The sequence below is a fragment of the Acomys minous genome, assembly GCF_964271855.1.
Source record: "Acomys minous genome assembly, chromosome: 2".
NCBI lineage: Eukaryota > Metazoa > Chordata > Mammalia > Rodentia > Muridae > Acomys > Acomys minous.
The window spans coordinates 115,458,086-115,599,620 of NC_140484.1; the positions used below are offsets into that span (position 1 = coordinate 115,458,086).

At 49.9% G+C, this 141,535-nt stretch overlaps 2 protein-coding genes and 1 long non-coding RNA gene across 7 annotated transcripts; 1 reads left to right on the forward strand and 2 right to left on the reverse strand.

Moving 5' to 3' along the window:
* Positions 1-36,345: 36,345 nt before the first annotated feature.
* Positions 36,346-107,396, forward strand: ZNF710 (zinc finger protein 710). 5 transcript variants are annotated; one of them, XM_084772419.1, is made up of 5 exons: positions 36,346-36,499; positions 94,642-96,130; positions 100,193-100,384; positions 100,739-100,913; positions 104,982-107,396. In XM_084772419.1, exons 2-5 carry the CDS (start codon positions 94,670-94,672, stop codon positions 105,149-105,151), a joined length of 1,998 nt encoding a protein of 665 aa, XP_084628545.1. In that variant the 5' UTR covers positions 36,346-36,499; positions 94,642-94,669; the 3' UTR covers positions 105,152-107,396. The 5 variants fall into 5 exon arrangements, with proteins under 5 accessions (XP_084628545.1, XP_084628542.1, XP_084628543.1 ...); XM_084772416.1 differs by lacking the exon at positions 36,346-36,499 and adding an exon at positions 36,540-38,011; XM_084772417.1 differs by lacking the exon at positions 36,346-36,499 and adding an exon at positions 38,354-39,519.
* On the reverse strand, positions 79,397-81,828 carry LOC311592664. Its single transcript, XR_014777476.1, has 3 exons — positions 81,760-81,828; positions 80,199-80,408; positions 79,397-79,519 (listed from the first exon to the last, which is right to left on the reverse strand). It is a non-coding gene; the product is annotated as an uncharacterized lncRNA (long non-coding RNA).
* A 2,118-nt stretch (positions 107,397-109,514) lies between the features above and the next one.
* On the reverse strand, positions 109,515-135,231 carry IDH2 (isocitrate dehydrogenase (NADP(+)) 2). The gene is made up of 11 exons (XM_084772445.1): positions 135,054-135,231; positions 119,151-119,242; positions 115,703-115,868; positions 113,962-114,122; positions 113,736-113,879; positions 113,027-113,163; positions 112,693-112,844; positions 110,656-110,768; positions 110,450-110,547; positions 110,263-110,355; positions 109,515-109,869 (listed from the first exon to the last, which is right to left on the reverse strand). Exons 1-11 carry the CDS (start codon positions 135,166-135,168, stop codon positions 109,782-109,784), a joined length of 1,359 nt encoding a protein of 452 aa, XP_084628571.1. The 5' UTR covers positions 135,169-135,231; the 3' UTR covers positions 109,515-109,781.
* Positions 135,232-141,535: the final 6,304 nt, after the last annotated feature.

The window sequence follows — 141,535 nt, forward strand, 5'->3', positions numbered from 1 at the left end:
CTCCCCGTATTATGCAGGCACAAGTCAAATAGGAACAGCGGAATGCCTGAGCACTAGAGAAAAACCTAAAACTTCACTGGAGAATAGAGAGGAAGTCTGCAAGGACGAGTTGGGTGGGGGAGGTGGGATGTGCTCACTGCAGCTCGCTTATATTATGGTGGGGTTGTTTCTATTTAAAAGACAGAGCAACTGGACATGGTGGTGCGAGTCTCATCCCAGCAGGAGAGCTGGTGCAAGTCCCAGGCCAGCCTGGTCTAATAGTGAGTCCAAGGCCAGGAAAGGCCCCATCCAGTAAAAAAAAAAAAAAAAAAAAAAGTAACACAGGCTGGGCGGGGTGGCGCACTCCATTAATCCCAGCACTAGGGAGGGAGAAGCAGTCTGGATCTCTGTGAGTTCGAGGCCAGTCTGGTCTACATAGTGAGTCCAGGACAGCCAGCGCTATTACACAGAGAAACCCTGTCTTGAAAAACAAACAAACAAAAATGGAGCACGAGTGAGTGTGGTGCTCCTTGCAGACTTCCTCTGTAGTCTCAGCATGTGGCAGGTGGAGACAGGGGCTACACAGCAAGTTCAAGACTAGCCTGGGATAGAGAGTCAGACCCTGCCTCAACAAAATACAACGAAAGCCAACCCTTGTAATTTCAACACCCAGGAGGCTGGGAAAGGAGGGTCACAAGTTCAAGGCCTGCCTAGGTAACTTATTGAGACCCCATTCAAAATAAAAAATGGGCTAAGTGGGTAGAGCCCTTGTCTACAATAACTAAATTCCTGAGTCCCATCCCTAATACTTTGGGGATTTTTTTTTCTTGCTATTTTGTCTGTATGTCTGTGTGAGGGTGTTGGATCCTGGAGTTATAGACAATTGTGAGCTGCCATGTGGGTGCTGAGAATCGAACCCAGGTCTTCTGGAAGAGCAGTCAGTGCTCTTAACTGCTGAGCTATTTATCCAGCCCCATTTTGGGGATTCTTTTGGTTTGGTTTGGTTTGGTTTGGTTTGGTTGGTCTGAGTAGCGTTGGCTGTCCTGGACTCATTTTGTAGACCAGGCTGGCCTTGAACTCACAGTGATCTGCCTGTCTCTGCCTCCCAAGTGCTGGGATTAATGGCATGTGCCACCACACCTTGGCTGGATTTTTCTTTTTAATAATAAACACAAAGACAAAGAAGTAAATGTTTTAAGTTTTTAAAAAAATACTTATTTATTTATTATTATGTACACAGTGTTTTGTCTGCATGTATGTTGGCATGTCAGAAGAGGGCATTAGATCACATTATAGGTGGTTGTGAGTCACCATGTGGTTGCTGGGAATTGAACTCAGGACCTCTGGAGGAGCAGTCAGTGCTCTTAACCTCTGAGCCATCTCTCTGATGTGTGTGTGTGTGTGTGTGTGTGTGTGTGTGTGTGTGTGTGTGTGTGTGTGCATGAGTCTATGTTCGCAGATGCCAGTGGAGGCCAGGAGAGGGTGTTGGGTCCTCTGGACCTGAGTTACAAGCTTTCTGAGCCGCCCAATACGGGTTCTGAGAACTGAACTCAGATTCCCAGAAAAAGCACTAAGAGCTCTTACGTGCTGCACTACCTTAGTCCCTAGACTCCAAAGCCCTAAATGTTTATGAATAGATCGGCAGTTTTCAATCTTCCTAACGCTGCAACCCCTTAATAAAGTCCTTTATGTTGTGGTGACCCCCAACTACAAAATTACTTTCATTGCTAGTTCATCATTGTAATTTTGCTACTGTGATGAATCATAATGTAAATACCTGGTATGCAGGATGTCTGATATGTGACCCCTGTGAAAGGGTTCTTAGACCTCCAAAGGCCCAATGTTGAGGACCACAGGAGTAGATTCATCTTTCTGTTTTCGGGGAATCTGCCGACAAAGTCCACATTGCTACCTGCAGGTCAGGTATAAGCCACTCCCCCCCCAGACCCATGCCTGGAATGGGAGGACACACACACACACACACTCACACACACATACACACACACACACACACACACAAGAACTCATTGATCTTCCCTGTCTCTTCCCTCCCTGTAGGCCCTGGTTCTAGAAGCTCCCAGGCTGCTTCCTGGCAAGTGAGGCTATATCACCTGGCACAGCCAAGGTCTGGGCTCTAACCCAGCCTCCATTCCAGCATCGCGATTGAGACTGCAGTAGACAGAGGCAGGCTGGCTGGGTCACAGCATCCTTGGCCTCCTAACCCCAACTGTGCCGCATGCTGTGGCTCCCATGGCTGCTGTGTCACCGCCACAGGGACGCTGACTCGTCACTTGACGTGCCAGCAACATGGAGAAATGACCCATGCTATGACTGTAGCGTCCACACCATCAAAGCTAGAAGTTACTCAGTCGCGACGATGTGTGATCTGAGACCAGAAGCCAGGCCTGGGCAGTTATGCCTGTAATACCAGCTCCTCGGGGGCTGAGGGTTTCCTGGCCAGCCCAGGCTACATTGTGTGTGATAGGCTAGTCAGGGCTATCTCTAAATAAATACATAGAGACCTCACCTCTAAATAAATACATAAAATAACACAAGATATTGGGGCAGTATAGCAGTCAAGAGAGAACTTTATTTTTACACGTATGTATTTAGGCATGGGGTAGTGGGCATCTACCATGGCATGCAGGTGGAGGTCAGAGGACAGCTTTCTGGAGTGGGTCCTCCCCTTTCACCATGTAGGTCCTGGGGGTTGACCTCAGGCATTCAGGCTTGGAGAGAAGATGCTGAAAGATGCCCTAAGTGGGAAGACATAACACAGAGGTGGTCCTGATAGAACCATCATCAAAGACTTGTATGCACCTAGGCTTGCTGCCATAGTCCTGCTGACTCAGGGGGGTCGCGAGTATAAAGCTAGCCCAGCTACAGAGTGAAGGCCCGTGTGACCGGTGACAGGGACTGCCAATGCGGCGGGATCAAGAGTCACAGAGGAAACAAATCCATGCTCATGTCTATGAGGGATCAGGTTAAACTGATGTGAGAACCCTCACCCAAAATTGGTGGCACCGCCCCTTGGCTGGGGCCCTGGATCGGAGAGAAAACATGAATGGAAATCAGATAGCTTAGAAGGTTTGAAAAGATAAATGAGAAAAACAAAGCCATCTAGAAAGGAAGAATTGAACCAATGTGAATTAGAGTAATATGCTATAATAAAATAGAACAAACAAGCGAAGATGCTAAAAGTCAATAGTCTGTGTTAATATTGACTGTCAGCTGATGGAATCACCCAGGAGATGAGCCTCTGGACACATCTGTGAAGGTTTTGCTTGTATTTTTTTGTTTTTGTTTTTGTTTTTCAGTTTTTCGAGATGGAGTTTCTCTGTGTTATCTTGGCTGTCCTGGACTCACTATGTAGACCAGGCTGGCCTCGAACTCACAGCAATCTGAATGCCTCAGCCTCCTGAGTGCTAGGCATGCGCCACCACTCCCGGCCTATCAAGGGTTTTCTAGACTGCGTTTTTTGAGATTGGACAGCCCACCCCCATGTGGGTGGCACCATTCTTACCCCATTCCATAGGTTCTGGGGTGATTCAATAAAGACAGAAAAGTGAGCTGCTGGTCCCTCACTGTGGGTGCAACGTGACAAGTTGCTTAAGGTTTTGCCGCCGCCCTGCTACGGTAACCCGACCCTCACTGAGCCAAAACAAACCCTTCCTTCCTCAAGTCGCCCTTGCCAGATATTTTGTCATGGCAACTACAACACTGGAAAAATCTCAGAGGAAGCAGATGCCTGGTGAGCCCTCCTGCAGAGCTTACAGGAAAGCGGCCCTGACAGAGGACCAGAGTATCCTTCAATGGGGCCAGTGGTGGGCAGTCACAGGCTGAAGCCCTTGCAAGTCCTGTATCTGGAACATTCTCAGTTCAGACCTTCAGTCCAGACCCCTGGGATGCCTGGGTGGGTGGCCTACCACCAGAGCCTCGATATTATTGCACAAACCAATCTCAGTTTTTCAAAATGTATGGCACGTCAGGCGTGGTGGCGCATGCCTTCAATCCCAGAACTTGGGTGGCAGAGGCAGGCAGACTTCTGTGAGTTCGAGGCCAGCCTGGTCTACAAAGCGAGTCCAGGACAGCCAGGGCTACACAGAGAAGCCCTATCTCAAAAAAACCGGGGAAAAACAGAAAACAAAACAAAAAAAAAAAACAAAACAAAACAAAACAAAAAAAAAAACCCAAGCCCTTAAACATATAGCCGCTTCCAGCTCAGGTCTGGCTACACCAGTTAGGTCATCATGGTATTAGGGGACAAGGGTTGTATTTCCACAAATGGTCGTGTGCACAAGACTATTGACAATCTTATGAAACTCAGATTCCAATCCAGCAGGTCCAGTGAAACCAAGATTAGCCTCTCTGTGTAACATCCCCTTCCAGCTGCTGGTCCAGGAATCACACTTTGAGTGGCAGCTGCTAGACAATGCTAGATGAATTCACTGTCTATAAAACTATCAAATCAGCCGGGCATGGTGGCGCACGCCTTTAATCCCAGCACTCGGGAGGTAGAGGTAGGCGGATCACTGTGTGTTCGAGGCCAGCTTGATCTACACAGTGAGTCCAGGATGGCCAAGGCTACACAGAGAGACCCTGTCTCGAAAAAAACCAAAAAAAGAAAAAAAAAACTATCAAATCGCACGGATGCCTGTCCTTCTATTCTCCGTTAAGGACAGTGCACCCTCTCAAACTTGTAATCCTCCTGCCTCCTACACCACCCAGGTATCGGGACTAGAGGAGTACAGGCCACTGTTGTGCCCATCAGGTGGTTGTGAGCCACCTGCTGTGGCATGAGGACTCAAACTTGACCACCTGGAAGAGCAGCAGTGCTCTGAAGCCCGGAGCCATCTCTCCTGCCCCTCTTGCAGTGTTTCTGGTGGTGAATGATGCCTGGCAGGCACGAGGTGCTCAGCAGGTAGTCGCTGGCCTGAGGCACAACGCTCTCAGAAGCAGGACGCTCTTAGGTGGAGACAATGGTGACCTCAGAAAACTCTGCTAAGTCAGCACAGCCTCCCCGGAACTGTCACCCAATGCTCCTGGCACGCCTCAGGCTGCTTCACTCACCAGGCACTATGCTGTAATACCAAGCCAAGCAAAATGTTGGTAACTTAAAAAGCAGACAACAGGAACAGAAAAAGATTGACTCCACAGGAAGCTGAGGCAGGGGGATTGCAAGTTCAAGGTCTGACTGGGCTACTAAATGAGTTCGAGGCCAGCCTGGGCAATTTGGTGAGACCCTGTTTCAAAATAACTAGTGAAAAGAAGACTGATGAGCCGGGCATGGTGGCACAGGCCTTTAATCCCAGCACTCGGGAGGCAAAGGCAGGCAGATCACTGTGAGTTCGAGGCCAACCTGGTCTACAAAGTGAGTCTAGGACAGCCAAGGCTACACAGAGAAACCCTGTCTCGAAACACAGAAAGAAAGAAAGAAAGAAAGAAAGAAAGAAAGAAAGAAAGAAAGGAAGGAAGGAAGGAAGGAAGGAAGACCACATAAATAAATAAATAAAAATAATAATAAAATAAAAATTTTAAAAATTAAAATAATAGTTGGGTGTGGTGTGGCACATGCCTTTAATCCTAGCACTTGGGAGGCAGAGGCAGGCAGATCTCTGTAAGTTCTAGGCCAGCCTAGTCTATAATGCAAGTTCAGGACAGCCAAGATAACACAGAGAAACCCTGTCTCAAAAAACAAAACAAAAAACTAAATTAAATTAATGATAATAAATATTTTTCTTTCTTAAGAAAGAGAGAGTTGGCCAGGCAACTTGGTATATGCCTTTAATCCTAGCATTTGGGAGGCAGAGGCAGGTGAATCACTGTGAGTTCAAGGCCAGCCTTGTCCACAAAGTGAGTCCAGGACAGCCAAGGCTACACAGAGAAACCCTGTCTCGAAAAACCAAAACAAATAAATAAATAAACAGTGGGAACCTAACGTTTGTGACTGAAAACTCCTGAAAAGAAGATGTGCCTGCTGAGATCAACTGACAGAACTTTGGACCTGTGGGGAGGCTGGAATGTTGCAGGTCCAGAGGCTAATTGCCTAATCTCGGACTAGCTCTAGCCTCAGAACACCAGTGTCAGAACTAGCACTTGTGACTAAGAGATAGAAACCTCTGGAATCCATTGACTCTGCAGACCGCTGGCTCCCACCAATCCAAAAGCTAAGAAACAGCATCAGGCAGCGTCTTGAGCCTGTGGAGAAGCTTCTCCATCTCACTGTACCTGTCTCTCTGATGTACCTCAACCATGCCCTGATGTATGACTTTGTTCTGTAAAACCATTAAAACTTCATTAAACTGCTTCCATGTTGGAATTTGAGTTTGGGGTAACCTAAATCAGTGTCCCTGGGCTATGGTCACTCAAAATGGCTCCACAGCAATCTTATCTCTTTTAGGATGAGAGCTGAGGGTTTTGTGCATTTGTTTTGTGTGTTTTGCTTTGTTTTGGTTTCTTTTGTTCTCATCTGTTTTATTGACAGTCTTTAATCCCCCCCCCCACAAGACAGGGTTTCTCTGTGTAGCCTTGGCTGTCCTGGACTCACTTTGTAGACAAGGCTGGCCTCAAACAAACAGAAATCTGCCTGCCTCTGCCTCCCGAGTGCTGGGACTCCAGGCGCCACAGCACCCAGCTGGCAGTCTTTATCTTACCCATAAAACTCTGGAGGCTGTGGGCCCTCCTCCCTCCCCAGCTGGATCCTGTATCTCCCTCTCACTCCCCCTGTAAGAGCTCTCTTGCCCCCCCCCACCCCATTTCCTTCTTTTCCTGAGATTTATTCACTTTTGTGACATTGTGGATTGAACCAAAGCCTTGGCCACCCTAAGACTGCTTCGGTTTTTTTTTTCTTTCTTTTTTTTCTTTTTTTCTTTTATTGAGACAGAGTTTCTGTATGTAGCCCTGGCCGTCCTGGACTCACTTTTGTAGACCAGGCTGGCCTCAAACTCACAGAGATCTGCCTGCCTCTGCCTCCCAGAATGCTAGGATTGAAGGTGTGTGCCACCACGCCCAGCTTCTAAGACTGCTTCTTGACTCATATTTTCCATACATGCTAATCCCTCTGTCCAAGAAACTCTCCCCATCTAAGAACTATGGGCCTTTCTTGCAGCTCAGTGCAGGCCTGAGGGAGGGAGGGAGAGACAGAGTTCATGGATCCAAATGTTTGGAGTACACTTGAGCAGGCCCTGGGTGACTGTGGGAGGGAAGGACTGAAGGCTCAGTGTTAGAGCTGGAGGAAGGGGTGCCTCGGGCTCCTAATCTCTTCTCTTCAAGGGTAGAAAGTGGAGGTCAGTGAAGGCAGTGACTTGAGCATGACATCCATGGCAACCACTGTCAACGTTGGCATGGGAGGTCAGCTCCTAATTCAAGTTTGGACAATTCCTGCACCCTCCCAGCTCCTCTTAGTAACCTTGTCTCTCAGAAAGCTTCTCCTTTTTTGAAGATTTCTTTTTTCTTTTCTTTCTTTCTTTCTTTTTCTTTTTTTTTTTTTCTTTCTTTTTGTGGTTTTTCAAGACAGGTTTTTCTCTGTGTAGCCTTGGCTGTCCTAGACGCTCTTTGTAGACCAGGTTGGCCTCCAACTCACAGCGATCCGCCTGCCTCTGCCTCCGGAGGGCTGGGATTAAAGGCATGCGCCACCACACCCGACTGAAGATTTATTTTTCGGGGTGTGTGTGCAAGCGCACTTGTGAGAGGGTGCCATCTAAGGCTGGAAGAGGATGTCCAACTTGCTCAGTCTGGAGCCAGCAGAAGTGGGTCCTGGGAGCTGAACTTGGGTTTTCCACAGAGCAGTACGTGCTCTTAACTACTAAGCCAGCACTCCAGCCCCTCTTGAGAGGTTCTTCTTACAGTCACCTACCCTGAGTACCCCAACCCATCCAGTGTCTTCCTCCCCCGAGCCATGTGTTCATGTACTGGAGGGAGTGGGAACAGAAATCCTCAAATGCTGGAGCATCTGGATCGTCAAGGAAACTGAGAACAGCTTTCCAAAGTCTTCCTCAGATCCCAAGGATAAAAGTCTCTGGGAGAGCTGGGGCAAAGCCTCAGCTGGGAGGGGGCTGCTACAGGGCCATGGGGAGGGTCCTGGGGAGCCAGGATCCTCAACACCATGTAAAAAGCTAGGCCACAGCAGTGCTGATCTACAACCGCATCGCTGGGAAGGCAGACAGGAGGATTCCTAGGGCTTGGTGTCCAGCCAGTCTAGGCTGTGAGTACACTCTAGGTGCCGTGAGAGGCCCATCCACGTGGACCTCTGGCATTCACAGGCTCAGGCCTCTACCCACACTCACCCACACAAAAAGGTTCACACACCACACAAACACATTCAAATATGTACATCACACACACACACAAACACACAAACACACACACCCCTAAATAAATGAAGGATTGGAGGGATGGTCCAGCTGCTAAAAGCACTGGCTGCTTTTTCAGAAGACCCAGGTTCAATTCCTAGCACACGGCAGGCGTGGTGGCACACGCCTTTAATCCCAGCACTCGGGAGGCAGAGGCAGGTGGATCCCTGTGAGTTCGAGGCCAGCCTGGTCTACAAAGCGAGTCCAGGACAGCCAGAAATACACACAGAGAAACCCTGTCTCAAAAAACAAAAAAATAAAAAACAAAAACAATTCCTAGCACCCACATGTTGGCTAACAACTGCCTATAACTCCAGTCCCAAGGGATCTAACTCCCTTTTCTGGCCTTCATGTCCACTGCATGCATGTGGTGCACAAATATACATGCAAACAAAACACCTATACCCATATAGCTAAACACAATCTAAGTTTAACATACATTTTTAAAAAATGTATATTTTGTTTAAAGTGCTTCGAGAACGCCCATGAAACTATTAATATATGTGTCTCTGCAAAATAAAAAATGGGGGTTGGGAGTAAGATGGAAAGACCTTTTAAACTTAAAATTCTGAGCCATGTGAACGTATCACCTTTTAATACATAGTATAAATTTTTTAGAGGAAAGAAATAGAACAACCAGACAGAAGATCAATGAGGAGATACGGGATCTGATCAACACTGCAGACCGGCTGCCCCCCCCACACACACACAGAGAGACAGACAGACAGACAGACAGACAGAGAATGCTACCCAAGAACAGCCAAATCTGCATTCTTCCCAAGGGCATCTAGAACATTCTCCAGGATAGACACCACATTGAAATCACAGAAAGCTCCCGCAGGCAGATCACTGTGCATTCAAGGTCAACCTGGTCTACAAAGCGAGTCTAGGACAGCCAAGGCTATACAGAGAGACCTTGTCTTGAAAAAACAAAAAAACAAAACAAAGAAAGAAAAAAGAAATAGAAAGCATCTGTTTCAATAACAGTGGGAAACCAAAGACCAGCAAGGTTTGGTGGTGCACTTCTGTAATCCTAGCACTCTGGAGGCAGGGGCAGGCAGACAGCTGTGAGTCTCAGGCCAGCCTGGTCTACAAAGCTAGGAAAGCCAGAGTTACACAGAGAAACCCTGCCTCAGAAAACAAACAAACAGGGCTGGAGAGATAGTTCAGAGGTTAAGAGCACTGGCTGTTTTTCCAAAAGTTCAATTCCAAGCAACTACGTGGAGGCTCCCAACCATCTATAATGAGATCTGGTGCCCTCTTCTGTCATCCAGGGGCATATGTGCACAGAATACTGCATAAATAATAAATAAACAAATCTTTAAGAACAAACAAACAAGCCGGGCGTGGTGGCACACGCCTTTAATCCCAGCACTCGGGAGTTCAAGTTCGAGGCCAGCCTGGTCTACAAAGCAAGTTTAGGACAGCCAAGGCTACACATAGAAACCCTGTATCGCCGGGTGGTGGTGGTGCACGCCTTTAATTCCAGCACTTGGGAGGCAGAGGCAGGCGGATTGCTGTGAGTTTGAGGCCAGCCTGGTCTACAAAGGGAGTCCAGGACAGCCAAGGCTACACAGAGAGACCTTGTCTCAAAAAAAAAAAAAAGAAACCCTGTCTCGAAAAAACAGAAAAAGAAAACCAAAGAGCAACAGCAGAAGGAAAACAAAAACCCATCAACTGAAGGGTGTAAACAACAGAATTTTAAATGTTGATGATAGGCTTACATGTATGTGCACTTGGATACCTCTTCCCCTGGTGTTGGACCCATCCCATCTGATGCAGGTGCTAGGAACTGAACTGGAGTCCTCTCTGAGAGCAGTACAACCTCTTACTCACTGGGCCAATTCTCTAGCCAACAGATTCTGTTTTGTTGTTTTGGTTTTTCGAGACAGGGTTTCTCTATGTAGCTTTGGCTGTCCTAGACTCACTTTGTAGACCAGGCTGGCCTCAAACTCACAGAAACCCACCTGCCTCTGCCTCCCTAAGTGCTGGGATTACAGGCATGGGCCACCACCGCCCAACTCAGACTCTTTTTTCTTCTTCCTTTTCTTTTTTTGGGGGAGCAGGGAAGGGGGTTAAGACAGGGTTTCTCTGTGTAGCCCTGGCTGTCCAAGACTCACTCTACAGAACAAGCTGGCCTCAAACTTACATCAATCTACTGTCTCTGCCTCCCAAGTTCTGGGATTAAAGGCATGTGCCACCACTGCCTGGTTCCAGCTCAGACCCTTAGCCAAGGGGCCAAAGGAGAAATCTTAAGGGAAATATAAAAATATTTTGTGACAAATAAAAACAACAAAAAGTTTCCTGGGGGAGCCAGGTGTGGCGGCACACACCTTTGATCCCAGCACTCAGGAGTCAGAGGAAAGTGGATCCTTGTGAGTTCGAGGCCAGCCTGGTTTACAAATAGTGTCTAGGCCAGCCAAGGCTATTACACAGAGAAACACTGTCTCAAAAAAAAAAAAAAACCTTAAAAAAAAAGTGTGTAGCTGTAAATGCCTACACTACAAAAGAAGCCAGCTGCAGAGATGGCTGAGCAGTCCAGAGCACTCACTGCTCTTCCAGAGGACCCTGATTCAGTTCCCAACAGCCACAGGGCAGCTCACAACCTTCTGTAAATCCAGTTCCAGAGAGACTCTGATGCCCTCTTCTGGCCTCTCCAGGTACCAAGCATTCATGTGGTACACAAAGGTGGAGACAAAACACCCATTAGCATTATTTTAATTTAATTTAACTTAAAACACACACACACACACACACACACACACACACACACACACACACACACACACACACACTCTCTCTCTCTCTCTCTGCGCAGAGTGGCAAGCAAGGGAACAGAGTGGAGGCCTTGACATCAGCCAGAGACAGCCACGTGAGGGCCACAGGGAGTCGTGGCAGCTTCAGTGACCCACCCCCCGCCCCCCAGTGGTGTTCCCCCCCCACCCCCACCCCCACCGTGTGTGACTGGCTGGCCCCATGCCCTCAGCCCAGTCAGCAAGATCAGCAGCAAATAGAGCAGGTTAGGGGTCAACATTAGCTCCTGAAGCCCACACCCGTTATTCTCCAGCCCCACCCCTCATCCCTGGTATCCCCACGTTTCCAGGCCTCTCCTCTGAATGACTCACACCCTGAGGCAGCAGGTCTCTGCCATCTGTGCTGCTCCGCTCTGGCTGAGTGGGACCAGCTGGGCTAAGGCTGCTCACTCCCGCCATTGGGTGGCTGGCAATTGCTTGGCATAGGGGAAGCAGTGCCTCGGGTCGCTGGGAGCACCCTCTGCTGGAGGCTTTTGGCCTGGCTGAGTCGGCAGGCTCTGGGCACCGGGCCCAATGGGTTTTCATTTTTTATTAGAGCAGTGGGATGTCTTTCAAGAGCCTCCATGATATTAATTACAGCCTGTTGTGTATCAGCCCTATGGCTTCACAAAGGACAGGGCTTTTCCAAAGGCCTATGGGACCTGAGACACCCCCCACACCCAAGTATTGATTCCTCAAGGATCCTGCGCTCCCTCCGTCTTCCGGTGTTCTGCGAGCACACCAGCAGGGCCCTAGAGCTAAGGGAGCTTCCACGTCAGGAGCCATCTACAGAATGGAGAATTCTAGAAATCTGACCTAGAAGTTGGACACCAGTGGTGAGGACAGAGCACTGCATTCCAATTCCAGAGAAGAGAGGCAGTCAATCACCCACAGCTGATAGGTCACACGCAAGCCTCAGCCACCCTCATAAACAACATCTCGAGATGGGGACTTTTTCAAACGGTCTTAACAGCAAATCCCTGGAGCCTTGGCCCTGGGGTAGTGCTGCTGGATGGGAGATTCCTAGGGCCCCAGCTGCAAACCCTGGCTAAAGCCCTTCCAATTACCAACGGAAGTCCAGGTACTGTCATCCTAGCCAGAGAAATGCATAGGCTGGGGTTATAGCTCAGTGGTAGAAGGTGGGGTTGGGGGGAGGGGAGGACATTAACCAGCACTTCTAATTTTACTGTTGTTGTCAGTGTGTGTGTGTGTGTGTAAGCACACACACATGACAGACTGAGACAGTAGGACAGGATCTTCTGATCTGCTAGTCTATCTGTGTAGAGAGCTACAAGTCTAGTAAGAGATCTTGTCTCAAAAAAACAAGGTGGATCCAGGCTTTGGTCCTTACAGGAGGCAGAAGCAGACTCTGTGAGTTCAAAGCCACCCTGGTCTACCTAGTGAGTTCCAGACCCGAGGGAATTCATAGTGAGACCCTGTCAGTAATAATAGTAGTAGCAGACTTTAATCCCAGCCTTTGGGAGGCAGAGACAGGTGGATCTCTCTGCGTCCAAGGTCAGCCTGGTCTATATAAATAATATAGTGAATTCCAGGAGAGCCAAGGTTACCCAAACCTTGTCTCAAAAACAACAAAAACAAAAACAAAACAAAAAAACACAAAAAAAAAAACCAAAAAAACATCTGGGCATGCTGGCGCATGCCTTTAATCCCAGCACTCAGGAGGCAGAGGCAGGCAGATTGCTGTGAGTTCGAGGCCAGCCTGGTCTACAAAGTGAGTCCAGGACAGCCAAGGCTACACACAGAAACTCAGTCTCGAAAAACAAAAAAAAAAAAAAAAAAAAAAAAAGAGTCAGGTTTTGTTGTTGTTGTTGATTTTATGTTTATAAAGAGCTAGATAAACATGGTGGCTCACCCCTTTAGTCCCAGCACACAAGTGGCAGAGACAGACAGATCTCTGCGAGTTCAAGGCTATCGTGGTCTACATAGCAAGTTCTGGGCCAGCCAAGAGAGAAACCCTGTCAAAGAAAAAAAAAAAAAAAGAGGAAGAGGAAGGAGAGGGGGAGGGGGAGGAGGAAGAAAAAGAAGAGGAAGAGGAGCTAGCTAGCCCAGCCCCCTCGCTGTGTTCTGGCATCTTGGCCTGCCACACAATCTCTCCTTCCCCTTTGAGCTTGTTTCTTTGTGCTGTTTATCCCTGGTGCCATCCGTCCTGTTGGGACAGTCTCACCACATGCCTGGAACTCTCTTGGTAAACCAGACTAGCCTGAAATGTGTAGCAAACCTCCTCTCTGTGCCTCCTGAGCTGCTGGGATGACAGGCCTGCACCATATACGGCAAAGTCTTTTCTTTACAAAGTGCTCAGCCTTGTGTATTTCCTTACGGCGATACCAAACAATTAGGAAAATGTCTAGGCTAGAACTAAAGGGGGCTTCTGGACTCCTCGGAGGTGCTGGCTAGAGCTCCAGTCTCCTCAGACTGATGCCAGAGATTTCCAATTGTATCACACAGCTCCCAGAGAGCACGGTCTTACAGAGACATGCTTACAGACCTCAAGGCAAGGTCACTCCGTGTCTTCCTTCCCCATAGCACTACACTTTTCCCATGATCCTTTCTTCCTCTTTTCTGTTTCCTCTTCCTCTTCTCTTGCCATAAACAAAATACCCATCTAAGGAGTACACTAACTCTGTTCACATAAAGGTAAGAGCAGCCTCATTCCTGCTAATCTAATCAGCAGAGCACGTGCAGACCCAGCCCAGGGTCACACGGGCGGTGTCTTCACACTCTATTGCGTTTCCAGCAGTGCGGCAGGCAGGTGCCTCTGTGAGCTCACCGCACCACACACAAGCCTCAGAGGAGGGTTTCCACCTGCCCATTTTACAGAGGAGCTAGCAAAGGTTCAGAAAGCTGCTTATAGCTTTCTGGCTAAATGTTCCACCCAGTTCCACATAAAGAGAAGGCTGTTTGTTTTATTTGTGTGAATGTTTGTGTGTGTATGTTAGTTAATTTTCTATTGCTGTAATAAAAAGCCATGACAGAGGCAACTTATAAAAGGAAGTGTTTTAACTGGGTTTATAGTTCTAAAGGGTTAAGAGTCCATGATGGTGATGCAAAGGCATATGGCGGCTGGAGCAGCTGAGAGCGCACATATCAAGCCAAGTACAGCACTAGCTCCAAGTGGCATTGAGGTTTCTTTGTATTGTTTGGTGGTGGTGGTTGTTGTTGTTGTTTAAGAGATTTTCTAAGCCTGGCGGGGGATGGAATGCCTGGAATCCCAGCACTCAGGAGGCAGAGGCACACTGATTGCTGTGAGTTCAAGGCCAGCCTGGTCTACAAAGCTAGTCCAAGGCAACCAAGGCTACACAGAGAAACCCTGTATACAAAAACAAAACAAAACAAAACAAAAGAACAAAAGACAGATTTTCTCTGTGTAGCCTTGGCTGTCCTAGAACTCACTCTGTAGATCAGGCTGGCCTCAAACTCACAGAGATCTACCCACCTCTGTCTCTGCTGGGATTAAAAAAGTCTGCACCGCCACTGCCTGGCAGATTTGTTTATGTATATGTTTTGCCTGCATGTATGTAAATGCACCACATGTGTGCAGTGCCCAAGCACACTAGAAGAGGATGGCAGAAACTGAACTCCATGGTTATGAGCTGCCATGTGGGTGCTGGGAACTAACCTTGGACTGGTGGTCCTGGCTGCTGTAAGAAACCGAGCAAGCCAGGAAGAGCAAGGCAGTAAGAAGGACGCTTCCATGGCCTCGGCTTCAGTTCCTGCCTCCAGGTTCCTGCCCTGACTTCCCTGCACGATGGACTCCCAAGCTGTAACTGAAACAAACCCTCTCCTCCCCAAGTTGCATTTGTTCTGGTGTTTTATCACAACAATAGGAATCCTAACTAAGGCATCACTCAGTTCCCTCAAAGGGCTTTATGAGATAGAAGGGTTCCGCCCCCTGCATTTGACAGAGGAGAAAACTGAAGCCTACAAGACTGAGGAACTTGCCACCAGCACAAGCTTGTGCATATCAGGAAGATGAGGCCCAGACCTAGCTGACTCCTGGGTCCAGACCTTTGGCCACCTCTCCACCTTACCAGCTGGGTTCACTGTTCCTCAATTTCTCTGTTTCCGAAGACAGGATGGGGTGTGCAGGCCCAGTGGGCTTGGCCTGGCTTTCCAGGCTCTGTGGTTCTGCCTGAGGCTGTCTTTGCTTCCCTGTAGAAGAACTGTCTGGGTTTCAGGATGGAAGCCAGTTGCCAGCTAGAATGTCTGCTAGAACCCTAGGAACATATGTGACACATCTATTTGGAGGCACAGAGGAGACTAGATCTCAGACTATTTCAAAACAGTTCCTTTCTCTTCCATGAGATGTGTGTGCAGCATTCATCTTCCAAAAAGGAGGAGGAAACAGCATAAAATCAATGTTGGGGACCCGTGAGTTGGCTATGGAGCTCTCTCACGTAGGGGTATGTGGACACTAGAGACAGAAAACAGGCCAGGGAGGGAGGCAACAGAAAACCCAGGCCAAATGAGTTCACGCAAAAACATGTATTGATTGACAGAGCGGAAAACTCAGGAGCAGGTCCATCTTCAGGTGTAGACTGATCAAAAGGTCAAGAAGGCACCAAGGCCCACCTTCTGGGTTCCGCTCCTGCGCATTGGCTTTGCCTTCTCTCTCAGAGTAAGATGGCTGCCGTGTGAGGTGCTGTTTCCTCCTAGTAACCCAAACACCAGCAACTCCAAGGAGGACTGACTTGTTTGAGCTCACAAATGCACAGTTCCATCCATGGATGCTTGGGCAAAGCACGCTTGTGGCATAAGCCTGTGTAGGAAAAGCGGCTCACCTCATGACAGAAGGAAGCAGAGAGTGTTGAGAAGGGGCCAGGGCAACCCCACCACCATCCACCCACCACCCAAAGGAAAGGCTGTCTTCCTCTGGGTAGGGGTCTCCTCTTCAGGTTTTCGGAACCTCCTAAAACAGTGCCACAAGTTAGGGACCAAGCAGTCACCATATGAGCCTGGAGGGATATTTCATGTCCAAGCTTTATCTCCTCTCAGGAAAATGTGTTTCCAGTAAGTAAACTGAGTTTCCCTGGCTCTATGTGTCGCAATAATGAACCAGGAAAATGTGATGTCAGCCAAATGTGTTAGCACAAGCATGTGATCCTAGCACTTGAGTCTACATGACCTGAAGCCAGTCTAGACCACATGAGACCTTATGGGGGGAGGAGGAACTCTGCTATTAAGGTCAAAGTTTGGCATCTCTGGATAGCCTCTGAGCTGGGTATAAGATGATGGACTCCCTTTCAGTTGGGTTTTCCCTCTTGGACTGATCTGGGGAACCCCAGATCTTGTAAGGAGCATCATTTAGCCCTTGGGGAGATTACAAACCCAACCCTTTCCCAATAAGAAACCTGTTCAAAGCCAGGTGTGGTGGTGCACGCCTTTAATCCCAGCACTTGGGAGGCAGAGGCAAGCAGATCGCTGTGAGTTCGAGGCCAGCCTGGTCTACAAAGCGAGTCCAGGATGGCTAAGAAAACATAGAGAAACCCTGTCTCAAAAAAACAAAAAGAAAGAAAAGAAACCTGTTCAGCAAGCACCTTAGGATTCCTGGAAACACCCACCCTATGCTAACAAGATGTCTTGGTGTCTTTAACCATGCCTGGAGTTTCACACACACACACCCATAGGATAATTAAGTACTGTGCTCTACTTCTTACAATAGGACTGAAGTATCCCAGGAGCAGCACCTAACTCCAGCAAATCAAACACATTCACCCTCAAGACCCCGCCCACTGGCCAAGGTTAGTAAGTCTCTGTTTCACACCAAAAATCATGTGGTACTCATCATTCTTTTCTGGGGAGGGAAGAGCTCCGCTTCTCCCTGAAGAATTCATCGCTGGATCCCTGGTGACCGACTTTGGTCAATTAGCTTCAAGCTTCCACCATTCACCATGCTACCGCCATCTTCCTAGCACAGCTCCACCCAGCCACAGAGCCAGTCACCAAGCAGCTACCGACTTGCCCGAGTCAGGCAGGCCCTCGTCGCCACCTGGCTCAGATTCCAGAGCCCTGAGCCCCTCTGACTCTGAGCTTCACCCTTTTCCACCCAGAGTTTCATTTCACCCCCACAGAGTACTCCACAGAGCCCAGGCTCCCAGCAGAGAGAGGGCAGGGGGAGAGAGAGAGAGAGGAGAGAGAGAGAGAGAGAGAGAGAGAGAGAGAGAGAGAGAGAGAGAGAGAGAGAGAGAAATGGGCTCCTTTTTACTGCTGGGCCTGAGAACCTGTGAGTAGGCCAAAACCATCAACCTCACAGGTAACAGGCCTTCTGTGGAATGAGGGAAGTGTTCTCAGACAATAGTGAGGTGCCTTAAAAGAAGCAGGATCAAAAAAAAAAAAAAAGAAGAAGCAGGATCAGCCAGGCTCCATGATACAGGCCTGTAACTCATCCTACTTGAGAGGCTGAGACAGGAGGATCACAAGTTAAAGGCCTGCCTGAACAGAGTAAGTTCAAGTCTAGTCTGGTCAACTTATCACAAACCTGTCTTAAAATGAAAAGTGTCCAGCTGGAGAGATAGCTCAGCGGTTAAGAGTGCCACCTGCTCTTCCAAAGGTCCTGCGTTCAATTCCCAGCAACTACATGGTGGCTCACAACTATCTGTAATGTGATCTGATGCCCTCTTCTGGCCTGTAGATGTACATGCAGGTAGAACAATGTATACATAATAATAAATAAATAAATCTTTAAAAAAAAAAAAAAAGACCAAATGTGCCGGGCGTGGTGGCGCACGCCTTTAATCCCAGCACTCGGGAGGCAGAGGCAGGCGGATCGCTGTGAGTTCGAGGCCAGCCTGGTCTACAAAGCGAGTCCAGGACAGCCAAGGCTACACAGAGAAACCCTGTCTCAAAAAACCAAAAAAAAAAAAAAAAAAAAAAAAAAGAGGGGGCCAGAGAGATGGCTCAGAGGTTAAGAGCTCTGTGCACTCTTCCAGAGGTCCTGAGTTCAATTCCCAGCTACCACATGGTGGGTCACAGCCATCTATAATGGGATCTGGTGCCCTTTTCTGGTGGGCAGGCACACATGCAGGCAGATGGCTGCGTATACATAATTAATAATACTTTTAAAAAGAAAGAAAGAAAAGTGTGAAGAGGCCGGGATCTAGGCTGATGGTAGAACGCTTGCCTAGCACGAGGAGGGCCTCAGATTCCATTCTCTCTCACCTCCGTGCACCACATATGCGGAAAGCAGCAGAAAGGATGAGAAGAGAAATATGAAAGACTGAAGGCAAGAACGGAGGAAATAAGGAGAAACAATGCAAGGGCAGAGGAAGGAGCATAAACAGGCAAGAACTCCACTTGGGATTAAAAGCAAAGTGACAAACGGATTCCAGAGAGGGTATGCTCAAAAGGTCGTTTATTAATCTGTTTGGAAGTCAGCACATTTTACCTGTGTATGGTGGTGGGAGTCGGGAGGGGGGGCAGTTTTCCATTGTAAATAGCCCAGGCTAGTGTGAAGAAATATGTCATCTATGATGTAGTGGAGATACTAGATATTTGCGATGAAAAATAGAAATCAAAATGTACAAGGCTGGGTGACAAGTCGGAAAGCTACCGGGTGGGAAAGTCTGTCTGTGTTTGTTTGCAGTGCTGGTGCTCGAGAGCAAGCAAGCTTAATTAGTGGGCACAGGCTGGCAGATGGAGGCTCCGGTGGGGACCCGGAGAGGACATCGGAGCATTTCCAAGGTCTCAGAGGTTGACAGTGGGGCTCGCTGTTATGCAGAATTTCGTCCCCTAGGCTGTGGTTTTGCTTTCTCTTGGTAGAGATGAATCCAGAAGATTCCTCATAGCTTTTCTTCACAGATGCACTAAAGGAGTCCTGACCCAAACCATGAGATCCATGGAAGGACCAGGATAGCAGGAGGCCGTCCCACAGCTCCTGAGCCAACAGTGGTGTCAGAGGTGGCAAAGGTCATGGAGAGCTTTATGGACCACAAATTGGGAAGGGGCGCTGTAAAAGGATGGTTCTTGCAGGGAACAGCCTGTGTCTGCCTGTGGAAGTAGACAGAGCTGTGACGCTCTCCCTCTCTAAAAGACATCCATCTTGCCAGTGATGGAGCATACCTTTAACCTCAGCACTTGGGAGGCAGAGGCAGGAGGATCTCTGCGAGTTTGAGGCCAGCCTGGTCTACAGAGAGAGAGAGAGAGAGAGAGAGAGAGTTCTAGGACAGCTAGAGCTGTTACACAGAGAAGCCCTGTCTGGGGGGGGGGGAATTCAAATCCAATCAAGGGGAGGGCTACTGAGGGTATTAGTTCAATGGTAGGGCATTTGCTTACCATGTTCAAGGCCCTGGCTGGATATCCAGCGCTTTAAAGAGAAAAAGAAGGGCAGGGACAGAGGTGGGGGAGGCTTTTTTATCTGGAAAAGTTATTTATATTGTTTGTTTGTTTTTATTTTTTTGAGACAGGATTTCTCTGTGTAGCCTTGGCTGTCCTGGACTCGTTTTGTAGACCAGGCTGGCCTCGAACTCACAGCGATCTGCCTGCCTCTGCCTCCTGAGTGCTGGGATTAAAGGCGTGCGCCACCATGCCCGGCTTATTTACATTTGCTTTTAACCAAAAGACCAAGAAGTGATGTGAGAGGATTTATTTATTTGTGTGCCTAGGCACATCTGTGTCCTTGTCCATGTGTTTGGCCCCCCTCTATGTGTCTGTGTGTATCTGTTTGTGTGTCTGTGTCCATGGGGGGGGTGTCCACATCCATGTCTGTGTGTCCGTGTGTGTCTGTGTGTGCCTGTGTGTGTCCCCACCCATGTGTGTGTGTATTCCTGTCCGTGTGTGTGTGTGTGTGTGTGTGTATGTGTGTGTGTGTGTGTGTACACACTCATCTGTGTGTGCACCTGGAGGCTGTAGGTTGACTCTGGGCATCTTCCTGCATCACTCTCTACCTTTTTTGAAAACAGACTCTTGCTGAAGCTGGAGCTAGCAGTTTGGGGTAGCCCTTGAGATCTATCTTTACTTCTATCTGTAGTGAGAATTTTGGAATTTTGGTTTCTTTAAAAACACAGGCCGGGGCCAGGCGTGGTGGCGCACGCCTTTAATCCCAGCACTCGGGAGGCAGAGGCAGGCGGATCGCTGTGAGTTCGAGGCCAGCCTGGTCTACAAAGCTAGCCCAGGACAGCCAAGGCTAACACAGAGAGGCTCTGTCTTGAGAAACAAAAACAAAACAAAACAAAAAACACAGGCTGGGTGGGTGTGGTGGCGCCGGCCTTACCTAGCACTCAGGAGGCAGAGGCAGGCGGATTGCTGTGAGTTCAAGGCCAGCCTGGTCTACAAAGCGAGTTCAGAAGAGTCAAGGCTACACACAGAAACCCTGACTCTAAAAACCAAACCACTATGTTTTTGTTTTAATCCCCAAGTCTGGGGATATGTGGCTGCTTCAAAGCAGATGACTATGAATTGCCTCATGCTTTGGCAGGGGCATGATTTGCCAGCTGCAGATAGTTTCTGAGATTATGTGACATTTGGAATTCTGGGGACTTTTTAGAGGGTCCTGAGAGGTGAGGTGGTGGGTTGTTGGTTACTGTTGCTTGTGGTTTGTTAAGTAATCATGAGCAAAGAAGAAGGAAGAAGAAGACGGAAGAAGAAGATGGAAGAAGAAGAAGAAGAAGAAGAAGAAGAAGAAGAAGAAGAAGAAGAAGAAGACCTCCTGACAGTAAAAATCAAATTTGCCCCAAGGAGCTGGAAGCCCCTAATCAGCAGGAAGTAGTCTAATGATAAAGCTGCCCCCCTTTCCCCTCTACTCTTTTTTCTCTCCTATCTAGTGTTAGGTTGAAAGGGAAGAAGAAAAAGGATGGAAGACAGAGGAACCCACAAAGTAGCTACACTTATGCCCATGGGAGTTACGAACCAGCACCGCCCTGCCCAGCTTTCACGTGGGTGCTGGGGGCTGAAGCAGAACCTCTGCCAACTTAGCAGCCTCTGTGCTCACTAAGCCCTGAGAAATAGTCTTCAAATCAGGAGTCTAAACCAGGCGGTGGTGGCGCACGCCTTTAATCCCAGTGTTTGGGAGGTAGAGGCAGGCAGATCTCCGTGAGTTCGAGGCCAGCCTGGTCTACAGAACGAGTTCCAGGGCAGCCAGAGCTATTACACAGAGAAACTGTGTCTTAAAAAACCAAAAAAACAAAAAACAAAAAAACAGTAGTCTAGGCTGGGGTAGTGGCTCAGTTGGTAGGACATTTGTCTAGCATGCACCACAAAAACAGGTCAGGGTGGCACACACTTGTAATCTCAGCACTCAGGGGACAGAGGCAGAAGGATCAGAAGCAAGGTTAGCTTGGACTGAATAAAACTATCAAAAAGAGCCGGGCAGTGGTGGCTCACGCCTTAATCCCAGCACTTGGGAGGCAGAGTCAGATGGATCAATGTGAGTTCAAGGCCAGCCTGGTCTCCAAAGCGAGTCTAGGACAGCCAAGGCTACACAGAGAAACCCTGTCTCGGAAAAAAAAAAAAAAAAAAAAAAAATATATATATATATATATATATATATATATATATATATAAAACAAAACAAAACAAATAAACATCCAGCACTCAGAAGGCAGAGGCAGGGGGATCTGATCTCTGTGAGTTCAAGGTCAGCCTAATCTACATAGTAAGTCCAGGACAGCCAGGGCTGTTACACAGAGAAACCCTGTCTTGGGGGAAATCAGTCTTGGGTGTTAAAGAGCATGGAGATGGAGGCTGGAGAGATGGCTTAGTGGTTAAGAGCATTGACTGCTCTTCCTAGAGGACCCAGGTTCAAATCCCAGCACTCACATTTCTGTAACTCCATGATCTGACACCTTTACACAAACACACATGCACACAAAGCACCAATGCACATAAAATAAAAAAACATTTACCAAAAAAAAAAAAAAAAGAGCATGGAGGAGAAGGAGCGTCATGTTCTCAGCTGGTTCTAGAAAGACATTGGTACTACTGGATGAAGCCCAATGTGAGACAGGCTTAGCATGGAAGCTGGCAGGAAGAGGAGAGCTCTATTTTACACAGTGACTCATCAGGAGAGTGTACAGGTGGAGTGGGCCAGCAGCCAGGAGCCACGCAACTCAGATCTCATGAGCTCTTAGCCCTCGGGGAGTGCCAGCTCCCATCTGGTAGCAAGGCCTGTGTGGTGTCTGAGCCTTAACTGTAGCAGCCCTTGAGGGGCCATGGTTCTCTTTAGAAAGAGAAACAAAATTCAGAGAGGTTCTACGATTTCCATCTAGCAGGTGGTAGGTGGGTCTGGATTTAAATCCTGGTCCACTGGATATGGAGAGCTAAGCCTTCCCCGGTCTGTTTGTTCTGTGTGAGCAAACAGTGGGGAATCTGTGCAGCCTAAGGGAAGGTGCCGGTCTCCAGGGGTTGCAGGCTGCACTGCAAGCCTTCCTGTCAGGCTGGTGAGGTGGCTTCACAGGGAAAGGTGTTTGCTGCCAAGCCTGACAACAATGCTTAGATCCCCGGAACTCACATGCTGGAAAGAAAGAAGCAACGCCACAAGGCTTTCCTCACACCCTGTGGTACTTGTGTGCCCTGGTACTTGTACACATACACACACAAACACACACCGTAATTTTTGTTGTTGTTGTTTTTTTGCTTGTTTGAGACAAGGTTTCTCTGTGTAGCCTGGGCTATCCTAGACTCACTTTGTAGACTAGGCTGGCTTCAAACTCGCAGTGATCCGCCTACTCCTGTCTCCCGCACACATGTAATTTTTTTTTTGTTTTTTTTTTGTTTTTTTGAGACAGGGTTTCTCTGTGTAGCCTTGGCTGTCCTGAACTCGCTTTGTAGACCAGGCTGGCCTCGAACTCACAGCGATCCGCCTGCCTCTGCCTCCCGAGTGCTGGGATTAAAGGCGTGTGCCACCACGCCCGGCCTCACATGTAATTTTTAAAAAACACATTTGTTAGCATTAGGGAAGGCAGAGGCAGACAGGTCTTGTAAATTCGAGGCCAGCCTGGTCTACAATGTGAGTCCAGGACACTAAGGCTACACAGAGAAACCCTATCTCCAAAACCAACCAACCAACCAACCAAACAGAAACCAAACCCATTTGTCAGGCAGGCTCTGTGGTGCACAACTATAATCCAGGGCTCCAGAGGTTGAGGATCAGTAGTTTAAGGCCAGTTAGAGATACACAATATTAACTAATTAATTAATAAACAAACAAACAAATGAATACCTAAGTAACTCTCACTGCTCATCTGCCTTAACCATGTTCCCTTCATTTTCTCTGTGGTCTGAAGGAAGCTACAAAGTCAATCTCTTCCTGGAAGGGACACCTGTCTCAGAGTGTGGATGATAAACATGAAGTTTATCTTTTTCTTTTTTTCTCTTTTTGCCTGCAGTTCTCCAGTGCACCCCTGTGACAGAAAGGCCAGCGGAGTGAGGGGCAGGGGACAAGAGAAACAACCACAGTGGGGTCACTAAGGGGACAGCACTGGCGGCTTCTCTACTTTGAAGGATTTGGGCGAGGGATTTCCTCTGTGGCTGTCCCCTTGCTGCTCCCCTCTGTTGTGGGACCATTTCCCAGGTAAGGTGGATTCTAGGGCCCAAATGGGAGGTGGGAAGGAGCGAAGAAAGCAAACAACCATAGTTTCTCTTGAGCTTGTGATCAGGAAAACTCATTTGGGAGCAGTGGCAGGTCTGAGACAGAGTTTTCTATGTACCAGCCCTGGCTGTCCTGGAACTCACTTTATAGACCAGGCTGGCCTTGAACTCACAGAGCTCTGCCTGCCTGCCTCCCCAGTGCTGGGATTGCTCTAAATGACCCAGAGTGTAGACATTTCCTGTATTTTGTTTAAATGACCCAGAGTGTAGACATTTCCTGTATTTTGTTTTTGTTTTTCGAGAGACAGAGTTTCTCTATGTAGCCTTGGCTGTCCTGGACTCACTTTGTAGACCAGACTGGTCTCAAACTCACAGCGAGCTGCCTGCCTCTGCCTCCCGAGTGCTGGGATTAAAGGCATGCGCCACCATAGCCAGCGACCGTTTCCTGTATTTTTATTTTCTGGAATTTTCCCTTGAGTAACCTGTCTTGTGGTAGTTTTTGATTATCTGTTGAGATTTTACAGTAAATATATACGTGTGTGTGTGTGTACATATATATATGTATGTATATGACGTATGTGTAACCTGCATCTAATCAAAAAATAGCTTTAGAAATAAAGTAGTCTTCCTTTGTGCTTGTCTTGTCACTTCTGGGGGGCTTTTGAGAGAGGGTCTCATGTAGGCCAGTGTGGCCTTGAGGCTGGGCTGTAAGTCCTGGTCTTCCAGTCTTTAACCCCTAAGGGCTGAGGTTACAGGCCTGTGGCACCACACCCAGATAACCTCCTCCACCTCCTGCTCTCATTCTTCCACTTCCTCCTCTGTCTTCCTCCTCCTCCTCCTCCCTCTTTTTTAGATTTTTGAGATAGGATATGAAGTAGCCAAGACTGGTCTTGAACTCCTGATCCTCTGTCTCTATCTACCCAGTGCTAGGATTATAGTTGTGTCTCATCGTGAGCATTCGCACTCTTGTAGAAGACCTAAACTTGGTGCCTAACACGCACATCAGGTGGCTCACAATTCTAAGTTTAGTTCTAGAGAAGATCAAATCCCCTTTTCTCCCATCTTTGGGCACCCAACATATGTACACACACACACACACACACACACACACACACACACACACACAAATACGTATTGAACACTATCTTCCTATCTTTTCTTTTTGTTTATTTGGTTTTTCCAGATAAGGTTTCTCTGTATAGTCCTGGCCTTACTTTGTAGACCAGGCTGGCCTTGAACTCACAGAGATCCACCTGCCTCTGTCTCTCGAGTGCTGGGATTAAAGATATGAGCCACCACTGCCTGCAATTTTTTTTTTTTTTTTTTTTTTTTTTTGGTTTTTCGAGACAGGGTTTCTCTGTGTAGCCTTGGCTATTCTGGACTCACTTTGTAGTCCAGGCTGACCTCAAACTCACAGCGATCCACCTGCCTCTGCCTCCCAAGTGCTGAGATTAAAGGCGTGCGCCACCACGCCCGGCTTGCCTGCAATTTTCTATGATTTACAACATGGCCATAGTTTGATCTTATGATTATTTACTGTGAATGGAATTTACTTGTATTTTCTTCTCCTTCTTCTTCTTCCTCTTCTTCTTCTTCCTCTTCTTCTTTTCTTTCTTTCTTGGTGTTGTCTGTGTTTTACTTTGTTTTGTTTCGGTTAGTATGGTGATGAAAGGCAGGTGTAGGTTCATGCCTTGTTAATCCCAGCACTCAAGGGGTTGAGGCAAAGGGATGGCCTTGACTGTGAGGAGCTGGGGCCATATGTTGAGATCCTGTCTGAAAGGGGAAGGCTGCAGTGTGCAGTTCAGATGGTGAAGTGATTGCGCAGCAAGAAGGAAGCTCCAGATTCCTCCCCAGTGCTGAGTAAATCCATGCACTTGTGTGGGCTTGTGATGCCAGTAGCAGAGAGGTAGAGGCAAGAGGGTCAGAGTTCAAAGTCATCCCCAGCTACATAGCACCTTGGAGGCCAGGCAGGGCTACATGAGACCTTGCCTCTAGAGGAGAAAAAGGGGGAAGGTCTTCATTGCATTTGGATTTTTAAATTTTTTAAAATTTTTAAATTTTTTATTTTTGGTTTTTCAAGACAGAGTTTCTCTGTGTAGCCTTGGCTGTCCTGGACTCACTTTGTAGACCAGGCTGGCTACAAACTCACAGTAATCTGCCTGCCTCTGCCTCCTGAGTGCTGGGATTAAAGGCATGTGTCACCATTTCCCGGCTCTTTTTTGTTTTTTGTTTTTGTTTTGTTTTTGAGACAGGGTTTCTCTGTGTAGCCTTGGCTGTCCTGGACTCACTTTGTAGAGGAGGCTGTCCTTGAACTCAGAGACCCACCTGCCTCTGCCTCCATGAGTGCTGGGGTTATAGGCGTGCACCACCACAGCCCAGCTGACACTTTACTTTTGATTTATCTCTTTTATCCCAGAGCTACCTCAGAGAATCCAACAAAACCAGTTCATAACATTATTTTCCAGTTGTAGCATTATTGGGAACCGGGAACATGGTTTAGATGACATCTGCATTTTCAAACTTATTGGGAGTTTTCCCTGTGGTGGAAAATAAGAGCCTTGTTTAAAATTATTTTTTTTTAAACTCTGGGGAAAATTGTCTGGGTAACTTAAGGGTGGGAGCCAACAGCCCAGCTAACAAGAGGAAGTAGAAAGAAGAGAGAAATGGGAACAGGAAGTAAGTTTCCGAGAGGAACTGATCTTGATAGCCCAGGGACAGAGGCTGGTGTTGGGAGGTGGGGCTCTTCGGTGTGGGAAGTGAGCCTTTGGAGGTCACGATAGTTGATTCTTGATAAAGACTCCTTCCTTCTTCCTAGGTGAAGCAAACTTTTTTTTTTGTCTGTTTGATTATTTTGTTTTGGGCAGTCTAAAGAGAAACTGTTTCAAAGCAACGGAACAAACAAAGCCGGAACAAATGTAACAACAGCAAAAACAGAAGCCGGTTTTCTGTAGCTTCCGCTGGCCTTGACTCACTGTGGGCCCCAGCAGAGCATCAAACTCAAAGCAATTCTAGATCAGGTGAAACCTTGCCTGTCAGGCTGCGGGTATGGCTCAGGCCTGATGGAATGAAGCTCTGGATTCAGCATCCAGTGCCAGCCGGGCAGTGGTGGTGCATTCCTTTAATCCCAGCACTGGGGAGGCAGAGGTGGCAGAGTCTCTGTGAGTTCGAGGCCAGCCTGGTCTACTAGGGAGTCCAGGACAGCCAGGGCTACACAGAGAAACCCTGTCTCAGAAAACCAATTAAAGAGAAAACAAAAAAAATCAATTCCCAGTACAACAGTAAACAAACAATAAATAAATCCCATGCCTTGGTAGATAAAGAAAACGCCAGAGGCATGATGTCTCATACTTGAGGCCAACCTAGGCTACAAGAGGTCCTGTCTCAAAACAAAAACAAAATAAAGACAAAGGAAGGGACAAGAAGGGGAAGGGGAAGGAGAAGGAGGAAGAAAGAATCCACTACTAAATATCTTAGTAGTAGAAAATTTGATTTGATTACAAAAAGAGAATTTAGCCGGGTGCGGTGACCTTTCCTCCCAGCACTCTGGAGGCAGAGGCAGGTTTATCTCTGAGAGTCTGAGGCCAGCCTGGTCTACAAAGACAGTCCAGGACAGCTAAGGCTACACAGAGAACCCTGTCTCAAGAGAGAGAGAGAGAGGGAGAGAATTTAAGCCAGGCATTATGGCTCACACCAGTAATCCCTGCACTCTGGGAGGCAGAGAGGCAGCCGGGTCTCCAGATCAGCCTGGTCTACAAAGTGAGACCAGTTCATCCGAAGCTACACAGAGAAACCCTGTCTCGAAAAACGAAACAAAAACAGAGAATTTATATGTAAAGAGTCCCCAAGCCAGGCCTGGTGACTTGTCCTTTAATTCCAGCACAGCTCCGGAGTGAGAGGCTTGTGGGTTTCTGTGGGTTTGAACTCAGCTGGATCTGCATGGGGAGTTCCAGAGAGCGACACATAGTCTGGGAATCAATCTAGCAGAGGCAGAACATCTACTTGGGGAGAGGCAGAGGCAGGAGGGTCTTGTCAAGTTCAAAGGCAGTCAGGACTGCATAGGAAAACTGTCTCAAAACCAAACAAATGATTAAAACCCACAAACAAATCTAAACACTAACAACTGACCCAGAGAAATCCTTGCTTCCTTCCTTTTGATATTTATTTATTTAGAGCCATGGTTTCTCTGTGTAGCCTTGGCTTTGTAGATCCGCTGGCCTCTGCCTCCCAGACTGCAAGGACTAAAGGTGTGCGCCACCACACCCAGCTCTCTGGCTTAGGCTCTTATACCACAAACCATTTGCCTGCTGCACCCTCTTTCTGGCTCTCCCCAGCCACCCTTTGTCTCAGATAGATAGAATTTCACTCTGTGGCCCAAACTGGTCGGGGATTCATAGCCATCCTCCTGCCTCAGCCCCCTAATTGCTAGGGTTATAGGCGTGAGCCACTATACCTTCATCTTCAGCCTATTTACCGAGTGGTTTCAAGGAAATGCCGAAGAGTGATTCTAAACACACAGCTTCCTCAAAAGGACAATGACTGTTAACTGTGCCTGTAAGATGGCACAGAGTCCAGTGCTGGCCTGGACTCACAGACCCCGGGGCAGGCTGAGGAGGACAACTTGCTGGTACCTTCCAACGGCCTGGCTTGAAGTCGGCAGCAGCCGCTGGATGGCTAGTTCTCAGGCCCCTCTCCGGGAACTCTCTGCCAGCGCTGCCTCCCCCTCCCCCCTCCTCCCCTTCCCACCCCACAACCTCTTTATCTCCCTTCACAAAAAGCTCCATTCTCTTTTTACACAATACACTTCCACAATAGATACTCTATTCGATCCAGAGCTTAACTCAGCAACCAAAAGGCTGGTTCCCCCTTTCCGCCCAGTTCTCCAAACATTTCTAAACGAGAAGTAATTGCACTGCACAAATGTAGCCTCTATTTGCCGGCCAGCCTGTTTCTCCTACAAACTGGAAGCTCCCTGAAGACTCCCAGTGGGGCTTTCCCCACTGACTGAAGAATTCAAAAGAAGTCGAGGCCTTGTTTTCTAACCGTTTAGGGCATTGTTTCGGAATAATGAAACATGAAAACAAAAATAGTGACCATGAAAACGAAACAAGGATAACCTGGTAAGTTCTGGAGGGGACATATGTGCTTGTGAAGTCACCTTGGCTGCTATGACCTAACATAGCACACACATGTACAAACCTACCAAAATTTATTCATGAATTATGTGCAGCCTTTATATACCAGTTAGATATGTTTTTAGCAAAGTTAGATGTGGGAGGAAAAAAGAAAAAGAAAAACCTCAACCCAAATAAATAATTTTCCTTTTTTTTTTTTTTTTTTTTTTTTTGAGACAAGGTTTCTCTATGTAGCCTTGGCTGTCCTGGACTCACTTTGTAGACCAGGCTGGCCTCGAACTCACAGCGATCCACCTGCCTCTGCCTCCCGAGTGCTGGGATTAAAGGTGTGTGCCACCACGCCTGGCTGTAACACTTTTATAAAGATTCTTTCCCTGGCCCCCTTTGGTTTTTTTGAGACAGGGTTTCTCTGTACAACAGCCCTGGCTGTCCTGGACTCACTTTGTAGACTGGGCTGGCAGCAAACTCCCAGAGATCCACCCGCCTCTGCCTCCCAAGTAGATTCTTTCTTTCTTTTTTTTTTTTGAGACAAGGTTTCCCTGTGTAACAGAGCCTTGCTGAAGATACTTACAAGGAAGATTGATCAATTCTCTCAGATTTCTAGAACTTTCAGGGCCTGGTGCTGGAGGCCTGTAATCTTAGCTCTTAGGCAGTGACAAGAACAAGGACAGCCTGGGGTACAGAGGGAGTTCAGGGCATCCTGAGGAATTTAGGATGACATTATCTCAAGGTTTAAAAGCAAGGGGCTGGAAAGCCGGTTCAGCAGTTAAGAGTGGTTGTGCTTACAGAGAACCAGAAATCAGCTCCCAGTACCCACGCTGTGCGGCTCACCACTGTCTGTAACTCCAGTTCCAGGGGATCAGAAATCTTTTAGCCTCCAAAGACATCTGCACATGGGGCACATTCAAACACTCAAGAGACACACAAGAGTTGGGCGGTGGTGGCGCACGCACGCCTTTAATCCCAGCACTCGGGAAGCAGAGGCAGGCGGATCACTGGGAGTTCGAGGGCAGCCTGGTCTACAAAGCGAGTCCAGGACAGCCAGGGCTACACAGAGAAACCCTATCTCGAAAAACAAAAACAAAAACAAAACAAACAAACAAACAAAAGATCCCACAGACTCTTAGAGATGGATGTGAACACTCAGAAAGGCCTGGAACCCAAATGTTCTTTCCTCAGAAAATAATGAGGACTCATCTTTTTTTTTCCCCCGAGACAGGGTCTTTCACTTGAATCTTTTTTGTTTGGTTTGGTTTGGTTTTAGTCTTGGTTTTTCGAGACAGGGTTTCTCTGTGTAGACTTGGCTGCCCTGGACTCACTTTGTAGACCAGGCTGACCTCGAATTCACAGAGATCTGCCTACCTCTGCCTCCCAAATGCCACCACGCCCCGGGTTCTCTTTTGAATCTTAAAACACATCTAGCTTCAAATTTTAGCTAAGAGAGACCACTTTGGGCTTCTGAAATACTGCAAAGAGGTCTCCTGCATGTGTGGCTTGTTAAACAGCTGGTTGCTCTCTAGGGTCAATCTGGAAGGTTCTCCGCTGCTTAGAGTATCTTGACCTTGGGCCCTCACTGGGATCTCCTGACACTCAAAGAGCCTTTACAGTTTACAAGACACAGTAGCCCTTGTCTGTCACAACTTACCTGATTTCATTTGTTCCAGCAACTCCAGGAAATGAGCTTTAGTTATTTTAGTTACCAAGGTGTCAGGAATTAAAGGCGGGGCGTCTGGCCAGACAGGTTCTGTCAGGGAGGCAATATGTAAGAAAGATAATGGGGAGTCGCTTGTGGTCTAGGAAGGACGGGAGAGGTGTGGCAGGAGGACTCGATTTCAAGTCCTTAGCTAGTCAGCAAGTGTGAGGCAGAGAGGATCCTAAGGGACCCTGCTATGACCAGGCCAGGCACAGAAACCCAGCCAGAAGCCTTGGCTGTAAAATTTGGCTTTAGTTATGATAAAGTGCTGTCCAAAGCCAGCACAGAAAAGACTGTGCAAGACTGTGCCTCTGGCCAGGTGTGGTGGCTAATGTCTACCATCTCAACAGAGAAGCAGGAGGATCTTGAGAGTTCCAGGACAGTCTGGGTTATATAAGTTCAAGGCCAGCCCAAGACACCTAGTAAAACTTTGTTTCAAAAGACACTAGAGGCCAGGCATGGTTGTACACGCCTTTAATTCCAGCACCCGGGAGGCAGAGGTAGGTGGATCGCTGTGAGTTTGAGGCCAGCCTGGTCTACAAAATGAGTCCAGGACAGCCAAGGCTACACAGAGAACCCTTATCTCAAAAAAGAATGCTTATCATTGAAGTTTCTTTCCTTCTTTCTTTGGTTTTTCTTTCTTTCTCTTTCTGTTCGGTTTTTTTCCCCCTTCGAGACAGGGTTTCTTTCTCTAGCCTTGGCTGTTCTGGACTCACTTTGTAGACCAGGCTGGCCTCAAACTCATGAAGATCTGTCTGCTTCCCAAGTGCTTGGACTAAAGGTCTGTGCCAGCACCACTCGGCTTTCTTTGGGTTTTGAAGACAGGGTTTCTTTGTGTATCTTGGTCCTAGAACTCACTGTAGACCAGGCTATCCTCTTGAACTCACAAAGAGCTGCCTGCCTCTCCCTCCCTGCGTGCTGGAATTAAAGACATGCACCACCACTGCCCAGCTTCATAGCAGTTTCAATAACACTGAAAATATGCATTTATCCCCATCAATCCATCAGTTTCTATGCATAGATACAATGGAATAGTACAATTTGTTGTGAATGATACTGCAGGTGTTTACAGACAGGAAAAGATATTTGTGACATATTACTATATCAAACTGGTTGCAACTCAGTAGTTAATGTGATGCAATTTTGTTAAGTAAAAAAAAAAAAAAAAAAAAAAAAAGCACATTTCTGGGCTGGAGAGATGGCTCTGGGGTTAAAAGCCCTGGCTGTTCTTCCAGAGGTCCTGAGTTTAATCCTTAGCAACTACATGGTGGCTCACAACCATCTGTAATGGGATCTGGTGCCTTTTTCTGGTGTTCAGGCAGAACACTGTATCTGTAATAAACAAGCACACCTTTTTAAAAAGGCATATTTCTTTACTATATTGTAATTTTATTTATTTATATATGTATATGGTATATGCTTGTGTGCTCTTTAGTGTGTGTGTGTGTGTGTGTGTGTTGATGTCAATTGTTTTCCTCTATAGGTCTCGACTTAAAAAAAAAGTTCATGTATATGTCACTTGCATATAAATGTTTTCAGAAGCCGTAAGAGGAAGGCATTGCATCCCCCTGCAGCTGGCGTTGCAGGTGGATGTGCGCTGCCAAATGTGGGTGCTAGGAAATCAAACTTGGGTCCTCTATAAGAACAGAATGCCCTCTTAATGACTGAGCCACCATTCCAGACTAACGTTATCTATATTGCCAGTTATTTAACAATATTTATTTTGTGTAGTTTTATTATATGCATTTACATGTAAAAATGGGGTATTGAAATGCCCACGGCTATACAGTTTGAGACCAGCCTGGGCTCCATGAGACTGTGGAGAGGGCAGAGAAGGCCTGTAGGCAGGAGGGAAGAGGCAGTCCGGAGACACTGACCTGGCATGTAAGGGCCTTCAGTTCCATTCCCAGTACTTTGATAAAATAAACTACAATACAGAGGTGCATAAATATCCGCAAGGGAAGGAGTGGACCGCTGGTGTCTGGTCTGATCCCTGGATGCACAGGGCATTTTGCTGCTGCAGTGTTCACCTTCAGTGTGCCTGGGGCACTGGACCCCTGCAAAGGACTAGGAGTCTTAGATTTAACTGAACTCTGGAGAACTGGCGACTCCCTTCCCACCCTGTGTGAATTGGAATCGGTTTCTTTCCCTGGCCCCGGGCACCTTTGCTGACTTCTCTGGGCCCGTCCTCCACTGATTCACATTCGCCAGGCAGGCTGGAACGCCAGTGATCAGGCTGGCATGGTCCTGAGGTGACACCCTGGCCATCTTGGTCAGATGTGGGTGTCCCCCCATTCTAGCCACCCACTGGGACACAAGGAATCTTTGATGGGATGGTTCTGCCTTGTAGCCTGTGAGTCACTCTGGTTTCGACCCATCTTGTCATTTCTAGGTTGGAAGGACACCTCCCTGGCACTTCCTCATTTTATAGCAATAGTGAATAATCGCTAGTATATATTGCTGGTACTTATGCACAAAAGGTGTGGGCTCTTACTGGGAAGCAGGTATTTGTACCCCTGTCTTACACATGACATCAGTGGTTGCCTCAGCCACAGATGTATGGCATGTAAGTCTGGGCATTGGAACATAAGACAATACAGCCCATACGTCTACACAACCCTACACCCACACAAGCACAATTGGCCCCTCCCTTCAATATTTTGAAACAGGACCGCACTATGTAGCCCAAGCTGGCCTGGAACTTAGGGGTGTGTGTGTGTGTGTGTGTGTGTATATATGGTGGCTCACTCAGTGCTCAACTACTAAGCTGCATTCCAAGCCCTCTTTCTTTTTTTAAAAAAATGTTTATTTATTATTATGTATACAGTACTCTGCCTGCATGTACACCTGCAGGCCAGAAGAGGCTATTAGGCCACATTATAGATGGTTGTGAGCCACCATGTAGTTGCTGGGAATTGAACTCAGGACCTTTGGAGCAGCAGTCAGTGCCCTTAAAACCTCTGAGCCATCTCTCCAGCCCCCAAGTCCTCCTTCTTATATTTTAATTTGGGGCATGGTCTCCACAGCTTGCCCAGGTTAGCTTTCAACTTTTGATCCTTCTGCCTGAATCTTCCAAGTAGCCAGAATTACAGTTCTGTGTCTCTCACCAGCAACTTTACTAGGCAGATCAGGTTGGCCTCACCAGATCCACCTGGTTCTGAGTGCTGGGGTTCAAGGTGTGCAGCATCCATTTTTATAAGGCAGGAAAAGGGGGGGGTCTCAGTTATTTAGGGAACATGCTAATCACTTCAGTTCAGGAAGCCAGCAAGTGAAAGGAGATACACTTTGACCATTTCCCTGACACTAACCCTGTCCCCTGCCTGCGCCCGAAGCCACCCCACTCCCTAGCAAGTACTCTATACTGCTTCAAGGACTTGAATTCTTTTTTATTTTTATTTTTCCTTCTGACAGGACTTCTTGACATAACCTTGGCTGGCTTGGGACTCCTTATGTAGACCAGGATGCTTCAAAGTCAGAGATCCACCTGCCTCTGCCTGTTTTCCCCAGAGCTGGGATTAAAGGCGGCATGTACCACCTGGCCGTTAGAACTCAACAGTTCAGCACTTGGGAGGCAGAGACAGGCAGATCGCTGTGAGTTCGAGGCCAGCCTGGTCTACAAAGTAAGTCCAGGATGGCCAAGGCTACACAGAGAAACTCTGTCTCAAAAAACAAAAAGAACTCAACAGTTCTTTGAATTTAGAAGAATTTGCCCTGTAAACAAATTGTTTGTCTGGTGTGGTGGAGCACACCTTTATTCCCAGAACTTGAGAAGCAGAGACAGGCAGATCATTGTGAGTTTGAGGCCAGCCTGGTCTACAAAAGTGAGTCCAGGGTGGCCAGGACTGTTATACAGAGAAACCAGGACTGTTATACAGAGAAACCCTGTCTCAAAAAACCTAAACAAAACAAAACAAATTTCTCCCTTCCATGCTTTTTTGTTGTGTCTGTGTAGTCCTGGCTGTCCAGAACTATGTAGACCAGGCTAGCCTTAAATTCAGAAAGATCAGCTGGGCATGGTGGCACGCACCTTTAATTGCATCACTTGAGAGACAGAGGTAGTTGGATCTTTGTGAGTTTGAGGCCAGCCTGGTCTACAAGTGAGTCCAGGACAGTCAAGGCTAGCACAGAAAAACCCTGTCTCAAAAAACAAAAATAATTCACAAAGATCTGCCTGCCTCTGCCACCCAAGTGCTGGAATTACATGTCTATGCTACCACATCCTGCTGTGTGTGTATGTGTGTTTGACACATGTTTTCTTCATGTAGCTCTAGAACTCTCTAGAAGCAGGGTGGCCTTGAATTTACAGAGATAGGCCTGCCTCTGATTCCTGAATGCTGGGATTAAAGGCATGAACCACTACCGCAAGCCTCTCCCAGAATCTTGACAGGCGCAGCCCCAGTTTCTAGATGTGACCTCTAGGAGGCCTTCACTGACCAGCCTTGTCCTAGCTTCCTCATATGGCACCCTAGCTGCCTGTTGTCTTCCTCCCCCCCCCCCCCAAGAGACAGGGTTTCTCTGTATAACCACCCTGGCTGTCCTGGACCACAACTTGTTTAGTAGACCAGGCTGGCCTCCAACTTACAGAGATCTGCCTGCCTCCGCCTCCCGAGAGCAACCCAGGCAGGAACTTGCTGTATAGCTCAGGCTGGCCTAGAACTTCTAACCTTCCTGTCTCTACCTCCCAGACTCCAGGATTACAACCTGGAGCCTCCATTCCCCACCCCCATCCCCCACAGGGTTTCTCTGTGTAGCCTTGGCTGTCCTGGACTCACTTCGTAGACCAGGCTGGCCTCAAACTCACAGCGACCTGCCTGCCTCTGCCTCCCGAGTGCTGGGATTAAAGGCGTGTACCGCCACCACCAAGCCTGGCTATGCCTCTTTTTAGTTTTGTTGAGACAAGGTCTTGCTATAATGGTCCTGGCTATCCTGGTATTCCATACGCGTAGCCTCGCTGCCCTTAAACTCTCGCCAATCCTTCTGCCTCAGCTTCTCACGTTCTGGGATTACAAGTACGCATCGCAATGCTGAGGCCCAGCTCTCTGGCTCCTTCTACCAGTTTGCAAGGCTAGAACAATGAACTGCTCTGGCTGGTGGCTAAGTCCTTAGCACCAGGCAAGGGAGCAGGTGCCTAGCAAATGGTTGTTGAATGAATATTTGCCTCTCAGTTATTTATTTTTGGTGTTTTGAGATGGTTTCTCCCTGTATCCTTGGCTGGCTGGCTTGGAACTCAACCCTGTAGATCAGGCTGGCCTCGAACTCACAGAGATCTGCTTGCCTCGGCCTCTCAGAGTGCTGGGATTACAGGCGTGGCCACAGTGCCGGTGTTTGACTTTGTGGTTTTTTTGGGGGGGGGGATATGGTTTGGGAGTTCTCAAGAGGGGTAGACCTGTGGTTTCCTGCATTCACTTCTAAAAGGGTGTCCTGGGGGCCACTAGAGGCTCAAGGTGCTGGGCTGAAATCATGGGGTCCTTCTTGCTGAACCAAACTCTCTGGCTTCTGTTTCTTCACTCCTTGCCAGGAATAAATCATGTTCTGAGTGACTGGAGTCATTGCTTACAGCTCCGTGAGAGAGAGCTGGTGTAGGGTGGGGCGAGGGGCAGTGGCCTTGGGGCTCCTGTCAGTAAAGGCCTAGGCCTTTGGGTTGGGGGGATGGGAAGGAGTGGCTGGGCCTGTCCCTGGGAGGCTGCAGTCATTGCTGGGGGGGCTGGGGGGGGGGAGACAATGGGGCTCAGCATCTGCTCCTCGCTGGGAGAAGGGACCCTCCAGTGAAAAGCCAGGGAGAGCAGGGAAGTGTGGGAGGAATTGATGAGAAGGGGTGGAGCCAAGGAGATGCAGCGGGGAGGAAGGAGGGTAGGGGAAGGAAGAGCGCGGGGAGGGGAGAGGATCCAGGCTTCTCTTCTGCTCGGTGACCTGGTCCGGAGCCGCAGCTTCCCTCGCTTTGTCTGGGCCCGCCGAGACCTCACTTTTCTCGCCTAGCTGCAGCTCCAGTCCAGGGGGCTAGGCATCCAGCAGGTGCTCAATACTTACTTGGGAAAAATAAGAAATGTGGCCAACTTTGCTCTGGGAACTTTTCCCCTGTGTTGTCTCCACTCCTCCGGAGAAGCCGAGGACAGAGCTGGTCTTGGGAGCACGCCCAGGCGCCCCATGAATAATTGACCCTTGGTGGCGACACTGCCCGGCTCTGTCCGCGAGCTCTGCACCCGCCCTGCGTCGGAGTCCAGCCGCGCAGCTATGAGTGGCGGGTGTCCGGGAGGTTGGAGGCGGGGTGTCCGGCCTGTCCCAAAGCTGAGAGGAGGGCAGCTATGCCGAACCCCAGGCCCTATGGGGATCCACAAGGGCCCAGACCTCAGCGAACGACCACGCCTCGGCGCCTCCCAGCCGTGCAACCCCGGGGCCGAACCCAGGCTATGGGCTTGAGGAGGCCGCGAGGGGCTCAAACTCCTCTGAACCCCTTAACACCCGGCAATCGCAGCCGGAGCCGGGTCCCTCGAGTCTGACTGTCCAGGGCTCTGCGAACAGCTGTCCTCCCCCCCCCCCCTTTACTGTTCAGGGTTCTGCGGCGACGTTTGCTCCAAGCCTCATCTGCCCACTTAAAAAATATTAAGCGAAGAGCACCCCTACCTTCCACCCCTGGCTGGGGAGGGGGCGGACTCAGTTCTACCCGTATTTCAGAAGGAATGGGCACCCGGACCCCAATTCCCAGGGGCTCTTCTTTGGGTTAGGACACCCCAGACTTCCTGTGCGGGGGGGGGGGAGTTGTTCTCTCGGGCCCCCTTTGTGCCTGGCAGGGACAGCCCCCCATTTCCATGCGAGGTTCTGATGCTCCCTTCTTCCCCCCCCCCCCCGTTAATCTTTGTTCCCCTTTTCTGCTGAGAGGAGGGGGAAAAAGAGGGAGAGGGAGAAAGAAAAGAAGGAAAAAGGCGTGACTCGATTTTCAAACGAAACTCCCACAGCAAACAAAACCCTTTTAGAGAAATAAGAAAGGAGGAAGGAGGAAGAAAAGAGGGAAGGGGAAGAGAGAGAGAAAAAAGAGAAGCCTCCAGGCTTGCAATTCGAGTAGGAGAGTTGCACCAAGAGAAAGAGAAAGAAAAGAAGAAAAATCCTCTCTGCGGTAGAAAGAGAAAAAGAAAACTTGGGCCGACAAGAGGGGGGTGCTGGGGGGTGGAAGGAAGTGAGAAAACAAAAGAGAGATAAAAGGCTGCTTTTCTGTCTCTCTTCCTCTGCGAGCCGGCTTAGGAGGAGCTGTTTAGCATCCCTTCACGTCAGCCCTGCCTCATTCCCTTCTTCCAGGGAGGGAGAGAGCGCGAGCGAGCGAGAGAGAGCGAGCGCGAGAGAGAGCAGGAGGGAGAGAGAGAGGAGGGGGGGAGAGAAAGAGAGGAGCCGGAGGGAGGGTGGCAGAGCAGGGCGGGCGCGCGTGGAGGCGGCGCGCAGCAGCAACCCGGGCGGTGGGCAGCAGGAGCCCCCGGCCCGCCCGGCCCGGCCAGCGGAGGGCCCCCAGCGCGAGGAGCTGCGCCCGGAGTCAGGGTGAGTGTGTCCCGCGCGGCCCGCGGCCCCGCCAGCCCCCGGGGTGGCCCGCGACGGGGTGGCTGGGGGCGCGGGGGTGGGTCGCTGCGGCCGCGGTCGACCCGCCCCCCGCCTCTCCCCGGGGACGGCGGCGCGCAGGCCCGCAGCCGCGCTGCAAACATGTCGTCTTTTCCTTTCACTTCCACATTCCCTCATGCCGGAGAGCTGGAGCGAGAGAGGGAGAGAGCGGGGGAAAGAGGGAGAGATGGCGTCTCGGGGGGTGGGGAGGGAGAAGGGGGGAAGGGAGGAAGAGAGGGAGGAGAGCGCGCGCGAAGGAGAGGGAGAGGGAGAGAGGGAGAGAGAGGGAGGGAGAGAGAGAGAGAGAGAGAGAGAGAGAGAGAAGCGAAGGCAGAGAGAGGCAAAATGAAAGGAAAGCGCGGCGGCGCGGGAGGCCAGGGAGGCGGCCGCGGTCTCCGGCCCACACGTGGGTGTCGCGGCGCTCGGGGACGCTCCCCCCGCACCCGGCCCGGGACTCAAAGTTTCACCCCTCGCCGCCCCGCCCCTGCGGCTGCCCACAAACTTTTTACTCCGGGAGCGGGTGGGGTGGCCGCGCGGCGGGCCCGGCGGGGTGGCGAGGGCGCTGCGCGCAGCTGGGGTGCCGGGCGCCCCTCGAGGGCAGCAGGCGTCTCTAGCCGGGTACCGGGGACTCGGGCCCCGGTCGGTGGCCCCGGCTCCGACCTGTTGAAGGCGCTCGCCGGGTGCAGGGAATGGGTGGGCAGATCCCCACGGTTGGTCTCGAGCCTCCCGAGGCTCGGCCTTCCTTCCTTGCCGCCCCCTCTCCCTCTCCTCGCGGTCATTTTCCTAATTGGATGGTGCTGTGGGGCGTGATCGTCGGCGTCAGATTGAGGAGGTTCCCCCCCCCCCCCCAGCCGGGTGGTCTTCCTTCCCCGACTCTCAGACCCCACGAAGCTGGGCTCTGTGCCACCCCCACCCCCAGCTGCGGACTTGCTAACTCGTGCGTAGCGGGTTGTTGGTTTCCTTTTTTTTTTTTCAACTTGCCTTTCAAGATGACTTTTATGGTCCCTGCAAATGCTTCCCTCCAGTCTAAACTGTAGTTTGGGAAGATTTAAGAGGCCAGGGAGGTGCTTGTGTGGGCTTTAACTAATCCAAAACGGTCATTAATGTATCTCTACGCCCTGCGAGATGGTTCCGGCCAGGCCAAGCAGTAGCCTGGGTGTGTTTTCACCCGGACACTGCGGAGTTCCTTCACGGTCTTAGCGGCCAGCCTGCCAGTGAGGGGACACTTGACCTGTGGGCCCTGTGCCCTATCTTCGAAGGGCACCCTGAGCGTCTTTCTTTCCGTTCACAATGGAAACTCTCCGACACTGTCCACCTGAAGCCGTAACTAGTCCCCGGGGGTTCCTCGGAAGCTTACAAAACTCCCCCACAGGTGTGCGGAGGACTTTGTGCTGTTGGGGGTCATCCAGCCAGCTTTGACGCTGCCCTCTCAGCTTTGCCTTTGTACGTGTGTAAGTAAAAGCAAAGTTCATTTCTGCCAAAGAGATGTTGTGTGGGAACGGGGTCGCGGCGGGGGGGGGGGCCGGCGGGGGAGGGTATGGGTCACCTTCCTAGGGAACTTCCAAGAGCCAGGGAGCTGGTGTGGGAAACTGCGATGGGGGGGGGGTGCTGGTGCGGGGAGGGGAATAGTCCTGTCTTTAGCTATAAACATGTTCTTATTAAAGCCGAGGGGCTGCCTGTCTGCTCTCGGTTTTGAGATGTAGCATGAGTGTCACCTTTTCACTTGTTTTAAAGCAGATTTACCTGTGAGACCTTTGCTTAGTGGTTTTGTCCTCCTCTCGCCTCACAAGTAACCCAGGGCCAGGCACCTGCTCTTCTTGGAGCACAGCCTTGACTCGATCACTTACAGCTCTTGCCACCTTGCAGAGCTGACTTTACTGCCTCGGGGCACTGGGTAGAGCTTCCCTCTTTGGGGTAGGGGGAATGGACAGTCTGGTCTGCTTTCCTGCGTGACCATGTGCCAAGAGTGTCAGTGTGACGACGTGGGGACAGAACTGCTATCTAGAGAGTCTTAGTTGTCTTCTCCAGGCTGTTCTGAGCTGGCCCTTGGCCCCACGGTATACAAGGCATTTGTTTTGTGCTCGGGTCACTTCTGTCACAACCAGGCGTTTTATTTTAGGCTCCCTGTTTAGAGACAAGGAGACAGACAAGGCCTAGAATATCTTTGGGGTTGGAGGAAAGTAATGGGATTGCCAGAGTTTGCCTGGAGTCTAGTTTAGGTTTGCCTTGTGGCCTAGAGGCGTTTTGAGCTTGGCTGCTTTCCTGAAGAATACCCATTTCCTTCTTTTTTGAGACAGTGTATCCCTACCTAGCCCAGACTGGCTTTGAACTGCTGATCCTACTGTCTAAAGTGCCTAAGTGCCGAGATTACAGGCTTCTGCCACCATGCCTGGCTCTAGGATAGCTTTTTTTCTATGGGTCTTGATCCTTTAGCTTAGCTTGTTAGAGATTGTGCATATCAGATATATTCATAACAGTAGCAAAATGAGAGTTATGAAGTAAGTAGTAATGACATAATTTTATGGCTTGGGGAGGTCAACACAACATGAGGAACTGTATTAAAGGGTCATAGCATTAAGAGGGTTGAGAACCATTGGAAGAGTAGAAAACTAAAAGGAAGACTATTATTTATTTATGTTTGTTTGTTTATTTGTTTTGCTTTTGAGACAGGGTTTCCCTGTGTAGCCTTGGCTATCCTGGACTCACTTTGTAGACCACGCTGGCCTCAAACTCACAGAGATCCACCTGCCTCTGCCTCCCCAGTTAGGAAGACTATTTTCATTCCGAAAGAAACTGTGAAAAGGCCCGCCATCCTCCCACACCACTGCTGCTGTTTGGTACAGGTTCCTCCTTTGGCTTGGGCACCCACAGCTTCCCTCACTCCTTTTACCAGGGCTTGGACCCAAGCAAGTTGTTACTCAGTTTGTAGGAGAAAGGATTCTGAATCCCCAAGGCCCCTCTGTGAAGGGCGGGTGGACCATTCCTTCCACTCAAACACTGGAAGACCTTCGAGAGACTGTTTAAAAACAACCAAGGCAGGAAGAACACCGTGTTGACCTCACAGTCAGAAGTAGGCAAGTCAGTCAAATCTGAGCCTCTGGCATCTGTTTTCAGCACTCTTTCCACAAGGCCATTTAACTTTGCTGCTCCTGGGGCTCCTCAGCCACACTTAGTTCAAAGAGCGTGGCTATGAGGACATGAAACCATGGGCTGGTGGGACATGTCCAGGCTGAAGAAACATCACCTTATTTTCCAGGCATGCTGGACAGGCCAGGGCAATTATTGGGAGAGCTTGCTGCTATTTTCACACTGACTTCTTTAAAGTCTAGCAGTTCAACAGGGTAGAAGTTTAGTCATCAGGATGTTCCTAAATTACCGGGTTTTGATCCGGAATACTTTCTTCATACTTTGTACTTGTGGGTCGGTTTTTTTTTTTTTTTAAGGCTGGCCAGAGGGGAAGGAAGAACAAGGACAGAAGGAAGCGCCTCAGCTAGCTGGTCTCCACTCAACAGTTTGGAGCTGCTAGATCATTTAGTGTGGCAGAGATCTTGGCTATATATGGATTTCCCCCACCACCATCTTTTTATTTATTTATTTATTTATTTATTTACTTATTGCTTATTTGCTTTGTCCATTGCTAAGCCCTTGTAAGACTAACATATAGTTGGCCTTCCATAAGTACTTGTTGAATGATATACTGGGCCTTAGGAAAAGCATTTCCCCTCCTAGGAGGAGCTCAGAAATGACAGGCAGAGGCAGGGACAGGGAGGTGATTGATGGGAGCTGCAGAGTTGTGCTGTGATTCATTGTCTCAAACAGGCTCCAGACAGGTAAGGCAGGAAGGGGGTTGGGAAAGAGTGGATCCTGAATGGGTGGAGCCACAGGGTGGAGACTCCTGCAAAACAATAGAGAGGTTTTGCTTTGGACTCAGACACTGGGAGGAGGATGTGATCAGGTGTTCTGGGCCAGGGTGATGCTGAGGAATATATGTCACGGCCAATAGTCCTCGCAGGTGCTGGCGGGCACATCGCTGTTCTTTGGTAGCCTGGGAAACGGCACAGAGGCTTTAAGTCACCTGTCCAGGGGCCCAGAGCTGCTGTCTTGAGCCTCACTTCCCTAGAATAGTGGTCAGGCCCCTCATGCGAAGGAGCTGAGTCTTCAGCCTTTATGTCCCCCTTAAAGGATATCGGGCGAGAAGCTAAAAAAGAAACTGTCAGTCTACTGCAGAATGAGGGTCCTTGCAGTGCCTGGTGATGGTTCAGCCAGCGAGGACTGAAAGGGTGTGCTTATTTTCCAGGCCCTAATTATTCCCCAGTAGCAGTACCAGACCAGGACTCATTGTACTTGACAAGAGCACACGTGAACACAAGGAATGCCGGGAATCAAATCCAGGCTTTTGCACAAGAGTCAGTACCACTGAGCTACACTGCTGCCCTATTGGGATATGTTTAAACTGGCAGGAATTTCAAAGCTAAGTAGGAATGGACTGTTAAGGGCTGGGGAAGTGGCCCAGGCAGTAAAGTGTTGGCAAGTTAGATGTTCAGCACCAGTCTGAGCTCTGTCGTGGTACACACTCCAGAACTGGAACTGTGGAGACCAGGGGCGAGGGTGAGGGGATTTCTGGGGCTCACTGGCTGGCCAGCCTAACTAATCCAGGAAACTTTAATCTCAAAAAGAAGGTGGGTGCCACCTGAAGAATGACACTCTGACCTCCACCTGCATGCAAACATGGATAGGTGCACCTGCACACACAAATGCACCCAGAGCAAGGAGGTCTCCAGCCGATGCCCCACACATGGAAAGTCCAGCCTGCTAGCCCAGCAAAGTGTAGCCCATAGCAGCTGCTCGTTAATGGGTTTGTGGCATTCTAGGCCCTATGCTGTCCCATCCTCCTGGAGCTTGCAGTCTGTCTGGGAGAGACAGACATTAAACGAATAATTACACAAATACTCTTTAATTACAGTTGTTATAAATGCTTCAAAGGAAGAAGTTCAGAGGCATAGGAGCCAATAATTAGCAAGGGAGGAGTGAAGGGACAGTTCCTGAAGAAAGGGCATTTGAAAGCCTCCTGACGGCAAGGAGGGCTTTAACCAGGGTGGGATACTTTGTTGCTCTTTTCTTTGGAAATAGAGTAAAGAAAAAGGCACTCTGGGTAATTAATGGAAGGGTTAGACAGCTTGTACAGGTCTAACTCAAAAGCCTTGACAAAACATTTTTGTTTGTTTGTTTTTCGTTTGGTTTTTGGAGACCAGGTTTCTCTGTGTAACCTTCCCTGTCCTAGACTCGCACTGTAAAACCAGGCTGGCCTCGAACTCACAGCGATCCACCTGCCTCTTGAGTGCTGGGATTAAAGGGCGTGTGCCACCATGCCTGGCGACGAACATTTTGTTACTTTACTATGTATGTGTCTGAGCACAAGGATGCCATGGTGCACTGTGTGGAAGTCAGAGGAGGCGATGCCCCACACACGTGCATCTCCGGGGATTGAACTCAGGTCATCGAGTTTGGCAGCAAGTGCCTTAACCTGCAAAACTATCCTGCTGACAGCTTCTCTCTCTCCCTTACTGGTGGGTTTTGTTTGTTAGTTTGTTTTTAGTAACTAAGGCTGGCCTCAGCTTGCTTTGAAATACTGACCTTGAGCACCTGAAACTCCTTGAGCAGCTAAGTGCTGGGGTTGCAGGCATGCACCACCACACCATGCTTGCCTTAAGTTCACAGCCACTCCCCTGCCTCTGCCTCCCCAGTGCTAGGATTAACAGGCACCATAGCATCAGGCCTGGCCCGGTCTGTTCACTTTCATATGAATCTTGCTATTCTCCATGGGAATGGTGTACCAGCACCATCAGCATTACCTGGGAGCTTCGTAAAAATGCAGGCTCCTGGGCCCCTCCGCAGATTTGCTGAGGTTGCATTTTAAGAAGATTGCCACGGAGGTAGCGCAGGAGACTGCGGAGTCCTGAATTGGGAGGTTGCTAGTTGTGTGTGTGTTGCTAGTGGTGTGACCTAGAACAACTCCTGGCAAGTAGCAGGGAAATTAGGCAAGCCCACGGATCCCTTCTGGCGTCTCTGACCTTTGGCTTTTGGAGCTTTGTGCTATCTCCAAGCTTGTCGCCGGCCAGGGCCTCACCCCTGCATTGCCTTCCTGGGGACTCTCCTTTCATTTCAGCAAGCACTCGAGCACGCTCAGAGTTTCTGAGGAGTAACAGAGTAAGTTGTAAAATGTTTTGGAGCTTTGTGCCACAGACCCTCACACAGGAAGATTTACCCTGAAGTAAGAAACCCCTGCAGGGTCTGAGGGCTTTAGGGACGGAAGGTTTCTGCCCCAAGTGGAGGTTTACAGGGGATGCGGGGGGGGGGGGGGGGGGGAGGGCCGGACCTGCTCAGTGGTTCCCCAGCTGCATGCGAACTTGGTCTTTTCAGAATTGCACTGGACCTTTGTACCTGGCTTCCTGACTCCACTGTAGGGTAGGGGATAGGCAGGGGTGGGGTTTTAACCGGAAGCCGTGCAGGTTATGTGTGTGGTGCGCCATTCTGGAAGAGGATTGTACTCATTAGCTTCAGAGGAGCTCTTGGCTCTAGCCCAGCTGTTCGTTTTGTTTTGTTTTGTTTTTGTTTTGAGACAGGGTTTCCTCTATGTAGCCCTGGCTGTCCTGTACTCGCTTTGTAGACCAGGCTGGCCTCAAACTCACGAGGATCCGCCTGCCTCTGCCTCCCGAGCGCCGGGATTAAAGGCGCCCTCCTCCACTATCCTGCGTGTCAAATATTTACATGACAATTCATAAAGCCAGGCTTGGTGCCCTTAAACCCAGCATTTAGCAGGCAGAGGCAGGCGCAATTCTAAGCATGTTGCATATTATCTATTAGCTTATTTTATTTATTCATTCATTCATTTTGTGGGGAGTTTTGGGGGGGGTGAAAATGGAGACAACTCCTGTAGTTCAGGCTGCTTTCAGCTTGCTATGTAGCTGCAGCTCGCCTCACACTCTTTTTTCTTTCCTTTCTTTTTGTTTTTTTTAATTTTTGGTTTTTTGAGACAAGGTTTCTCTGTGTAGCCTTGGTTGGTCTGGACTCCTTTGTAGACCAGGCTGGCCTCAAACTCCCAGAGATCCGCCTGCTTCTGCCTCCCAAGTGCTGGGATTAAAGAAATAAGCCACCACCGCCTGCCCATCTGGCTTCAAACTCTTAAAACCCTTTTCTACACTTCCTGAGTGCTGGGACTGAAGGCATGCACTACTCTCTGGAGCTCTGTTTAAATATTTAGCTCCCTTAAGTAGAAGAACTTCCCTGAAGTCACCTGTAGCAAGCATAGGAGCAAGCACTGGGCCCAGGTGAGATCCTTTTTAGTAGTGGAGATGGAGGTTACAGGGCGTTACCCCCCCACCCCACCTTAGAAAGCATCTCCTGGTCCATGTATATGACATGTGACAGGAAGAATTTTCATAAGGAAACAGAACGGGATGGAGCCAGGTTCCCAGACTGGGTCCAACTTCCTCTTATTTGCAAAGCAAAGAATTAGCAAACAAGATTACTGCAGCCTTGAAGACTAAACGTTCTGGAAGGAAAGCCTTTGAAGAATCACACCCTCGAGTTAGGGGAGGGGGCTGCAAGAGGAAATTGGGGTAGATCCCCAAACGGAACAGATTAAAGGGTGTTAGAGGCAAAGCTAGCCAAATGCATGTCAGTGGCATCATAAGGTGAAATAACTGGTTTTATTACCTCCTAATTAATGTGTGGTGCTCCCAGACCCTTCCCCCTCCCCCCTCCTCCTCCCTTCTCTCCCTCCCCCCTCCCCTCCCCCTCCCCCCTCCCCCCACAGTGCTTTACCCCAGCACGGAGGCCTTTTGTCTCCTTTTCTCATTCCAGTGCTATCTGAATTTTCATGCATATGATTTTTCTTCATAACGTGTATGTGCATGTTTGCAAATGAGGTCAAATCACTACCAGAAATGGGCTAGCCTCTAAAGAGGGTTTCGGTTCCGTCTTTCACACGCGCCATTGTATGAGTTTCTGGTAAAATATATATATATATATATATATATATATATATATATATATATATATATATATATATATATGCTCTATTGTATGTTTATTTCTGGGAGTGCGCAGAGAGCTCTGGGAAATGTGAGGGTTTTCTGAGCAGTCAGAACTAAGCATGAGAGATCACTGTGGTCCAACTGTCTTCCTTCCAGTTGGAGTACCCTGGTTAGGAACTACAGAATCAAAAGAAGGTTGGGGAGATTGCTACAGACAGCAAGAACGCCCAGATTTAAATGAGAAACTAACATTGTGATTGACTCTTGCTTGTACGTGGATTGTCTGGGGTTGGAGGAGGCTGTGTGCCCGGGTACCGCCCTGGTGACCATCCCATTTCCAGTAGGTCAGTGATGGTCTAGCTTCCTGGTCGTGAATGCAGTTCTGCATGCCTGATAAAACACAACAAGCAAACTTGACTGCTCATATTTTGTGTCACCCAGCACGTCTCCCTACGGACCACTGCCAACTGTTCTCTTGAAAACTGTCAGGTGCCCCTTGGAAGCCAGTGGTGTGGTTGGCTAATCTCACTTTGTGATTCTAATAACTGGACCCTGAGCTTACAAACTGTCTTGTTGACAAATGTGACTTATGTTAGCTTCAGACAGACCTCAAGACCTCTTGCAGAAGTGTCTTGACTTGTTTTGCCTATATACAGCCCTACTTGAGTGGGGGCCTGTTTACCCCTGCCCAAGCTGAGAACCTGTGCCTGCCTCCCTAGGGTTTTCTCCCTGCCTTTCCAGCCAGTCCTGCCCAGACTGCCTCTGTAGCAGTGGGTGCCCCTCATCCTGCACTCTAGTTTCTGCTCTGGTTTCCTTTCTGCTGTCATTCCCGTCACACTAGAATCCCCTGACTGCTCCAGGCGGTTACCGTCAGGACAGCCTAGCCTGCTCTGATCTGGTTTATCAGTGGTCCCTCTCTCTGATTCTGTTATCTCTGCCATTTCCCCCGTGCTGTGCTGCACTTTGATGCCTTGGCCACAGTCCTCTGCGTTCAGCTTTTCTGTCCACATGTCTGGTTCAACTGAGTGGGGCTCTACCTCGATCACATGGCCCCATGCACAGCCCACAGGTGGACTTTGGTTTGTGACACATTTAACAAGTGAGCATGGGGCCGGGCGTGGTGGCGCACGCCTTTAATCCCAGCACTCGGGAGGCAGAGGCAGGCAGATCACTGTGAGTTCAGGGCCAGCTTGGTCTACAAAGCGTGTCCAGGACAGCCAAGGCTACACAGAGATACCCTGTCTCGAAAAACAAACACAAACAAAACAAAACAACAACAAAAACTAAGTATGTTTTTATATATATAGCTGGGATCATAGATCTGCCCCATCCAGATATTGTGCTGAGAGTGGGAGGGACTTTACATTTTGTGCCCGCTTGCTCTAGCAAGCATGACTGAGCCGCGCCCCTAGCCCCTTGTTTTGTTTTGAGACAGGGCCTGAACTTACATGTAGATCAAACATCCTCAAACTTGTAGTGGTCTTCCTGTCTGCCCCTCCCCCAAACCTGGCTGTACCTATTTTTCTTTTCTTTCTCTATTCTTTTTTTTTTTTTTTTTTTTTTTTTTTTTTTTTGAGACAGGGTCTCTACATAGTCTGAGCTGTCCTGGAATTCATTAGATCAGGCTAGCCTCAAACTCACAGAGTGCTGGGATTAGGAATTTGAAAAGCTTTATAGAAAGTCATCACTGTCCTCTTCACATTTATTTGTCCCAGTGGTTTAGCTGTCTTTCATTTTTTTCTTTAAAGATTTATTTATTATGTAAACATTATTCTGCCTGCATGTACACCTGCACACCAGAAGAGGGCACCAGATCTCATTATAGATGGTTGTGAGCCATCATGTGGTTGCTGGGGATTGAATTTAAGTGCTCTTAATCTGTGAACCATCTCTCCAGCCCCTCTTTTTTTAGTTTTTGTTTTGTTTTTTTGAGACAGGGTTTCTCTGCTTAGCCTTGGCTGTGTAAACCAGACTGGCCTTGAACTCACAGCAATCCACCTGCCTCTGCCTCCCAAGGGCTGCGATTAAAGGCACTATATAGCCCTGGCAGGCCTAGAGCTTGCTGTGTAGACCAGGATGGCCCCATTCACAGATCTGCGTGCTTCTGCCTCTACTTCTTGAGAGCTAGGATCAAAGGTGTGCGCCACCATACCCAGCTTTTCTTTCTTTAATCCCACAAGTTAATTAGGTGCTGTTAAAGAAAAAAAAAGGTGTGTGTGTTACAGCTCCAAGGACAACTCCTGTGAGATCTGAAGATTGAACTCTGGTTCAGGTTACACTTGGCGGCAAGCACCTTTCACTTGCTGAGCCATCTCCGCAGCCTGGGTGCTGTTTTACATGTTGTGTGGTTATCGCTGCTGTGGAGTTCTTTCCTCTAATCTTCAGCATTTTGTGCATTCCATTTTTTCCTTTCAGCTCAGCTCTTTCTAGGATTTTAACATTTAATGATCACGTTTTTTTAAAGTTTCAGTTTCTGTTTGGTTAAACTTTTATTCTTATATTTAAAAATAGTTTTACTGGGTATAAAATGTTAGCTTGACAGTTATTTGCATTTGGTACTTAATAGCATTGTCTGTGTTTTAGACAGGATATCACTATGTAGCTCCCTGGCTGTCCTGGAGCTCACTATGTAGATAAGGCTGGCCTTGAACTCACAGAAATCCTGCTCTGCCTGTGACTAAATGCTTGTGCCAACTAGTCCTTTCATTGCTGATACAGAAGTTAGTTGGTGGCTCAGTTGCTGTACTTTGTAATTGCCCTGGGGGGAAGGGCTTTTGCGGTTCATTGAAGGAGTGGGTTTCATGGTATTGCTCTAAAGATTGACCTTAAAACAAGAATTCTGGCTGTTTGTTTCTCTGTCATTGCCTCTTCAGTCCCTTCTTTGGGAATGCCAATTAACTAATTAACTATATGTCTTTCTGTAATACAATTTTTATTTATTTTATTTTATTTTTGAGAGGGGGTTTCTCTGTATGCAGCCCTGGCTGTCCTGGAACTCACTTTGTCGCTCAGACCAGGCTAGCCTCTGCCTTCCAAGTGCTGAGATTAAAGGCATGTGTCACCGTGCCTTGCTTTATATCCTATTTTTAAAATGTATATTAAAAATTAATTCTATCCTTTGTGTTTATCTTCTGTTGTTGTTTTTTTCTGAGACAGGGTTTCTCTGTGTAGCTATGGCTGTCCTGGACTGGTCCTGGTCGCCTTGTAGACCAGGCTGGCTTGGAACTCACAGAGATCCACTTGCCTCTGCCTCCTAGAATGCTGGGCTTAAAGGTGTGCGCCACCACACCCGGCTTGATTTTTGACACAGGGTATCTGTGTATTCCTGGCTGTCCGGGAAAATGCATTCTATCAGGGAGGAGGATATATTTCCTTCTGGCAGGAATTTGAAGGTCCTATAGATCCGTCTGTTCTTTTTTTTTTTTTTGGTCTTTTGAGACAGGGTTTCTCCGTGTTTCCTTGGCTGTCCTAGACTCGCTTTGTAGACCAGGCTGGCCTCGAACTCACAGTGACCTGCCTGCCTCTGCCTCCTGAGGGCTGGGATTAAAGGTGTCAGTCACCATGCCCGGCTTGATCCATCTATTCTTCGCATACAGTTTTGAGGGGCAGAACTACACACACACACACACACACACACACACACACACACACACACACACACGCCAATCACCCATACTCTGAGGAACTCCCCCTTTTTGGTGCCCCACCCCTAGCCTCCTTCTTTCCTTCCTGTATCTGGTCCTTCCTGACATCCTCCCTTGTGCACCAATGGATACCTTGTTGCCAAATGCCTTCTCTTTTGAGCCAATGTCCTAGTTTTGTCAGGCCTACTTACAACTGGGTGTTCAAGCCCGGTGTGGTGGCACACGCCTTTAATCCCAGCACTTGGGAGGCAGAGGCAGGCAGATTGCTGTGAGTTGGAGGCCAGCCTGGTCTACGGAGCAAGCTCCAGGACAGCCAAGGACACACTGAGAAACCCTGTCTTGAAAAAATCAAACCAAACCAACCAAACAAAAACCCTACAAAAAGCAAGAACCTGGGTGTCGGGTTAGGGAGGCACTTCAGTTGGTAAAGGGTCAGGAGGGCCTGTGCTCAGTCCCCAGGAAGCATGTAACAGAGCCTGCTGTGCTGTGTGTTTGCAATCTCAGCGCTGGGGAGAGCAGACAGGCCAGTGAGAAACCCTATCGTAGGAAAAAGGGCATCTGAGGACACTTGAGATCGCTTGCCTGCACACGTTCGTGTTCACTAGCACTCGCATGTGCACTTACACACATGAACACACACTCCATGTCTTCAGTGTTTTTCTCCCTGCACTCTTATAAAATTAGCCCCTCTATTTCTTTCTATTTGTTTAATTTTCTTTTCTTTTTTTTTTTTTTTTGTATGTTTGTTTGCTTGTGAAACAGGGTCTCACAATGGAACGCTGGTTGGCCTGGAACTCAGAGAGAGCCTCCTGCCTTTGTCTCCCAGGTGCTAGGACTAAAGTCCTGTACCACCATGCCCTGCAGTTTGCTTGCTTTTTGAGACAAGGTCTTACTTATCTTAGCTAGCCAGGGACTCGCTGAAGGTGAGGCTAGCCTCCAGCTTATGATAAGCTTGGAGCCACGTTACTTATTCCTAGAGTTGGGAAGAGTCACTGTTTAATAATTATTGCCTGAAACACAGTGTATGGTAAATCAATAGTACTGTTCTTTAGTAATAATATCATAATGTCATAAGACCACCTGGCTTGTAATTGTGGATGAGTCCAGCTCCCCTCTTTGGTCCTTCAAGTCCTTGGCCATATATTGAAAGGCTAATTTTGGTTTTTCCGAGACAGGGTTTCTCTGTGTAGTCTTGGCTGTCCTGGACTCGCTCTGTAGACCAGGCTGGCCTCGAACTCACAGGGATCCTCCTGCCTCTGCCTCCCAAGTGCTGGGATTACAGGCATGCCCCACCACGCCCGGCCACTGAAAGCTTCTAAGGTCTCCCTCCCACATGCAGTTTATGAATGTTGCTGCAACACCAGGTATCAACTCTTGGCTCACACACAAATGGTAACGAAGAGATGGGAGGGCTGTGGAGGGACCGAGCACATCCTAGAGGTAGCTGGCCATGAATTGGAAGAGAGGAGCTGGGTGGGGCAGATTGCTGGCTTGGCGTGCACAAGGCTCCAGCAGAGGCCGGGAAGGGGCAGGAAACACATTGTAAGATTAGGGCAGCTGTCGGTGATGGCACACGCCTTTGATGCCAGCACTTGGGAGGCAGAGGCAGGTGGTTTGAAGCCAGTCTGTTCTACATAGTGATCTCTGGGGAAGTGGACAGGGAGATGGGTGGGAACAAAGAAACCCTCAAACCAGCCGGGTGTTTGCAGGTGGTGCACGCCTGTAATCCCAGCACTCGGGAGGCAGAGGCAAGCGGATTGCTGTGAGTTAGAGGCCAGCCTGGTCTACAAAGTGAGTCCAGGACAGCCAAGGCTACACAGGGAAACCTTGTCTCAAAAAACCAAAATTAAAAAAAAAATTTAAAAAAGAAAGAAAATAAAGACAGAAACCCTCAAACCTCCATCAGTAGTGAACAGGTAGGCACAGCACCCTCCTGACACGTGGTTCCGTGCAGTTGCAGTCACAGGAAGGATGAAATCCCGCTGTGTGCCGATGTACACTTGGGGTTGACCTGAGGTGTTTCTCTTTAAGTGAGAAAACAAGGCACAGAATTCCTGGCTGAGCAAGAACTCCGCAGCTAGGAGACTTAACAGTGCTGTCCTTGGGGAGGGGAGCTGGCTTCCACCTTTTGAATTTTGTGCCTTGTGTGTATATTACCTGATGACAAATATTTGTAAAGAAGGAGGTTGGTGTAGACACAGGAATGTGGAGGGGAGAGGAGACTCCCGGGTGTAGTCAGCATTTCAACTAGGCTCTTTTCAGGGACTCCTTCCTGCAACTTTGTGCAAACTTATCAGTTTTGTGTGTGTGTATGTTTTGGTTTTTGGTGGGTTTTCTTTTTTTTTTTTTTTTTTTTTAAGGATTTGATTTATTATTGGTGTGTGGGGGCGAGATACGTGTTGGGGAAGGGGTATGTGTGCCATCATACACATGTGGAGGTAGAAGTCAGTTTGATGTTGAGTCTCCTCAGCTCTGTGTGGCCTGCAGCAATCTGGTTCAGGTCAGCAGGCTTGTGAAGGAAGCACCTTTATCTCTGAGGCATCTGGTCAGCCCAAGCTTAACATTTTCTAAAGTCTGAAATGACTCATCCAAGTTCATGGAGAAAGACTTGGAACCTAGGATTAAATCTAGTTGGATTCTAGAATTATTGGGCTCTTCTTTCTAGATTCCCCCCTTTCCTCTGCCCCCCACCCCCCAGTGCACCTTTTTTTTTTTTTTGAGAGCTGTCACCCTGTTGCCCAGGCTGGTCTGGAACTCATTATATGGTGTCGGCTCGTCTTAATCTCAGCAATTCTTCGTCTTCTGACTCCTGAGTTCTAGGGCTACAGGAATAAACCACCTCACCCATGTGCTTTGTCTGCATGCATGCATGCGTGTGAGTGTGACCCACAGAGATCAGAAGAGGGTGTACGGGTGCCCTGAAGTAGAGTTGCAGATGGTTCTGAACTATCTCTTGGGTGCCGGGAATAAAATCCAGGCCCTCGGGAAGAGCAGCTAGTACTCCTGGTCACTGAGCCATCTCTCCAGTCCAAGTTCACCTCTCTTCTTTTTCCTCCTTCCTCTCCTGTAGAAGAATGTTAATTCAGAACATGGCTGTTCTGGCAAGAGATCACATCCAAAGATCTAGGTCTGTGTGATCCTGCTGGAATACAAACACGCTTTTAATCCAGGAGACAGAGGCAAACAGATCTGAGTTCAAGGCCAGCCTGGTATAGAGCAAGTATCTGGTAAAGAAAAGCTTAGGGGTTGGAGAGATGGCTCAGAGGTTAAGAGCACTGTCTGTTCTTCCAAAGGTCCTAAGTTCAACTCCCAACAACCACATGGTGGCTCACAACCATCTACAATGAGATCTGGTGCCCTCTTCTGGCCTGCAGGTACACATGTGGGCAGAATACTGTATAAATAATAAAACAATAAATCTTTCAGAAAAAGAAGAGAAAAGGAAAACTTAGGTCCAGGCCTGGTGATACATGCCTTTAATCCCAAAGGTAAGGTTAGTTTGTAGAGGGAAATACCCGTGTTTGAAAGTGATGTCTAATTGAATGGCAGAAAAGGTGACGAATCAGATAAGATTTGACAGAATAGGATACGTGCAACTCTTAGGAGGCGAGGAAAGGGAAGCTACTTAAGAGGCAGTTTTTACCAGGATAGGAAGAGAGAGATAGGTTGCAGAGAGAGCTCAGGTGAAGACAGAACGAGCAGAAAATGAAGAGAAGCCATAAGATTAGAGCAGCTTGCTGAGTTAGTTTGAGGCCAAGCAGAGCAATTCCAGCCCGGGAGAGAAGCCAGGTTAAATAAGTCAGCTGGGAGAAGAGTTTGAGCCAGAACAGCTGAGTTGAACCAGCTAGCCCAGAGCTCAGAAAGATCAAGTAAAGGTGAACTCATTAAGCAGTAAGTCTCAGAGGCCTAGGCCTAGGTTAGCAGAAGGAGGCAGTAAGCCAACAGTTGAGTTGGGAGAGTAAAAATTACTTTTACACTCTCCCTTTATCTTCTTCTCTCTCTTTTGAGACAGAGTTTCTCTGTGTAGGCCTGGCTGTCCCTGAACTTGCGCTGTAGACCAGGCTGGCCTCTGCCTCTCGAGTAATGGGCCTAAAGGGGTGTGCCATCATGCCCGCCTCTAGATTGTCTTTTTAACTGACATTTCAGCAGTCAAGAGCCTGTGGTCATTCATTTATGTTTGGTCTAGACCCAGTTGAGTGTGAGTCTTCTACTCCTGCCTCTGCAGCTGGCCTGTGTCTCCAGGGCCAAGCTCAGGCAGGCGGTGCCAAAGGCAGGCCCATACCCTGCCGGCTGCATCAGGCAAAGTGAGGGAGATTAGAGACAGGCTCGCTCGCTCCTGACGCTCCTGACTGAAAGCGGCTGGCTTTCGGCAGAATGTCCGAGCTGCAGCATTATTCTAAGGAAGCTTTTACCACTTTCTGTCTCAGCGAGGTGTCAGCCACTGCCAGGTGCCCAGAGAGATCACAGCTTGGTTTCTAAAGCCGATGCCTTTACTTTTGTTTTATATGGTCAAGAGGTTTTCAGAGCTAAAAGGCACTTACTACTTGGAAGATTCCAGAAGGAAAACTTTTTTTTTTTTTTTTTTTTTTGGTTTTTCGAGACAGGGTCTCTTTGTAGCCTTGGCTGTCCTGGACTTACTTTGTAGACCAGGCTGGCCTCGAACTCACAGCGATCCGCCTGCCTCTGCCTCCTGAGTGCTGGGATTAAATGCGTGCGCCACCACGCCCGGCCAGAAGGAAAACTTTTAAAGTATTTTTCTATGTAGAGAAAAATCGGGTGGCATGCCTTTAATTAAAGGGGAGGAAAAGTATATTTTTTGTTCTTTTTTTTTTTTTGTCTCAAAAATAGCTGCATTGTTTTTCAAAGTAGGGATATTGACTGCTTTCGCTTTGCTGAAGAGAAATGCTGTGTAGAGAAGAAAGCTAGAGGTGTTGGCCTTATATAATACAAGGCTGTAATTTATAGGCAACAACTTCACCCAGGGAAAGAGTTTGATGACTTTAAGAGATACAAAAGCATCTTGTACCAGCTGTCCTGGTGTGTGGTATCATTCATTTTCTCAGTTAAAGTTGCTGTTTCTCCAGAAAGAGGCAGGGTCCTTTCGTGTGATGCTAACAGGGGTGAGCAGTTCTTGACATCTGTGTGTCTGAGCTGATGTGCACAGCACCCTGTCACTTGACAGTTTCTGCAGGGACACATCCCAGCAGCCTGCCTTTCCCATTTTTGTGTCTGACAGACCATCTCAGTGCCACCAGCATGTAGATTTTCCCTACCTAGTGATGGAGCTGAATGTGTGGATGGAGAGGAGGCGCCCAGTAAGTGGTCCCCAAATAGATGCGTTTTGATATTTGAGATAGACTTTAAAGCTTTCAGCTTTTGATCATAACAAGGGCTGGAGCCATCCAGCCGCCTCCCTTCCTCCTGGGGTTTTCCTGACACTTGAATAATTAACTTTGTGCTGTATGGAGGTATCCTTGGCCTCCGGGACACATCTGAATGAGGACCACTCCTAACATGGTGCTCTCAATATCTGCCTTCTACCGCACCATCCTTATCTGGAGAAACTTTACTGTAGTGTGGGCAGTGTTCTGTTTCTTTCACAGAGCTTATGGGAATGTCTCTGCCAACCCCAACTTTGGAGGCTTGGTTGTAAAAATGAATTCTCTGCCCATAGCTCTCAGCACAGAAACAGCCCCCAACCTTTTAAGATGAAGTCTCCTGTAACCCAAACTGGTCTTAAATTAGCCATGTAGGGGCTGGAGTGTTGGCTCAGTGATTAAGAGCACTGTCCGCTCTTCCAAAGGTCCTGGGTTCAATTCCCAGCACCCACATGGCAGCTCACAACTGTCTGTAACTCCAAGATCTGACACCCTCACACCAATGCACATAAATTAAAATTCAATAAAAATATTAAAATAAAATAGCCATGTAGCCCAGGCTGGCCATAAACTCCAGATCCTCTTACCTCCCTATGAAAGGTTGTCTTTTGCTATGTTACCCAGGCTGGCCTCTAATACCAAGCAATCCTCCTGCCTTAGTCTGCTGAGTAGCTAGCTGGATTATAGGTAAACCTAGCTAAAAACTAGTAATTTCCCCTTCCTTTTGAATTTACTGTTCACTATGGTGGCAACTCCCTTTCAAAAAAGGGCCCAGAGAAACAGGCTGCCTCTGATCTCATGAACAGGGTCCTCAGAGGGGCTGTGTCCTGAGAAGTTGGAGGATTGTGTGGCTCTGAATTGGGGTTCACCCTGGCCACACTGCCTGGGACATCCTGGAGGATTCTAATTCCTTTTGTTTGGAAAGCACCTGCCTCTTAGCCCTTGGCCCTTGGGAAGACTCAAGTGTACCTCCCTACCCCTGTCTTGTCTTGTCTGGCCTGGCCTGGAACTCACAGCGATCCACCTGTCTCTGCTTCCCAAGAGCTGGGATTAAAGGCTCAAAGTGTACTTTGGGCGGGGTGGGGGGGTTGTTTTTGTTTTTCGAGATAGGGTTTCTCTGTGTAATAATAGCCCTGGCTGTCCTGGGCTTGCTTTGTAGACCAAGCTGGCCTGGAACTCACAGTGATCCACCTGCCTCTGCCTCCCAAATGCTGGGATTAAAGGTGTGTGCCACCACCACCCAACATGACCTTTTTGCTTATTACAAAGAAGTTTATTGCAGAAAAGTTAGGATTATACATGGGCAAAAATACTGTTACTAATATTTTTCAAAGGAGAGTATATATACGTCCCTTCAGCAAATTTTTAATTCAGAGTATGAGACTGTGCTGTTTGTACCTTCTTGTTACTTAATTAACACTGTTAAATTAGTTTTTTAATTAAAATCCTCTTTGGCTTAAACATTCTCCCTCCAGTCGCTGCAAAGGATTTACAGCATTCCTTTGAGCCAATAGACTGGCTTTTTAGACAGAGGTTGACACTGGATGTCTTCATAAATTGCTGTCTGCCTTATTTTTTGAGACAAGGTCTCTCGTTTAACCTGGAGCTCACAAATGAGCTTGGCAGGCCACACCCAGGGACCCCCCCCCCCCACCCCAACCCTCTCTCCACCCCGTCTCCACCTGCCCAGTGCTGGGATAGCAGCAGCTCACCACCAGGCCTGGCTGTTTATGTGAGTGCTAGGAATCAAATTCCTGTTTTAATGTCTGCATAGCAAGCAGTTTACCAAATAAGGCATCCCCCAGCCCCAGGATCGGGTTTCTTTAATACGGTCTCCTGCAGTTCGATTGTCTTCTGGCTTTTGTTGTCATTGTCTTGGGTTTTTGGGAAGAGGGTCCTGCCCTGTAGTCCAGAGCAGTCAGTACTCTTAACCACTGAGCCATCTCTCCAGTCCTAGTTAGAAGTTCTAAGACTTCTGTGTCCAAGTCCAAGACCAACAAGAAGCCCTGGATTGCCGGTCTCTGTTGGCCTAGGAAAGAAAATTGTATCTTTGTGCCTCCATTTTTTCACCCTGGGCTCCAGGTCTGGGTCCAGAGGCCTTGCCTTGCCTTTTCTAACTAACCTCAGGCAATAGTCAGTTCTATGGTTCTCTGAGGAAACTGTCTTAGGGCTGAAGGGAGAGAGACTCTCAGGAAACTGAGGCCTAGCTCTTTGCTAGGAAGATAACCTTAAAGCAAACATCCTGTCCAAACTCTAAAGGCCGTAGTGGGACAACACCCGAGGCTGGCCCCGTCGGTCCTCTGGGGTGGAGGGAGCTGATGATAACCTGGGTGGGCTTCTGCCCAAACTTGGGCCCCTCACACCCTAATCCTTCCGTCATCTTCTGGTAAGGGAACAGAGGGAAGTTAGAAGGACTTTCTTGAGGAAGTAGCATTCTTGGAGGCTAAATTGGGCCTTCCTCTTCCTTCTCCTGAGTGGCTCTTCCTCTGTTTCTCCCACGTCCCCTCCCCCACCCCGCTCCACATGGTCTGTTTTGTCCTGGTAGTTGGTGGGGGGTGGGGGGGGGTGGGTTCCCTCCTTAGCTTCTTTCTTACTTTTTTTTTTTTTTAAGTCCTTGCTACATTGAGGCCTGTTTTGGCTATGTTCGCCAGTCAGAACACTCTCCTTGCCTCCTGTACCTTTCCAGCTGAGGCCCGAGCCCAGCCTGCTGCCTTCTATCTTCTCTCATGCCTCCTTGAAAGGCCACAGGCTTGAGGAGGCCCAGACTGCCTCCCTCCCGCCCCCAAGAGACCCAATATGCCAGCTGCCACCGCAGCCTGCCGGATGGGTCACACAAAACAAAAGCACAAAAAAAACAAAAACCCAGCCTGGAGAGAAAGAGGTTCATGTGAACCTGAGGACTCAAGCTAGAAAAGAGAGGCTGCAGGTTGGGAGAGGGAGCCTGGATGTTTCCCCTGGGGTGGGCTTTGTTTAAATTTTAATATGCTCTTCCTTTCTCTCTCCAAGCGCCAGCCACGCTCCCAGCTCCTTTGTCACTCTGTCCCTGTTATCTGTCGGGTGGGTGAGATCTCTTATCTACTCAGTCTTCCCTTTCCTCCTTGAGGGCCCCCCACCCCTCCCCCCATCTCTCTCCCTCCCCCATGTGTGACAGAACGCGATAGAGCCCTTTCTGCAACCTTAGATTCAGATGGAACCTGCCACTTGGCTCTTCAGCCAGCTGAGACTTGGGGGGAAATGGACCACCACTTTGAATGGCGTTGGGCATCATCATCCGAGGAGAGGTGTTCCGGCCCGCCCTTAGCACCGTGGGGAGCCATGGGTCTCTACTGTGGATGGCTTTGAGATGGAGCCAGTGTGACCTAACTTCTGGCTTGGCACCGTCCCGCCTACTGCTATGCCGCTTGCAGGCTGAAACTGTGTTCAGTGCAAACACGGACTGTTTTCACCCATGTAGACCCTGCGGCCCTGGCTTCAGAGAGGAGGAGGACCTGTGCACAGACTCAGGGACTCAGGGTCTGGAGAGGTTTGCTTTTCAGTCTTGGCTCACTCTCCTCCCTGTTTGCACTTCACAGCCTGGCCTGGGCACGGGCACCTCTCTCTGCAGTGTCTAAGCTCAGCGCCCTCACTGTTTCCTGTCCCCTCAGGGCTCTCTGTGCTGCCCTGGGTCCTCTGTTCTCTTTAAAAGTTTGCCTTTTCATGTCTGTTTCTTCATCTAGTCAGCACATCTTTACCGTGTGCCTCCTCCCAATTGGCTCAACTCTGTGACACAAAGGTGAATCAGGGTTTCTATCCACCAGTGATACTGGATATCGGATTTCCACGGGAGAGCGTGTGGAATTGGCTGGGGGTTTGTTGTCGTTTTGTTTTGTTTTCTGGTGTGACTATTTGTTGTTAGTTTGTTTTTTGTTTTTGTTTTTTGTTTTTTTTTTTGAGACAGGGTCTTGCAGTGTTGCTCACAGACAGGCTTTGAACTTGTGGGGATCATCCTGTCTCGGCCTCCCAAATAACTCTAGAGCCGCCATGCTTGGCTTGCGGTCTGGTGCTGCTTACTGGCTGGACTGGTGTTTTAATGCTGATGCTGAGCTCCATCCCTGAATCTGGGAATCAGATCGGCTCTTTGAGTGTGTGCGAGAGGTGGGGGTGGGTGGGGAAGGGGTCCTGGCTTGATGGGGGCGGGGGGCGGTGCCTAGCAAGCAAAGGGATCACTGCAAAGCAAAAGCCCAGGGCACATGAGTAGAGGGTGGTGGTTTGCTGTGAATGGGAGGCAGGGTCTGGGGTTAGGAGATAGCGATGCCTGCTGGAGGGGCAAGTTGAGACTATGTCAAAACCCCAGACATCCTCCAGAGTTTTGTCATTGCCGCCAGCGCGTTCCAGGCGAAGAAAGAGTCCGGTGGCTCACTCCGGCATAGTCAGGAACTTGGCCATATCTGTGCATAGAAATCCCCCCGGGAATGTCGTTGGCCTGAGAGTCGAGGTGGTAGTTTTGCTTGAATGCCTTGTCATTTCTCCTAGGATTCCCTCCTGATGTTAATAGATAATTTACAAAAGTACGTTTTCTGTTCTTGGCTACGTTTCCTAAAGCTCGTTGAGAAATTACCCCAACTAAAATGTTTCCACTGGGGCATGTTTTGCATACCTGATTCTACATTTGAGAATGTAGCCAGAGCTTTTGAAATGCAGCATGCGCTTGAGCTGGGCTAGTGTGAGCACTAACTATATATATGCAAGGTTATTATTTACTTATATACTGTGTGCGCGGTGGCAGTGGTGTTGTGTGTGTGTGTGTGTGTGTGTGTGTGTGTGAGAGAGAGAGAGAGAGAGAGAGAGAGAGAGAGAGAGAGAGGTGCGCGCGCACACACACACACACACACACACACACACACACACACACACACACAGGCAGAGGATAACTTGGAAGAGCCTGTCTCTCCTTCCACGTGTAGCCTGACATCTTCCTGGATTTGGTTGACCACAGGGCTAGGAGTCCATTTTTCTGATGTTCCTTCTGACTCTGTGGGCCTGGTGAACACTGATTGAGGCAACTGGTTGCCCCTGCTCCCATCTTCTCAGTTACACCACTTGACCTCCTCCCTACTTAACCTGCTAGGAAGCAGAACTCGGGGCAGGGAGGATGTAGGGTAGGGACAGGAGATAGGTCTCTGTGGGGGAAGGACTTCAGGAAACTGAAGGAGGAGGAGGAGGAAGGCCAGGTGGGGGAACTGGGGAGCTGGTCACTTAATGTGATGTAATAGGTCTTCCAGGAACAGTAAGGGACGGACTGCCTTTTTCCTCTGTAGTGCCTCCCACACACTTCCCCTCCCCCCCCCCCTTTCTGGTGGACAGTGCTAGAGTTAGCTCTAGACCACCCCAGGGGTTTTGGCTACTCCCTCTCCAGAGCTGCTGGCCTTAGAAAGGGCAGCGGAGAGCTAGTGGGCCACCAGGTCGAGCATCCATTCCCTTTTCCAGAGCCAGAGTGACGGTGGGTCCCTCACAGGCCACCATCCTCAGGTGTGTCCAAATACAGTTATTTTTGGTGATGTCCTTAACTCTGGCTGTGGGGAGGAGGACGGTTGCTGAAACTGTTTTATCAGCCATGTTGTGTCTGTTACCAAATCTTAGGAGAAACGAAAGAAAATCATATTAGTCAGCTTTATGGTTCTGTAGGGATTTGATAAACACATAAAAATGTTAACATTAAAAATTGCTCATAATCTCCTAAACTAAAAATTGTGAACACCGCATGGGCCTCACAGCCCGCCTGTGTTTTCAGCCCATGTGCTGCCCTTGAACGTGGTCACAAGCACATCAAACTCTGCCTCTTTCTCTTTTACTTTTGACATAACATTATGGCAAGCTAAAAGTTTTTCAAGCACTTGAGCATATGCTCGGCAGACACACTGTCAGCTCCCTTAACCGACTGCAAGAACTCACATTCTACCCAAAACAGAAGCAGTGCCAGTCCAGTGGGTCTTTGATCACCATGCAGAAAACCCAGCCAAAACACTGCAAGTTCAAACACATTACTGCCCAAACACGGCCACTCAACAAAATTGTAAAGCACGCTCCCGAAGTGTTACTGGATCAAGGAAGAAATAGAGAGTATAGTGACGAATATTTAGAAAAGCATCCAAAACCAAAACACTACATAGCCAAACCGATAGGAGACAGCCGGCTCTATTCTCATACCATCAAATGCCTTTATTATGAGAAAGAGAAAGGGAGAAAAAAAGAGAGTAAACTAAGCATTCAGCCTGCGATCTTGGAGGGGTGGGTGCACCAAAATAGCCCCCAAGGAAAGCAAGAGGAAAACCCAGCAAATACAAAGGCAGAAATAAATGAATTAAAAAACAGAAACACTGCAATTAACAAACATGTCCAAGAGACAATTCTGTTTCTAAACAAAGTAGACTAACCTCTGGCAGATTTATTTGAGAATGAAAGGAATTAAAAAAAAAAAAAAAAGACAATAATAGGAACAGGAAGAGGGGGTGCATTTCAATAGATCTAGAGAAATTTTTAATGGAAAATTTATGCACAGCAATAGGCTTAAATTTAAAAGTCTCAATTAAATGCTTGCTCCTCTGAAAATGTATATGTTGCTAATGGAGGGGAAAAAAAATCATGATCCTTATCAGAGCGCTGCCTCCGCTACCCAAAGATGCCGGTCCCCGGTGCTTTTTTGCTGGTTAATTTAAAATGTGATGGTGCTGATAGCATTACGCTATTCTGTGGCTTAGCAAAAGATAGAGAAGTCTCTAGTTCATTCTACAGAGCAAAAATAAGACTGATATTAAACGTGGCAGGGAGACCAGATTAAAGAATGAAAACGCTAGGTAGGAAATAGAATTCAATAACATATTAAGCAAGTCATCCACCACAACCCAATGGGGCAAGAAGGAGGAGTAGTCAGTATTGGGAAAGCTTCATATAGTAACTATGGTATGCTAATGAGTTAAAGCAGCAAGACCATGTTAACTCCATACGTGCAGGGGGGAGAATTGATTACATTTCTACCTAATCAATACACCAAAAGAGGAACGGAAGTGTGGGTATCTTCATAGCGTGATTCAAAGTACCTATTAAGCTACTAGCCCGTGTTGCACTCAACAGTGGTATTGAAGTCAGCCAACAGCAGCCTAGGTCCTGTCACCAGGACCGCCTAACACTGCTCTTGGATCCAGTCAGTTCCGTAATCCTGAAGCAAATAGCATAAAGGGAGAGGGAAGGTAACAGTAAACCCAGTCTAATCGGCATCACAGCTCAGACGCGGGGTTGATTTTTTTTTTAAGATTTTATTTATTTATTTATTTATTTATTACATATACAGTGTTCTGCCTGCACACCAGAAGAGGGCACCAGATCTCACTATAGATGGTTGTGATCCACCATGTGGTTGCTGGGAATTGAACTCAGGACCTTTGGAAGAGCAGATAGTGCTCTTAACCTCTGAGCCATCTCTCCGCGGGGTTGATTTCTAAAATTCAAAACCAATAAATAGTAAAAGTCAAGAGCCCAGGGGTGTGGTTTAGTGGTAGAGCTCCTGCCTGTATGCAGACTGCATGAGAGGCTGGTAGTCATGGGGGGAGATGTTTTATCATAAACAGGCTGATATTTTACATCTTGCAGAGAGCCTGTGTGGATCTGCTTTTGTGTTGTCCTTGATGTTGTTTTGGCATCGTGGCTAGTTTTTTTGTTTTGTGTTTTGACATCCGGGCAGCCAGGCCAGTCTGAGATCCTCTGTCTTAGTCTCTACATTGTTGCCGTTACCAAGCACAAGCGTGTCTCCACTCACAGTTTAGATTTGTTTTGCTTTTTAAATCAAGGTTAGTCAGACTTGGTGGTCAAAGCCTACAACGCCAGCAACTCTGGGTATGTGTGTATGTGTTTGCACACATTCATGTTTGCCATGTATGTGGCTGCACTGCGGGAGTCAGAGGACAGCCATGGGTATTGGTTTTATTATGAGCACTTTTCAAACATTTTGCAAAGTTGAAAAGGAATACTTTTACTGTAAACATTCGCACACCGTGGTCTCATAGGCCAGAGGCTAATATTTGCCACATAGACTCCATCTGCCCATTTAGAGGAAGTCATGGAGCTCACTGCAGTCTTTTTTTCTTTTTCTTTTTCTTTTTAAAGATTTATTTATAACATATACAGTGTTCTGCCTACTTGTATGCCTGTACCATGGGCATCATGTACACCTGTACATCATGGTGCCCATGAGAGGGTACCGGGTCTCATTATAGATGGTTGTGAGCCACCATGTTGTTGCTGGGAATTGAACTCAGGATCTTGCTCTTAACCACTGAGCCATCTCTCCAACCCCTCACTGCAGTCTTGAGGCGTCTAGAATCCAGCCGTGTGTGAGGTTTCCACCTGGTATGCAAAGTCATTGCACCATGGCTAGAGGGTAGCCCCACAGACCTTTCTAGTACCTGAGGAGGCGTGTAGGAGTCAGTCATGACCTGATGCACAAGTGAAGAAAAGAAAGAGCTGGGGTTGTAGCTCAGTGGGTCCAGCACCTACCTAGTTTGCTGTCTGCCTTGTGTGGGTACTCAGCTTCAACCCCAAGTACCACAAGCAAAAACTACGAAGTGTAGGTGTGTGTTCCAGGCTCTGAGCGGAGAATGCTACGGGTTTCTGTCTAATCTGCGAAAGGGGCTGTCGTACTCTCCTTTCTCATCAGTGAGATAAAATACCCTGACAAAAGCAAGGCGAGAGAGAGAAGGCGTTGTTTTGCTCACAGCTCCAATTTATAGTTCATGTTAGGCATGGGAGTGGGGAGTCAAGGTGGCAGGAACTTCTTGGGAGTTTTGAGACAGGGGCTCACTATGTAGCCCTGGCTGGCCTGGAACTCACTATGTGGACCAGGCTGGCCTCGAACTCACAGATCTCTGCCCGCCTCTGCTGCTGTGGAGTACTGGGAGCAGCACCATGACGGGCCGGTGGTAGGGGCTTGAAACAGCTAGTCATTATGTCCACAGCCCAGAGCAGAGAGCAAGGAGTCTATTAATGCGCGCGTGCTCGGCTTCTTGCGCCCCTCTCAGTCGGTCCAGGGCCGGCCCATGCAAGGTGGTCGTTCGACTTCAGTGAGCCCAGTTAATACAGTCCCTCACAGGCATGGCCACAGGCCGACCTGGTCCAGGCAACCAACCACTCGTGTAGACTCCCTTCCCAGCTGGTGCTCCATTGCGCCAAGTCGCCGCCAGTTAAACCACCCCGCATCAGGACGTTATGCCCACGCGGCAGAACGTGGGATTCAGAGAGGTTAGGTAACTTGGCTTAAAGTCACACAGTGTGGTTCCCTTTTTCAACCTGGGCACCCCCGTCTGACCCCATCAAATCATATAACATTTTCCTTTTTCCTGAATTCATCAAAGTGGTCACTTGCGCGGCGGGACAAGCCGGACGCTGCCTGAGTGAGCGGGCCGCCACGTGGTGAACAGTCCACGGCTGCGAGCATGAAGCACTATGGACATGTAATGGGGGCTTCCACTTATGGAAAATTAACCAGGGCGATAGATTGTACAAACCTCCCTCAGAGTTGTGAAAAAAAAAAACACACTCAGAAAGAGAACCCAGGTTATCTTGAGAAGGACTGTGGATTGCCGTTCTTTCCAAACTCTTTGTACTGGGTAGTTTCATTAGTCCTTATAGGAGAAGCTGCTCGAGCCCACTTTTACAGTTCTGTGAGGTCACGGTGGGGAGGGTCTCCTCTATAAGTTTCTGTTGTTTTAGCTTCCAGGGCCCAATCGCATGCGCCTGGCATATTGTGGATGTAATTAATGTGAGTGTTGGACGGATGCCCACTGGGAAACTTCTCAGAAGGTTTTGGCCCAAGAACGTGTTTGCAGAGGGGGGCGGAGGAGGGAGACGGAGAGCCCTTCCTCAGCTGTGCTCTCAGGGAGCAAGCGCATGCCTGGGATGTGTTACGGGGTCAGCTTTCCTAGCCTGACTGGAAGGGTCTAACAAGGTGTGGGCGCTGTTCTGGTTAAGTGTGAAGCTGCTGCGTGTGACTCAGGGGACCCTTGGATTGATCCTCAGTGCTGGCAGGGTAGCAGGGAGGGTGGGAGGATGCTCAGAAGGAAGGCTGACCCCTGCTCAGATGGGATGAGATTCTACTTTGAGGGCTGGGTGTGGCAATTCTTACCTTTAATCTCAGCAGTCTGGAGGGAGAAACAGGAAGATCAAGCGCTCAAGACCAGCTTCAGTTACATGAAACCCTGCCTCAAAGAAAAGCAGAAATGAAAAACAAACAGAAAAAAAAAACCAGAAAAAGTTGATAACAGTGATTCCACAAAGTCGTTATTTATTGAGCGCTTACTAGAGGCCTGGCTACGGATCCTCATAGCCATTCTCTTAATCAATCTTTGCAGCTGTAAGGATGAGAACTGTTCCCATCTGCAGTCGGATGATGAAATAAACAGGGCAGGAAGAGGTATTGGCTTAAGTCTTGGGTTTCCTAGGAATGTTCCACAGGCCCCAGGCCTTCTGTACTGCAGCTTCCTTGTCTGCACAGCAGCTGGCATTAGTGGGGTGCTTAGTATATGCCTGGTTCCAGCTACTCACCGCACACGGCCTCCTAGCATGTTGGCTAAGCACAGGACAGGCCCAGCAGTGGGGAATGTGAGGCCTGCTTTCCAACAGGAAGGAAAGTCACACCACCCACAGGATAGGAGTGCATCCTTTTAGGTCTGTAAACACTGCTGAGAGGGGGAAGGGAGAGCTGGCTCAGCAGTGGAGAGGCCTGGCTGCTCTTCCACATAACTCAGGTTCAGCCCCAGCTCCACAAGGGGCTTCACAGTCACCTGTAACTCCAGTCCCAGGGGACCCAGGGCTCTTTTCTGACTTCTCTAGGCACATGGTGTGTACGTACACACACACACACACACACACACACACACACACACACACACACACACACACACACCTTTAGTCTCAGGAGGCAGAGGTGTGCAGATCTCTGAGTTCAAGGCCAGCCTGGTCTACAGAGTGAGTTCCAGGACAACCAGGCCACACAGAGGAACCCTGTCTTAAAAAACAAAACAACAAAAATTGCTGAGTGCACCAAACGTGGTGTCAAACACCTGTGACCCCAGCACTCTGGAGGCAGAGAAAGGCAGGTGGATCTCTGTGAGTTCTAAGTTAGCCCCAGTTACATAGGGAGTTTCTGTCTAAATAAATAAGAAAAAATAAAATAAAGTAGAATTGCTGAATGGGTTTTGTTTTTTTTTTTTTTTTTAAACGAATGGATACCAACAAAAAGCTACCATCGATTAGACTGATGGCTCCGATTTATCTCACAAGGTGTGGGCCTGACGGTTGGTGGTGATGATGACTTCGCTCATCCTTAGGATGAGAGCCAGAGTGCTTGGGGCACTGAGGGTACAGTATCAACTGGGAACCACCCCCCTTCCCAGCAGCTAATCCAGAGCCTGCATTAAATAATCCCTGAGTAAGTCTGTGAATATCTGAGAAACAGTGTTCCTATCCAGACCAGATAGTTCAAGTGCCTTATATCTGGAGACACCAAGAGAGTTTCCAAAAACAGCTCTGGCTGTTCAACACCGGGGTTTTAGTAGCACTTAGCCCAGTAGCATAAGCCCATTTGGTTTCTCGGAGCTTATTTTGCCTTGGGTCTGCAAAGCTCGTTGTCCCGTCAGTTTTGGTTCTTAGGCGGTAGGGCATCTTCAGGTGAGAGGGGCAGTAATGGTAAAAACATCATTGCCTGGGCCCAGCCCCAGATGCTGTGGATCCACGTGGAAGCACTCCAGTGAGTGCAGCAGTTTCTATGACCACCCACGAGCTATTAGGGTGGACTTTTCTGCCTGGGTGGGGCCTGCAGTTGTCTGGTTATCATCTGGAGAAGTCCAGTGGAACTGTGAACCACTTAAGGACTACATGCTCTAACTGTGTGGAGTGTAGGCAGAGTTTTCATTCTCATGGAGCCCAGCAGGCCACATAAAATTCATGGAACTTAAGAAAATTAAATATATTGGTTCTTTTGGCATTTTTGAGACAGGATCTGACTATATAGACTTGCCTGAATTTGATAGGTAAACCAGGCTGTCATTGAACTCAGAGATCTGCCTACCTATGCCTGTTTGCCTTCCCAAGTGGCTGAGATTGGGATTAAAGGCATTGGACCACCACACAGTAGCTATTATTTTCTTTTTTCCTTTTATTCTTATTTTTATTATTTCGAGACAAGAGTTTCTCTGTGTAGCCTTGGTTGTCCTGGACTCCCTTTGTAGACCGGGCTGGCCTCAAACTCACTGCAATCACTGCCTCTGTCTCCCGAGTGCTGGGATTAAAGGTGTATGCCACCACGGCCGGCCTTATTTTCTATTTTTAAAAGAAAGAAGAGACAAAAAGATGACTTTAGAAAATTAAATACCTCCCATCCAAGACTGATTAAATACACATCTGTTTGAAGGAGAGTTGGCTCAGTGGTTAGGGACACTTGCTGCTCTCTCAGAGGTCCTGGGAGATTCCTAGCATCCATATGGTAGTTTACAGCTGTGACTTCTGTTCCAGGGGATCTGACGCCCACTTCGGGACTCTGCAGGCACCAGGCACACACGTGGTGCACAGACACATCTACAGGCAAAATATTCATACACATAAAAGAAAAAGAAATTCTAAGAAGAGGAAAATATCTAGCCTCAGTTGGTAGATTGCTTGCCTAGCATGCTGGAAGCCTTGAGTTCCATCCTTAGTGCTTGTAATTTCTCCACTGGGGGTGTGGAGGCAGGTCTGAGGGCTCATTCATGGTCATTCTCAGACAAATAAGGAGTCAAGGCCAACCTAGGATATATGTGTTGGGGGATGGTCTGATGAATTTTGATGCTAATTAATAAAAAGCCATCCCAGCTGGGCAGGGCAAAGGAGATAGAGGCGTGGCTAAGATTCCCTGGTTTAGGGGAGAGAGAGGAATTCTGGGAAGAAGAGATCCGAGGAGAGGGTCCGGAGAGGAGAAAGAGAAAGACCCTGAGGAGAAGAGAACAAGAAGGTTCTCTTGTTAGATGAAAGAGAAACACGTGGCCGGCGTGGATGAAGATTTGGCCCACGTGAAGAACATTAGCAAGTATTCGGGATTATGGATGGGAGGTAGCTTGATAGAAGTTATTAGAAGCATATGGCATGGGATTGGGACAGGTATGGGATACCTGCCCCACTACGGGAAGTAGTTTAGAGGATTAATGTCTGCCCTGAACCAGGTTAACTAAGGCTATTTTAAAATATTGCCGGGCGGTGGTGGCGCACACCTTTAATCCCAGCACTTGGGAGGCAGAGGCGGGTGGATTGCTGTGAGTTCGAGCCAGCCTGGTCTACATAAGCGAGTCCAGGACAGTCAAGGCTACACAGAGAAACCCTGTCTCAAAAAACCAACCTCCCCAAATATATATAAAACATAACAAGTATCAGTGTCTTAATTGATTGCTAGCCGGTAATACTAATAATATTGATAATGAAAAACAACATATATGAGACCATGACTCAAGAAAATATACATATATATAAAAAGAAAGAAAAGGACGGACTCTAAAAGGAGTAGCTGGGAGAATAGCTTATGTCTTGTGCCCAGACAAGTCTGCATTTTAATTTTGTAAAATTTGTTAACTTCCCTTCTTTGTTCTTAGGCCAGTGTACACAGGAGCTAAATACAAGTACCGGAGTGGTGTTCAGAAGGGCTGGAGCCCCGTGGCAGAGTGCTTGCCTGGCCTGCTGCAGTCCTAGTTCAGCTCCCAGCTCAGGGGAGGGGCGGAGAGCGAGAGTGGATATGAATATGATATGAAAAAACCTAATTGGGCAGGACGACATCAGTGGACAGTCAGTAGCACAGTGTGGACACCACTGACTTCATGTGACAGGCCCCAGGATGGAGGATTGCCTGTCTGTGTTAGGTCTGCAAAGAAAATGGTCCAAGTCCTGAGAAGCCGTGTAGGGCGGGTGGAGCAGCTGAAGAGCAGGGAGAAGCAGCGGCCTTCTCTTCTGGCACACACTTCTTCCAGACACAGCAGCCCTTAACACCCCCCCCCCCACCCCTAGGCAACTCTGCTGGGCTCTTCTGTCTTGTCCCATTGAGACTGGCTGTGAACTCTGGACTCCGAGGTGCCCCATGGGTGGAGCCAGAAAGCCTGAAAAGGCCTTTAGCCTCCCGCTGTGTGACCTCCGGTTTAGAATGAAAATGACTGTCACTCAGGGAGGGGCACTTGTGTGAAATACGTATTATCGTACCTGAACTGGGTTTGGGGTTCAGCAGAGGGAGAATTCCTTGTGTTTATACTTTATTTGAAAACCGTGCAATGCAGGAAGTTGCCAGCACCTTCCTGCTTCCAAGTTCTTGCGTGTTGGAGACAGCTGGGATTGTCAGGAAGCGGCTTACAGTTTCCTGCTGATTAACTCAGTGCCTGGAGGTGCCCTCCCTAACGGTAAGGGGAGCAAGGTCACTAGGTCCTGCTTCCTCCCCAGCCTCCGCCTCATCAGATTGGGAGCTTACTCTCCTCTCTCCTTCTAAGAGTCCTGCCTAGGCCCCTGCCGCCCGGGCTCCTTGGTGACTGATGACACCATGGCAGGCCTAGAAAGCCTGGCTTTGTTCCTCTCACCTGGGGTCCAGCTGCTCTAGGGTTTGCCTACTGGTGTTTCCTTTGCTCACCTGCCTGCCATGGCAGAATCTGCCAAATCATTCCCCTGGCTGGCCTAAGGGATTTGGGTGGTTTGAGGAGCAGCAAGCCTTTAGAAGCAGGTGCTGTAAGGCGTCCTGCTGGCTCAGAACGGATGGCTCCAGGGCTTTCAGGGAGAGGGAGATGGATCTGGAGAGCCTCTGCCTTTGGTCTCGGGAGGTTGGGACTGGACTGGACTTTGATGCTAGAGTGGAGAGCCAGACAGAGATGGGGTATTCTGAGACCGTGCCACAGCCCCGACTCCCGAAGGTGAGGGGGCTGACTGATGAGGTTGTGGTCCTAGCCCCCAACAGCATAGTCCTCGGGACAGCAGAGTATTTGTGATTCTCTGTGGCTTCGTGCCACATTGCCACTCAGAGCAGAGGAGCCCCACTGGCTCAGGATGTGGACAGGCTTGCCCAGTTGCTCCCACTGACTGCCGTGAGCTCACCCAGACAGCATGGTGTTCCCTTAGTGGAATGCCTGTTTCCTGAGCTCAGGGACTGCTCAGGCCCACTTAGTGCGAATTGCCCAGTGGAGTCTAGCACCTGCAGCTGAACTAGCCCCAGACCCTCAGCTTGGGGGTGAAGCCCTGTGTTTCCTAACACCTGGCAGCCGTGTCACCCACACAGAGACTAGTGTTTAGACAGCAAACATTTAGCAGCAGCCTGGGCCCGCCCACGGCCACTGTCCTCCTGCCCTGCTTGCAGAAATGTCCTCTGGAAAGGTCAGGACTGGCTACATACTTTTCAGGGCCAGGTGACAAATAAAAACATGGACCCTATGTTTGAAAATGATAAGACTTTCAGGACAGTCGTGCTGGGCATGAGACCAAGAGCAAGCCCGTCGGACAGAGTGTCTGTACCACAGGCGGCGGGTGGCACAGCCAGCTAGACTCATAGTGGCCCTAGTTGAGCCTCTTTTTGGTAGAAGAGGAGTTTGGCTTCCCCACTCTGGACCCACCCGACCCTGGGCCATGGACAGCTTTGTTCTAGAGACTTCTATTTCTAAGGGGGAAAGATCTTCAACTTCTCCTCTCCTCTCCTTGTCTCTTTCCCCTTTTCTCTGGAAACTGAATAGTTTGAGACTCCTCCCCCCTCCTCCCCTCCCAGCTTCCTCTCTTGGCTTCTGCTTTTCTTCCCCTCTTCCCCTCCCCCTCCTCTGCCCTCCCTCCTCCTCCTCCTCCATTTTACTCTTCTCTTCAGTTGCTTTCTCTAAAGAGGAAAACCCTTGACCGGATTGGTGCGCAACACTTCCCAGCCGTTCATCTGGCGCCATTCGATTTTAATGTTCTTTTCAGTGACACCAGGTTCCTTGGGTTTCTCTGAAGTGGCTGGAGTGAATGTGTCCCTCACCAAGGGGCATGCGTCCCTTCGGTGGCCTCTGGCTCTGTCCAGATGGTCTCTGCCCATTGGGAGCCTGGAATGAATTCTCATTGTTAGCGCTCGCTCGCTCACCACCTCCTCCCCTCATTCAGCTGTCAGCCCTACTGGCCACTGGAAAGAAAGCATTGGTGACACCCCGTGAGCCCTGGTGACAGAACAGACCTGGCCATCGTTCTCAGGAACAGTGGCTTCCATGACGGCTGTGAAGCTGGGGGCACTGCAGTAGGGCGTGTGAAAGGTTAAAGTAGATAGCAGGAACACTTGTCACACACAGCAACCAGAAAGGTCTTCAGAAGATGCGTGGCACCACGCAAGGTGGTGCAGACCTATAATACCAGCGCTTAGGAGGCGGACACAGGAGGATTACCATAATTCGGAAGTGAGTCAGGGTTTATATGAGGCTCTCTCAAAAACAAAGCCCTCAAAAATAACAAGGCTGTGGATATAGCTCAGTGGTAAAATGATTACCCCCAGCACCTTAAGGTTTAAGTGTGTGTGTGTGTGTGTGTGTGTGTGTGTGTGTGTGTGTATGTGTGTGTGTGAGACAACGCTCCATGACTTTCTTGCCTAAAACTCTCCCCTGAGGATGGTGTCCGGGCTCTCAGCGTGACCTCCAAGGTGCTGCCTTCTTAGTGACCCTGTCTCCAACTCTTGTCTCCAGTTCCACACACCAGGGAACGAACTCTGTCTTCCCTCTTGGAAGAGTGACTTGTGTTCCTTGACACTTGAACCATGCCTTGAGGAATGCTGGCATCTGGGGTGTTGTAGACGGGGAGGCCACATCATGAGGAAAGGGCACTGGGTGGTGAGTCAGAAGCCCCTTGGGACAGGAAGTCAGGCTCTCAACTTTCTCCCCCCGCGCCCCGCCCCCCACAGTTATTTGATGGCCATTTCAAACTTCCTGGGGTCTGAGGTAGGCCCAGTCTAAATGGTTGCATTTATTCTCTCAGATTCCCTGGAAATCCCCAACTGAGGCTTTGGGAAGGTGGCCCCAGTACACTGGGACAGGGCTGATGGGTAGACTGGGAGGGTTCTGGCCAGAGTCAGCTGGAAGGACCCTTGTCCTTGAAGTGCCCTGTGCCCAACAGAGCAACGGGTCCAAAACAGAGTTTGGGAATAGGAACACTGTCCATGCTGTGAGAGTTGGGCCATGGGATGCCAGGTGCTGCCCCTCAGGGAGGAAGCAGCTAAGGGCTTGGGGTCACCCCGGCAAGCCTAGGTGCCCCGTCCACATGCTAAGCTGAGCACCAGAGCTACCAAGCTGTGCCCACATTGTGTGTGCGCAGCAGCTGGCCTGGGCGGGGCCCTGGACAGCTGGCGCCCTTGGCAGGTCTGAGCGCTCTCGCCCGTTCACCCCACTGTTCAGTCCATGTAGCATTTTTGATATCTGCCGTGCAGACTGGGAGCACTGCGGTCTGCTTAACACAACATTGCTTGGCAGGCTGGAGAAGAAACCAAAGCCAGGCCCCGTAGACACAAGGGACAAGTCACAGCCTGCCCACCCGGTCCGGTTACTCACACAGGTTTTATTTTGAAATTTCCAAACCTGACTGACAAGTGAAATACCTTCATGGGGATTCACCCGACATATTTGTTGTCCCCCAGAGCCAGGGCTTCCCACTTGGTATCGTGATCGCACCAATAGCTCATTACCCAGTGATGCCATCCATTGTATCATCCTATGTGAAATGACCCAGTTGTCCTCCAAAAATGTCTTCTGTGCCTCTTTCCTACCCATGTTCTACGTTTGGTTTTGTTTCTTTAGCCTTTGATTCAGAACAGTGCCCCGATCTGTGTGTGGGGTGTGTACGGGTGGCATTGACTTTGAGGAGTCTATGCAAGCCAGCTGTGTTGTAGGATGGAGTTTCGATTTGTCAGACTGAATGCTCAAGTTGTTTACGGTTCCAAAAGCCTGCTGAACATCCCTTCATTGGATCCAGGAAAACCAAGGGGAAGGGGATCTACAGATGGAGATGCTGCCTTTGTTCTTACCTCCTGTGGGATGCTTCCTCCTGCATCCTATTTATAGCTGGACCCAGATGACAGGAAAGGTTATCTTGATGGGTCCACAGCAAACCTGGATGTCTGGGCATGTGCTGTCTGCATTTCTTTCTTTCTTTTATTTATTTATTTTTGTTTGTTTTGATTTGCTTTTCAAGACTGGGTTTCCCTGTGTAGCCTTGGCTGTCCTGGACTCGGATTGTAGACCAGGCTGGCCTTGAACTCAACAGCAGTCCACCTGCCTCTGCCTCCCGAGTTCTGGGATTAAAGGCATGACCCACCACTGCCCTGCCTACATTTCATGGATAGAATTCTAAGAGGTTGAAGCTGGGCCCTCATGCAGCCTACAAGGCAGAAGTGGACCAGGGTCCAGTGATATGACACCGGTGGGCCCCCCTGCAGGGGCAGCTGGGAACTGGGAGCATCACTCCAACACAGCCCTGAGCCTGAGAATATTGAATGTAATCTAATGCAAACTAGCCATGGTTTCAAGCTTTAGTGACTGAAACCAGGTACTGGGGGTGGGGGGTGGGGGGTGGGTACCCACCCTAAAATGCCTCCTCAGGCCATTTTGTAATTTATAACCCTGTGTGTTGGCCATCAGCTGCCACACCCCTTTTATGCACCTGCTCTTCTGACCTGCACCTTGCACAGGCTAAGATCCAGGAAGCTAAGAGGGCCACACCTGTTAGAGCTGGGTCTACAGACTCCCAGCCAGGCCTGTGTCCCACAGAGGACCCAGAGGTACTGCCCGACAGCTCTACGCTCCCCGAGCTTTTTGGTGCACTCTGCTCCTTTGGCAGAACTTGGGGTTGTGGGAAAAGAGATATAACCCAAGTGGAAAACTAAGTATGTTTCAGACTTAAAATGGGAACAGCCTCAGCCCCTAGCATAGTGGCTGGCAAGGAAGAAGGTCCCTGTGAGAGGTGACACCCAGAGGGCCAGAGCCTCTTGTGCACAGTGGCCATGATGCCAGCCAAACAGGCAAACTTCATTGGGGCTTGTGAGGAACCCCAGACCTTGGGCATAGCTGTCCTGCAGCTAACCTGCAGCTGTCATGGGGAGGTCCTCGGTGTCGCTAGCCCACCTTCCAGCACTGCTGAGGATGTAGTTCCAGTGTGAACTGAGGTCTCTAGCCATGGGTCTTCCTTCGAGGGTGACACCCCTGGCCTTCAGTCTCTTTGAGAACACATGCCCACACTTAGGCTTTCCCCGGCTGCTTCCTCCAGGTGTATCCCACCATGTGCCTTGGGCGGGAACCTAAGAGATCCAGCCTCTCCTACAGGCACGAGCAGCCCCCTTTGGAGAGCCCAAGGAGTTAGGCGTATTCTTGGTTTGATTCCAGAGCAGCTCCTTTACAAAGCTTTCCCCTGCTCCTTTTTTTTTTTTCCCTTTTCCTTTTCCTTTCCTGTCCTTTTTCCTTTCCTTTCTTAGACAAGGTTTCCTGTAGCTCAGGCTGCTTCCACCCGCCCCACTTTGCAAGTGCTGAGATTACCGCTGTACACCACCAATCCCAGGGCTTTTCTGTTAGTTTGGCTGGTTTTGTTTTGTTTCAAAACAGGGTCTTCAAGTGGCGCTGGCTGTCCTGGAACTCACTATGCAGTTCAGGGTAGACTCAAAACTCAGAGATCTTCCTGTCTCTGCCTCCTGAGTGCTGGGATTAAAGGGGCGTGCCACTATGCCCCGGTCCAGGTTTGTTTTAATCAAAGCACTGCACACGTACCTCTGTTTACATCAGACCCTGCTGATGGGCTTGAGAACCAAGCTGTGTCAGATGCTAAAGGATCTAAAAATGGGCCGGGCGTGGTGGCACACACCTTTAGTCCAAGCACTTGGGAGGCAGAGGCAGGTGGATCACTGTGAGTTTGAGGCCAGCCTGGTCTACAAAGTGAGTCCAGGCTACACAGAGAAACCCTGTCTACAAAAACAAAAACAGACCAAAAATGCTAAAGGGTGTCCCCGACCCAGCTCTTCCTGACTCTCAATTCACCTCCATGTTTTGAAAGAAAATCTTACTGTTCATTCACTAACTTGGGATGTTAGCTGGACACCCTTCCCCCACATCATGTAGCTGAGGACTCTTTGTGGCATCCTGTCCATCACTTCTTCTTCCTAAAGCCACCCTTGCTTAATACTGCTCACTGTTGAATTGAGTACCAAGCTGTAACTACTTTATTACTCCTGTCAAAAAGGGACTAAAGGGCTGCTCAGAGGTTAAAAGGGCTGGCTGCTTTTTCAGAGGACCCTGGTTCAGTTCCCAGCACCCACATGGCAGCTAGTCCCAGGGTATCTGACACCCCTCTCTGTCCAGGCACACATGTGGTGCACAGATACGCATGCAGGCAAAACATCCGTACACAAAATATAATAAAAATAAATTTTCAAAGTGTTGATTACAGATGGTCTCTGCTGGTCTCACCAAATGACGATTTTTCTGTTCCTGTCTCAAATTCCTTGCACACCATGAGGTCAGGACCCATCTCTGGGATGTTTTCTCTGTCACCTCAGCAGTAGTTATGTTTTTCTAAACACTGGTGCCAGTGTATATAGCCTGTCAGCAGATTTCCTTAAAGGCTTTTCAAAACAAAGAGGAACTTTGTTATTGTTTAATTATTTATTTATTATGTGTATGCATGCCTGTGTGTGTGTGTGTGTGTGTGTGTGTGTGTGTGTACACACAGGACAGAAGAACATCAGGAGCTGTGTTCCTCTCCACCTTATTTCCTTGCTAGGGTCTCTCACTGACTGAGTCTGGCAAGCAGCAGGCCCCAGGGAGCCTCGTGTCTCCCCATCCCCTCACCCCTGCTGCTTCTTACGCAGGTTCTGGGTTTGTTTGTTTTCAAGATTTACTTATTTTATGTATATGAGTGCCCTACTTGCATGTACACCTTCATGCCAGAAGAGAGAGCATCAGATTTCACTATAGATGGTTGTGAGCTACCGTGTGGTTGTGGGGAATTGAACTCAGGATCTCCAGAAAAGTAGACAGTGCTCTTAACCTCTGAGCCATCTCTCCAGCCCGGTTCTGGGTTTTAAAATTCAGGTCCTCATGCTTGCACAGCAGGTACTCTCACACTGAACCGTCTCCCAGCCCTGCTTTCCCCCCTACCCCCAAAGCCAGGGTTTCCCAGTGTAGCCTTGGCTGTCCTGGATTCACTTTGTAGACCAAGTTGGCCTCAAACTCACAGCGATCTGCCTGCCTCTGCCTCTGGAGTGCTGGAATTAAAGGGATGCGCCACCCACCACCGCCCAGCTCCCAGCCCTGTTTGATTTTGTTTGTTTTTGAGACGGGGCCTCACTAGTAGTCTAGGCTAGCCTAAACTCACTATGTAGCCAAGGATGACCTTGATACCCCATCTTCCTGTCTCTGTCTTGCTTTATTGTTTAAGATACAGTATTTAATATTTAATAAAATGATTCCATGCGGCCCCTTCCCCTTGGTCGCATTCCTGCACACCCTCACCACAGTGTAACTGGCAGTTTTCTCCCTTGTTGCTTCCGCTGAGCCACACAGATCTTGCTTACTATCACCCTAGCAGTGTATGAGAGCTGGCTAGCACACAGTAGGTGCCCATCAAATATGTGCCAGCATTTGCATATCACATCAAAGTGCTAGAGTGGCTGCAGACTGTGGGCCCATCACGTGTCTGCTTTGCCCCATGCCCCTTCCCTCTGTAGCTTCCCTGTTGGGTTTTGAGGTTTGGAGGCCTCCTGGGCCTATCCCCGCTAGCCCTTCCTGGTGAAGATGGTAAAGAAAGGGTTTCTTTCCCTGGTCTATTTTCATCTTAGCTGCACCCCTCCTGGCCTCTAGCATCACCGGGCCCCATTGGTTCGCATCATTTTCTAATTCCAGGCCCACAGCACTGAGCTCCGCATGCTCAATAGAGAGGAAGGGGGAGACTTGCTCGGTCAATCAGTCAATCAATCAATAAGCCAGTCAGTCTTTTCCTGATGCCTCTCCGCTCCCAACGCTTCTCCATACTCAGCATTAGGATGATCAGAAGGAAAAACAGCCGTTGCTCAAAGGTGACCCTGTCCTGGGTCCTGGAAGCTAAGAGGAGGGCGAAAAGACAAGACAAAGAAGGGATGGGAGCCAGGGACATTGACCTGCATCTCCGAAGACAGTTGGGAGCCGTTTGGATACTGGTGTGTGAGCATTGTCTGGAGCTGGACCCCAGCCAGGCACTGCCCAGTGCATAACTGTGACCTGCGGCTGGGAAGAGAGAGGCTCCAATCCAAGCCCCGGGCAGGCATGCTTTCTTCTCTCTCTTCTTCCCTCCCTTCTACCAAGATTGGGTTGTGGCTGTGTTGCCCAGACTGGCCTCCAACTCCTGTGCTCAAGTGAAACTTCTGCCTCTGCCTCCCAAGTAGCTAGCACCGTGCACTGTACACCCCACACCCGATGCGAAGTGACAAGTCTGTTCTTTCTGTCTGGGTCTTGGGTGACTGGGAAAGTGCAGGTCTCCAGGACATGAAGGGCAAGCCTCGACCCACAGGGCCTTTCCATCCTGAGAGACACCAACCGTTGGATTGGTGTCCAATGCAAAGAGCCAACCTACCTTAGCCTTCTGGACTGAGGTCCAGCCCAATCACCTGGGGTCTCAGGGCTGTTTCTCAGTCATCGCACACAGTTACCCTGACAGGGCGTCACCTCCAGGCCTGGAGTAGGCAGACAGGAACTAGAGAAGCAAATGCCCTTAGGCCCTTCTCCTGTGTGTCCTGTATCCTGGGACAGGGGACAGTGTTCACAGATACCAGGCCCTTCACTGGCAGGACTGCCCAGGAGGCCCATCTCACCCTTGAGGTCCCACTCACGCAGGACCCCATAAAGGGTGACCACAGCCAAGGTCCAGGCTTAAGGGCAGGGCCAGCCAACCCTTCATTTAGAATTGATGGCTGCTGAGCCACCAAGGGTGAGGGGGTACTTGGGGGGGGGGCGGCGCTGTGAGTTCAAGGGAGCCTTTGCAGTGCTCTTCTTTCCTCAGTGGGGCAGAATGTGTTCGCACACTTTCAGAAAATTAACTTGCAGCTCTCAGACTTTCCGCCCCCGGGAAGGAGGGAAGGAGAAAAGGAGAAAGGGTGTGCATTGTCCCCGTGATTGGCACCTTCAGTGAATGAGGGGTCACTGCTTTGGGCTGCTCTTTTTTTCAAGTGCTCCTCTCTCCCTTGCACGCTGTATTCACGCTGGAACGTTTCCTCTTTAAAGCTCTGTCTCTCTCTCTCCCCCGACGCTTTGTCTCTGCTCTCCTTCCCTTCGCTCTCGCCTTTTATTCTGGGCACTCCCCGCCTCCCTGGGGATCGCTCTCTTCTCTTCTCAACCTTTTTTTCCTCCCTTTTCTTCTATTCAGTTCCTCGCTTCTTTTCTTTTGCCTCTCCTCTTTTTTTTTTTTTTAATTCTTCTTTTCTCTTTTGAATAGTGCCTCTGTTTTCAAGGGATGGGAGAAGTAGGTTTGTGAGGCTTTCCCCCCTCCTCTCCACTGTGCTGTGTGCACAGACCTCCCTCTGCAGACACTGGTGTGTGCTAGCCCCCTCTCAGAGACGGCAGGGAGTTTGGAAAGGTCCTCTATCGGACAAGACATACCTGGGCACCTGTTGTCACAGATAAGGAACCCCAAGTCCTTCATGTTGGAGAAGCCTAGCATGGCACTGAGACTTCCTTTCCTGCCTTGCCTGAGTTGAGTATGATACTGAGGCAGAGGTCAGAGGGAAAGGCAGATTCCCCCCCAAAACCTCTCTCTTCAGTGGGAGCCCGCTGTCAGCTGTCTTGGCCCAGAGCGGGCCTTGGTGGAGCCACAAGACCCTCACTTGAACTGGGCTCAAGCAAGAAGGCCAAGTCACATGTGCACCACAATTTTGAGTCCTGTATCACATCAGCACCCTGTAGAAGCAGTTGGACCCATATTGGCTATGGCCTGGGATGGTGGAGAAGGTCACGTGGATGAGTGGCTCCGTAAAGACGCGTCACGTGGGAGCTAGTGAGTGAGCATTATGGTTAGGTTCCCACAGGTTCTCTGCAGATTTCAGTTTCCCTAAGATGAAGATGGACCCCTCCTGAAAGCTGTGCGTGATTAGGTTGCACTTCCCTGTCACTGGCCTATTACAAATCTAGGTTCTTGGTTTTATTTGTTTGTTTGTTTGTTTGTTTTGGTTTTTCAAGCCAGGGTCTCTCTGTGTAGCCTTGGCTGTCCTGGACTCGCTTTGTAGATCAGACTGACCTTGAACTCACAGTGATCTTCCTGTCTCTGCTTCCCAAGTGCTGGGATTATGGGCATCTGCCACCACATCCAGGCTGTGGTAGTGATGCTTCTACTGTGCGCGCGGCTGCCATCTTGGTCTTTCTGAATTCAACAGAAAAAAGAACATCGTGTCATCCATGTTTGGCCAATCTCAGTCAAAAGTGGCTTTTTAAAAAGTTTTTGAGTCTGTAAAGCTGAAGGTGGTGAGTGGCTTCAGGGACAGGGGGCAAGTCGGAGTTTAGACAGCTGGTGATGGTTGGTGGATAGTTGACATTTAGATCAATGGAGGGCCCCTGGGGTGACCTCAGCGTAGAGGTGAGTGTGGAAGGGAACCTAGCAGGACAGAGGCAAGGCCTGAGGCTGGGACCCTAGGGATGCCGGAGGCGAAGGGCCCAGGGAGAGGGCACTGGAGCCAGCAAAGCCTGCTTGGCTAACAATAGTGGCCTTCTAGAAGGACAGAGGTCACAGAGCCCAGTGCAGGAGGCAGTGGTCGGCCCCTGGTCATGCGTTAGAAGGGAGGTTGGGCATTGCCTGGCTGCAGTGTGGTACTAGAGAGAGCCTGGGTATGGGTGGGTGTGGGGGGCAGGGGAGAGCAGCTGGCACACCCCCCCAAGGTGCTACCTCTTCTGGAGCCTGTGGCCTGGGGTGTGTGGGTTGGGGGTAGGGGTGGGGGCTGGGGAGCGGTACTTAGTCTATCCAGTTTGCCAGTTTGGAGGACAGAAGCTTGGGCTGCTGTAGCCAAGGTGACATGAGGGAAGGGGTTGGCCAGGATGTCACCCACCTGCTGCCCGGCCTTTGGGTCCTTCCTTTCCTCCCAGCCATGGTTTGTTGAACTGTGAGTTGAATTCATCATGGGCAGAGTAGACGCAGGGTACTGGGTACTGACCATGACCAGTTTGTGTGAGTGACAGTGCCTCATGAGGTAGAGCCCATCCTTATCCTCAGGCCTTGAGTCTCCATGGAATAGGCCCCACTGAAGAGCAGAGCAGAGCTGAGGAAGATGGGTAGCAGAAGCAAGAAGGCACAGGCAGACGTCACTCAGATGCTGCAGTGCACAGGGTGGCACCGTGGGGACTGCTGAGTCCCTACTGTGTGCAGGTTCTGAGCCTATTGCCAGGACAAAGCAGGCTATGTCCTCGCCAAGTCTGAGCTCACTGTGGGGACAGGAGTGTATTTCCCTAGGGATTCTCAGGGTTTGTGCCTCAAGGAATTGATGGAGACAAATGTGGCCAGGGCCTCCCCCTCCCCACAGTGGAATCATGCCACAGGCTTTGCAGCCAGGGACTGAGTAGGGCTGCCACTGCTTTCTGGTACTTCTTGGGACACCTGCTGGCAAATCCCACACCAGGGCCGGTGAGGGTGGCCTTTAAGTCACTCAGGTTTAGGCAAAAACATTTCCTGAATCCGAGCAGGGTGTCTATACGGCAACATTTTTTTCTTGAGTGTTGGAGTAGGGGGTGGGGTGGGGGTAAGATGGCACACTTGTGGAGGCCAGAGGACAATTTGGGGGAGTCTGTTCTCTCCATCCTCGCATGTGGGGATCAAGTTTGGGTCTTTAAGTTTAGGCAGCAAGTGTTCTTTTTTTTTTTTTTTCCCCCTAAGCCATCTCACTGGCCCTCCCTGCTTCTTTAAAAACTGGTGCCAAGGAAACAGCTCCTCCAGGAACTGGCTGTGCAGACACAGAGTCAGCAAAGTCAATAACTGCAAACACACACGGGCCGGGGTTTGTTCTCAGTGCCTGCCAAGCAGGTGTTCCTGATACACAGGCTTCAGGAGAGCTGAAGGAGTCAGCGCCATTAGACCCCACGCGAAGCCAGGGCTCAGTGCTGCACAGCGGGCTGGGCTTGTTTGCTTGCTTGTCGATTTTTGGTTTTTTGAGACAGCTCAGCTAAGTAGTCCAGGCTATCCTAGAACTCAGTGTGAGGCCCAAGCTAGCCTTGAATTCTTTCCCCCACCCCCAGTCCTAACCCTAACCTCTAACCCCTAGCCCTAACCCTTACCCTAACCCTTAGCCTTGAATTCTATACTTCTGCCGTAGCTTTCTGTGTACTCAGACTACAAGTATGGGCTACCACACCTGTCTCCAACCTGCTTTTACAGTCGCGCCACCATCTCTGTGGGGAGTTATGTAAAATGACGTGGTGCTTGCACACAGCCCACACACATCTTCCATCTGATTTAAAGCATCTCTAGGTGGCTTATAATAATACCTAACACAATGTAAATGCTGTGTTGTTTAGGGTATAATGACAAGGAGAAAAGTTCGCTTGTGTGTGACACAGATACAACCATCTAGGACTAAGTACACAGCACACATCTGACAACAGATTGGTTTTTCTCACCTTAATTGTTGTTTCTGCCTCCTCCTCCTCCTCCTCCTCCTCCTCCTCCTCCTCCTCCTCCTCCTCCTCAGGGTTTCAAGTACACCATGCCAACAGTATACTCAGTTAGTATGTAGCCAAGGATGAATTTAAACTTCTTTTTGTTGTTATTTATTTTTGTTTTGTTTTGTTTGTTTGAGACAGGGCCTCAGCTAGCCTGGAACTCAATATGTAGACCAAGCTGGCCTTGAACTCACAGAGATCCTCCTACCTCTGCCTCCAGAGTTCTGAGATTACAGAGGGGAACCACACTTTGTTTTGCTATTTTGAGACAAGGTCTCTGTAGCCCAGGCTGGCCCCCTATTAATGGCCATCCTGCACCAACCCCGAGTGCCAAGAGTACAGGGGTGAGTCTTCATGCACAATTTTTTTTTTAAACAAAGCAAACTTTAAAAGAGCATCTTTTCCTCTAAAATTTTATACAGTTCTGTACAATCTCATCACTTCCTACCTTAATGTCCTTTTGTTGGATTCGTTTTATTTACGGTTTGCAGCCCACTGAGTTGAGTTAGTGCAGCCTGCAGGAATGCTGACCAGTCCTGCCCTGTGACCCTGTGCAGGAGACAACTGCTGTAGTGAGTTCATGGACACAATGGTCCGTGTGTGTGTGTGTGTCTGTGTGTGTGTGTGTGTGTGTGTGTGAGAGAGAGAGAGAGAGAGAGAGAGAGAGAGAGAGAGAGAGAGAGAGAGAGGACACCCTACAGAAGTCAGTTCTCTCCTTCCATGTGTGGATGTGTGGTCTAGGGATCGAACTCAGGTCATCAGGCCTGTCAACAAGCTCCTTTATCTGCCCAGCCATCTCACCACAACCCTCTGAATATTTTCAATCCATTGTTCCTTCAGCCCTCCCATGAAGATACTATGACACCCACGCAGAGCCAACTCTACAAATGGCTATACAGGCTCCTAAAAGCCGCCCGCATCCCTAAAGTCAGCCGCCCAGGAGACCAGGCTCTGAGAAGCAATGCTTGAAAAATGCTCTGAAGCTCTCTGTGCCTCTGCTTCCCCGCTTGTGATATTAGTAATACCAACCACAGACTAGTCAGGGTGAAGCGAAATAATGCATTTAGAGTGCCCCCGGCTGGCACTGTGTTTCTTAGGGCAGCCAGCCAGTCTGCTACCACCAGCATTGATTGGCACTTTGCCCCAGAACAAGAGCCATGTGTGTAGGCCAGGCCAATGCAGCCCCTGGTGGGGAGAACCCAATGGTGCCAGGCCTGGACAGGAGTTTGTAAGCTGTGGCGTACTGTGCCCAGGTGAACGGATGCGCTCGTTCCTGTCTTTCTGTGTATGTGGTGGGATTGGTGTGTGGAGACCAGACGCTGATGCTGGGTTTCTTCTTCAATTACTTCTTACTGTTTTGTTTTGTTTTTCCACCTTCCTTTTTGAGACGAGGTCTCCCTCCCATTGAACATTGGCTATCCTGGACTCAATTTGTAGACCAGGCTGGCCTCAAACTCACAGCCAACCTTGCCTGCCCCTGTCTCTCCAGTGCTGGGATTAAAGGTGTGCGCCACCGCACCCGGCTCTGTGCCTGGCTCTTTATGGGGCTTCTGGGGGATCCAAATGCAGGTCCTCACCCTTGCACAGCCAGCAGCAATTCCAGGCTGACTGATCTCCCCAGTAAGCCCCACCCCCACCCCATCTCTTTGTGTACTGGAAGCTGAGCTAACTTAGCCATCAGGCTGCCCCAAGGGTCCTCAGACCCCACAGCAAGGAGAGCCTGTGTGCCATCCTTCGTGATGCAGACAGAAGAAACCAGTTCCCACACACGTCCACCAGCCCGCCTTCCTTCCTCCAGGGGCCTCCCCTCAAGGCTGTCTCCTGGGCCTTGCCTACTTCTGACTTCCTGTCTCTTCTAAGATACCTGCTTACCTTTCTGCAGCCTGCAGCAGCCAGGCTCCCTTAGCCCCTTCCTCTGTTAGCATTTGGTACCTGTAGATCCAGCAGCCCGCAGTGCGCATGCCCTGATCACATGAACCGCCTGCCCACCCACCCCCCACCACCTCCGCAACCCCCGACTCTTCCGTCACAGAGACAGTCCGCGCACGCACACACGTGTGTCCCTCTGCAGACTGTGAGGTTGAGGGCAGAATATAAGGACTTGTGGCCTTCCACCTCTTGTACTAAGGCTCCCCTTCGTGTCAGTGCACCCGGCAAAGGAAGGTCTGTGCACTCCGCCCCCTCTATGTGGCTGGTGAGTGTGTGTCACCGCCCATGTATAAACCAGCTGTCCCTCGCCTCGCAGACCAAATTACGCTGCTTCTGGCATAAATCCAGACCTGACTTGGATGTGTGGGTGACGGCAAAATAAATGTTGATTCCAGTGCCGGCTTGGCTTGGAGAGGTAGCGCTGTCACGGGCTGCTCAAGGATGGAGGCCCCGGGATGAGTCACCCTGGCTGTGGGGAGTGAGGAGAAGAAGGGCTCTGCGCCAGGCCACACTCCTTGCCTGCCCTCCAACCTCAGCACTTCTCTGTTTGCTGCTACTCTGTGATCTTTACCTTCCTTTCTCCACCCCGCGCCTTTGCTCCATCCTGGGTCGGCCCTTGCGCCAGCAGCATCTGTTTGAATGACAGCTTCCTGAACGCCCACCTTCCTGTAGTGCGCCCCTCATCAGCCTCACTCATCCAGTGGGCTTCATTTCTACCTCCTGACCACCCTAGAAAGAAGAAATCATGTCCCGTGCCATAGGTCAGGTGATGGGCCCCCCAGCCGCCAGCAGCACGGCAGGAAAGGGCAGAGCAGCCTGATTGTGCAGCTCTGGTCAGGTCTGTTGTCTCCTATAGAGCTGGTTTATGTGGAGAGACCGTTCCCAATCAAGCCTTGGGGGATGGGGTGGCAAAGTTACTTGGTGGTGTTGTCATGCCCCACACTCATGCCCAGTCTGATGTTTTGTACTTCTGTGTTACGTCTCTTAGTCTTGTCTCTAAAGAGAAACTGTGAGGTCTCTGATACTGAAGATCTCTGTGACCTGCCAGCGCCCAGGGAGCACTCACCTGGCCCTTAGAATAGATGACAGCATAGGCAGTAATAGTAAAAGCAATGGCTCCCATCCCAGAGTCCTCCCTGCACACAGCCCTAACTGCAAAGTGCAGCCCTTTCCCTCACTGCTTTCATGTGAAAGTGTAGGCATGAGGCTCGACCAGCTCAAGGTGGTAGAGCTGGGATCTCTCCTCCTGTTCAGTTAGATGCAGGAGGAGGAGGAGGCCCTGGACTTCCGGGCTCCTTCCAGAATGTCTCCCCTCGCTTCCTTTGGGCCCTGTCCGCTGGCCAGCATTTTAGGAGTAGTGGTAGAGCCCTTGGCATCTCTGTGGGTCCCACACTCTGTCACTTGCCAAGTCATGGAGAGAACCCCGTTGACTGCATTGACAGGACAGAACAGGTCTCCACCCGGGCCTTGAGAGCCCAGCCTGCGACTCAGAAGTCAAAGCCTCTCAGCCACCTTCTCGGCTACTGCTAAGGCCTCTCAAAGTCCCTGTGCCCCTTCTACCTACTCCATGTCACCAACCTCCTATCCTGTTGCCTTGAGACCCCGCGGCCCGCCAGCGTAATAGGCTTGCTTTCTTTTCTGTGGTAAATCTGTGCCTAGACCTTCTTTGGTTGGGTTGGTTTCCCTACGTAGCGTAAATTCCTACTTTGGCCAGCGAGGTGAGGGATTCTGCGCCTTGCTCAGGCTACTCCAGGGGGCCTTTCCAGGAGCCCCCACCCCCAACTGTGTTTTCTTCTTTCCACTACTGAGGTCAAAAGGAGGCAGAGGGTCCCTTCTGGGAGTTTTCCTTCCTCCTTGCTTGCAATTCTTGGCCTTTGACCCTTTGGCTCAAGGGAAAGTCAAACAGACTGGGGCTCTTCGCTCTTCTCTCTCTCTCTCTCTCTCTCTCTCTCTCTCTCTCTCTCTAAGCAAGAGATAAATAAATGTCACTCTGAGATGACAAGAGAACGCGGGAGAAGATAAAAGGAGAGTAAAAGGGAGCAAAAGGCCAGAAGCAAAGGACATAGGCCAGATCTGGACTCTACACTGCGATGATGGGAGAGATGAAAGAGGAGGAAAAGAGATGAGATGGGAACACAAGACCGAATGGCAGAGCGGAGGATGGGGTTGCCATGGAAACGGAAGAGGGGAGGAATGGAGGGAAAGGAAAGCAGGATGGGGAAGGTAGAGGGACTCTGCAGAGGGAGGGGCCTGACAGGAGGCTAGATTACAGAAGGGAAGGCATGAGAGGGCCCTTGGTCCAGATCTGAGTAGAAAGCCCCTGGGGAGCCTGCTTCACCCTGCCCACAGGGACTGCTTAGACTCTGAATCTGTCAGATGAAAATGTCCCCTCACTACAGGACCGCTCATGGGTTAGACCCAGTGAGTGCCACGCTGTCCCCTCATTGGTGATTCTTATCTTTGTCCTTGCACTTGCGAGCCAAAGTTTTGTTTGTTTTTCCCTGTTTCATTAAGCTGGGGGTCTTGGGTCCAGGCCAGACAGCATCCCTGTCAGAGAGACTGTGTGTGCTTTTTGCCTCTGGAATTAGAGGAAAGACAAGGAGCCATCCAGGAACCGGGGGGCCTGTTGTCCCTCCCTCTGGGAAGAGGAACTGGTCCTGCCACGTGGGGAAAGGGAGGCCAGGCCAGGGCTTTCCACGTAGCAGCTTTCCAAGGAGGAGCTGTGCTCCTCTGCAGCCTCCTCTGTCTCCTTGAGTCTGTGTTCTCACAAGGATCTGACAGGATGCTGGGGTGAGACAACAGGCCAGGTGTCCGCCCCTGCGAAGTATCAGACACAACTCCAGTAATTGACCTAATAGATAGACCAACAACAAGTCCTTTTAAGATAAAGTCCAAAAGAGAAAAAGAATTTCCACGTTTTGTTGTTTTGTTTTGAGACATGGTTTTGGTACGCAGGCCCTGTGATCCTGGAGTTCATACAGAACCCAGAGGCTACCGTCCAACTCCCCGGAGCCAGGATTACAGGTGTGCAAGCACCACACCGAGCAAGGAAAAGTATTTAAAAAAAAAAAAAAAAAGAGGGGGGGGTTAAACTTGAACTTGCTGAGAACTTAAGAGTGGGGCCTTGGCAGGTGGGGTGACATGGACAAGATTTCCTGCAGATGTGGCACCTGCACTAAAAGTAGAAGCCTGGGGGGCAAGGAAGAGCCTCCTGGGCATGTGGAACTGCGTATGCAAAAAAAGTCGCTTGCAGGCAAGGTCAGCGATGGAAAATGAAAGCACAGCCAAGCGGCACACAGGCATGGATAATAACCGGGCAGGCTCACGGGGGGGGGGGGCCTTTGATCGCGAGCACAGTGGGAAGTGAGTGTGGGATCCAGATCAGGGTTGACATCCTGCCCTGCCTGATCTGTGTTCACTTGGTTTGGCTCTCTCTCCAGACTAGTTTAGGATTTGAGGGCGAGAGACTGCTGTCCTGGCAGAGTTCTTAAGTTCAAAGCATGGCCTACAGGAAGTGTTATGATCTATAATGATTACTGGGGGGGGGGGGGGGGAGCACACACCTGGCTCTCTGTAGCGGCAGCTGATGACATAAGCAATTGCTAGGTCCCTGAAGGCAGGCCAGCCAGATCGCTTGGACGGTAACAGGACGGTTGAGTGCTGAAACCTTCCTCCCCATATTCAGCCCTTACCGCCCTCCATGTTGGACAGCAGTGACCTGCTGTAGGGCTTTGCTTTCCACCTCTGTTAGGAGTTCCACTCTGTAGTGAAGATCCTAAAACCAGGCAAAACGGTTAAAGAAAAGGGTCTGACTGGGCGGTGGTGGTACACGCCTTTAATCCCAGCACTTCCTGTAGGAAGGCAGAGGCAGGCGGATCTCTGTGAGTTCAAGGCCAGCCTGGTTTACAAAGAGAGTTCCAGGACAGCCAGGGGCTACACGGAGAAACCCTGTCTCAAAACAAAACCAAACCAAGAAAAGGATCTCCATCAGAGTCTACAATGAGGTGTGTGTCCAGCCTGTACGGTAAAGAAAAGGGTGCATATGTTGAGTGGGTGTTTGCGCTGTCTGGTAGACAAAGAGTGAGAGCCTGTGGCTTCCAGGGTCCTGGTGACTCCAGAGCAGGGCCATGTATTGGTGAGCATCAAGGGGCCCTTGGTATCATTTATTCATTCCTCCTCTTCCTCTTCCTCCTCCTCCTCTTCCTTTTCCTCCTTCTCCTTTTCTTTCTTTTGTTTTTAAATGTGTGTGCCTGGTGCCCGGAGAAAGCCAGTGGGCAGCATCAGATCCCTGGAGCTGAACGTACAGATTGTTGTGAGCCATCTTGTGGGTGTTGGGAATCAAGCCTGTGTAGTTCCCTTGGGAGAGCAGTTGCCATCTCTCTCCGGGCCCCCAATTCATTCATTCTTGATCCCAGGTGACTGTTCTTCCCGACAGAGGAGTTAGCACATGGGGCAGAGGTTCCCCCGTCGGGAACCATCAAGTGTGAGGGGGCTGAGGGCCAACAGGAGGGCAAGGACAGCCTCGGGCAGCAGGCCACAGGCCTAGACAGGCATCCAGGCTGGAGACTTGTAGTCCTGCCTTGCCCTCTTACCATCATGGCTCCTCCCTTTATGGCCTCAGTGACCTTATTAAAAAGAAGCAGCTGCAGAGGGACTGGTGTTGTGCTACAAACCTATCAGCCTAGCTCTTGGGAGGCCGAGTGAGGATAGCAAAGGCCGAAAGAAAGCTAGGCTGGACTACAGAGTGCGGGGGTGGGGGGGTGGGGGGGGGTGTACGGTGGGGGTGGGGGGTGGGCGCGGGGGGGCCGGTTGTTGGGGGTTGGGAGAGGATGTCTGAGCCATGCATATGTGTGTGGTTTGTGCTCAGGAGGCTGAGATGGGATGATCTCCTGAGTCCACAAGTTCAAGACCAGTCTGGGCACGTCCAAACAGAGCAGGGACAGACATAGATCAGACCTTTGTGTGGCCTGTGGCCCAGCTCCAGTCTAACTGGTGGGGTTGGACCCCAGGAAAGGGGAAGCCGAGGAAGAGAGAACACAGCTACATTTCCGCTGCCCCCTCCATGCGGTGGCTGGCCTGGGGCTGACAGAAACGAGACTGTGGCAAGGGACCCGAAGGTTTGCACACGCTTTGGGCTTTCGCTTCCTCTTCTCTGAGGATCTGAGCACTTTACCATTCTAACAGAGGGAAGCCAAGAGGGATGTTTTGCTACCAGGTGAATTCCCAGGAGTGTTTCTTCAGCTGTGTGCCAGGAACTTGCCTCCCTTTCAGGCTACCTGAGTTGCCCCACCCTGGGGCCTACCACTTCAGCCCGCAGGGGCTGTGCACCGTCTCCTTCATAGCGCAGCTGAACCAGCTGGTCTGAGCGCAGAAGCCTGAGACCTCCTTCCTCTTGTTCCCTGAGAGCCTGCCCCTCCCACACGAGGCCACACCTCCTGCTGCTCGCTGAGCTCAGGGTCCACCTGTTGGTGTCAACTTTATTTCTGCCCCTGCTGTGTACACTGGCAGCACCTGGGAGGTGTTTGGAAAGCGGATGTTAGTCCAGTTGGTTCCTTTGAGAAAACTTGGCCTCCCAGTATTAGCCCTGGTTGCTGCTCAGGTTGCACTGGGGAGGGGGGTCCTCTTGGTCACCAAATTAAGTCAGTTGAAGTTGTGGGCACAGGCCTCCTGCAGGACCCCCCTGATTGTGGATGGCTTTATTTTATTTTATTTTTTTTGTTTTCTTTTGTAATTCACTATGTGACTCAGAATGGTGGGATTAAAGGCGTGTGCCACCACCTCCCCAGGCAAGTCTCCCTTTTAGCAAGGGGGTGAGGTGGTCTCCGTGGAGGACAGGGGCTGCTGGAGCCCTGCGTAGTGCAGGACGGTGCTGTAATGGGAGGACCCTGTGTGGTGGGCAGATAGGACGTGGCTGTAGATCTTCATAGCCCTGAGATTCTAAGTAGGGTCCTTGCGTCTGTTTTATAGCTAGAGACACTGAGGCCCCTAGGTGTCAGGTGGCTTGCCCATTGGTCCTTGAGCTATCAGTCCAAAGAACAGACACAAAGCACTTTTTGGAGTAACAGTGAGAAGCCTGGGGCCCTTTTTGGGGTAGGGAATCCTGCTTCTGGGTCTCAAAGGGGAGACTTTTACTCCCTCCCCAGAATCACGCCTGCCCCTCTGGCCCTGAGGTGATGCTGAGCCCTGGGAAATAGGGCAGCCCCGGGCCGTCTGTGCCTCTCTGGGTCCCCTCCCCCTCCCCGCCTTTGTTTCTTGTCCTCCTTAGCCTCTCTCTCTCCCTCCCCCTCAATCTCACTCCTCTTCTGCTGTCTTCAGTGCTCCCCCCCCCTCCCCCCCCCGTCCCCCCTCCCTCCTCTTTCTTCTTTCCCTGCGTTACTGCACTTCGGAAGCAGCTACTCTAACATTTACTTTTTCCACACCCTGGGGAGAGAGGAGGGCGGGTGAGAAGTGGGAGGGGGTTTAGCAGAGGTATACTAATGGATGCCCCCACCCCCTTGTCATTAGCCATGCAGTTTGGAAGAACACAGCCCTTCCCCCCCCCACACACACACACCAAAGCTCTTTTCTCTTGGACACTGTCCCCAACACAAGTGATACAGAAAGTCCTTGCCTTGAGAAGAGGTGTCCCTGGGGGCCTGCAGCATCCCTGTGCCACAAGTGCTGTGGTCCCCTGTGGGCTCTTCAGCCTTGAGCAGTCTCTGGGCCAGGGCATCAAAGAGAATGGCTGTGGCCTGTGAGAAGGATCCAGGGAACTTGGGGACAACTAAACCGAAGGACTGGTCCAAGACAATGAAAGGGACACTGGGCCAGTGGCCTGTGGCCGCCTCCCCTCCACTTACCTACACACATCAGACCGGCAGGCAGAGCCGCAAGTCACTTAGAACCTGCCGTTCTCCCCACCTCTGCCTCAACAGGCCCCCTTCAACCCACACATAAACACACACTTGGGAAGACACAATACACACTCGTGCAAGCACAGCCACAGGGGCTGTCTCAAGAGAGCAGACCACAACGACCACATGGAGGCCAGTCTTTGCCACCAGATTGCAAGCTCCTGTTGGCTCCAGGTAGCCCTGGGCAGCTTCTGCACTCAGATTTGGCAGCTTTAGAATTGGAGTCCCCCTTGGGAGCTAGAGGTACCTGGTGCAACCCGGCTCCAGCCTGCTAATTAAAAACTCCTGTCACTGTGGCTGAGGCACCATTCCCTGGGCTGTGGAGTCAGGTTGCTGTAGGGTTAAATGGGGCCTGGAGCCTTCTGCAATGAGCTATAGAGCCAGTGGCTCATGATTGACAATTCTTAAGCCCCTACCCTGGGCCCTCCAAGAGCATTGACTGGGTGAGCCCCCTTTGACAGCCAGAGCAGGCTCCTGTCAAAAGCACCTGTTCCTGGAGGAAGAGCAGGCCCTGGTGGCCTGGGATAGGCTTGGTTTGCATCCCAAATAATGTGACAATAAGGGGTGTCTCCTTGTTGGAGGGGACCCCAGTTTGGAAGGTTAACCGTATGATTCTCTCACAGCTGAGAACCAGACCCACGCTCCTGCTCTCACGTTGAGCAGGGTTGGCCTGTGGTCAGTGGTCTCACTCTGGTCCATGTGTTAAGTAGGTTCTCTTGAGGTTGTGTGTGTCTGTGTGTGTGTGTGTCTCTGTGTGTGTGTGTCTCTGTGTGTGTGTGTCTGTGTGTGTGTGTGTGTCTCAACTGGGATTCTGAGGAAAGCCACACCATCTCATCTTGTGTCTGTTCCAAGTCAGAAACCCTCCATAGGTGTGAGATGAGAAACCAAGCTTTGGGACACAATAGGACACAACAGACCTAGCTCTGACCTCAGTAGTACTCAACCCGAGTTCTTTTTGTTGTTCTTATTGTTTGTCTGCTCAAAACTCAGTGTGTAACTGAGGCTGACTTCGAACTCCTAAACCTAGGCTACCTCTCAAGGGATGGGATTACAGGCGTGTGCCGTCGCACCTAGTTTCCTGTGCCAAGTTCCAAGCATAGGTTCTGCCATGACTGATCCCTCCTCCTGCACGGGTTCTGCCTTAGGGCAAGTCTAGAAAATTTGCTGAATATATTGTTTGCTCAAAGCCACCGCACACACTCAGGCTGCTGCCTGGTGCTGTGTCTGGGACAGGCTGGTGTTGGCAGGCAGTGACATTCCCCAGAGTATTCAGGAAAACCAGCAGTGGCTCATGGGCACTGGACATCGTTGTGATGGGCCCAGCAGGTCTCCTGTGTGTGCTCCACCGGGACAGAGCCCCTGTCTTGTTCACCTGCTCTAAGCACTAGACCTACTTCTCAGCTGGGAGGCAGATTTTATATATATATATATATATATATATATATATATATATATTCCCCCCCCCCCCCATGAGTTCTTAGTTCTTAGCAGTTATCTTTGCAATCACCAAAGCTTTGCTGGATTTGGGGCCTAAGGAAGGAAAGTTTTTTTCATCCCTACCTATGACTGTCTTCCAGGAGATCTAGGATGCCAAAGCCATTGAGCTTTATACTCTTGGTAATTACCTAAGATCCTTGTCCGTCATTCTGCACTGTGGGGTCCCATGCTTTCCTTGTGTGCTTTCATTCTTCCACTTTTAGATGGAGAAGCTGGGGGCGCAAAAGTGACCTTTCTTGTAATCCATTACAAGTGACTGACGTAGGAGATTCCTAGTTTAGTGAAGCTGGGCATGGCATAGAGTGTGTCCAGAAGTGAGCTTAGCCCCCTGGACAGTTCCAGATGGGCCTTGAAGCCCCTGGTAGGACTCCTATGTGTGACCCCTTCCACCAGAGCCCTGCTCTGAGCTTAATAGTTTAATCTTTCATGTCTGTTGCAAGGAGGCCGGATTCCTGTCTGGGGTATTTTTAGCCGGCCTCCTCAGGAAGAGGAAGCTCCACTGAGTGCTGCAGGGGGGAAGGGCAGTACCAGGCTGGACTGATTTCCTGAGGAAGGGCTGTCCACTGGCCATGTGCCTGACCCCGGCCCCAGGAGTAAAGCAGGCAGGAGCCACCCTGTTAGTGTCACTCCTCTCCTGGAGTGAGTCGGAAACTGAGACAGGGCAGGGCGTGGGACAGGAGTATCTGAAGCCCGGGAGGAGGCGCCCACACCACAAGCCCGCCGTTGGGGTGCTATAGTCCTGGGGAAACTGCCTGGGCATGAGAGCAGGCCAGGAGACTGGTGGCAGAGCACCCAGGCAGTGCTGGGGCAGGGGTACCCAAGTAGGGATCACCTTGTCCAAAGGTAGGGGGTTCACAGTGCTTGTGAAGCCAGGGCAGAGGAGGATGCCTTTGCTGGTTGTACAACTGGACAGGGGGTACAGTAGTGTTGTTTACGAGAACCTGGAGCCAGTTTTAACATTCAAGTCAGTGGTCGCATAAGCCTTAGCTATCAGATCTGACGTGCAACGCCAGTGTCGGCTAAAGCTGCCTTTCTTATCAGTATATCTGGGTATACATATATATGGCATCTAGTTAATCAAGACAAGCAATGGCCTGTATGATAGACCTTATCAGGGCTGACCGGTGGTAACCCATGTTGGAAACCAGGCTCAGAGCGTGATTTAGCTTTGTGTGTTGTATTGTTTTTACTCTGTATATATCTTTTTAAAACCCTCATTCATGGAGTCATCACATCGCTAATGGCAGCAATTGTTTAACACCTCATACTGCATTCCCAGGGTCTGTGCAAAATTAATTACTCCAGCAGCACAGCCAGGAGGACTCTTGGCGTGCTTTAGAAACCTGGCACGGTATATTTTGAGTAGGTGGGTTTTTTTTTTTTTAATCAGTTCTTAAAATAATGGAGTAATTAATTTCTAAAACAGAAGCGCTGGGGCTATGGCTGAGCTTGCCTAGCATGCTCAGAGCCCTAGGTCCAATCCCCGGCTCCGCAGAAAGAAAATAAAAAAGCTACTCAGTTTCATTCATAAATCACCAGGCTTGGAGACACATGTCTGTAATTTCAGCACTCAGGAGGGAAGGCAAATTATGAAATTCAGAGAGCAAATGCCAAGCTAGCCTCAGCTACATAGCGAGATATCCTGTCTTTAAAGGAAAAGAAAGAAAGAAAGAAAAGTAGAGACATTCATGCATTTGAAACAAATTTCTGAGGACCCCATGAGACCCGGTTTAAGACCCACTAAACATGGATTAGGGACATGGCTCTGTGGCCAAAGTGCGTGCTATCCAAACAGGAGGACCTGACTCTGGTCCCCAGCACCCAATTAATGGCAGCACAAAGCTCTAGCTGGAAGGCAGAGTCAGGAGAATCCCTCAGGTTTGCTGGCTCCAGGCTTAATTAGAGACCATATCTTAAAAAAAAAAAAAAAAAAAAAAAAAGCCTGCACCCATTCCATACACCTGCGCATACATGCATTCTCCACAAATGAAAGAAAGGGGACAAAAATGAATCTCTGAACAGCTGGGTGTGTTGGCACACATCTGTAATCCTAGCACTGCAGCATTTGGGAGGCTGAGGATCATGCGCTCTAGGCCAGCTACAACTACAAAGAAAGAGGAGCGCAGATGAAAGCCCCCCTCCAACAGGGGGAGCGGTGGTGGCACTCGCCTTTAATCCCAGAGGCAGAGGCAGAGGCAGGAGGGTCTCCGGGAGTTTGAGGCCAGCCTGGTCTACAGAAAGAGTTCCAGGACGGCCAAGGCTATAAAACCCACCCTCCTCCCTGTTTTACAGATGGAAATACTTAGGCAAGCAGTGGGTGGTGCTTACTCAGGGCTTCTCAGAGAGACGGAGGAGATGGCTACGTACACAGAGGTCGGCATTGCTCCCCATAATCTCAACACGGGGGTGTCACAAGACATCAGGGCCACACACACACCCCAAATTAGCTGGACCCTTGTCCTCGCTGAGTACAGGACTCATCACCGAACTAGCAATATTAACCTTTCCCTTTCTCCCACAGAAATGCCCTCGTAGCCAGACGCCACGGCATGGAAGGCTTCATGGACTCAGGGACACAGACCGACGCTGTGGTGGTGCTGTCCTTGGCTCAGGCTGCTGTGCTGGGCCTGGTCTCAGAAAATGAGCTCTTTGGAGCCACCATAAGTGCTGAGGCCTTCTACCCAGACCTAGGGCCAGAACTGTCTGGGACAGGCATGGGGGAGCCAGGACCACCAGGACCCGACATCTATCAGCTGGCCTGTAATGGGCGGGCCCTGGAAGAGGCCCCAGAAGAGGAGGTGCTGGAGGTAGAGGCAGCCTTTGAGAAGCACACCCGGAGGAAGACACGCCCCCCTGTGCGGCTGGTGCCCAAGGTCAAGTTTGAGAAGGCGGAAGAGGAAGAGGAACAGGAGGTGTATGAGGTATCAGTGCCTGGTGATGACAAGGACCCGGGCCCTGCAGAGGCCCCTGCTGAGGTGGCCAGTGGTGCCTGTGAGGCCCTGGTGCAGAGCAGTGCCGTCAAAATGATCGACCTCAGCGCCTTCAGCCGCAAGCCCCGGACGCTCCGGCACTTGCCTCGAACTCCAAGGCCAGAACTGGACATGGTCCCATTTGATCCTCCTTTCCCGGACCCAGCCCGGGATGGCTTTCCCGAGCCCAGCATGGCACTACCTGGACCAGAAACTTTGCCCACTGAATGTGGTTTTGAGCCGCCCCACCTGGCCCCCCTGAGCAATCCTGAGCCTCCCAACGTGACAGCGCCAGAATTCGTCAAGCCGGAACAGGGTTTCGTGTGGCAGGAGTCCAGCGAGTTCGAGGCCGACACGGCGGGTTCCACGGTGGAGCGCCACAAGAAGGCACAGCTGGACCGCCTGGACATCAACGTGCAGATCGATGACTCCTACCTAGTGGAGGCTGGCGACCGCCAGAAACGCTGGCAGTGTCGCATGTGCGAAAAGTCCTACACGTCCAAGTACAATCTGGTGACGCACATCCTGGGCCACAACGGCATCAAGCCGCACTCCTGTCCACACTGCAGCAAGCTCTTCAAGCAGCCCAGCCACCTGCAGACGCACCTGCTGACGCACCAGGGCACACGGCCCCACAAGTGCCAGGTGTGCCACAAGGCCTTCACTCAGACCAGTCACCTCAAACGCCACATGCTGCTGCACTCTGAGGTTAAGCCCTACAGCTGTCACTTCTGTGGCCGTGGCTTTGCCTACCCCAGCGAGCTTAAGGCCCACGAAGTAAAGCACGAAAGTGGCCGCTGCCATGTCTGTGTCGAGTGCGGCCTAGACTTCTCCACCCTGACCCAACTCAAGCGCCACCTGGCCTCCCACCAGGGCCCCACCCTCTACCAGTGCCTCGAGTGTGACAAGTCCTTCCACTACCGCAGCCAGCTACAAAACCACATGCTCAAACACCAGAATGTGCGGCCCTTCGTGTGCACTGAGTGTGGCATGGAGTTCAGCCAGATCCACCACCTCAAACAACACTCCCTCACCCACAAGGTAAGGCCACCAGCCGCGGCTGTCCCACCTGTCACTCTCCTCAGCCCTGGATGGGATTATTTAGGCAGTACACAGGTAAACTTTTTTTTAGATTTATTTCATTTTATTTTTTATTTTATTTTTTCGAGACAAGGTTTCTCTGGGTAGCCTTGGCTGTCCTGGACTCACTTTGTAGACCAGGCTAGCCTTGAACTCAACAGCAATCCGCTTGTCTCTGCCTCCCAAGTGCTAGGATTAAAGGTGTGCGCCACCACCACCTGACTTTTAGATGTGCTTTTTATTTTATGTATTTTATTTATGCAAGTGTTTTGCCTGCATGTGTGTCTATGCACCACAGTGTGTGCCTGATGCCCTTGGAGGCCAGTAGAAGGCATCAGATCCCTGGAACTGGAGTTACAGATAGTCATGAGCTGCCATGTGAGTGCTAGGAATCAAACCTGGGTCCCCTGGGAGAGCAGTCAGTGCTCTTAACCTCTGAGCCATCTCTCTAGCCCTTCCTTACTTTCATACTTAGAAATGTTGGCACAGGCCTGTAATCCCAGCACTCAGGGAGGCAGAGGCAGCCAGATCTCTGAGTTCTAGGCCAGCCTGGTCTACAAAGCAAGTCCAGGACAGCCAAGGCTAACACAGAGATCATGTCTCGAAAAACCAAAAAACCAAAAAACAAAAAAGAAACGTAATTGAAATTGTTTTGTTTTGTTTTTTAAGAAAGGGTTTCTCTGTGTAGCCTTAGCTATCCTGGACTCGCCTTGTAAACCAGGCTGGCCTGGAATTCACAAGAGATCTGCCTGCCTCTGTCTCTTGGAGTTCTTGGATTACTAACCTCTTGAAGGTCAGTGGTCAGTGGATTACCACTGCACCCTATTGTAAGACTTACCTTTTAACATGTTTTTGAGGCCTCAGGAGATGGGTCAGTGGATAAAATGCTTGCTGTGTAAACATGAGACCTGCTTTAAGGTAAAAGCTAGGTGTGTGGGTGTGTGTAACCCCACAGTGAGCCTATGTTCTCCCTCCACTGTGGGCTCACTAGCCAAATGGCATAGGTGTGGTGGTGCACGCCTTTAATCCCAGCACTCAGGAGGCTGAAGCAGGCGGATCGCTGTGAGTTCCAGGCCAGCCTGGTCTACAAAGAAAGTTCCAAGACAACCAAGGCTACACAGAGAAACCCTGTCTTGAAAACAAAAACAAAAACAAACAAATGGCATAGCAAAATAGTGAGCTCAGTAAGAGTCAGAGAATACAGTGGAGAAGCAAATGAGGAGGCAGACATCCTGGCATCAGCCTCAGGCCTCCACCTGTGCTTACATGTGGGCAATTGCACACACACACACACACACACACGTATACACACAGATACCACGCATATGTACGCACAGACACTCACATACCACACGCACATGCTCACACACTGACATACATATATACAGGTACATGTGTACACTCATACATATACACACATACATGTATACATACCACACACATGCACAGATGAGGAACTTAAAAGTTTTCGTGTGAAATGTTTGTGGAACTCCCTCAGGACTCAGGGGTCCCTCCCTGTTTCCTGGATATAAGGCCTGAGAGAGCCAGGATGCTATGGCCAGAAATGCAGAGGATCACAAAAGTATATCAAAACCTTTGATTTCCCTTTAGGAAAAGGCAAACTATACATGACATAGGGATAGATGGGGCTGGGGAAAGCAGCGAGGTGACTCAGCAGGTAAAGGCACAGCTGCCAAGCCTGAAACTTGAGTGTGATCCTCAGGACCCACGTGGTGAAAGGAGAGAGCCAACTCCCATTAGCTGCAATTTGAGACACACACACACACAGCCTGAGGTCAGTCCCTTGCCCCTGTGTAAGAAGCTAGGCATGCTGACATATGTTTATAATCCCAGTGCTGGGGATGTAGGCAGATCTTGGAGGTCTTTGGCAAACCAGCCTAATCAGTGAGCCTCAGGTCCCTAGGAGACTCTTGTCACAAACTGGGACAGCTCCTGAGTGTAGTAGCACAATGTGTTTTTCCTCCTGGCTTCACCAAGTTCCCGGAATAATGATTCATGAGACTCAAAATATATTTATAAATAAATACCTAGACCATATAGCTAGGCTCTTCTCTGACTAGCTCATAGCTTAAACAAAACAAAACAAAAACCAAAAAACCATTTATACTAATCTACATTCTGCCATATGGCTGGTTACCTCTGTTCAGGTACCATGCATCTGTCCTCCTCACATCTTTGCAGGGTGAATCTCCCACACCTGGCTCAATCCCAGAATGCTCTCTGCCTGCTGGATGTCCAACTCTCTTCTATAAGCCATAGGGGTTTTTTAATTGACAAGCAATGCATCCATATAATACATAAAGATATTCTCTTTACACCTGAGGCTGTCTTGGCCTCCATATGTACATATGCACATATGTGCACTTGCACACACATGATCACACATACACACAGAGGAGCTGGAGAAATGGCTCCGCAGTGAAGAGCACTTGCTGCTCTTGTAGAGGCCTCAGGTCTGGTTCTCAGCTTCCACATCCAGCAGCTCACAATTTCCTGTCACTCCTGTTCCAGGGGGCTCCATGGCCTCTGTTTGCACCAGCACACACATAGTGCACAGGACACACACTCAGCTACAACACATGCACATAAAACGGGACCTATAGTGTCTGTCACATTAGACACTGCAGCGAGCCTGCCAGGCCAGGAACCCAAACTTCTCCACCCCCAAGACTTTCCTGCTAGAGCAGGTTTCCCTGCAGAAGCTTGACCTGTCAGTTGCAACCTGTCAGGCTGTTAAGTGTATAGTCTTAAGAAGGATTCTGACACTGAGTCTGGGCTCATCAGTAAAGCTGTACAGTTGATTATTAATGTCTGCAAGGGTGGAAATGAATGATGGTGCGTGGCTGTGTATTTGCCACCTTTCTCCGCTACTCAGAGACTTCAAAATCCCTACCATACTGAAGTGCTGAGAGAGCAAGGATCCGTAAAGAGTGCTGAAAGTGTGTGTGTCGGTGTCTTAATTTGTACCCCAGGCACATCTGTGCATACAACTCTTGAATGGGCCCCCTGGTGGTCATGTGGCCTTCGGTGTCTCAAGGATAAAAGAGAGGGTGTAAAACATGAAAGAGACTAGACCCAGGGTCTGCTAACGTATCATAAATTCCCTAGATTCAGTCACCAGCATGCACGCACGTGCGCGTGCGCACACACACACACACACACTTATAAAAATTTAATATTAAATAGTTGGGATAGCAACTGTAACCATAGACATGCATCTGTCCCAGTGAGGTTCTCTCTTCAGCAAAAGTGGAACAGCACCCAACTGTGACCCCTCCTTCTCTCGAAGCTGTGCACACAGCACCCTATTCCTGTGCTGAGTGAGTGTCAGCTCTGGGCCGTAGAGAGGGATGCGATAGTCCAGACCAGATAGTTTGCTCAGGAGCTCACGGGCCCCTGAGGTGGAGTGTCTGATAAGAATTACCTGGGAGGATGTTTGCAACTAAAAACTCCTGGGCCATCCATCCTAGACCCCACTCAATGAGCCTCGTGGGGAGGGGCCTGCAGTTGTCTGCTGGCTAACAGCTACAAGTGGCTCTCCAGGAGATTTGGGAAACACCTTCAAGGGGTCTGTGGAAGAACACGAACTAAAGTCTTACAACTCAGAATTTTGTTGTTCTTGTTGATTTTCAAGGTAAGGTTTCTCTTTGTAGCCTTGGCTGTCACAGAACTCTTTTCTGTGGACCAGGCCAGCTGCAGCAGACATACATACACACAAACAAATTTTGTTTGTTTGTTTTTGTTTCTTGAGGTTTTTGTTTTTGTTTGTTTTTTCGGTTTTTCCAGACAGGGTTTCTCTGTGTAGCTCTGGCTGTCCTGGACTCACTTTGTAGACCAGGTTAGCCTCGAACTCACAGAAGATCCGCCTGCCTCTGCCTCCCAGAGTGCTGGGATTACAGGTGTGTGCCACCTCGCCTGCCTCAACAAACTTTTGTAAAAAAGAATTTCCCAGAGCTGCACCTCTTAGTGCCCCAGCCCTGAGTGGTGCCTCTACCCCCACAGGGTGTGAAGGAGTTCAAGTGTGAGGTGTGTGGCCGGGAGTTCACCCTGCAGGCCAACATGAAACGCCACATGCTGATCCACACCAGCGTCCGGCCCTACCAGTGCCACATCTGCTTTAAGACCTTTGTGCAGAAGCAGACTCTCAAGACCCACATGATTGTGCACTCGCCCGTGAAACCGTTCAAGTGCAAGGTATGGTCCGGTCCCCAGGGCCAGCCTGGCTTTGGAGGGGCTGGGAGGGAGTGCAGGTGGGGAGCAAAGCCTTGGAGCTGCTGAAGGTGAGGGGTGAAGGGTGTGGTGCAGCCACCTCAGGGGCCTGGTCAGGAGGACCCTGCAATAAGATGCAAGCCCCAGTTTCTTCCTCCAGCTCAGAACAAGCAGGAGATGCGAGGAGCAGTGGCCAGCAAGAGAGCTTTCCTTTTCCTCCGTGGTCACACAGGAAGGGACAGTGTGCTGTGTGTAGTGGGGGGAGGGGGGGGCTCAGGAAGTGGAGCAGATTGGCCCGCCCCCCCCCCCCTCAGCCCTCTGGTACCCTCCCTATTCCAGGTGTGCGGGAAGTCCTTCAACCGCATGTACAACCTGCTGGGCCATATGCACCTGCACGCAGGCAGCAAGCCGTTCAAGTGCCCGTACTGCTCCAGCAAGTTCAACCTCAAGGGAAACCTGAGCCGGCACATGAAGGTCAAGCATGGCGTCATGGACATCAGCCTGGACAGCCAAGGTGGGTGGGCTGTGCGCAGTGGACAGAGCAGGAATGACAGCAACATGGCGCACTCAGGACTCTCCTGTCCAATTAGGGGCATAGGGAGGCTGGCCAAGGCCGAGACTTCAATGAGGTGGGCTCAGGTCTGGGGAGAGGGGGAGCCTGGAGAGCCGTCATGGCAATAATGGGGTGGTGGGTATTTATGTCTTCTTCCAAGGACTTACATGGGCTCACGAAACAATAATAATAAAAACAATAACTTACACATGTCGAGTGCTGTGTAACTCATGTGACCCTCCCAGGGAAGCTGGCTCTGGTATTATCCCTATAGCAGAAACTGCAGGGCAGAAGATGAGGGTGACTCAGTCACAACACTTGAGAGCCATAGGTGTGCCATCTATTATCATGAGAGATACCCTGATAATGTCAAGTAAGTGGGTGGGAAAGTGACAAGGAGGCCACACCTCCAAGTACACATGGAAATTCTCAGACCTTCAGTGAGTCATGGTGCCTGATGGAGAGAAGGCAGCCACATATGCAGAAGGACAGGTGCTCCCATCATTAAGTTTGATGAGAGAGAAACATAAAATAAATGTAAGAAAAGGAATTAAGACTGAACCCAAGGCCGGGCATGGTGGTGCACCCCTTTAATCCCAGCACTTGGGAGACAGAGGCAGGCTCAAGGACAGCCTGGTTGGTCTACAAAGTGAGTCCAGGACAGGCAAGGCTACACAGAGAAAACCCTGTCTCCAAAAACAAAAAAAGAAAAAACTGAACCCAAAGTCTAGGAGTGCTAGGTATGGTGGTGGTACACACTTGAAATTCTAGCAGTCTGCAAACTAAGGCAGGAAGACATGGCTACATTGTGAGACCCTGAAACAACAGCAACAATAATAATAATAATCTGAAAGAAGTTTCCAGAGGGGCAAGGTGCAGCTATACCTGTTAAGTGCAAGTACCTGGGATACAGAAGCAGGATTATGACAAGTTTGAAGCCAGGCTATATAGTGAACCTTGTCTCAAAAATACTAAAAATGAAAGACTTTTCTGGAGGATGCTACATCTGGGAGCCTGGTAGACATCTCAGCTGTTATGAGACATTCCCATTGGTCTACAGCTTCATTGGGGGTGGGGGGAGTGTGGCTTCAGACTGTACCGGCGGAAGGTGCACTTGAGGCTCTTTCCTAGGCTTTCTCCACGAGATAGTGCCTTGGTCGCAGCTAGGGGAGTGCATTAGAAATGGCTGGTGACTTTGGTTTTGGACCATCTGGCCAGTAAATGGCCTGGGGTTTCAATAGTCCTACCAAGGCGTGTCAGTAGGTCAGTAGGAACCCTATGACCTGCACCTGGCTGCTCTCTGGAGCCCCTTGACACACAGTCTGGAGCAGACCTGGGGCTTAGCTTTGCCTCAGACCTACTGAGTTGAGGGGGCCTCTGCGGTACCAAAGGCTCTCTTCTCTGTTCCTTGCCTAATATATCTCCCCAGAACTGGCTTAAACTGCTGGGCTCCTAGCAGTTTCTAGGATGGGGTAAGGGAATTGTGTTTCCAGTAGGCTCCCTTTAAAATAGGCCTTACAGGACGGGGTCCCAAGTTAACTGCCCATGGGAGTCACTTGAGAATTTTCCCTTAGCATTCAATTTTCTGTGTATGAGTGTTTTGCCTCCATGTATGGCTGGGTACCACAGTGATTGCCTAGTGGAAGCCAGAAGTGGCTGTCAGATCCACTGGAACTGGAGTTACAGACAGTTATGAGTCACTGTGTGGGTGCTGGGAATCAGGCTGGGGCCTCTGGGAGAGTCCCAGTGCAGTAAACACTGAGCCACCTCTCCAGTGCATTTGAAGGACAGCTGATGGCTGGGGCTGGACCTGAGGTGCTGGGCTGCAGTTTGGATTGTTCCCTGTGCACCCATTTGAGAGCTTTACTACAGCGGACTTGCCTTGTCACCAGCAGAGACCATAACAGGAGCCATCAAACCTGGCTCTCTGGGATGAAGGGAACAGTTTCTTTCCTCCTTTCCGGGATTAGCATTGGTGCTAATTCATCTGGGCACCCGAATACCTCTTCCACGAAGCTGGAAAGGGCAGCTTCATTCTACAAACCACCTCACAGACGTGGCTGTAATTTAGGGAGGTGGGTCAGTGTGCACATTTAAACTGAGGGTGGGGCACACCTATAAATAAATAACCAGCACTTGGGGCTCAGGCTAGGAGCTTAGTACTGTCCTCAATTACATTCTGAATTAAAGGCTGGTCTGGGCTACTTGCCTGGACATAATGGAGATGAGGTGGAGACATGGAGTTTGGCTTGTTTTAATAACCAGTGGTGGAATATGATGGCGTGGCAGTAGGCTTAGATGGCTCGCTGGGACAGTTAACCTTGTTTTCGAGGTTGGGAGGGTTTTGTGCCCAATACACCAGCTCAACAGTCTGAGAGTTGGAGATAGCTCAGCTGGTAGCACTGGCTCAGTACCTCATCAGCCAGATGTGGCGGTGCACCACTAGGATCTCAGCGTTCTGGGGCGGAGATGGGAGGACCCAAAGCTCAAGGTCACCTTTGACTATATAAGTTGGAGGATCGTCTGGGCTATGTGGGATCTAGTCAAAAAAGAAAGCAAACGCTATGCATGGTGGAAAACATTTTTTAATCCCAGCACTGAGGAGGCAGAGGCAGGCAGGCCTTTGAATTTAAGGCCAACTTGGTCCATATATAACAAGGTCCAGGACAGCTGGGATTATATAAAGAAACCCTATCTTGCCAGGTAGTGGTGGTGCATGCATTTAACCCTAGCACTTGGGAGGCAGAGGCAAGCAGATCTCTGAGTTTGAGGCCAGCCTTGTCTAGAGAGTGAGCCCAGGACAACCAAGGCTACACAGAGAAACCCTGTATCAGAAAAACAAAAAACAGGGCTGGAGAGATGGCTCAGAGGTTAAGAGCAATGAGTGTTCTGCTGTTCTTCCAAAGGTCCTGAGTTCAATTCCCAGCAACCACATGGTGGCTCACAGCCATCTATAATGTGATTGAATGCCCTCTTCTGGCCTGCAGGCATGCATGCAGGCAGAGCACTGTGTACATGATAAATAAATAAAATCTTTTTAAAAAACAAAAAAAGGAAAAAACAAACAAAACCCCACTAACTTGTGAGCAGGCATTGCCTATTCCTGAGCCACTTACTGGCTAGGTAAATTGACCCCCAGGTGTCATTTGGATATTGTAGCGGGGAAGATGCTACTGGCATGAAATGGGAAGAGTGCAGGATACTGTGGTGTCCTGAGGTGGGCAGGATGGCCCCACCATAAAGGATCACGGCCCCAAAAACACGTAATGGCAAGGCTGATACATCCACCTACCAGGGTGAACCCTAGGTTAGGTCTGTTTCCCCCTAAACACCAAATTTCTTTGGTGGGCAGGGGCAAAACCTACTTAGCCGGTGAGCCTCATCTCCTGAGAGCCTCCCCGGTCACACCAACCCAGATCTCCTCCGGAGGCATCCAGCTCCGTTGCAATGCAAACTTTATAGTAAGATTTCCATCTGACAGAATTACAAGGCACCTCTCAGACTTCCCTTCTGTCTCCAGAGATGCTCTGACAACCTACCTTGGCTGAGTTTGTCCTTGGAGAACCCCAGGCCAGAGTGGGGCTAGTTTGGTGTACTAATGTGGAGAAACTCCTCCCACACCAGTGCTCTCAGGTAGAGCTTTGGGTTCCTGGGAATACCTGCTGGATGACCTTGGAAAGCTGACCAGCCCTGTGACCTGCAGGCTGAGGTTGCAGGCTAACATCAGATGAGCTGAGGTCTAGGAGGCACTTGCCATGTGGTGGGCACTCAGTCGCATAGCAAAGTAGGGCAGGAGGGAAACCAATGACAGACATTGCAGAGGATGACCCAGATGGCTTAGTGACCTAGCCCAGGCAAGGGGGCATAGCCCAGAAGTCAAGGAAGGCGCTTGAACACCCAGCAGTGGGGTCCTTAAATGCCCGATGCCAAGACTGAGGAAACAAAGGCTGAACTTGAAGGTCCCCCACTTCCTGCAGGACGGTGGGGATGGCCAGTGTTTAGGCCTAACTGTGCCCCCCTCTCTTGTAGACCCCATGATGGAGCTGGCAGGCCCTGACCCCTCTGAACTTGACAGCCAGCAGGAGATGGAGGACTTTGAGGAAAACGCCTACACCTACACCAGTGTGGACAGCGGCACGGAGCCCAGCGCCCTCACAGAGCAGGCCATGAAAGAGATGGTCTACTACAATGTGCTATAGCAGGGCCAGCCGCGTGGGCGGGGAGGGCACAGGGTGAGGCCCACATCCTGAGGGCTGCATCTCTGCAGCCCAGAACCAAGCTACTGTCCACTGCCCAGCCCCCCCCCTCCCCCCACCCAGCCTCAGTCATTTGCACCACTAGGGACCTTTAGACCAAATGGAGACTGTACTACTGTCCTTGCAGGGAGCTGGGCACAGGCCTAGGCATCCCAGTGAGGGAAAGGTAAACTAGGAGGCCCAGCTCTGGTTCTCCTTGGCCTGCTGCTGTGGGTGGGTAGGAAAATGCTAGAGAGGCCTGTTTCAGGCAAAGGGGCATAGACTTAAGAGGTCTTTTCCAAGCCACCTCAGGCCCAGAGGGGCTCTTCTGGAAGAAAATGCTTGAGCCAGATCTTGTCTCTCTTCCGCACCAACTCTGGCCTTTAAGGACATCTGAGCTCCTGCACTGGTCAGCACTGCCCAACCCCTCCACCCCCCTGCTCAGACCCAAGAACCTCTTCCCTTCCCCTGTCACTCAACAGCCAGGCAGGGCACTCTGCCTTCTACCTCCTGGGCCTCCCCTCGCTCCATCCAGGCATGCATGCGGCCCTAGCCCTGGCCCTGCCTGAGGGAGCCTGGGAGCCCAGCCTAGCCTCCAGAGCACCTTCACCCTCAGCCCTGTCTGAAAGAGTGTCCCCAGTGTGCACTTCAACAACTTTCATCCAGTTCTGTCCCAAGCTAAGGTACCAACCGCAGCGTCCTCACTGAACAAGATCAGGACATGCCCTGTATCTGGCACACATTAACAAAGTCAGGTGGAGTCCCCTTGAGCCAAGGGGAAGGGAAGGGTGACAGACCTCTGGGACCAAGAGAGGCTGTCCACAGGAGAAGCCAGGGAAGACCACTTGTGGGAAGTGGGGGGAAACTAGAATGCTGTTTTTGTTTGTGTTCTTTTAGTGAGCAGGTGCGTGAGGTGTGGGTGAGCTGAGGTGCAGGCTCCTAAGGAAGAGCAACATTTAAAAAGAAAATTGAAAACCATGGGGGTGGGGTGGGGGTGGAATCTGTTTTGAGCAAGTAAGGTTATTTTGAAGGTAATTTCCAACTCTCTCGCCTATCATCTTTGATGGAGAGGTGGTTGTGGTTTCTTTTGTTTTTTTGTTTGTTTGTTTTTTTGTTTTGGTCCCTCCAAGCCTAAGCTTTCTGTGTGCTGTGTGTGTGCTTCCTGCTTCCCTCACCTAACCAGGCCTGATGGGACCCTGGCCCAGGAGGTGTGTCACGAGCTGGGAGCCTCAGGGAGAAGGGGAAGCAGAGAGCACATGTGGCCCTCTCCAGCCAATGGCTCTGTGCCATCCATGAGGCCAGTTGCCCCTCTTCGCCTGTCCACTCTCTTCCCCTCTGTCCTCCAGGTAGTGACGAGCACATTCAGAAGCCCCAGAGTGCCCAAATCCCTGCCCACCAATCCAAGGGCCCCTAAGGGGGCGAGTAGGTGGGGATAACCCTGAAAAGGCACAGATGAAGCCACCAGCTTTGGCTGAGAAACCAAGATGGGGCATCAGCTGGGGTGGAGAGTGCTGATTTGAAATGCAACTGCCCCCAAGCCTGTGTCCCCGAGTGAAACACCAAGCCAAGCCAGGCCTTGGGGTGAAGGGACACAGTGGCCCAAATGTGGTTTCCCTAAGGCTCTTGGCCGCCCGTCACGATGACCCTCAGGTGGCAGTGATTAGGTGTCACTGTACAAGACATTTCTCCTGCTGAGCAGAAGGCATCACCCCTGCAAACTACCTCTTCCCACAATGACTTTCTCCCCCGGTACCAAAAAGCAGCCTGTACCTCCTCCTCCTCCTTCTCCTCCTCCTCCTCTCCTGCCAACGCAGTGGCCTTGGTCTTGAAAACAGAAGGGAAAAGTCTGGCCTGGGTGGGGTCTCTCATTGCCTCCCAGTCTGCCATTGGCACAACCCTCTGAGGGGTACCACACTCAAAACACCCCTGCCCTATGCCTTGTGCCTGGGCAGTGTGGAGAGGAAGGCACAACACAGTGCACCGTTTGGAGCTGGGGGTGGTCCTGGCAAGGCTCGGGCCTCAGCCCTCCCAGCCTTCCAAAGGGTGGCTCAGAAGCCCTGGCTGAATTCCACTCTAACTTATTTGACTTGTATACAAACCAACTGTTTAGCGAGTCCACTTGTGCAGAGCTCTACTGTGTTTTTATGTTCCTGTTTAAAAGAGAGGTTTACTTAGCAATAATTATAAATAAATGAATATTCTTTAGTGAGGTGACTGTACACGCTCCTTCCTTCCTGATGTTCTCGGAGGCCCCAACAAGGTTTCCCAGTCACATACCAGACAACACCCCTCTTTGGAACTACAAGACAATCCCAGCCACCTGACCTGCCGGATAGTTAGGGGAGCACGCTCCAAGCCCCTAGGGTGGGTTTTATTGGTCTTGTGGAGAGCTGGGTTACAGACAACAGTTTTGAGGTATCTACCCCTGGCTGGCCTGGAACTCAGCTGTCCTCCTGCCTCTGCTTCCTGACTGAAGCCAGATTACAAGTGTGTGCACCTGGTTTTTCAGATTTTGTTTTGTTTTGTTTTTTATTTTTAAACTCACGGTGATTTTTCTGCCTCGGCCTGCTAAGTGCTGGGATTACAGGCACACACACTGCTACCCCTGATTTTCTCCCCCCCAAACATTCCCACTCTAAGGTTGGTTAAATCTACAAATAGGAAACCTGTGGCTAGAAGTGGGCGAGAGGCCAGAAAGATGGGTAATCGGTTAAGAGCACTTGTTGCTCTTCCAGAGGATTTAGGTTCAGTTTCCTACCACCCATGTGGCAGCTCACAACTGTCTCTTAACTCCAGTTCCCGGGGATCCAGTGCCCTCTTGTGACCTCAGTGGGCTCTGCATGCATGTACACAGACACACATGCAGGCAAAATACTCATACACATACAATAATAAAATTAATGAGAGGTTTTTTGTTTGTTTGTTTTGGCTTTTTGAAGACAGGGTTTCTCTGTGTAGCCTTGGCTGTACTGGACTCCCTCTGTAGACCAGCCTAGATGTGCAGGTGCCCTCTGCATTTAATCCCAGCAGGCAGAGGCAGGTAGATCTTTGTGAGTTTGAAGATAGCCTGCTCTAAAGAGTGAGTCCAGAACAGACAGAGCTCTGTTACACAGAAAAAACCTGTCTTGGAAAAAAGAAAAGAAGAAAAAAAATGGTGCCCAGCTAAAATAGTTGTAAAACCTGTGGTGGGGCTACAGATGAGGCTTAGTTGCAGGAGGCCCTGGACTTGGACACCCAGAACTGCACACATAAAACCAAGCCTTTAAAAAAAAAAAGGCAGATGATGGGGGCCTGAGAATACAGCTTAGTGATCTTAATAATAACACGCCTAGCTAAACTCAATTTCCAGCACTGCAAAAATAATAATAAATCAACTCTGGATACAAAGAACTGACTGACTTATTTACAAAAGAAAATTAAAAATTGGGAATGGAGAGATGGCTCAGAGAGCACGGATCTTCCAGAGGTCCTCAGTTCAATTCCCAACAACCACATGGTGGCTCATAACCATCTATAATGAGACCTGGTGCCTTCTTCTGGCATGCAGCTATATGTGCAGATAGAGCGCTCATACATATCAACAAACATTTTTTAAAATATCCAACTCTTCAACGAGACCAAGAAGCAGAAAGAGGAGTCACTGCACGAGGACAGTGTATCTATGGCTTCGGAGCAACTTCTCAACACCTAGTTTTTCGAGGACTCCATACACACATCGACCTCAGGAAGCCTGGGTAGCCCTACACAGCAGGGACTGGGGATCTGCGTGTGACAGCACAGCCCTCAGGAAGCAGGGAGGGGGTGGGGGATGGGAATGGGGGGGTGAGGGGGTGTTGTGACCAGCCCATCCATATCTTGAGTTCCCAACTAGTCAGGACTACATAGTTCATGGTGAGACCTTGTCTCAACTAAATAAAAGAATGGCGCTGGGGGCGGGGGAGTGTGGCTCAGTGGTGGGATGTATGCTCAGTGCTCAAAACGCTCAGGCTTAGAGCCTCCACTAGAAAAGGCGCATGTGTTAATCATATCTAGAATATCACAATCTGCTAGCCCCTGGATGGAGCGGGTGGCTGGAGGGGATCAGGTTAGGAAGGTCTATGAGAGAGAGCCTCTGCCCCAGCTGCCGCCTCCTGCTCACAAACACTGCACACAACTTTGTGAAGAACCCACGGCCTTACGCCCAAAATCTAGCAGCCCTCAGGCTGCCTTGTTCCCTCTGAAAGGTGGCCCTCGGGCTGCCCTACGAACAGCCTGAGGCACCCCAACCCTGTCCCTGGGACATCCTGCCAGCTGCTTCTTCCCGCTCAGGGACAAACTCAGCAAGACGGTTTTTCGAAGAGCCTTTTAGTAGCTAAATATGGCACCAACGTGATTCAGAGCAATATAAATTACAGTATGCAAAACACACTGGCTGAGGTAAAGCACACCGATCCTGCCTGGTGTCCACCGTGAGGGAAAACACTCACATACTTTTAAAAAAAACATCATCGTAAAAAAAAAAATGTCCCCTAGAAAGGCCACCAGAGAGAGGGGCCGTGAGGCTCACCCTCTACCATGTATGGAGCACCCACTGCTTGCTGGGTGGTGTCTGCCCCTACTGCTTGCCCAGAGCTCTGTCCAGGTTGCTCTTAATGGTGTCCAGGAAGTCTGTGGTGTTCAGGAAGTGCTCATTCAGCTTCACACTGCCAAGAGAACATGGGGGAGGGGGGGGGAGACTCAGGCCTCCAGAAGGCCATCAACCCAGCCCGTCCCAGGCACACCGGTGAGGCCCAGGTCCAAGTTTGCCAGTAGCCCCACTGCTTGAGGGCCACAAGGACTTCACTGGAAAGTTATGAGTGACAAGCCACTGGATAAGGCTTGTAAGAATTTGAAGAGATGAAAGAAACTGAGCAACTCCCAAAGGAGACCAACTCAGGCCTGGTCTAGGGAGGCGTGGCCTCAGCCGTTCCTCGAGACTTGTCCTAGCCTGGACCCGAGGCAGCTATACTGATTCTCAAGAGGAACTCTATGTGGGGTTCCCCTGGCTTCCTCCCACCTGCTCTGAGGTCTCAGGCCCTGTTTCCCAAAGTACACACTTGCTGAGGCCATGGATGCAGCCAGCCAGGTCCTTAGTCATAGCTCCGCTCTCCACAGTCTGCACGCACACCTTCTCCAGAGTCTGCGCAAACCTGCGGGCGATGCGGTAGAGTGAGGGCCCGCTGCCTGCGCCGTGCTGGCCAGAGCCGCAGGCTGCACGAGCTTCAGCCCTGCCCGTGAGCTCACCTGATGAGCTCCTGGTTCCCATCCAGCTTCCCTCGATGCTCCAGACCTCGCGTCCAGGCAAAGATGCTGGCGATAGGGTTGGTGCTGGTGGGCCGGCCCTGGGGACAGGCCACAGGATCAACAGCTGAGCCAGATGGACAGATTAGGCCCATCCTCCCAGCCGTCAGGGCCAGCGGGCCACTGGACCTTGAGGCGCATCCACTTACTTTCTGGTGCTCTCGGTAATGGCGGGTGACTGTTCCATGAGCAGCCTCAGCCTCAATTGTCTTCCCGTCAGGGCAGACCAGCACGGACGTCATCAGGCCAAGAGAGCCAAAGCCTGGGGGTGGGGCAGATCTCCCCTCAGAACCCTTCATCTTAGACCGGAAGTCTTTGCATCTTCTGACCCCGCCCCGCAGCTGACCCATATAGTTGTCAACGTGCCAGCACGTGTGTGTGTGTGTGTGTGTGTGTGTGTGATCTCTTCCTAGACCCCATAGCCTAAGGTGGCAGTCCTGCGGCCTCCCACAAGAGCATTTCAAGCAGAAATGAGCTGCCGTCAGCTATTTTGCAGCCGTGGCTGGATCTGCTGCTGTTAGAACATTTTCAAACTTGGTGATTTATTTCCAGACGTCCCCAAACTCCAAATTTCAGCTGGAATCTGTTGTCAGGGACCCTGGGGAAATAAAAAACCTCCCCCAGACCCATAAGGCCTAAGGAAGAGAGTGGGGAACTTTTCATAAGAAAAAGATTCGGCTCAGTTTTCTTTTCTGTCTTTGTTTTGTTGTTGTTTTTTTTACACATTTATTTGTTTTTATTTTGTGTAAAGGATGGTGCACATGTGCACTTTTTGTGTGTAGAGGTCAGAGGACAGATTGCAAGACTCAGTTTTCTCCACCGTTTAGGTTCCAGGGATCAAACGCAAGCTATCAAGCTTGGTGGCAAGTGCCTTTACCCACTAAGCCACCTCAATGGTCCTTTTTCTGTCTTATTTTTATTTGTGTCTGGCCTGGAACTCACTATGCAACCCACACTGGCCTCGAACTCATAGCAGTCTGCCCACCTCAGCCTCATGAGCGCTGAGACTGCAAGTGTGAGCCACCTGTACTGAGCAGCCTGCACGCCTTTCTAGAGATTAATAGATTAAGACAGCCTTGCGACACACCATCACTGGGTCCCTGGATGCTCCAGCCAGCTAGTCTGCCCTGTCTCAAAAACAAGGCAGAAGGAAGTCATGACAGCTCAGCTGGAAAAGGTTCTTGCCACCAACGCTGTCAGCCTGAGTTCAATCTCTGCGACCCACGGGGCAGAAAGAGAGAACCAAGTCCCGCAAGGCGCTCCAACCTCTGCACGTGTGCTGTAGCACACTCACAAGCACACGTAAATACACAAAGGCCCGTGGCTGGAGTTCAGTAGAAGTAAACTTGCCTGGCTTTCATGAGGCCCTTCCCCAGTACTGCTAGGTGGACAAATAAATAAATAATATATAAGAATTGTTAGCCAGAGTCTATCATGTAGTTCTGGCTGTCCTAAAACTTACTATGTCCTATAAATCAGAGATCCAACTTCCTCTGTTTATAATGCTATTATGTCTGGTCTTATAAAAGTGGTTTTTCTCTTTTCTTCTTCCTTTGGTTTTTTTGTTTGGTTGGTTTTTGGTGGTTCCCCCCTCCCCCCACCCGAGACAGTGTTTCTTTGTGTATCTCTGGCTGTTCTGGAACTCGCTCTGTAGACCAGGTTGTCCTCGAACTCACATCTGTCCTCTTTGTTTCTGCCTTCCTGGGTGGTGGAATTACGGATGTGCACCACCACACTTGGCTTAAAAATGTGATTTTTAAAAAAAGTATATGTTAAAAATAATAATGTGGAGCATAATAGAAGGCACCCAACACGTGCGTGTGCATGCACATACACATCCTCCGATGACGGACCGATGAGTCTGAGGAGTCCATGCCCATGCTCTTGGGTATGTCTTACTTTCCTCCCCAGAGCCTCTCTTTCACTTAACCCTTGTGCTTACAATCATATTGAAACATATATATATATATGTTTTATTTTTTTAATCAAGCCGGGCATGATGGTGCACATCTTTAATCCCAGCACTTGGGAAGCCGAGGTCACCCTGGTCTGCAGTGTAAGTGTCCTGGTGTACAGGACAGCCAGGAGGGCTACATGGAAAACCCTTGAGGGGCACGGGATGGGGGGGGGGAGATAATTCCGGTGGTGGAATAGCAGCAGTCCCTCCGCGGGTTGTCGCAGCGTACCTTGAGCCAGGATGTCGGACTGTACGTCCCCGTCATAGTTCTTGCAGGCCCACACAAAGCCACCTGAAGACTTGAGCACCTGGGCCACCATGTCGTCGATGAGCCGATGCTCGTACCAGATCTTGTTCTTATCAAAGTCAGTCTTATAGTGCCTGGGGGCAAAAGGGCTTGTTTCGAGGAGAGGCCAGGAGGAGGCTGGCGGCTTAAGGAGCCCTCCCTGAATCTCAAAAGCTGAACCAAGCACACCGGGAGAGCAACCTCCCCAGGCGAAGCAGGGACGGCACAGGGGAGCTGGGGGGCTGTGGTGCCCTCGGGAAGCATCAGAGGTTGTTACTTGTCAAAGATCTCCTGGAAAATGTCCTTGAAACGCCCGTCATAGGCCTTCAGGATGGTGTTCTTGGTGCTTAAGTAGAGCGGCCACTTCTTCTGGATAGCGTACTGGAAACAGCTGTGTGCGAAGCCCGAAATGGACTGCGGGGAGAGTGGGCACTGCATGAGGACTGCCAGTCCTATAGTCGCCGGGCCAACATCATCTCCGTATGACTGAACCCCTGCCACCAGGGAGCGAGCCTCTGTTGCTTTGGCTGGCCCGTCTTCTCCCTCTTCAGGGAGCAAGGGCACCTACTGCCAATTTCACTTTGGACAGCTCTTTTCTTTCTCTCTCTCTCTCTCTCTCTCTCTCTCTCTCTCTCTCTCTCTCTCTCTCTCTCTCTCTCTCTCTCTCTCCCTCCCTCCCCCCCTCTCTCCACATAGATATTTACATTACAAATCCTAGACCTTATAGCTAGTGCAGGCCTAGTTAAAACCACCTACAGCTTGACCTCTCAGACTTATCCAATCAGAGCTTTCTCCCTGGTCATCAGCGATTGGCTCACAGGCAGTCATGTGACCCAATCCCCAGCCAACACAGTAGGCATGCTTTTCTGGCTAAATGGTCTCTTCTACCTCTTCCTGGCCTGAGAGTTAGGCAGACAGAAGCAAAGAAAACTACAAAATAGGTAGAGGTGGAGGTGGGCAGGGGAGGAGGATGGCCAGCGCCTTACCTCGTCGGTGTTGTACATCCCCATGCCCACGCCGCCGGCAGGGAAGTTGTACACCTCCCACTCCTTGGCACTGCTGCCATCCTTCGGGGTGAAGACGATCTTAAAGGTGCCAGCTCGATCTACCACAAAGTCTGTAGCCTTGTACTGCAGAGAAGAGAGGCCGTTCGAGCCAGGGCTTCCCGCGGGGAGGCTGAGGCAACATCCTGTGTCTCCACGCCGGGCCTACCTGGTCGCCATGGGCGTGCCTGCCAATGGTGATGGGTTTGGTCCAGCCAGGGACAAGGCGGGGGATGTTTTTGCAGATGATTGGCTCTCTGAAGACGGTTCCCCCAAGGATGTTCCGGATGGTTCCATTAGGGCTCTTCCACATTTTCTTCAGCTTGAACTCTGTAAGGAAGAACCGGGCAACAATAGATCCACCACTACACCATCTTTCAATCAGAATGTACCCCAAGCTAAGTAAAACACAGCCAAACAGGGGGCCCAGATGTCATCTTGGAGGAGGCAGAAGAGTCTATAGACTCTACAACAGTGGTTCTCAACCTGTGGGGTTCGAAACGACTAAGAACATTGGAAAACACAGATATTTACATTACAACTCATAACAGTAGCAAAATCAGTCATGAAGTAGCAATGAAAATAATTTAATGCTGGGGGGTGGGTCACCATAATGTGAGGGAGTGTATTAAAGGGTCGCAGCAGTTTGAAGGCTGAGAACCGCCGACATAGAGTTTAAATAGGTGGTCTCTGAAATCTTCCAGTTTTGACTGTGAGGCTTGCAACGGGTCTGAGCTATGAGATGAAATCACTGATAAAATACCAAGCACGCTGGGTTGTCCTTAAATAAGTTGTGCATAAAGTGCCCAGAACAGTGCCTGGCTGCCGTTTTACCAAGTCCACATGGTAAAGGGCAGCTTCCCTCCACCCCACCCCGGACCAAGATACTAAGACCTTTTCCATAAAAGAATGAGCTATAAACCCCAGCACTGGGCTGGAGGCGGAGCTCAGTGGGACATGCTGAGGTTTCACTCTCAGTAATTTCATAACAATTTCTTGTTTTCATTCCAGGATCCAGGAGCAGCAAGGAAAAAAGTCAGGACTAAAACCCACCCTAGTGTGTTAGGGGCGGGTGGGTGATCTGGAGGCTCGGCCGATGTTTCTTGGGGTTTCCTTTGTTGTTGTTTTGCAGTGCTGGGAATTGAACCCAGGGTCTTATGCATGGTAGGCTAATGCTCCGTCACTGAGCTACACCCTCGGCTCTGAAGACTATCTGGAATGCTTGCTCCTCCTAGCTTCCTCACACTGCAGAAATTAGGGAGGAAAAGTCTTCTGCTGTTGCTGTTGTTTTCGAAGCCTGGAGACTATTTTATTAGCGTTTAAGAGAAAAATAACAAGACAGCCAAGCTGTACACCTCAGCAGCTGCCAGGAGAAAGGAAACAGAGAAAGGAAGAGAAAAGGCCACGTTGTGTGCAGTGGGGGTAATCAAGCAGCCACATGGCAAAGTCTTCAGAAGGTGCCAACAGTTCCGGGGAAAGCAAGTTCAGCATTTAGGCAGCCCTGTGGCCCCTCCCCCAGGCTTCTGCACAGCCTCTGAATATTAGGCTGTCAAACAGGCCAAGAGGCGGGCTGTTAAAGACCTCCACTGTCACGAGAGCAGCAGCACTGTCTCCTTCCTCCCTGTAACCACCGATGCCATAAGGCACAGCAGGGATGCCAACTTCCTGGCCTAGCCTGGCCTTGAACATGAGGCTGGTCCCTAATCATACCTCCCCCAGCAGCATCACAGTGACCTCAAAGCCCTGCTGCACAGCAGGCTTTCTCTGCAAGACTGGGCTGTCTCTCAGTGCGCATCACCAGCCTCAGGAAAGCGCAGCTCTGGAAGCTCCCGTGTCCCGGTCCTTATGAGTGCCATAGCCAACCACGTCCATCTAAGTATGATAGCCCGTGACCCCACCGCACCTCATACCTTCCACGCGGGCTTCATCGGGGGTGATTGTGGCACACTTGACAGCCACACTGTACTTCTGGGTGGCCAGAGCAGAGTCAATGGTGACCTGGTCATTGGTCTGGTCACGGTTTGGAAGCCCGAGGTCAAAATACTTGAGCTGGACATCCACGTGAGGTAAGATGAGCTAGGGAAGAGCACCCGAGGGAAGTGTCAAGCCAGACGACTGACTTGGGCAGGATGCCGAGGCATAAGAAGTCACCTGTCTGAGCCAGGCATCGTGGCGCACACCTTTAATCCCAGCACTTGGGAGGCAGAGGTAGGTGGATCTCTGTGAGTTCAAGGCCAACCTGGTCTACAAAGCGAGTCCAGAACAGCCAGGACTACAAGAGAAACCCTGTCTCGAAAAACCCAAACAAAACAAGAGTAATTTTCATAACATATATCAGGTAACCACCTGTAACTACAGGGCGAGGGAATCTGTCACCTCTGGCCCTTGTGAGAGCTGGTGCTTGTATGTATACATTCACACAGGCATATACACATATTTTTAAAAAAGATTTTATTTATTATTATGTATATAGTGCTCTGCCTGCATGTACACCTGCAGGCCAGAAGAGGGCACCAGATCTCATTGTAGATGGTCGTGAGCCACCATGTGGTTGTTAGGAATTGAACTCAGGACCTCTGGAAGAGCAGACAGTGCTCTTAACCTCTGAGCCATCTCTCCAGCCCCCAGTAATTGTTAAAAAGTCTTTGTTATTGCTGCTGCTGTTAAGACAGGGTCTCACTAGGTAGTCCTGGCTGGCCTAGAACTCACAGAGATCTGCCTGCCTCTGTGCTGGGAGTAAAGGTGTGTGCCACCACACCCAGTATATGTATATCTGCCTTGCTTGCCTGTACGTCTGCGCACATGCATGCCTGGTATTGGACAGCTGTGAGCTACCTTGTGAGTGCTGGGAATTGAACCCGGGTCTTCTGCAAGAACAAGAGCTCTCAACTGCTGTCCATATCTCCAACCCTGCCAAATATTAAAAAACAAGCCAAACAACAAGGCTGGACAGTCGTGGCGCACGCCTTTAATCCCAGCACTTAGGAGGCACAGGTAGGTGGATCTCTATAAGTTCGAGGCCAGCTTGGTCTACAGAGCAGGTTCCAGGACAACCAGGACTACACAGAAAAACTCTCTCTCAAAACAAAACAAAACAAAACAAAAATCTCCATCAAAACCCCTGTCTCATAGCCGGTATGGTAGCACACGACTATGTAATTCCTGCATTCAGAAGTCTGAAGCAGAAGATCACTATGAGTTTGAGGACTGGACTACAAGAGTGAGACTTCTGCTTTAAAAAAAAAAAAAAAAAAGAGGGGAGCTGGCTGGAGAGATGGCTCAGAGGTTAAGAGCACTGACTGCTCTTCCAAAGGTCCTGAGTTCAATTCCCAGCAACCGCATGGTGGCTCACAACCATCTACAATGAGATCTGGTGCCCTCTTCTGGTGTGCACATATACAGGCAGGCAGAGAGCACTGTATACATAATAAGTGATTTAATTTTTTTAAAAAGCAATTTAAGGCCGGGCATGGTGGCGCCTGCCTTTAATCCCAGCACTCGGGAGGCAGAGGCAGGCGGATTGCTTTGAGTTTGAGGCCACCCTGGTCTACAGAGCGAGTCCAGAACAGCCAAGGCTACACAGAGAGACCCTGTCTGGGGGAGGGGGGGAAGTAATTAAAGGAAGTAGGTTGACTTTAGAGTTGGCTCAGAAGTTACTAGCAATTGTTTCTCTTGCAAAAGACCTAGGGTGCTAGGGTCAGATCCTAGCACCACGTGACAGCTCACAACCCTCCATAGCTCCAGTACCAGGGGACCCCATACCATCTTCTGACCTATGAGGGCACCAGACACACATGTGGCACACACACATACACACAGACAAAATATCCATACACATACAGTGAATAAACCTAAAACAACTTTTTTTTTTCCCTTTGATTTTTTTTTCAAGACAGGATTTCTCGGTTTTAGCCTTGGCTGTCTTGGCTTAGAACTCACAGAGATTCTCCTGCCTCTGCCTCCTGAGTGCTGGGATTAAAGGCGTGTGCCGCCGCCGCCACCGAGCTCTAAAACAACTTTTTAATTGAAAGAAGAAGCTGAAGTAATGGCTCAGTGGTTAGGAGCGCTTGCTGCAAAATCACGAGGGGCAACTTTGATTCCAGCACCTACATAACAAGCAGAGCATCCTGCACAAGCTTGTAACTCCGGATCTGGAGGAGGGACAGCTGAACCCCAGATCTGGAGGAGAGACGGCTGAAGCTCCTTGGCCTCCGGGCAACCAGAGAAAACACAAGCTCTGACAGGGAGAGACGGCCTCGGTGAACTAGCGACAGGACACCAAACACTCTCTTCTGACCTCTATGCACACACACATACATTTATTTCATTTACGTATTTAGTGGGAGGGGGGTTGCCTGTGCCATGGCTGGGGTGTGAAGAGCAGAAGACGGCCTGTAGCAATGTGTTCCTTCCTTTCTCCATGTGGGTCTCAGGGGCTGAATTTACATCATCAGGCTTGTCAGCAAGCACCTTTGCCTGCTGCCCTCAATCTCCTCCCCTCCCAAGATATAGGGTCTTCCTGTGTAGCCCTGGACGTCCTGGAACTCAGTCTGTAGACCAATCACTCAGAGATCTGCCTGCTTCTGTCTCCTGAGTGCTGGGATCAAAGGTGTGTGCCACCACCACCTGGCTTTTTTCTTTTCTCTTAAAAAAAAAAAAGGCATGGTGGCTTGCACTCCTGTGATCCCAGCATTCAAGGAGGCAGGTGGATCGCTGTGAGTTCAAAGCCAGTCCAGAACAGCCAAGGCTACACAGAGAAACCCTGTCTTGAAAAAACAAAACAAAACAAAAAAACAGATTTGGGATTGATAAGGTCACTCACTGGGAATGGCTCTTACTGCCAAGCCTGACAATTTGAGTCTGACCTCTGGGTCACATGGGAAGGGAGAACTGACAGGTCCTCTGACCTCCACGTGTGCACCATGGCACACTTGTGCACACAAACAAATAAATGAATAAAACGCTTTTTCAAAGACAAAGAAACAAGGCGGGTGTGGTGGTGCACCCCTGTAACCCCAGCACTTGGGAAGTAGACACAGATGGATCCAAGAGTCCCAGGCCAGCCTGGTCCACAGAGTGAGTTCCAGGAAGGCCAGGGCTACACAGAGAAACCCTTTTTGGGGGGTGGAGTGGGGGAGCTTGCACATTTCAGCACCAGTGAGAGTAGCAGAGTACTCAGGACAGGCACCGGCTGACAACAAGGGACTAACAACTGCTAATGCTGTTACATTAGGAAGGTGGGGCAGAAAGTGAAAACCAGGATAGCTGTTCACCAGGGAACCACGGGACTCATAGGGGCCTGGTACCCTGTGGGACTGACCCTCTATCTGCCACCCACTGAGAGAGGGCGGGCGCTACCTTCTCCTTGATGAACTGCCAGATGATGCGGGTCATCTCATCGCCGTCCATCTCCACCACCGGCTTCTCCACCTTGATCCTCTTGTCGGCATCTAGGGTTGGGCACACAGCACATCACACCCCTTTATTGGGGGTCAGGGGGCAGCAGGGGAGACCTTTCCCCCCCCAGCCAGTTCAATAAGTCAAGAAGGGAGACTGAAAACAGGAAGAGCTCCAGTGGCCCAGCAACTGCTCCCTTTCCGGCTTTCTAGATCTGCGTTTCCACACGGAGGATGGCCATACAGAGCTACCGTATCCCAGCCTGATGAAGGGGCTGGGGTCAGCCGGGCCAGTCAGATCCTCCGCCCTTAGAAGCTGAGGAGGCCAAGAGAGAACCGCAGCCAGATGGAGCCACTCAGCTCAGCAGCAAGTCAGGGAGAGACTGTCCAGGTTCCTGCCCATAAAGCCTCAGGCTGCCCACTTCTGCAAGTCTCAGCTCTTCTCTTTGCCCTGCAGTCCCCTGTACCTCTCACAGGCCTCTCACAGTCACAGCGAGAGCCCAGCATGTACCTGACCACATACCCAGCCTGCTTATACTAGTCACCGTCGGTTGCAAAACAACCCAAGGGAAGCGGCCCTTGTTTGACCGTTTATTGCTTGATTGGTTGGATGGTTGGTTGGTTTTTTTGGAGACAGGCTCTTCGACTCTCTGTAGAGCCAAGGGCAACCTTGAATGTCTGATCTTCCCACTTCTACCAACTCCGGTCTGGGAGTCACTGCCACTACACTACCACACTAGCTTGTTTGTTTGTTACATAGCATCTGCATATGTAGCCCACTCTGGCCTGTTACTCACTGTATGGGCAGGCAAGCCTCAGCCTCTGTTTGTTTGTTTGGTTGGTTGGTTGGTTGGTTGGTTGGTTTTTGGGACAGGGTTTTTGCTGTGTAGCCCAGGCTGTCCTGGACTCACTCTGTAGTCCAGGCTGGCTTCGAACTCATAGAGATCTCCTTGCCTCTGTCTCCCAAGTGCTGGGATTAAAGATGTGCACCACCACCACTGGGTTTGTTTTGTTTTGTTTGTTGGTTGGTTGGTTTTTTGAGACAGGGTTTCTCTGTGTAGCCTTTGCTGTCCTGGACTCGCATTATAGACCAGGCTGGCCTCGAACTCATAGTGATCCACCTGCCTCTGCCTCCCAAGTGCTGGGATTAAAGGCGTGCACTGCCGCTGCCACCACCACCCAGTTTAGTCTCAAACTCTTAATCCTTGGCTTCCCAGATACTAAGATGACAGGTGCAAGCTACAATACTTAGTTCATTGCTTCCATTTTATTTTATATTTTTTATAAAAGTTTGGTTTCTGGGGTGGAGAGGTGTTTGTTTGCTTGTGGTTTTGACACAGGGTTTCTCTGTGTATCCCTGGCTCTCCTGGACTCTTTATAGACCAGGCTGGCCTTGAACTCACAGCGATCCCCCTGCTTCTGCTTCCTGAGCACCAGCCAGCCGGTGGCACACGCCTTTAATCCCAGCACTTGGAAGGTAGAGGCAGGAGGATCACTGTGAGTTCGAGACCAGCCTGGTCTACAAAAGCAAGTCCAGGACAGTCAAGGCTACACGGAGAAGCCCTGTCTCAAACCCCCCACCCCAAAAAGGCATGCACCATCATGCTTGGCCTTATAAAAGTTTCTTTTTTCTTAATCATTTAAAAAATTTCACTTTTATGTGCATGGCCGTTTTGCCTGCTCCTATGTCTATGTGATGATGTTGGAGCCCCTGGAACTGGAGTTACTGACTGTTCTGAGCTGCCATGTAGGTGCTGGGAACTGAACCTGGGTCTTCCGGAAGAGCAGCCAGTGCTCTTAAGTGCTGGGCCATCTCTCCAGCCTCTCATTGCTTCCATTTTAAATATGAGGACACTGAGGCTCAGGAAGATATGCGGCTTATTGCCCCAGGCTGCAGGAACACAAGGCCCAGAGACCTTGGACCTTCCTCAGTGGGAACACAGGCTTATGGCACCTGAGAAGGGAACTCAGTCTCAAAGCCAAGCAGCCGCAGGTGATTTGGTCCTTCCAGAAAAGTACCAAAACCCCAACAAAGGCAGGCGAGATGGCTAAAAGAACTTGCCACCAAGACGGGAGAGGGGGGAAGGGGAGGCGAAGGGGAGTGAGGGAACTGCAACTGAGCCCACACAGAATCCTGGGAATCAGAGTCCCAATACCAAACACAAAGGTGCGGATCTAGCTTTATTGTTCAGTGTATACGCTTATCCCATTCTAGCCTCCAGCACCAATGGCAATCCATCAGGTTGCTGTAGCTATGAGGAAGCTGGGGGAGGGAGGTCACCTCAGGAGACTTCCGGAAAGAAGGGGAAGCAGTCACGGCCCTAGCCTTGGATCCATTTTGAGAGTTCACTAGGGTGCTAGGAGTCCCTGGTAGATTATTCGAGGGGTTTTAGGAGCCGCTGGTGCCTTGCTCGCCTTTCTCTGTGGGCCTCCAAAAGGCTTATCTCAGCGCCCCCCACAGTGGGCGCACGACATGCTTGTAGCATCAGAGTACCTGGAGCTGGCGTTACAGCTGCTTGTGAGCTGCCACCTGGCTGCTGGGAGCCAAACCCGGGCCCTCTGGAAGAGCAGTAAGTGCTCCTAACTGCTGACTGACCTCTCCTGCTCCTTAAAAATATTTTTAGGACTGGAGAGATGGCTCAGACGATAAGAGCACTGCCTGCTCTTCCAGAGGTCCTGAGTTCAATTCCCAGCAACCACACGGTGGCTCACAACCATCTATAATGGAATCTGGTGCCCTCTTCTGGTGTGCAGTTGTACACACAGGCAGAGCATTGTATATATAATAAATAAATATATCTTTTAGAAAAAGAAAAAGAACCACTGGCTGCTCTTCCAGAGGTCCTGAGTTCAATTCCCAGCAATGGTGGCTCACAATCATTTATATGAGAACTGGTGTCCTATTCTGTCATGCAGGCAGGACACTGTATACATAATAAATTAATGAATCTTTTTTAAAATCCAAAAACATTTTTTTTTTTTTTTTTTTTTTTTTTTTTTTGGTTTTTCGAGACAGGGTTTCTCTATGTAGCCTTGGCCATCCTGGACTCACTTTGTAGACCAGGCTGGCCTCGAACTCACAGCGATCCAAAAACATTTTTTAAAGAACTTCAGCAAGTTTGGTTGTGGCCACTCAGTTGATTAAATGCTTTTTAGCATTCATGAAGCCCTGGGCCCAATCCCCAACTTTCCATAAAGTGAGGTGGTGGCAAGCACCAGCAACCCCAGCACTCAGGAGGAGGAGGTAAAATTGAAGTAAATTCAAGGCCAGCCTGGGATACCTGAAAGTTTGTCCAGAAAGAAGAAAGAAAAGAAAAGCCTAACTGGACCTTAACTGTATTCCTGCCCTACAGCACACAGCTCAGCCAGGACTCACAACACCCTCGAATGCAAACTGCACACAATACAGAGTTTGTGAGAGAGAGACAGAGACAGAGACAGAGAGAGAGGGAGAGAGGGAGGGAGGGAGGGAGGGAGGGAGGGAGGGGAGGGAGGACAAGGACAGACACACACACAGAGAAAAAGAGAGGAGGAACAAACCGAGACAGACAGATAGACACACAGAGACAGACAGACAGACAGACACACACACACACACACACACAGAGAGAGAGAGAGAGAGAGAGAGAGAGAGAGAGAGAGAGAGAGAGAGAGAGAGAATTCTTTAGGGAGGAAAAGGAGAGCTAGGGAGTGTGGTTACTGTCCAAGGCTCTGGATCAGTGTCAGATGCCAAGAATCCAAAAGCACAGACATGAACTAACCTCTCCCTGGGAACTAAAGGCAGGCGTGGCTGGCTTTATTAACATACCCAAGATCCCATGGGGATCTTCAACCCAAGCTACAGAATTTCCCTTTGGTCTAAAGCTTAAGTGAGAAGGGCCTGAGACAGTCTGCTGGACAGAAGGACGGCTTGTCCAAAAAAAAAAAAAATTTTTTTTTAATTTAAGCCTATATCATAAGACAGATCTGAGGGTCTCAACCTCATCACAGATAAACACAGCCCTCTGAGCCACGAAGTAGTGGTACACTCCTTTAATCCCAGCACTTGGGAGGCAGAGGCCTCTGTGAGTTCGAGGCCAGCCTGATCTACAAAGAGAGTCCAGGGCAACCAAGGCTACACAGAGAAACCCTACCTCAAAAACCAAACCAAACCAAACCAAAACCAAACAACAACAACAACAACAAAAACCCACAGCCCTCTGGCAGCATCTATGTGGATTCCTCACCACCTCATCTTGGAGGTGGGGGGAAGATGGTCAAAGTCCATCCACACCCTGGTGTACAGGTGATTTAGTCACATGGCAACCTGATGCTAACTAAGCATCCTTGACACTAGATATGAAACCACACAGGAAGAGAGGGGGAGAGAGGAAGAGAAAAGAAGAGGGAGGAGAGGGAAGGAACAGGGAACAGGACAAACCACACTGTTGTCAGACTCCAGGATGCTAAGCCTTCTCAGATGAGCTGGGTCAGGGACCTGAGCTAGGCCCTCTTGCTTTGCCATAGAAATTGGCATGTTCTTTCCTGATACCAAAGACTGAACCCAGAGGCCTTGCGTAATCATCCTGAACTCTCATCCGCTGGACTACACCCCTGTGGTAGTTTGAAAAAGAATGGCTCCCAGCAGGGAGGTAGTGACCTGTGTAGCCCTGGCTGTCCTGGACTCACTTGGTAGACCAGGTTGGCCTGGAACTCACAGAGATCTACCTGCCTCTGCCTCCCCAGTGCTGCAATTAAAGGTGTGCACCACCACCACCTGGCCCTTCCTTTGCTTGTGACTGGCACAGCATGTCAGGCAGCTCACAACCTCCTGTAAGGACTAGTATGTGCTCAATACCCCATATATACGAATACACATAATTCAAAATAAAATAAATCGGGAGAGTGGGGTTGGGGCTGTAACTCAGCTGGTAAAGTGCTTGCCTAGCATTCACAAGACCCGGAGCTCAGTCTTTTTGTTTGTTTGTTTGTTTGTTTGTTTGTTTGAGACAGGGTTTCTCTGTGTTAGCCTTGACTATCCTGGACTCCCTTTGTAGACCAGGCAGGCTTTGAACTCACAGAGATCCACCTGTCTCTGCCTCCCACATGATGGAATTAAAGATGTTCATCATTGGACCTGGCCCTGAGTTCAGTCTTTAGCACTGCATAACCTGGGCTTGCAGGATCAGAAATTCAAGGCCCTTTCATATAGAATTCAAGGCCAGCCTGGGTTCCATGTGACCCCGTCTCAACAAACAAGCCAACTAGGAGAGATGACTTCTCGTTCTTTTTTTTTTTTTTTTTTTTTTTGGTTTTTCGAGACAGGGTCTCTCTGTAGCCTTGGCTGTCCTGGACTCACTTTGTCGACCAGGCCGGCCTCGAACTCACAGTGATCCGCCCGCCTCTGCCTCCCGAGTGCTGGACTTCTCATTCTTTTAGTGAAGATGAAGTATAAAATACTAAGAGTTTGAGCCAAGTGTGATGGTATAGTCCTGTGATCTCAGCACTCGGGGCTGAGTTCAGCCCAGGAATGCAGGTTAATGGTACAGTATTTGCACACTCTGGGCAAAACCCTGGGTTCCGCTAACAACACCGCCAAAAATAGCCAACCAAACAAAGGGGACAAAAGCCAGAGTCAAATTCAAAGCACGTCCATATTCATTCAAACATCATTCACAACAACCAAAAGGTGATGTCTAGCAATGAATGAATGAATGAATGAATGAACAAATGAAATATAGTTTGTATATCCATGAAATATTCAGACTTAGGAGAAAAAGAAGGAAAAGATATCCTGTCACATGCCACATAGGTGAGCCCTAATGTAGCGGAATTTTAATTCAGAGCATGGCTGCTCTGGCTAAAGACCTTCTAGGTGGAATGCAGACATGCCTTTAATCCCAGGAGACAGAGGCAAGCAGATCTCTGAGTTCAAGGCCAGCCTGGTATAGAGCAAGTTTCAGGTAGAGAAAAGCTTAGGTCCAGGCATGGTGGTATATGCCTTTAATCCCAGCACTACAAGACAGGGGCTTGCAGATCTCCGAGTTCTAGTAAGTTCTGTTCAGGCAGTCCAGAAGGGTCAGTGAGTTGAGAGGCAGTGCAGTGGAGTTGAATTTGTGGCAGCTCAGTTTGTGGGATTCAGAGGCAGTTTTTACCTGGAGAGTTTGACAGAGAAAGGCTGAAGAGAGAACAGGCTAGACACGGGTAAAGACAGAACGAGCCAGAGAACGAGAAGGAGCCAGAGAACAAGAAGGAGCCAGATGATTAGAACAGATTGCTGGAGTTAGTTTGGAATGAGAAACTGAAAGAAGCCAGATTGAATCAGTCAGCTTGGAAAGGAGTTTGAGCCAGAACAGCTGAGTTGAACCCACCAGCATGAGTTCAGAGCGAACAAGAAAGGGCGAGCTTACTCAGCAGCAAATCTCAGAGGCTTGAAAACATTCTAAGCCTGGATGAGACTGTATGGAGACTCGAAACTTCCAGGACTAGGCCTAGGTGAGCAGACGGAGGCAGTAAGCCTCTGAGATGACAATTAAATCTGCAAATAAAAGTTATTTTAACATCCTAATGATAATATATAAGACAAAACATGACAGCTATGCCAGTGTGATGGGGCACGTCTTTAATCCCAACACTCAGGAGGAGAGAGAGGCAGGTGGATCTCTGTGAGTTCGAGGCCAGCCTGGTCTACAGAGTGAGTCCAGGACAGCCAGGGCTACATAGAGAAAGGAGAGAGAGAGAGAGAGAGAGAGAGAGAGAGAGAGAGAGACTGACTGTAGGATTCTACTTACTCAGGCACCTAGCAAAGTGAGTGGTTCTCAACCTTCCTAATGCTTTCATACAGTTCCTGACCCCCCCCCAACCACAAAATTATTTTTGTTGCTACTTTGTAACTATAATTAGTTACTGTTATGAATCATAATGTAAATACTTTTGGAGACAGAGGTTTGCCAAGGGGGTCCCAACTCACAGGCTGAGAACTACTGGCCTAGAGCATTAACGCACAGAGAAGAGATAGCTGATGTGGGCCAGGGGCTAAGGGAGGGGGAAAAGGAAGTTACTGTTTCATAAATACAGACTTTCAGTTTTGCTGCAAGATGAAAAGGTTCTGGAGATGTCTGGGGGCTAACGGCTACAGTGTAATAACAGGGAACACTACAGAAGTAAGGAGGTAGTGGAAGGGGGAGAGATACAAATGATAAAGATACATTGTATGATGTATGGCTTTGTCAAAGAGTAAATTTAAATATACTGTTAAAATAAAAAATAGTGCAGGGCCTGGTGGCCCATGCCTTTAATCCCAGCACTCAGAAGGCAGAGGCAAGTGGATCACTATGAGTTCGAGGCCAGCCTGGTCTACAAAGTGAGTCCAGGACAGCCAAGGCTACACAGAGAAACCCTGTCTCAAAAAACCAAATAAATAAAATAAAGATATTAAATAAAAAAATTAAGAAATTGCCAAAGATTAAATAAAAGATATTCTAGGGCCAGGGACAGTCCAGTCTGACCACCTGAGTTCAATCTCTGTATTCTCCCTGGTGGTAAGAAAGAACCACCTCCTCCAAGTTGTCCTTCTACATACGGGTGCTGTGGCAGGCTTGTACACACACACACACACACACACACACACACACACACACACACAATCAGTGTTAACAAAAATTCTAAGAAGAAAAGTTGGCATGGTTAATATCTTCACCAAAATAAAAATAGTAAGGATGTAAATCCACCCCCGCCCACACATATACACAGTTTGAGCTCACAGGCTGTCTTGAAGAAAGAGTTCCCACTAACAGTGGGCCGACTCTACTCACTAGGAGCAAGCAGAGCTGAGCTGAGGGAGGGCTTCCTTTTCTAGGCCTGAATAGCACCTTCTAGGGCACCCCAGGTCTTGAGGATGAATTTTTGTTTTTGGTTTTGGTTTTTGGTTTTTGGGGCAGGGGTTTGGCTTTTTTTGAGACAGGGTTTCTCTGTATAGTCCTGGATGACCTGAACTCTGCTTTGTAGACCAGGCTGGCCTCGAACTCACAGCCATCCTCCTGCCTCTGCCTCTGAGTGCTGGAATAAAAGGTGTGCGCCACCATCTCCAGGCGAGACTTTTTCCTATTGTTTAGTTTTGCAAACAAACCATGCTCTGCCCCTATCTCAAAGAGACAAGGGGCAGGCAATAAAGCAAACTACAAGAAATAGACTGGGGGGAGGGGGGGGGTGGATGGTACATAGGTAAAGTGTTTATCACATGAGATTAAAAACCCAAGTTTGCCCAGCACTTGGAGGCAGAGGGAGGTGGATTTCTACAGAGTGAGCTCCAGGACAGCCTGAGCTATGCAGAGAAACCTTGTCTCAAAACAAAACAAACAAACAAACAAACAAAAAACCAAAAAAAACCCCAAAAAGAATCCAGGTTCAAAATCCCAGAACAAACATAAAAGAACAAGACTTAGCCTGACGTGGAGGCCCACACCTTTAATCCCAGAACCCAGGGAGGCAGGGGCAGAAAGATCGCTGTGAGTTTGAGGCCAGCCTGGTCTACAAAGCAAGTCCAGGACAGACAAGGCTACACAGAGAGACCCTGTCTCCAAAAACCAAAAAAAAAAAAAAAAAAAAAAAAAAGAGTGAGACTTAGTGTCTGTCACACAGTCACACAGTGAACCAACCAACTGTCTCAAATCAGGTGGAAGGGGAGGACTGAAACCCAAAGTTGACCTCTGACCGCCACAATGATACCTGCCCATGTCAGGAGGGAGAGGGTCATGAAAACACAAGACACAAGAAGCAGTATCCAAGCCTTTCTGAAAACTTCCAAAGTGACAGCCAGCTTGAGGCTCCCAAGAGCCTGGGTTCCATGCCCAGCATTGCAAAAGATAAACATGGCGGCTAAAGAGGTGACTCAGAACATAGGACCTAAACTCAATTCCCAGCACCCAAGTCTGTCAGCTCACAACCAACTAAAATTTAAAATCTGATTATAATACACCTTGTTCCTGTAGAACTTTCTTCTTCCCTAAAAACAAAAACCAAAGTCCTCAAAAAGGCCTACAAGTTGAGGGTGTTTTGATTGTCAGCATCAAAACACAAGGGAGGAGAGAAAGCTGAGGGGTGTGACTCGGTAGAGGGCTTGCCTAGCTTACACGAACCCCAGCATTGCATAAACTGAGCATGAGGACATGTCTATAACCCCAACATTTAAGAGGTGGAGGCAGAGGAATCAGAAGTTCAAGGTCATCCTCAGCAACATAGGAAATTCAAAGCCAGCCTGCGACACCTGAGATCATCTGAGTCAGACCATAAACTGAAGCCCGAAACTGCCCTCCACCAGGGTTCTCAGAGGGGGATTTTTGATTGTTTCTTTTTTTTTTTTTAAAGACAGAGTCTGTACACAGCTGTCCTGGAACTCACTCACTATACCAGGCTGGCCTTGAACTCAGATTTCTGCCTGCTTCTGCCTCCATAGGGCTGGAATTAAAAGCATGAGTCACCACCATCTGGCCAGAGTGGGGTTTCTAAAACATAGGACATACAGGCTGGGCGTGGTGGCGCACCCCTTTAATCCCAGCACTCGGGAGCAGAGGCAGGTGGATCCCTGTGAGTAGGAGGCCAGCCTGGTCTACAAAGTGAGTCTAGGATAGCCAAGGCTACACAGAGAAACACTGTCTCGCTCAAAAAACCAAAAAAAAAAACCAAAAAAAAAAAAAGGACATACTAAAAGATAGCATCAGCAGTTGGGGAAAATGGTGGTGATACAAATGGCACAAAACGGAGCCCTCCAGTCCATTTGTCCATGCTACTATCCTATGGAAAAGGATGTAAGTGGAGACACAGATCCCCACTTCTCCGTAAGGGATATATTCTCCAGGAACCCACAGTGGGCACAGTGGATAGCTCTAAACTTTACATGTAATGTACTTTCTCCTGCACACACACGTACTATGATAAGATTTACTCTCCAAATCAGGCAGAGCTAATGATTAACAGTAACTAATAAAACAGGACAATCATAGCGATCTACTCTAAGTAGATTGTGTTCCTTTTAGGAAAAAAAAAAAATCCTGCCGCTGCCCCAGACCTCATCACCCCAGTGCCAGCAGCCGTGGCACCTGCAGGCCCCGACTCCCTCTCTGCTATTTAGAGTCCGCTTTCTCGCTTGCTCCGGCTTCGCTCATTTGGGTCTTTTCTGTCTGCCCCCATTCAAACCTTCCCGTACCCTCTTTACTTCCCCTTAGCTCTCTGTGTGTCTGTTACATCCATCTACTCTGTGTGTGCGCCCACTCTGCAGTGTGCCCTTTGGAGGTCGGAGGACAGCTAAACAGCCTGTGGGGGATCAAACTCAGGTCACCAGGCTTGGCAGCAAGTGCTGTCGTCTACTACGCATCCTCTTGACCTTTCTCCTTAGTTCATGACTATATGTCACACTGGCCAACCACCTTGTTCAGTGCTGTCCCCTCCACTCTAGAATTAAAGCCCAAAGGCAGAATTCCTAAACCCAGCTCTGTCCCCTACACCTTGCATGGCGTCTGGCCTACAAAAGGAAGAGCACACGCTAAAGTCATAAATGAAGGACAAGGGCACATCAAGGCTGCCTGGGCTCACTTCCTGTTTTGATGAGTGTGTTTCCTGCCTCCCCGATGCCCAGGGCCACTGCCACACATCAGCAGGGATCTTTCTCTTGTGCCAGTCACCCTGCCCAGAGCAGTTCACAGAGTAGATGAGGATGAGTAGTCAGGGCTGGAGGTGTGACTCGGTGACCGAAGGCTTAGCCAGCACCCGTGACTCCCTATGGTGGGTCTCCAGCACCTGTGACTCCCTATGGTGGGTCTCCAGCACCCCTGACTCCCTATGGTGGGTCTCCAGCACCTGTGACTCCCTATGGTGGGTCTCCAGCACCCGTGACTCCCTATGGTGGGTCTCCAGCACCTGACTCCCTGCAGTGGGTCTCCAGCACCCGTGACTCCCTGCAGAGGGTCTCCAGCACCTGTGACTCCCTGCAGAGGGTCTCCAGCACCCCTGACTCCCTGCAGTGGGTCTCCAGCACCCGTGACTCCCTGCAGAGGGTCTCCAGCACCCGTGACTCCCTGCAGAGGGTCTCCAGCACCTGTGACTCCCTGCAGAGGGTCTCCAGCACCCGTGACTCCCTGCAGAGGGTCTCCAGCACCCCTGACTCCCTGCAGAGGGTCTCCAGCACCCGTGACTCCCTGCAGTGGGTCTCCAGCACCCGTGACTCCCTGCAGTGGGTCTCCAGCACCTGTGACTCCTTATGGTGGGTCTCCAGCACCCCTGACTCCCTATGGTGGGTCTCCAGCACCTGTGACTCCCTGCAGAGGGTCTCCAGCATCCGTGATTCCCTGCAGAGGGTCTCCAGCACCCGTGACTCCCTGCAGAGGGTCTCCAGCACCCATGACTCCCTATGGTGGGTCTCCAGCACCCCTGACTCCCTGCAGTGGGTCTCCAGCACCCGTGACTCCCTGCAGAGGGTCTCCAGCACCTGTGACTCCTTATGGTGGGTCTCCAGCACCTGTGACTCCCTGCGGTGGGTCTCCAGCACCCCTGACTCCCTGCAGAGGGTCTCCAGCACCTGTGACTCCCTATGGTGGGTCTCCAGCACCCCTGACTCCCTATGGTGGGTCTCCAGCACCCGTGACTCCCTATGGTAGGTCTCCAGCACCCCTGACTCACTGCAGAGGGTCTCCAGCACCCCTGACTCCCTGTGGTGGGTCTCCAGCACCCCTGACTCCCTATGGTAGGTCTCCAGCACCCCTGACTCACTGCAGAGGGTCTCCAGCACCCCTGACTCCCTGTGGTGGGTCTCCAGCACCCCTGACTCCCTGCAGAGGGTCTCCAGCACCCGTGACTCCCTGTGGTGGGTCTCCAGCACCCCTGACTCCCTGAAGAGGGTCTCCAGCACCCCTGACTCCCTGCAGAGGGTCTCCAGCACCCGTGACTCCCTATGGTGGGTCTCCAGCACCCCTGACTCCCTGCAGAGGGTCTCCAGCACCCCTAACTCCCTATGGTGGGTCTCCAGCACCCCTGACTCCCTGCAGAGGGTCTCCAGCACCCCTGACTCCCTATGGTAGGTCTCCAGCACCCCTGACTCCCTGCAGAGGGTCTCCAGCACCGGTGACTCCCTATGGTGGGTCTCCAGCACCCCTGACTCCCTGCAGAGGGTCTCCAGCACCGGTGACTCCCTATGGTGGGTCTCCAGCACCTGTGACTCCCTGCAGAGGGTCTCCAGCACCCGTGACTCCCTGTGGTGGGTCTCCAGCACCCGTGACTCCCTGTGGTGGGTCTCCAGCACCTGTGACTCCCTGAGGAGGGTCTCCAGCACCCGTGACTCCCTGTGGTGGGTCTCCAGCACCTGTGACTCCCTGAGGAGGGTCTCCAGCATTTGTGGAGCAGCGGAGGTTGCACCAGGTGTGAAGATACATGCTGACAACCCTACCCACTCAGAAGGTGGAGGCAGGCGGATTGCACAGTTCAAAGCTAGCCAGAACAATTTCATGAGACCAGCTCAAAATTAAGTTTAGAAAGAGCTATTAATGGGGAGCACGTCCATGGGAGACCCCGACACATTTTGCGCAGTATAAACTGCAAAGCAAGCCACAGATCCTGTCTTCAGACAACAAACAGCTGTCTAGCAAAGTGAAGGGTAGAATGAACCCAAAAGGCCACAGCTAAAGGTGAGAAACTTGGGGGCAACCAAGTCTTTCTAGAGCAGCAGTCCCCAACCTTCCTAACGCTGAGGCCCTTTAATATAGTTCCTCATGTTGTTGTGACCCCAATCACAAAATTATTTTGCTACTACTATGAATCATAATGTAAAATCTGAAACTCCCAAGGGGGCTGAGACCCACAGGTTAAGAACTGTTGTTCTAGAGCTTTCCCTCAAAACCTCCTGGGTCAAACATTAGCACCCAAACTAACTCTAGGGGCAGCTGATACAACACAGGACCCAGATACAGATATACAGATAAGAACTAATTCCTGGGACTTAGTGGTCAAGAGCCCTGTCTGTTATTCCAAATGACCCGGGTTCAATTCCCAGCACCCACATGACACCTCACAACCATCTGTAACTCCAGTTCCAGGGGATTTGACACATTTACACACATTTACATGGGGGGGGTGTGTGTGTGTATGTATAAAAATTCCTGGGTCTGGAAAACTTGATGAAGGGCCTATGAGATGGTGGGTAAAGGTGAAAGGAAAAAGCCAACTCCATGAGGTCATCCTCTGATCTCCATACATGTACTGTAGCATGTACACACACACACACACACACACACACACATACACGCACACATCAGTTTCTCATAAATATATAATAATAATAAAGTTTTTAAAATTAGAAAGAAACTTGATGATGAGCCATTTATTCACTCTTGAATTTTTTTTGGAAGGGAGGGTTTTTTTAAAAGATTTATTTATTTATTTAATGAATATGGGTGCTCTGTTTTCTTTCTTTCTTTCTTTCTTTCTTTCTTTCTTTTTCTTTTTAAAAAAGATTTATTTATGCCTGACGTGATGGCGCACGCCTATAATTCCAGCACTCGGGAGGCAGAGGCAGGTGGATCGCTGTGAGTTTGAGGCCAGCCTGGTCTTTAAAGTGAGTCCAGGACAGCCAAGGCTACACAGAGAAACCCTGTCTCAAAAAACCAAACCAAAACAAAACAAAACAACAAAGATTTTATTTATTTATTACATATATAGTGTTCTGCCTGCACGTACACCTGCAGGCCAAAAGAGGGAACCAGATCTCATGATAGATGGTTATGAATCACCATGTGGTTGCTGGGAATTGAACTCAGGACCTTTGGAAGAGGAGATGGTGCTCTTAACTGCTGAGCCATCTCTCCAGGCCCAAGGGCTCTGTTTTCATGCATGTCAGAAGAATCAGATCTCATTACAGATGGTTATGAGTCACCATGTGGTTCCTGGGACTTGAACTCAGGTCCTCTGGAAGAGCAGCCAGTGCTCTTAAAGGCTGAGCCATCTCTCCAGGCTGGGGAGGGAGGGTTTTTTGAGACAAAGTTTCTCTGTATCTCCCTGGCTGTCCTGGACTCACTCTGTAGACCAGGCTGGCCTCAAACTCACTGGGATCTGCCTGACTCTGTCTCAAGTGCTGGGATTAAAGGCGTGCGCCACCAAACCCGGTTTATTCTTGGATTTTAAGACACTGGGATTGTTTGTCCCCTCCAAGTGTGCAGGGCTGGCAGAATTCCTTCCTGGTCCAGCCACCAAGAACACCTAAAAATGGGGCTGGTGAATGGCTCAGGAATAAGAGCACTTGCTGTTCTTGTAAAGGACCCAGCATCCTGGGGGTTGCTGGGGATCCACTGCCTTTTTTGGCCTCTTCGGACACTAGGGTCACACTTGGTGTGCACACGTGTGCACACACACACACACATTCTTGCAAACAGTGATACAAATAAATAAGTCTTTAGGAAGGGGGCAATAACATGGTTCCTTAGGGTAGTTTTTGTTTGTTTGTTTGTTTGCCATTACTATTTTACCAGACCCCCCCCCCCCCCCGAGAAAAGACGGAAAGGAAAAACGAAAGCACTGATGCCTTCAATTTTTACCATATTTTTCTGCAGGGCTGCCTAATGTGTGTCCTGGAGGCCTGAGGCCCTTGATCGGGCTTCAGGGCTCAAAGGCAGATCCCAGAAGCACAAAAGCAGAAATGTCCCTTTCTCCTTGGCAAAGGGGAGAGTCAGGGGCCCCGCCCTCTCCCTCCTCCTGGCCCCCAGCTCTGGTCAGCTGCTCCCACTCTCAGTTAAAGATTACCACTTAGGCAGGACAAACCCCATAGCCAGACCCACCCCTTCTTCCTCATTCTCTTGGCTAACCCCAAGGGGCTTTGAGCCAGGTCCGGATAGAATTTCCGTGGCAACGGGCATCAAAAAAAAAAAAAGGCCACCAAGTGCTCAACATTGTTCCCTGTCTTTTTTAACAGGGCGTTGAGTAGCCAGGGTGTGCAAGATGCCCACAAGCCGGGTTGGGCAGTCTGTGGGTAACGGAGACTCTAAAATCTGCTTATTTTGCCTCTGAGTTATGCCTTCAAGTCTAAGAAGCAAGCTGAAGACAATGCAGGCCTCGCGGGAACCACTGACTGACAGATTGATAGGTAAATAAATAAGTAAATAAATAAAGTGCACTGCATCTTTCCACAGCTTGTATGCCAGGTAGAACCCACTCACATGCAGTGCGTGGCGGGCCCAGCAAGAAAAGGCCAGGAGAGGGCCCAGACTGAGCCTCCATAGCAGGGAAAACTGGGGGAGTGGCAGCCAAACAAAAGCGGGAAAAATAGAAAGGCATTCCTCCAGCTGTCGAGTAAAGGTTCCAAAAATAGCTGACGTGGGCCTGCTGGAGAGGAGGGACCAGAGTGCGCGGGGATTGGAGCAGAGGGGAAGTGGAGGCCTCTCCTCCCCGCCTTTGTCTGAGCCGGGACTGCGAGGTGACCCTCCCCTGCCTAGGGCAGTAGCAGGCCGCTCCAGCTCCTCTGGGTCGCTTATCCCCTCCAAAGGCACCGAACAGTCAGGATACCCCACTCCGGGTCCAGTCACCCCCAGAAACACTCCCTCGGAATACCTGGAGAACCCCAACCCTGACAGGACCCAACAATCATGCCCCAGGCCACCAGCTGCCACTATCCAACCCCCTCTACGTTCCCACCCCTGCCTCTGCAGCGGCCTGGGCGCGCCCGGCGCGGGAGCACGGAGAGAAGCCACCTCCCGGCCATTTGTAACCCGCACACCGCCGTTCCCCTGCTGCTAGCGTGTCGCGAGTGGCGCTCCTGGGTCCCCCTCCCGGGACGTCGCCACGTCGCAGCGCTGCATGCGCGCCTGCCGCTCCCCCCACCCCACCCCCGGGCCCCCAGTGAGGCACTCACAGTGGCGCCTCGGTTGCTCTTGCCAGTTGGGGACAGTCAGGGCGGCTGGTGCCCAGGTCCGCGCCGAGCCAGGGGCTCTGTAGAGCGAGCGCACGGCCCTCAGGTAGCCGGCCATCCCGAGCACGCTGGATCCGAGCGCGCCGCTGCACCGGGCTGTGCGGCGGGGACTCTGCTGGCCCGGTGGCTGGGACCCAACCGGGGCGGAGCTGCGGAGCCCGCCGCCCCATTGGGTCTCACCCGGGAGAAGGCGGGTCCAGGGCCGGGGCAGTAGCCTTCCCGACACCCTTGGGCCTGTTCCAGAGCCCGGGCCGCCCCAGCACTGAGCCCGCGCTTTCTGGGGACCTCAATACATCCCCCAAAGACCCATTCGGGCCGCGGAGGCTCAGGGCTGCACGACGCCCAGCTTCCACTAGGATGTCAGCGGCGGACACGTCACCTTAATCCCATGCGTCCTTCGCGTTTGGCTACCTGACGGACCTAGGAGCGTTCTTCAAGCCAATTGACAAGTTTTGCGTTCTTGAGCCAAAACCGTGACATCTTGGGTCTTCTCCAGGGAGTTTCCGGTTGAGTGGACTAACCAGGATCGAGAGTTGAAATCCCGAGTACGGTCGCAACAGGATTCAGGAGTTAGGCTACATACTAAGTTCACGGCCAGCCTGGGCTACATGAGACCCTGTAGAAAAAAAAAAAAAAGAAAAAAAGAAACGCCCCCTTCTGCTTTTCACTAGACCAAACTTCTAGGCCCAAAGCCCTTCAATTTAGCTGAATCTGTTTCCCCTGGGTATAAGAGTGCTGCCAGGAGACTTATGTGACATTGTGTATGTAAAGGTTTGAGGTGCAGGCATCCTCCGTGGCACAACCACCATCCAAGTTAATTGTGTTCTATGCCGGTAGTTATGCATGCCTGAAGGAGAGCGCAGAGGTCCAGCCACAACCCAGCCCAATAGCTCCTATGTTGCCTGTTTGCATGGAAAAACAAACAAAAAACCTGGCACACGCAATCTGAATCCGCCGCTGCCCATTTTCTTGAAGTAAGGCTCAAAGAAGGCTGGGTTCCGTGCAGTAGAATCTCACAGACCCACCGCAGCGTTCCCAACCAAACCAGTTCACTCCAAACTCGAGCCACCTTCCTGTCCTGTGCTCCCAGTTCTCCCCACAGCTTCATGCTCAGTTTTGCCAGATGGAGCTGGGCCTAGAAAGTGACCTTGAACGGCTAACATCAAAGCTCGCTTCCGGCAGTCTGTCTGTCCAAGCCACAGCGCCAGCTCTAGGGTCCAGTAGAGAGCATATGCAAGGAGATGCTCCTTTGGGCCCCTCCAGGGTCTGAGGAAAGGAAAAATGAAAAGCCTGGTCTGTAGCGGCATGTTCCAGAAAAGAGTGAGAGCCCTTTTACTGCGCCCCACCTTCTCTTGCATAAAACCATGGGTAAAGACCATGGAGGGAGGCCGCTGCCACCACCACCACTGGCTAGCCCCACATTTTTAAGTTAAACTACATTTCATAACCGAGTCCTAGCTACATACTAGTTCTCTGTGGCAGGACAAAAATTACTCTATCTCCACCCTCTTAGACTACATGTATAGACGCAGTCACCACAGATGCAGGGACAAGAAGGGAGTCCCAGGAGAAGCTTCTTATGCCGGTTGGTTGGTGGCGCAAGCCTGTAATTCCAGCTCTTGGAGGGCAGAGGCAGGTGGATCTCTGTGACCAGCCTGGTCTACAAAGAGAGTTCGAGGACAGCCAGGGCTTATTACACAGAGAATCCTGCAGAGAGAGAGACAGAGAGACAGAGAGAGACAGACAGACAGAGAGACAGAGAGAGACAGACAGACAGAGAGACAGAGAGACCTTCAACTACTAGTCTTCCTGCCTCTACCTCCCAATGCTGAGATTGCCCTACTCCAAGAGAAGTCTTGATGGCGCATGAGACAGCCAGCAAGAAGAAAGTCCTCTGTGCTGAAGAAGCATCCCTGGGGAGTGTGTATGTGAGTAGGATATCCGCCAGGAGTGTGAGAGGCCAGACCGCAGGCTGACAAATGCGGTGTCTACCCTCAGCCAGCCCACACTCTAGGCATGTGTGTTGGGGTGTGCTTGTAAGCGGAGGGTAGGCCCCCAGAACAGAGATAAAGGTGTGTCGAGAGGCAGGGGCTCACACTTAGAAGAGAGTCCTTGGACCAAAGGCAGGCCAAACAGAGGTCCTGGAGAGACTTCCAAAAAAGACAGCACCGCAGAGGTAGTTTAGCAACTGCCTGAACACAAGCCTGGCAGGAGCCAGAGTGAGTCAGACCTCCCCCTGGAAGGCTGCAGTACGGCAGTGCCATTATTAGAAAGTGGAAAACAGGAGGCGAGTGTTGATAGCCGAGTGAGCTATTTATGGTGATCTCCCCAGTCTGTCCTGTGCCTGTTTCCAGCACCTTCTCCCTGAAGCCTAACTCCAGCAGTTACTTTGCAGCTCAGACATACTTGCAGCAGCTCTCCCATGGACTAGAACAATCACGGCTGGCTAGATAGCTCTGTCGCCTGTGTCTACACTGCCTCTTACCAAGTCAAGCACCTGTTTCCCCTGCCCTAGCCCAACCCAACTTCTGACTGGTGGCTGCTTTGGCCTGCATGCTTGTGTCTCCACAATTCAGATGCTGGACACTTATTCTCTTGGTGATGTTGCCTGTTGCACAGAGGACACATGCTGCTCCACACAGGCTTACTGGGCCTCTGTGTCTTGCCAAGTCTGACGCAGGGATAGGTCAGAGGGCACAGTCCTTCCTGAGAAGACTTTAATCTTCAGGGGTGTGGCAAAGATGGCCATGCAAACAGTTCATTTCAAAATAGAGTGAATGGGGTACAGAGAGTGCTTCTGGAAGCCAAGGCTAGCCTTCAGGCTGAGGCAGTCCTCCTGCTTCTGCCCCAGAGTCCTGACATACCAGGTGTGAGTTGCCGAGCCTGGCTTCAGTGTCAACTTTATACTGCTCTATGGAAGCTGAACATCTGTCTTGGCTCTAGCTAGAAAAATAAGGACCACCCTGGCTATGCCAATTCATACCTGTAATTCAGCACAGGACAGGCAGCACAGACAGGCACACACACACACAAACACACACACTCATGCACCATGTGCACACACTAACTTGAACAAATGGACACTTTAACTAAAGTACTGTCCAGCATGCACAGCACAATTTAACTTTTTTGTTTGTTTGTTTGTTTGTTTGTTTGGAGACAGGGTTTCTCTGTGTAGCCTTGGCTGTCCTGGACTCCCTTTGTAGACCAGGCTGGCCTCGAACTCACAGCGATCCACCTGCCTCTGCCTCCAGAGTGCTGGGATTAAAGGCGTGCGCCACCACATTTGGCAAGCTCCCTTTAACTTAAAGGCATCTCCATGGACTTTTCTATCTTGTATTGGGGGGAACCGAAGAGTTAAAGGGCTTCTGGGTGGGAGAGGAAGTGAAGTCAGGGGAAGAACTTGAGGGCCCCAACACCCTCAACAAACAGAAAAGCAGCGGCAGCGGCTGAGACTAGCCACGCCCACAGCTGTGGCTGCCTGCTGGAAGAACAGCCCCAAACACACCCCAAACCCCCATCTACACCCCCCACAGGCCCTACTGCCCACCCAGTCACACCTGCCCTTCCCTCGAGTGCTCCTGAAAGAGCCACCGGTTTTTGGTTTTGGTTTTGGTTTTGGTTTTCTGGGGACTCAAGAAGACAAGTGAGAAATTAGTGGGAGATGGAGACGAGCTATTGTGACCCAGAACAAAGGTTCACATGGTGTGGTCTGAGGCAAGAGAACTTGCTGAGCCAGGAGCAGTAAGCAGCGCACGCCTTCCATCCCAGCCCTCAGGAGGCACAGGTAGGTGGATCTCTGTAAGCTGAAGGCCAGCCTGGTCTACAGAGTGAGTCTAGGACAGCCAAGGCTACACAGAGAAACCCTGTCTGGAACAAAGAGAAAGAGAGAGAGAGAGACTGAGAGAGAGAGAGAGAGAGAGAGAGAGAGAGAGAGAGAGAGAGAGAGAGAGTACTTGCTGACCCTGCAGATGAGTTCAGTTCCCAGAACCTTCAACAGGTGCTTTACAACCACCTGGAACTCCAGCTCCAAGAGATGCAGTGTCTCTGGCCTCTCTGGGCACCTGCACTCACATGCACAAGCTCCCCCCCCCACACACACACACACTTCAAACTAATATAAATAGGATGACGTAAGTAAAGGCTAGGCTAGAGGCTAGAAAGATGGCTCAGTGGTTAAGGGCATTTGTTGTTCTTGCTAAGGAACAGAGTTCAATTCCCAGCCTCACAACGATCCATAACTCCAGTTCCATGGGGTCTAATACTCTCTTCTGACATCGATGGGCACCAGGCATACACACATAGTACACACACATACAAACATATAAAATCTTTTTTTTTTTTTCGAGATATGGTTTCTCTGTGTAGCCTTGGTTGGTCTGGACTCTCTTTGTAGACCAGGCTGGCCTTGAACTCACAGAGATCCACCTACCTCTGCCTCCTGAGTGCTGGGATAAGACTGTTTTTAAAAAAGATTTATTTAAGCCGGGCGGTGGTGGCGCACGCCTTTAATCCCAACACTCGGGAGGCAGAGGCAGGTGGATCACTGTGAGTTCAAGGCCAGCCTGGTCTACAAAGTGAGTCCAGGACAGCCAAGGCTACACAGAGAAACCCTGTCTCCAAAAACAAAAGCAAAAACAAAAACAAAAAGATTTATTTATTTATTTATTATGTATACAGCATTCTGCCTGTATGCCAGAAGAGAGCACCAGATCTCCTTATAGATGATTGTGAGCCACCATGTGGTTGCTGGGAATTGAACTCAGGACCTTTGGAAGAGCAGTCAGTGCTCTTTAACCTCTGAGCCATCTTTCCAGCCTCCAATAAAAGTTTTTTGGTTTTTGTTTTTTTGACACGTTTTCTCTGTGTAGCCCTGGCTGTCCTGGAACTGGTTGTGTAGACCAGACTGGCCTCAAACTCAAAGATTCTGTTGAAATCTGCTTCAGCTTTTAATAAAGCATAATTAGCATAATTGTAATAATTGAAGCCATTTTGGTTTTTTAATTTTTTTAGTTTGTTTGGTTTTTGGTTTGTTTTGGTTTTTTCAAGACAGAGTTTCTCTGTGTAGCCTTTGCTGTCCTGGACTTGCTTCATAGACCAGGCTGTCCTAGAGCTCACATCAATCTGCCTGCCTCTGCTTCCCAAGTGCTGGGATTAAAGGCATGTGCCACCACGTTCAGCTTTTTAGTCTCCATCTTGATTATAAGGTACAACTAAGTTTTCAGCCTCTGCCTTCCAATAATTCTGTCTCTATGGTTTCATTTCTCAAACTTTGTGCACTTTATTACCTGGATACTCTGTGAAGCCCCCAACTACAGAACCAATCAAAGTAAAGGTCAGTTAGAAATGCTTTGTCCAGCTACTCAAAATGACGTGATGTTGGGTCCTACTACACCTGGATACTTGGTTGTTACTTAGTTGCAATTTTGTTAGTTGGTTGTTACTTGGTTACAGTTTTGTTGGTTGTTACCTGGTTATGGTTTTCTTATCTGGTTGTTACTTGGTTTCAGTTTTACTTATAAAAAGCCTGCCTTAGAAGAGGACCAACGTAGCTGGGCGTGGTTACGCATACGTTTAATCCCAGCACTCGGAAGGCAGCAACAGAAGGATGGCTGTGAGTTGGAGGCTAGCCTGGTCTACAAAGCGATCTAGGACAGTGAAGGCAATACAGAGAAACTTTGTCTCAAAAAAAAAATAAATAAATAAAAAATAAAAAATAAAATAAAATAAAAATTAAAAATTAAAAAAAAAAAAGAGGACCAATATTAGGGTCTGAGTCCTAAATTCGGACTGCGGCCCTGGCTGGTCAGCTCTTGTTACCCATGTCACACTTCGGCTGCCAAGTCCACTGTGGCCCTGACCAGTCAGTTATAGTTACGTTTTCAAATAAACTTCCATCAATCTGAGTCTGGTGTTCAAGTAGTCAGTGTCTGGCTATTCTTTTTTTTTTTTTTTTTTTTTTTTTTTTTGGTTTTTCGAGACAGGGTCTCTCTGTAGCCTTGGCTGTCCTGGACTCACTTTGTAGACCAGGCTGGCCTTGAACTCACAGCGATCCGCCCGCCTCTGCCTCCCGAGTGCTGGGATAAAAGGCGTGTGCCACCACACCCGGCCTGTATGGCTATTCTTGAACCCTAACACCTAACAATTCAACTGCTTGTGCTTCCCAATGCTGGGATTAAGAATGTACACCACCATATCCGGCTCTTTTCTTTTATTTTTATTTTTTTGGTCACATTTTCTATATGTATGCACTTATAGCTGAGTGGTTGTGCTGTTCCTTTATTTGCCTGTAGTACTCAGAATAAACTCAGAGCCTTGTGTCTGCTGGGCAAGGATGCTACTCCAAATTCCCAGCCCCAGAGATCCATCATCCTTGGCCTCCCAGGACTCAGATTAAAGGTGTGCACCGGCACTCCATACACTTT

Bases quoted from the DNA above. Each gene is read 5' to 3' on its own strand.
- ZNF710 (XM_084772415.1), top strand. The intron at 96,131-100,192 runs GTAAGGCCACCA...CTACCCCCACAG, and splicing joins AACACTCCCTCACCCACAAG to GGTGTGAAGGAGTTCAAGTG. The intron at 100,385-100,738 runs GTATGGTCCGGT...TCCCTATTCCAG, and splicing joins TGAAACCGTTCAAGTGCAAG to GTGTGCGGGAAGTCCTTCAA.
- IDH2 (XM_084772445.1), bottom strand. From the start codon at position 135,168: ATGGCCGGCTACCTGAGGGCCGTGCGCTCGCTCTACAGAGCCCCTGGC. The intron at 119,243-135,053 runs GTGAGTGCCTCA...GCCCAACCCTAG, and splicing joins AGAGCAACCGAGGCGCCACT to ATGCCGACAAGAGGATCAAG. The intron at 110,356-110,449 runs GTGAGCTCACGG...CATCGCCCGCAG, and splicing joins GGGAACCAGGAGCTCATCAG to GTTTGCGCAGACTCTGGAGA.